At 28.6% G+C, this 144,179-nt stretch overlaps 4 protein-coding genes across 5 annotated transcripts; 3 read left to right on the forward strand and 1 right to left on the reverse strand.

Annotated features, from left to right (window-relative positions):
* The first annotated feature begins 4,064 nt into the window (after positions 1-4,064).
* LOC132950225 (1-phosphatidylinositol 4,5-bisphosphate phosphodiesterase classes I and II) lies at positions 4,065-57,138 on the forward strand. Its single transcript, XM_061021545.1, has 18 exons — positions 4,065-4,945; positions 33,533-33,610; positions 33,726-33,794; positions 33,992-34,129; positions 41,986-42,119; positions 44,130-44,214; positions 44,285-44,385; positions 49,043-49,374; positions 49,431-49,747; positions 49,835-50,048; positions 50,860-51,057; positions 53,026-53,555; positions 53,707-54,018; positions 54,111-54,336; positions 54,508-54,733; positions 54,830-55,177; positions 55,436-55,580; positions 55,979-57,138. The coding sequence occupies exons 1-18, from the start codon at positions 4,883-4,885 to the stop codon at positions 56,069-56,071; spliced, it is 3,609 nt and encodes a 1,202-aa protein (XP_060877528.1). The 5' UTR covers positions 4,065-4,882; the 3' UTR covers positions 56,072-57,138.
* Positions 57,139-58,791: 1,653 nt separating this feature from the next.
* Positions 58,792-60,841, forward strand: LOC132951416 (general transcription factor II-I repeat domain-containing protein 2-like). The gene is made up of 4 exons (XM_061023219.1): positions 58,792-58,802; positions 59,586-60,130; positions 60,223-60,770; positions 60,818-60,841. The coding sequence occupies exons 1-4, from the start codon at positions 58,792-58,794 to the stop codon at positions 60,839-60,841; spliced, it is 1,128 nt and encodes a 375-aa protein (XP_060879202.1).
* Positions 60,842-66,032: 5,191 nt separating this feature from the next.
* LOC132950114 (etoposide-induced protein 2.4) lies at positions 66,033-69,490 on the reverse strand. The gene is made up of 7 exons (XM_061021345.1): positions 69,050-69,490; positions 68,848-68,960; positions 67,187-67,433; positions 66,985-67,104; positions 66,708-66,931; positions 66,553-66,633; positions 66,033-66,478 (listed from the first exon to the last, which is right to left on the reverse strand). The coding sequence occupies exons 1-7, from the start codon at positions 69,062-69,064 to the stop codon at positions 66,361-66,363; spliced, it is 918 nt and encodes a 305-aa protein (XP_060877328.1). The 5' UTR covers positions 69,065-69,490; the 3' UTR covers positions 66,033-66,360.
* A 162-nt stretch (positions 69,491-69,652) lies between these two features.
* Positions 69,653-79,589, forward strand: LOC132950113 (splicing factor 3B subunit 1). Of its 2 annotated transcripts, XM_061021344.1 has the most exons (17): positions 69,655-70,141; positions 72,175-72,255; positions 72,337-72,478; positions 72,644-72,888; positions 73,008-73,242; positions 73,303-73,650; positions 73,719-74,332; positions 74,889-75,159; positions 75,231-75,463; positions 75,528-75,674; positions 75,731-75,856; positions 75,929-76,150; positions 76,227-76,409; positions 76,474-76,838; positions 76,944-77,216; positions 77,631-77,847; positions 79,270-79,589. In XM_061021344.1, exons 1-17 carry the CDS (start codon positions 69,953-69,955, stop codon positions 79,426-79,428), a joined length of 4,050 nt encoding a protein of 1,349 aa, XP_060877327.1. In that variant the 5' UTR covers positions 69,655-69,952; the 3' UTR covers positions 79,429-79,589. The 2 variants fall into 2 exon arrangements, 1 of the variants encoding a protein (XP_060877327.1); XR_009665183.1 differs by lacking the exons at positions 77,631-77,847; positions 79,270-79,589 and having other exon boundaries at positions 69,653-70,141; positions 76,474-76,567; positions 76,653-76,838; positions 76,944-77,084.
* The last annotated feature ends 64,590 nt before the right edge of the window (positions 79,590-144,179 follow it).

Consider the following 144,179-nt stretch of genomic DNA (forward strand, 5'->3'; position numbering starts at 1 on the left):
ATTAGAGTGTCGTCGTGAAAAAGGTTGAGAAGCCCTGATGTAGAGTTTAGAGTACCAAAATACAATTTTATTAAAACCAATAGGTATGTGTACATTTCTAAACATTCTTAAAATTGTTTTACTATAAACGTTGGTCAGGATGCATCCTATTCCTATACCATGATAAAAATATGTACTAAGTGGATCTAGAAAAAATCAAACCTGTGATGTATTTTTTGTTTTTGGCCAAATGCGGTGGTATTTAATTACGTAAGACTAGGTATTGAAAAAATCAAATAAAGTAAGTACTTTCCAATAATTTGACTATCTTTATATATAGAATATTTTCAATTGATATGGATTACAGATAGGGCTACAGGTTTTCATTTTTAATACATTTCATGAGAGCGTTCACAGAAAAAAAGTAAAGAACACCATTTTAAAATTAATACTTATAGATATAATATTATAATTTTCACAACATTTAAAAGTTAAAGTTTTTATTTAATTATTTTGGTGGTTTTTTTTTTAATAAAATACCAAACAGCCTCAATTTTATAGAAACTATAATATAGCAGTTGAAAAACATCTATAGCCTTAAAATAAACAATGGTTCGTTATGCACTATATACCACGCCTTTTAAATAATTGAGCAAAAGAAATTGTTTATTATTAATTTATGCTTGCCTTTATTGATTTTTTTTATAAGATTCAAAAAATTAATTATTGACATTTAAAAAAATAGTCATGATTAATAAAATAACTAACATCGTTTAAATCTGTATGTAGGTATAGGTTACTAATAAGTTAGGTACTAATAATAAATTATTATAATATTTTGAAAATATTAACTGTACAGTGTAACTATTATATTTTATAATAATATAATTTTATAATTTTTTAATTATTATAATCATTAACTCTTAAGATAATTTTTGTCGGATATGGCGTAATTATATCTTATTACCTACTGTTAATACAATTTTTAATACTATAATATTTTGTATTTTAAAATTGTAATTCGCTCAACAATGGAACTACCTGTTTGAATAATTAGGATAAATTTTATTGTTTGATGATATGATGAATGATATTAAATGTCATATAGTTTATAAATACTTTATCTTAATATAATATTCACAAATGTGTAATATTTATATTATTTAAACATTATTCATTACATGGCTATATTTTACGGGGGCTGGGGACATTTATAAGGTATAACAATACTTATATTAATCAAAAAGGTATTTATTATATTTTATTATTTATAATTAGTTCATATTGGTATATATAGTTATCCATATTTAAATATTAAAGTTTAATCATAGGGAAAAGAATATAATAGTAGTATAGGTACTCATATATTAATGAGTATAATAATGTAGCTTGCAGTAAGCGAAAGGTAATATTTGAAATCAATACAACAAAAGGAAAGTTAAATAAAAAGATAGTATTGTACCTATTGAAATACAGTTGCGTAGATAGGTACCTATGTCGTTATCTAAATTTGCTTAGTTTAAATTTTATAAATTTATATTATATAATAATAATTATGATAACATTACATCATATATTTTTTTAAGTTTATAAGTTCGTAGTGACGTATATCGTAGAATGCAGGCACGAATAACTTAAAATTAGTTCAAATATTTTTAAAATTGTAATTCTATGTTTACCTATACCTATTATCCCTAGGCCCTAGCAGTGGCGTAGACATGATTTCTGAAAGGGGGGATCAAAAAAAGAAAACGACAGCTAAATGGGAAGGGAAAATTAGAAAATCCTCCACCCTCTCAAAACTTTTTACTAAGGTAATAAAAACCCAGGGGGGATCTGACCCCCATCCCCCCCCATTTGTCTATGCCTCTGATCCCTATAGTAAATAACATTATATAAACATTTATCATAATACATTAATACGTAGTGTTGAAAATATTCATGTCTCATAATATACTAGGTATATGTTGAATTACAATAAATCTAAATTTTTTGTTACTTACATACAATTATTGGTCCAAATTTGAATTTTAAAATTTAAATGACTTTAAAAAAAAATTGCACAAATTTTTTTTATATGTTATAGTATATTTTTCTTTATTGCTAGATTAAATGATGCTCACAGGTAGTGGCCTATTTATAGTGAGGGGGAACAGAGGCATTTCTCCCCCATCAAGACGCTTTTTATTATTTTGCTTAATGCATATTATTCATTTTGGATTATATTATACCTTTATATTTTAATGATTTTAAAGTGAGTTATTTAATATTTTGCCCCCCCCCCCAAAAAAAAAAATGGTTCACAGCTACATTACTGCTAACAGGTTATATGTTTATACAAATATACAAATAATGAAATCTAGCATTATACTTCCTATAGTCACCCTATAAGGTAGAACCTCTTATCGGCGATTAGTATATCTCTTATAGTTGGGCCTCAAATTTCTTAGGTACTCTACTAGGTAGTTGGGTCTAGGATTTTAATCAGTGAGAATTTAGGAGTATATAAAACCCGAGTTTTAGCGTGAGCACGAAAACATCGCCTGTTGCGCTATGCGTTTCATCATGAAAATACGATAGAGTATTAAATATTATGATTATCATGGAGCGAGCGGTAATCAAAATAAAATGCTGATTGGTCGAAACTAGAAAAGGTTTATAAATATATTACTATTATGATCGCATGCAACAGTAGGTTCATTTTTTATATTATGAACATTTTCCATATAACGCGATTAACGATGTCAGTACCTATTTCGTATTGGACCACTTTTATGGTCTTGCGTCGAGTCCAAATGACGCGAAACCGTATATAGGTACCTACTACCAGTATACAAACTACTTATATTTCCACATGAAAACCCTACAACTAGCGGCCCAACTAGTAATATATTGTTCAGTATTCTAGTCTCTAGGACCCAACTCAGATCTAAACAGATCGACAGATCTAAACAGCCTTCAAATATTAAATTGTATATTATTATTGTTTCGAATTCATTGACATCATGCGGGGCCTATAACACGACAATATTTAATTTATTACAATTTTAATAACGTATTATATTATGTCGGAACATTTTATACATATTGAATAATAAAAAAAAAATATTCTTCAATACCCACATAATAATATTATAACCCTAGTAGTAGTGGTAATACTAGTATGTACATAATATTATAATATAGTTTTCACTACTTCACTGGGATTGACGTCCGTAAGTCCGTATATCGTATACATACAGAGTTTAAAAGCCGTATCCGCCGCCGCAGAGTGTGATGATGGTATAATAATATGATTATTATAACACGAGTGCCGTTGTCGTGCAGTTCGCGCGGGGGAGGGGCGGGGTGGACTGTTAATTTAAATTTCAATCGTCCGGGATGATTTCATGCGGTCGGCGACGGCGGTGTGAAGCGTATCAGTACGTCATGTACATATGACATATCTACTACATTATATTATATACATATAGCGGCTGGTTCTGCAGTATATTGTCTGGTGCCGAGCTGTATAGTCGCGCGTATTTAGCCGTGTCGTACATACATAATAATAATATTATACGTATTATAAATTATAATGGTGGTCGGTGCCAGCCGATGCGGTTTCGACGACGACGATAATAATAATAACACGTCACCGGGAATAAAATAATATCATACACGCGCAGTGGCGTCGAAAATCTCCAGCAGCGGTCTTGTTAACGCGTCACGCCGTTATATTATATACGTTACGCATTATACGGCCTTATCGCCGGTCTCCAGCATCCGGACTCGGCGGCGGCGGATCGTGCGAGCCGGCGCGCGCGTCACCGTTACAGCCGCTGTCGTCGTTCGCCAGCATCCGGCGAGCCCCCATCCAACGGGCGGCAGCAACACACGCCGTGGTGCGCGGGCGACGTGGTGCCGTGGCTCTCGCGGTGTGGCGGCCGTTGCGACTTGCGACTAAGGTCGTGCGGCGAGGTGGTTTTTTTGACCGGCGGGTGGGTGGAAGTGGCGGCGGCGGCAGACACGTAGCCCACCGCCGCCGCCCCACCTAGCCACCACGGGCACGGCGCGCCGCCGAATGCCGCCGAGTGCCGCGAGTACCACAGTACCACCGGTCGGCAGTCGTTCGCATACCGCCGTCGTCAGTTCGCTGTCGTCGCTGTTCGCCAATCCGTTCGGTCGACGGTCGTTCGGTTTCGTCATATCGTAACACACACACACGCGCACAAGTCGCGGGTCGACGACGCCAGTGCCTTTTACCCGCCGGCCGCCGCCGATATTTAAAATAATAATAATAATATTACCGCCAGTACCCACTACAACCGTACCACGGCCGGCGTGTTCCTTTATCGTCGGGTGTCCAGTCCTCGGCGTGCGTGTGGTGTTGAGCGCGTGGTGGCATTGTGTTGTTTGTCCGTGGCCGTGTCACGTTACTCATTTTCTAGTTTGTTACTATAAATTATTATTGTTGCGGGTATTATACGGGTCGGTTTTTTATTTGAAAATTTTTTTTTTACGCCGTTTCCGTCCGGTTGGCGATAAAGCCAGAAGAGAGAGTGAGTGTGAGTATGGCGAGAGAGTGAGAGGCGGCAGCGAGAAAGAATAATATTAATAATTAAAAACAACAGAAAAAAAACGAATTATACGTTCGGATTTTGTTCGTATACCGCCGCGGACATAGGCACCGCGCGAAACGTGCGATGACGGCACCGACGTGGGAACCGTCTTGGTCATCGTGGTCGTCGTGGTCATCGATGTCGATGTCGATGTCGATGCTGCCACCAACGCCACTGCATTCGCACTCACCGCTGGTGCCGTCACCGGCCAGACGACCGGTTTGAACCAGTTTGACGGCGCGTGAAAACTAAAATTGTTGTTACAGTCGCCCGGCCGTCAAGTTCGGCATCGAGCACGCGAGATGGCTCCTTTGGACGTGCCCCGGGCACTGCTGGACGGCGAAAAAGTGGTGAAATGGGACGACGTGAGTACATCGTTTGAAACGCAGCATTAAGTTAATAAAATGAGTACCTGCTAAAATCGTTAACCGCTTTATGATAATGCGTAGGTATTATACTGCGGTCTGCGATGACGCTGGTCGCGGGAAAGAGTTATTGTATATTATTATAATAATAACGTGTGTAAATAATATGTATACAATATGTCAATATATAGACCGATTGACGTCATCTTTATACAATAATATTATTGTAATAGTAGTAATGAATGATAATAATATATTATGTCTATTATAATTTTATCATGAACCCGAAGCCCGTTATTGATAACATAACGGTAGTGTGCGAGCAACAAGTAGTGCCTTCATGTTAGAACGATATTATACAGATATAGAGTTATTACTTGTTACTACAACATAGTAGCAGACGGTAGTAATATAATAGTATTAACGTTATTATTATTAATTGAGTAAACCGCAATAGTGGTAATAATATGGTGATTAAACTTTTCAGTCATAAGAGTGATGGGTAACTCGTGTTATATATCTACCTATATATAGACCGAACGTAGTACTTATATACTTGGTATTATAATGTATACTGCATTAATGCATTATACTATACATATAATATAGTGTAAGTCCGTTGTTAATGTATTATGTATATTGTATATAATGTTTATATATTAATAATGTAGTGTTTTCCGAACGCAAAATTATTTACGTAATGGTTACGAGATGATAATAGGATATTCGAGAGAATAGAAAGTATATCGAAACATGTTACGATGTTATTATTATTATTATTATATATACCACATCGCTGATGACATTTATAGTTCTATAGGTCATATTGGCACGGTGAAAAATTATTACAATAATTTCACACGAATATTCGATTAAAAAAGTCGACGTGTGAAAGTGAGTGGGCGTAGGAGCAACTTACTGTTTTCACGAAAAAAGTGTTTTTGAAATGAAAAGTATGTAAGTACGCAGTACGCTCGAGAAAAAATACTTACGTACATACTACTTTGTACATATTATAATGTTTAAATATATAACAATATGATATAATAGGTAAAATAAATACAAAATAAATAATATAATTGTGTACCTATATGCAGTTTAGCTTACTGTTTATACACATAAACCTTCGTATTTCTTTGATGTTGTGTTAACATTTTTATATAGAATGCGCATAATGTAATATTATTATTTTAGTCTGTCGTAACGTATAATAATAATAATAATAATTGTAATATGAAAAATAAATACTTAACATCGTGCCCGTGGTAATGGCCGGAGACAGCATTTAAATATATGCTTACACTTAAATATTTTCGAAAAGCTTTTTAAACACTCTATTTTACTTAAAGTTGACGTGGTGTCCGACATTCTGTTTTCTTATATCAAATTCGAGGATTATAATATTATATATCAGATTTAGTTAGGTATTAGTACAAAAGCTTGCATAGGATTTTTAAGAGGGCGGATACAATTTTAAAACTCGATAAACAAACAAAAAAATATACTTAAAACATAAAATCCAATTAAAATAATGTCAATGAGCAAGTTAAACCATAAGATCCTATCTCAGTACCTAAAAATATTTTTAAAACGTTTCCTTTGTTTGTTTGTTTGTTTGTTTTTGACAATGAATTCTATCATTAAATTAAAATGGCCTTGACTAATACGTGTACTTTTAACTTTTAACCGGAACTTATAACAATATTCTTTAATTCCAGAATACTATTACATTTTTTCTAAACATATTTAATTTTTATTATTTTTTAGCCGAATTAAAGTTTGATTTAAATATAATATTTTAGTAGGTAGTTACTAAAAAGTTTTCTGTACACAATTAAGTAACTATTAATTTTCACCCAAAACATATATATTATCATATTAACATAGGTAATAAAGTTTTAAATATATTTGTAAACTTAGAGATTTATATCCTAAAATAATGTGGTATTATATCGTATAATATATTATGTTTGAAATTTATGAAGTTGTTATAATATATTATATCCGGGATTATAATATCCTTATTATATATTTATGTGAAATAGGTTCAACAATAATGTGTTTTTTGTATAATTCCAGAGATAAATTTAAAATTTTAACGCCTCAGAACAGTTGGAACTAATTTTTGTCCCATCATAATAATTATGAATGTATTATACTATGGCATGTATTTTTGACAATAAAATTAATTTCAAATCAATTTTATAATTGAATAGGAAAACAAATGTGTAACAAAAACAAGTAAACAATATTTTATTATCCTTGTTATCGAGGAACATGATCATAGCAATAAAGTAGCCGCAGGACACTGCTAAAAAGCACATGAAAAAAAGTTTGTCGTTCCGCAATTGGCGAATAGTAACGAGATTAACTCGGAGATTAATACTATAGAAATGTTCTAACAAGATTTCAAACTTGCAACAAATAAATTATATTAACTCAAATACTATGCCCACTATACGTCACTGGTCCTTGTGTATAATATACTTAAAGGTACAGAATCATTTAAGCACAAACCTTTTATACTTAATTATAATTTATATTTAAACCATGGTTTCATTCAAATATAGATCTTTTAAAATGTTTAAGTAACTATATCTATATCATTAAATTGTAATGTTAGTCTTGACATTTATTGAGTACTTGTCCATTTTATCAAGGTTTTATGCGGATTTCACACTACATAATGTTAAACTACAATCAGTTAAATAACAGTCGTAGAGGCGTGATATACGTAGAGATAAGGAGTTTGGTAAATTTACCCGCCAAATTTACACTTTTTTAATTTTTTCACCATTCGTAAAAGTGAATGACCCTCCATTTAATTATTACCATGTGCATTATAGAATTATTTAGATAATACTTGGTTCACAAGGAAAATTTTACGTGAATACATAGTGTCACATGTTTTAATGAGTAATGCTTAGGTATAAGATTACATTATTTACTTGATTCAATATTTATATCCTATCGTCATTAAGTGAAAAATAATTTTGAGTTCATAATACATTTATTAAACAAAAACATTTTACACTTGTACCTACCTAAAAAAAATACGTATATTTAAGTAGATATAGTTCCGGATCTTCGGGGACGTGTTTCGTTGGATGAAAAGCGATGAGGACCGCAATATATAGATATATTATGTACGTATATACAAGACTCATTTTACCGGAATGTCATCGCACTGCAGTACTAAACAACACTTATTACTGCTATTACAATATTACGCACTACAGGTAGTATTCCACTATCACCGTATTCCCTGTGTAAACCGTGTGGTTACACGTTATCATAATATTATATATGAAATAGATAAAAAAAATACGAATATATACTCCATAGGTGGATACTATAATATTGTGTAGTTACCGCATATGTGTTGTCTTCGCTTTACATATATACGTCATAGTACATTTTACGTTCACAATAATCCATTTTATTTTGTTATTTTAAAATTAGAGTGAATTGGTCTATCATAAAATTGAATGGTAAGATTATTATCTTATTTTTCGAAGTATTTTATCGGTATATTTTAATTTTGATACAAATTATGATAATTTAATACTATTTACAAAAAATGAAGTTTTAAAATGCTCATATATACATGCTTCATAAATAAAAGTTCCCTAGATGCCCAATATAATAATCTTATACATTTACATTTTATAAAAGGCTAATTTATTCTAATTTTAAAAATAACAGAGTAAAATGAATATTATTGTGAACGTAAAATGTTCTATGTTGTTCGTTTGTTGGACGGAGACAGCACATGTGGGTGTGGTGTCCTCTTAAGTAAGTACTAGTAAAATAGTTTTGCCCAAACAATTTAATTTAATTTAATGAATAACAAGACAATTCTGAACACTTAACACGACGGTTTACATAAATTTGGTTTTGTTGACTGTGGCGGCGTGGCCTAAAGTGGACATCACACTGGCATGTCTTGTCTCCGTCTAACAAATCGGAAACATATATGTTATACCTAAAGCTAATTTTCGTTCAGCAGAAACAATTTCGTGTTGTGAGTTTTAATATTAGAGTGAATTGATCTATTATTAAACAATAATAAGGTGAGAACATTATACTTTTCTGTATTCCCTCGTTAGATTTTTACAATATTTAAATTTTTAAGTGAGTTATGAGCAATTTTAAATATTAATATCTCGCATATTACAATAACCAGTTTATACAAATTAAAATACTGTAAAAACCAACGAGAGAACCGTGTTAGTGGTGTTACCTAATGTTCTTACTTTTAAGTTTGACAATCATTTAATATTTAAACTATTAACACAAGATTGGAATTGGTGAACCTGTATTTTGGTTTGTCATGCTTTAGTAAGACTGAGAAAACACATGTGAGTACGACGTCCTCTTAAGTCATAGTAAATCGCCGTCGTCACTCGTAATTTATCCTTTTTCTCAGTGTCTGTCGGTACGCTGGATCAAGCCGTTTTCGCGTCGTCGTCGTTGGCTATCGCGTACTATCATATCGTAGTGGTGTGCACTACCTATCAGTACGACGAAATTCCCGCGAAACGAGTGGTTTACGTATCTCAAGATTATTTCCGGTCCGATGTAATGCGTCGCCCATTTCCCGAGGAGTGAAAAATACGCACATCATTTCAATTATTTTATTCACAAGTTCCTTATGTAGGTCTAGACAGTAATTCATAACAATAATATTAACCTACCATATAGGTACTACCAATTCAAATGACAAGCAAATAAGCCATGATCATAATAGGGATTATACAAAAAACATTTCAAATATTATATCATTATAACCAATAGGCGATAATATTATTATAATCACAATAATAATGTATATCAAAATTGTTGGTATAAAAATGTTCAGTATGGGGTGACGCCCACCGATCCAAGCTAATCCTAGCAGAACTTAATAGGTACGTTTCTGTATATTTGAATGCGAAGGCTTGAATTTATTCTCAAAGGAGTACTTTAAAAATATTCTTATATTTCGATTGGAAATTAAGTTTAGCTCGTAATTTATATGTTTCCCAGAAAATCAAAAAAACTTAATATTGGTACTTAAAAGTGAAAACTCCCTAAAACATGGTCAAAAATACATTGTGCCATTCCCAAGTATATAAATGAATAGTTGGAAAACTAAAATTAACATTGCATTCAGGCGATAACGTTATCTTGAAAACCTATACGGTTTTGAAAAAAGATCAAGTGTTTATTAAATTTGTAAAAAAAATGATATATTTTTGTTTATGCTACTGCTTTAACAATATTTAAGTGTCACATTTTTAAACTTATTCATTAATAATTAATAGAAATACATTTTTAAAATATTTAAATATATCTGTTAATTTTTGTTATCTGTATCACAATGGAAAATTATATAATACATAATAAATTATAAATTATAAAATATGACTATTTTATTAGGAAGGTAGTTTTTGTTTACCAAATAAATAACAGGTACATGTCTGTTTTTAGATTTTAAGTAAAACAAAGAATAAGTAGGTAGCTTTTTTACCAATGATCGTCAATTTCTTTAAAAATTCTAAAAATTCTAAAAATTCTTAATATTTATTTTAATTAAAAATGTTTTATTGCATAAACTGTTCATAAATATATCATACAATAAGTGAATGTGAATGATGTGTAAGAAAATAAAAATCGTTTTTACTTTTACTAAATCGTTTTATATAGACGTACATAGAGGTACCTACTTACAAAGAAAAATTATCGGTTAACGATTTTACAATTAAATCAATCTAAAACTTTTTTTTATATTTCGTAGTATTTGTATTATTTACATTTCTGTTGAATGTACGTAAAATATTTTTTAAGATATTTTAATAAATAACATTAATTTTGTTAAATATAAAATATAATAGGTTCGTATGCTTATTATTTATGATGTAAATAAAATTAATTTTAAGTTTAATTAAATAAAAGTTCAAAAACCTCTTTATTAATCAACTCGCACCTCATAAGTTATATAATATAATTTTATTTTAGATTTTAAAAAGTTGTTTTTATTAGTGCTCGGACAGCTATTATAAATTGAAATTTCGTTTTCCTTATCCGTGAGAAAATAAACCTCTTGTTTTTAAGGTAAGACATGGTATACAGTACTTTATTACTCGTAGATGGCCGAAGATATATACTTCTGCAATACTTTTCTGAAATTGGATACATTTCACACATGATTCATTTTCATTTAATAGAATTTTAATAGTTTTTTTAAAGAGTATTTTATTTGAAAATGTATAATGGGTTACAATTAAAATTTAAAATAACGATTTTCTATACTCTTGAATTATGATAAAAATTAAATTTACTTAGGTAGGTATATTGTAAATAGGAAGTAAAAAATGTGTAGGTAATCTATCATAATAATGTATGCTGTTTTTTTTCAATTCATAACACTAAATAAATAAATGTCTGATAACATGATAATATGATAATATTTATTTAATATAATAATAAATTGTAGGTACCTACGTCAATACGTGATAATATCCGAAAATTAAATCGTTTCTTAGCTAGATTAAGTTATGCCATATTTTAATGAAATTGTTAATAGGTACTAATAAAAGTATGGGGCTTAAAGGATTAAAAATGAGTATATTATAATGTGTTGATAATTTTTTATTTAATAAACAAAGTTTTGGTGTTATAGATTTTAGTGTATGGAATTTGTCTAAATCTGCAGGTACTTCTCTTTTCGATAAATATATTTTTACGTTTTTAATTTATTGTTAATTTAAAATATATAGTTAAATTATATTGTTTTAAATTTAACATCGTCGCTTATGCAAAATAAATTACAAATTTAAATTTAATTTATAGTGAGTAGCTCTTATAGAACATTTTTAGTTTAAGTTCGTCTACCTACGTCAATTTTTTTATTACATTTTAATTTAATTTATCATGTAAATATTCGTTTGATTTCTATTTTATGACAACTTGAGCAACTTGAGTACCTAATACATAGCTATTAGTTAAATGGAAATATTTTAAGATAATGTAATTTAGTGATAGTATATTTTCATAGCAAGTGTAATAAAATACTATGTATTTTTCGAATTGGGATTTTATTTGATGTGAGTTTTTGACATATTTATTCAAGTTATCATATTTTGTAAAGTCCTCGTTTGTGTGAAAAATTTACCTTCTGTTTTTCTTGATTTAGGCTTTGCAATTTGAAATTTTGGTTGGACTAGGTGCAGAAAGCTTTTGTTGCAGATGTTTGAAATAAAAGTACCTACACGAATTCGTAATTTTGTCCTAACATGATATAAGTTAATATAAGAATATACTTACAATACTTTTTAAATGATAATAGATAGGTACCTTTATATATGTATGTAGTTTTACTAAATACGCAATTAGGTACGGTTATAAGTTTTCACAAAGTAAACCAATACTTACTCCAAACAAAGTTATTAACTAATAACCAACTTAAATTATTTGATAATAATAGCTAAATTTGAGCTATAATAGCTATAATAATACAAGTATATTTAAATTTTTGAATTTGAAATAAAAATATTTCCTCAAAAGTTTCATTGTTGAAGACGTATTAATTTAATTTTGTTGTTTTAGGTTGACATAGTTATGCAAATTTGTACCACCTGTAATACTTTCTAGTTATATTAAGTCTATTTAAGCTAGCCTATACCTATTACTATACTGTGTGTCCATACAGCCATTGCTATTTTTATGGATAGTAGTACTGTTGTTGATTTAACAATTTTATTTCTTGATCACTTTATTATATATTTAAATGTATTATAATCTTTAATTTGTTGTAATGACATTAAATAAATTAAATATTCTATAATTATTTTAAAAATATAATATGTACCTGGTACTTACTGTATTATATTATTTAATATACAATTATAATAAATTGTACGATTTTAAATTTTGATGTGTATATTTAATTTGTATAACTAGTTATGTAAATCTTAATATATTGCAAAATTTGATTAGTCAATCCAACATTAATTATTTGTCATATTTTTATTACAATTGAGATTCGTAAATAACTACTCATAGAAAATTAGAATAACTCGTAAATTTTAAACAAAGAAGGAACTTTAGTATATTTTAAGCATATTAATAAGTTTATTTTAATAATATGAATGCTGTAAATAAATTCTGAGAAAGCTATTCCAAATTCAAGATTTATTAAGCTGATGAAGGAAGTGTAATTTTGAGATATTTTTAAATAGGTAGGTACTAAGCTAAACTTTTAATAACTACAAAATCGAATTATTGGATCGCTATTGTATAAAATGTTTTTTCACTAAATTATCTGTTAAAAGTTTATCAAAAATTAACCGCAATATGGGAGTAAAGTGAAAGTTTAAACTTATGAAATAACAATTATCATGGTCAACGCTTTAGTATCCACGAATAAGTACAAATTTGTTCTTTCTTCATCAAGATAATATTTTATTATTCTAAAAAAACTATGCATTTTATATTTTTAAATATTTTGAAATCTTTACTAGTTTCACGGATTCATATTCTCATAACATTAATTAATTCAATAAGACAATTGATCATACAATTATAACTATATATAGTGTATTTAAATTTGAGTCAACTGTCACACATGTGTAATTTGTAGATGGAAATAAACGTTATAAATACTTGAAAAAATAATTGTTTACTCTAAAAAGATTAAGATTTTATAGAAAAAAAGGGTTTATCATATGTGTATGTGTTCTCGAAAAGTAGCCAAAAAAATGATTCAATTTTCAACTTTAGGAGTGGTTTTTGAACGAAAAATGGATGTAGTTGGTACTTTTAGGAGGTCAAAATTGAAAATGTCTTGTTTGTTAGTTTCAAGGACGTCTGTAAAAAAAAACAAAATTAAGGAAAACAGGAATTCTTACGCAAAACTTGTTTTTGACAAAATTCATTACAGGTTCATGATGATATGAATACAGGTACCTAGATATGTTAATAAGAAATTATAATTATTTATATTTTCTCTTTTACATAACACTAAAATATTTTATTTAACCTCGTGAATGATTATGATTTACTGTTGACATTTTTGACCATTGTCCTTTAAAAGTGTAAATTATGCAATATTTTGTTCATAGAAATAATAATTATACCTCATATGTTTGGAAAGTAATAGTATTACACATGTTTAGAAAATTCAAAATGTATATTATAATCTGTTAATGTTTGAAGATAACATGTACTTATATTGTTGTAACGTGTATAACCACATCACCATCGTTATATTATCATCTAAATAAGGTTATTTATGTTTGAAGATAATGTAACGCACATAAATATTTTATCGTATCTATGCATATTTATATGTAATTAGCTTTTACTTAATATTATTATTTTATTCCCTTCAAAATTATTTTTATATTTTGAATTTTGAAATGAATAAATGTCCATATTATATGTATCCATGTAAACGTTATATTATATACCTTCCATTTTTCACAAATACGACGCTTTAACGCTCCATGAGTTATAGCTATTAAACAGTCTGATTTAACATTTAACAACCTAAAATTGAACGGATAATAATGTACAAACCCTTATATCTATCATTAAATTGTTTAATAATAATAATTGTAAATATAGATATTCCTAAATAATTTATTCCATAAAGTTTAATTGACCGTCTTGAAAAAATGAACTTAAAACAATGTGCAAGTATTGCTACAGTAATTTTATTTTATTTCATTAAAATGAATAAAAAAAATGTATACATACGTTTGTACAATAAATCATTGAAATAACAAATGATCTACAAACAAAATAAAAGTAATTTTATAGTAGAAGTAGACCCATCGGTTATTTCAATCGGCATATATAGGTACTTACCTCATATTTTATAGCTTTTAACAAAAAAGTTATTATAGCTCAACAATTACGATATATATTAATAATAAGTACAACTCAACAGTCACAGCTGATAGAACACATATGTTGTATGGTGATTATAATAATAATCACATTTATTATTAAAATGTTCACTCATGATATTAATATCAATTTAGAATTTAAGATCAATTAAAAGTGTATAGGTAGAAATAATGTATTCTAATGAATTCTACTAAATGAGCAAGAAATTAAATAATAATAAACTATACCTAAGGAATATATTGTTTATTTAATACAGCTGTAAGGAAGGAAATGAAGGACATGGACGATTTATAAGAAATACAGATACCTAGCATGTATCTACTTTTAGGTAATATGATAATTACTGGAGTCAGGAGAAACGGAGGCATGAGATATTTTGGTCTGGCCACGGAGGGTTCAGAAAGGACGCTGAGTGTTTTTTGTTCAGGTGGTTTGACTGGTTAGTTTTACAGTTTTAGGATAGCTTTGTACATTATACATCTTTTGTAATTTTATTAGAATAATGTGATCTCGGTGCACAGCATTGGATTGGTTTTATCATTGATACAGTAGTCTGAGTACCTATATTACCTAGTGATCTTCGCGGCACTTGATGCAGCGGGAAGGACGATGGCAGTGATTTGAGGTATACCTATAAACTCTCACCTCCCCCGACGGCTCATTACTTCCCTCAAAAAAATAATTTTCCTCATCGTTTTCCTAGCATATTTTATCCAAAGATGTACACTTATATTGTTTTTCTATATTCAATAATAGTTATCATATTGTCATCTTAGTAGTATTACCACTTTTTCAAATCCAATGTTTTAAAGTGCATACATTTACTACAAGCTACGGCGATGTTGTTCAATTTTCACGACAAAGACAACAAAGTGGATTCGTAGGTTAACTTCTGGTAAAGTACCAAAGTTATATAAAAGTCTCAATGTCTTAAGAACGTGTATTTCACACAGAACTCGGTGAGAATTGTTGAGTATTCTCCCTTCTAGTGGATTTATGCTGTGAATATCTTAGTAACTTCTGCGTATGTGTTATAAAGTTATTACTTGTAACCAAAATTAGTAAGTTTGCTAGTACCGAATAACTGCATGCGTGTTTATCTACAAACGTGGCCACTGTTATTAAAGTTTGTTTATTTGTGTACTAGTGTACTAGATTTCAGACATTGTCCTTTAGACAATTTGTCAGGTCACTTGTTTAATGATACTCTGCAGCGATTGGATTTGGTCCTTGAGTTTCTACTAAGTCCCCTGGATTACTGTTAGTAGATAATTACTATAAATTATTGCCTCTGTCACTTCACCTACTTCCATTTGTATAATATCTTTTTATGTTTTTGCCATGTCCAAAAAAATACTTGGATAAGATTAATGTGTGGATTATTTTTCAACACAAATTTATATGTTAGTATTAAATAATAATAAATGCATTACATATTATTTGAAAAAAAATATTTCATCATACTATAACCATAATGTAGTATTGAATTAGTATTTTATAATTTTTAATACATGCATAATAACTTAGATGTTAAAAATTAATTTTTTATTTGAATGTAAATATTTATATTTTTAGTCAATTTTTAATATTATATCTGTCATAGTTTATGAACCAGTGGTTAGGCTTTGATTATTAATTAATTACTGGAATCTCGAAATCATGAAAATGGGCCTTCCTGAAAACTTGTAGGTATTTGAATAAACTTTCTTAATTAGGATAGTTGTAGGCATAAAAAACATCATTGAAGTAATTAAAAGAAATACAAAATGTTCTTTACAAATAAAAAATACATATGCTGGGCTGCAAAAACAATCACTAAGCATTTAATGAATCAATAGTGAGCTAATGGTTTCTTAACATGATTTAGTCCCGCAATTGGTTAAATACATTTTAGTGAACCATTAAATTAACATAATATTTTTGTGCGACACGGCAATAGTGTATTAATCATGAGTTAGTACTAAATTTAATTTAATTTGCGATATTCAAAATTATTAAAAAATTATATTATCTATATAACTGTTTTGTATTTTTTACTGTAAGATGTTAGAAGGAGCTTAAAAAAATATTCATTGATATAATATAACTCAATTCCAGAAGAAAATGGAAATTTTGAACTCTCCGAGTTGACTAAATTATATTTTATTTATATTGAACTTTATATTTTATAGTCGATATACCACATAGTATCTCTAAAATATTAAATAACGATTTTATTAGTTTGGTACAGTCTATTAGGCAATTTAAAATTTATTTGTATTGGCTTGATTACTATTAGAAATCATTCACTTATTGTTATGGTACAATTAAAAAAATATATCCCTTGTCAAAGTTAGGTATTTTTTTTATTTTTTTAAACGTTGGTTGACAAAAAAAAATACTTAACAATAATATGTATGAAACAATATTTGTAGAGAAATATGCAGTTCATAGCTAATATCAGTTTGTTTTTTGAGGTTATAACCTTACACAAGTAGTTAATAGTTATATTGAATTAGAGTGTTTGTTGTCTTATGTCTAATTCACTCGGAATATTCTCAGACATATATGTTATATCAACACGTTTTATTAAATAAAACTATGTAAATGACCAAATATTCAGACTTTTTACTTATCATATAAAAGAATGAAATCTGAATCATATAGAAAAAAAATATATATGCAATATATAGAAACCAGGTGTGCTCTTGTCTCATTTTTCTATTTACAGTGCAAGCTAGATAAGTGTTTTATTGTTATAAATTAGAAATCAATGATAAATATTTGCATTAAAAAATCAACGTTTCAACATACATTTCTAAAATAAATATATACAGGCTAAAACAATACGTGATATAAATACGAGATTACACATTAACTCAATTAAGATTTTGACTCTCGAGAATTGTAAGTCAAAAATTAAAATGTATTGTTATTTGTTACATAAAATATTTTTAAATCAACAATAGTATTGGTAGTTATTAGTTACAACGAGTATAATATGACCACACAATTTGTGTTGGAGGACATAGTGTGCATATCACGGTTAATGGTTTATTATGATACGATCATATAGAAACTTAAAACCATATATTTAATTAGTTGTCAATAGGAAAAATATTATGTTCTGTTTTCAATGTGTGATAAATTAGTTTTATGAAATTAATATTTCAAAAATATGTAATATATATATTATATATAAATAGTTCATAATATATTTTTGTTTTAATTTATATACTTACGAATTGGGTGTGCTGAGTGTGGTTGGGTACACTATTATCGCATTGTATACCCATATGGCCATATATAATGAGTTCATTTGCAGTTTGTTTAATTGGAGGAAATATATTTTAAGTTTGTTTAAGTCTAGGTCAGCCTATACATGGTTTAATACTTTAATCTATACCCTTTAAAGTTTTTGTACGGACAAAATCTTAACAAATCATTATACTGTACATTTGGTTGGTATCTATTTGTCATCATTTATAAACATACAATAAATTGTTTCCAATTAATTACATTAATAATGATTATACTAAAACAAAATAAGTATATAGTATTGACGAGATTATTCTTCTAATTTTTTTTCTGATTCTGAGCAAATGGATGAATGTATTGATTTCTAATGATTTGTGTGTGTGTTTGTTTATTATAAATGTTTTAATATTCAACATCGAATGTGGTTTCTCTTAGTACTCGTATTTGAGTTTAGTTTGTGTCAAAAGTAAAATATTATTAGTACTTTTTCAAAATCATTGGGAAAAACCGGAATATTAGCATGAAACCAGTTTTCGACCAAATCGGTTTCGTTTTTTTGATGTAATTCAGCAATAATTTACCATAAAGACTTGTTTCCACCAAATACTCATATAATAATTTATCATATTAACATTTCTAGATATGGTGTAATTGTAAAATCATTTTAGCTCATTTTGAGCTATTTATAAAAATTTGAAATTTTTGAATTTTTTGAATTTTTTGGATTTATGCAAGTTAAAATCTTAAAAATTTAAAACAAAGTTCCTTATAAAATATTCTTACCCCATACAAAAATTATCAAACATACATATTATAGTCATCATTTTTTGTAACGTTGAAATTCGTCAAAATTACGAACAAATTTAAATTATTTTGTAGTTGAAAATTCATGAAGTTATGTAAACTAACTTAATAAGACTCAAACATTTAATATAAGATTCCTCCTAAGTTGCAATTACAATGACTTAACTTTACAAAGATAGTATAATAAAATACCCTTAGAAACAAAGGCTGACCTAAAGTAGGTTAACCTAACCTAACCTAAATATAATTTTAAATGTCTTAAAGTATAACTATGCAGTGGTCATCGCAGAAACAAAATGTAAAAATATGTTAAAAAAACTTTTAGCGTTTAATCTAAGTATGACAAAAATAGATATTTTTGGTTCACGACATTGACCATTTATACATATCCTAAATTTGTTTCTTTACAATCTAATTATAAAAATATAAATAAATAATAAATATTGTATGGTTTCATAACTCATTCAATAAACGTACAATATAGGTCTGGACGGCTTTGTGACTTATACATTTAAACTATTTGTGAAATCTATCGTAAGGAGCTGTGCGATGGTACCGGACCTATTATACGTGCCTATTGACTATTATGTACCTTTGGTATATTAATTATTAGGTATATGTTTTTACTCGTCTTGTACTTGCATTTATAATCAGGACTTTTTTTTGTGGTTGTTTTATTATTTTAGTCACAATGAGAATATTTGGGCATTTGGTTTATACAACATTATAAAATATAATTATCGTAATCAGATACCAATTTTATTAATCTGTGTGACTGAACATTACCCATTATATTTTTACAGGCTTTCAGGTAATTATCTATGGAGTAGTTTACCATAGAGTTAACAATTACACACGACACACCTATAATTATAACAACCCACTGAATACATCTTTAGCATTCAGATTATGTAAGATAGATAAGTAGTTCTTAATTTAACAAACGTCCTAAACATATAATATACTACTTACAGTACCTACCTAGTTAGTACTAATCGAGGTACTAATTTAGATTAATTAATATATTGTAGATATAAGGAATATATTATAATATTTACTGATTGCCGATTCGAGATGGATTTTTTTTTTATTTCATAATATTTATTTATTTATTAATTATTATTAATTTAACTGGAAACATAGTCTATAATATAGGCTATCTTTTACATGGAGTTGAACAATTTGTTATTCATTTAATTAACAACAGCAAGCGTAATACATTATATTTATTTATTTATTTATTTCAACTCAACAAAGTTAATAAACTTAACTAACCTAACTTACAGTATATATAAGAGTTGATCGTGGTGAGAGAAGGATCTCCTAACATAAATATTATAACATTATTTTCATTGCCTAGACATTTAGTCGAGTGATTTTCTAATGTAATTATTTTAGGGATAGAAACATTGGATAAAGCAAATGGCATGAAAACAGTTTTGCTTGTATTATAAGAAAGATAATTTATTAGCAAACCAATTTTTAACTGTAGTGAAATCTTTTAAGGATGATGACTCCAGGTCAGTCGAATTTCTTGTCCTAATAAAAATAGCAGTACCGTCCGCATAAGATATAATTTTATCTGCTAGGTCTTGCTCAAATAAATCATTAATATAAATAGAAAATAGTATAGGCCCGAGTATAGTACCTTGAGGTAAGTACTCCGTGTGTAGTACATTTGATATCACTAATCGAATCATTAATTCTAACAACTTGAGTTCGCTCTGATAACTAAGATTTAAACCATTCTAGAAATTTATTTTTACCTAACAGCTTATGTAACTTATAGGTATTAGTATGTATGGTTAAATTATCATTTAAAAACATGTTGTAACAGTATAATCATAATACTACAATACCTTATGATAAAAATAGAAATTATAGTTAGAAAATTAAAATTTAAAATTTGTGTCTACACTGGCGTTTGACAATAGTTGTCTTAGTGGCTCATTTGCTAAATAATTAGTGGTGGAATGTGAACGTAAAAAGGATTAGTGATTCGGGTTGAACGCTGCGGTATTAGATAAAATAGATTCACGAGACCAGTGCAGATAATTTCAACTGTTCCATTTAACGATTATTTGATGAATTAATCTCTGCTATCTACGTTCGGCCAAGGAAGATAGGCTGGTTGTATTTGCTACCGGACCATGGTAATTGTCAACGTAACTGGCAAAACGCAAACACTTACTCTGGACAATTTGAATCGCTAGTTGTATGTGTGGGGATCCCACACAAAACAACCATACTCCAGTATTGCGTGGACAAGAGCACGATATAACATTTGAATAGATATATATTTAGTTGAAATTCTTTTGCTAATCTTATTACAAAACCGAGTGTTTTAAATGCCTTGCAGCACACATATTCTATGTGTGGACTAGGGTCAAGGTTACTGCTATTAATTTAGAACCAAGGTCCGTAACATAATCAAAATATACTCACGGAATATAGTTTTCATAATCAAGACAATAATAAAACACCACCGACGTCTGGGTCCTAGTAAATGTAAAAATCTTATAGGTACTTGGAGATATTGAGTGATAAACGAATATGCAGATTCCCTAAATCAGCTTTGACGAACAAAATCAATATGTACCTTAGATAATATCACTATAATTAATGCAGGTATTCAGTCAATGAAACCGTGTTTCTAATTTTAAAAAATGAGCATTATATTGTTTTATATTTAATCCACGTGGTACAGGTAATAACTCCACATGCCAATAACCTAAAATAAAACTTAGGTCTCCAAGACGTATGTAAGATAAAACCAAACAGCACATGCTAACCTCTCAGCGGTCCTGAATACATATCACATATACAATATATGTGCGTAGAGTTTTGTGGTTATTTACATCGATTTAATCCTTATATAGGCTCTATTGGAGTCATTAAAGATTCATGATAAGGGTGAAGATTATATGTACAAAATAGCTTCTTCTTCAGATGTTATTCATTTATTTTTTGCTAGTTCATTTGTAAATAAATTATTTATTTAGATTAACTAAACATAATTTCGTTGGACTAAATGTTTCAATTTGATTTTGTCGAGGTAAAAATATACAATATATTTTTAATCCAAATATTGATACATCTAATAAAATTACGATAAAAATAAATACAATGTATTGACAAGAGGTAGTTGAGACACCGAGGCCACCGTTTTACATTTAAAAGATAGGTATGTAACTCGTTTCAACCAAACATAGCTGCTAATCTAAATATTTATTTTAGCTATTCCCGATTTCTTCTAAAATTACCTTTTTTAAAAAAACTTAAGTTTTTAATATAAAAAAATATTGCACACATTTTTTTTAAACAAGTGTTAAATTAAAAAAGAAATTGGTACTTTGAAAACCAATACAAATTTATTTGACTTTATCCATCTTAGCTTTTAATGATATATTTCTAATAATAATTTGATTGGATATTAGGATATGAAATAAAAAATGTGCGATATTCAAATACTATTTTGATTTATTATAAATTATTGAACACTTTAGCTTAATACAAATATAATGTGTCAATTTGAAATAAAACATTGTAAACATAGGGTAATTTATCGTTGGCTATAATTTATTAATCTTAATATATTAAGCTATACATAAAAATATTCGTTTAATGCATGATGCTATTGCCTATTGTATTCAAATTGTAATCAACATTATAATAATTAAATTATGGAATTTAGGTTAGGTTAGGTTAGGTAGCTTAAGTACCTAGATATACAATTATATAAAGGATTTCATTATAGGTTTTTTTCATCAATTAATACGAATATTCAAGTCAATTATTGAATATTGTATTCCAGATATCGCACAATAAAAATTAAAGTGCACCAAAATGTAGAAAATATCACTGTGGTATTTGATAACAATTATTTTTAATTTTAATATAAGCATAATGTATAAATTACAAATTGTACGACTATTACAATTTATAATAGTTGAAATTATTTTACTGTAAGATTAATAAAATCAATAGTTATAACTTATAAGCGTCATCGAATATTATATATATAATATTCAATTTGGACATTTAAAACCCACTCTTAACGCCACGCATTCTTTTTTGCATGTTTTTTACTGACTGTCAGGTCGGTATAATACGTTCAAAGGATTATCTTTTTACCTCAGCGTTATAGTACATAAAATGTGGTTTCAACTCTTATATCTTGCACCGATCAGTATTCATTGAACCTTTTCAGGTCTGTCACCATTCAACAAAAGCTTAGAGTGTGTATGTTCGACCACTTTTTTCAAGTGAATTTAAAATTTATGGAGTATTTCCATTTAGAAACTAAGTACTATTTAGTATAGATAATATATATTTAACTAACAATTCAATTAAAAATGTACTCGTATTCTTTGTTTGCCCACGACTGTGGAAAAGTATACTCACAAAAATCCGCAAAACTGTATACCTAACTGTACTACCTAACCTATATTATGTACCTACTCTATTTTATTATAGAATCGTATATGAATATTAAAACATAGATTAAAACTGTTGGTATTTTCCAAGTATTTGCCGTATGAGCAGTAATTATTTTTATTATTTTAAAAACACTGTAGGCACCTACCTAGGTATTACGGTTTATTTTTAGTTGAATAATTTTTAGAGATAATAAAATAAAATTATATAGTATACAATGTTAAACATGAGAAAAATACATTGCATTATGTCAAATAATTAAATCATCAGTCCAATATTCAATTCCGCAAATAAACAGGGAACTTGTTATGATGTATAGTAAGTGTCGAGTGTGCCTCGCACTGTAATCAATGGATGTGTTAAATTCGAATTTCACGGTAAATCTTTGTATACGATGAAAAACGAGTCTGAACGTAGTGTGGTACAAACTAGATAAAATTAGCTACCAGATACCTGCAGAAACCAGAAATAACTCTCAGTGTTGAATATTAAAGTAGTTCTACTGTTCCAAAATTGTACGACTGACATAAAAAAAAAATCATTGTAAAACGATGTACGTCTATCGCTCTGCTCAAAATCTAAAAACGATATTACCAAAACTTGAATAGAAAAAAAAATTGTTGTGTGTCTTATATAATAACATACGACTTTGGTACTAAGGTAATATTGAAACTACGAAATACATAAAGCAATATATCACGCAAACAAGATTCCCCCTCTCTTCTCTCCGTCGTACAGATAGATCGTTGTTTCATTTCCTGGGATATCGACGGAAGAACGTATTAGGTATTTCTGGTACAATTACTCAATTTTCGTTATCCATAGTGACATCTCAAGCTGTATGAACTATACGCAGTCTCAAATTGAAAATGGTTACTAGCATTAAACATTCAATCAAGGTTAAATAATCTTCACCATTTTGAACAGCATTGTTCTGTTAAGCCAACAGTAAGAGGCGCATTATCTTCTTGGTCATCGAAGTTTGCTGTTCAGCACTTCTACAAACCTAACCGAATCATTTCGGTTAATCCTTATTTGAAAACTAATAAACTTGTTTATTTAATTATATAGATATTTATTATTTATTTATTAATTAATTTTACGGACCAAAGCCCTTTCAATATATGATTTAATTATCGCTGAAAATAATTACAATGACAGACAAGACACGATGTAACAATGTTAAGATTAACTTAACGTCTTTATCAAGTAATAATATTAAACTTAAATTAAGAATATATGAAAAATACGAATAAGTGAACCATAAAATAGAAATACATTTTTATACATTATTATTTCTTAAAAATGTAACATTAAACTTAAATTTACCACGATTTTATTAAATAAAGTTAATTATGTGGATATTTTATAAGCTAAGAGTAATGCTCGATCAAAAAAAAAAGAATCTGCACTATAACTCTTAAGATAGTGGGGAATAACACATTGGTTCTAGAAAAGTATAAGAAAACAATCAATTATGTCACCATTTAGTTAATCCTAAATTAAAAAAAAATAGGAAGTTGTCTTTTTATGTTTAGCGAATCGTTACCAATTTATATCTGAATGTTTACGTCAGAATTTCTGGTTTCAAGTGTAAATATGACATAAACAATTATTTTTAAAAATATGTATTGGACTAACTAAAGATATTTTATTTATGGATAAGTTTTAAGGTAAAATTATGGTTCTAAAATTCAGCGTTGCAAGGGAAAAAATTCAAGTTCTTATAGGCTTTAGGTCTTTTTTTAAATTATGAGTATTTTTATTAACAAACCTAGTATTTTGTAAAATGTGTTCAAAATTATTTTATGCTGGAATTTAAATGATAAATCTGATTAAAAATGTATGTATACCCAAATCTTAAACATTGATACTCTATTTGATTCGTTATTATTAAGTTTATAATTGAATGTGGTTGGATTTTTAGAACGGGAAAATTAATTAGGTAGTAAATTTTAATTTATCAGCAATACAACTTTTAATCAAAAACCGTTTTTCATAGGCACTCAAGTATAAAATGAATTTAATTGTTCTTGTAATATCTGAAAATCTGAAAATGATTTAATTGAACAGAACAATTTAGCATCATCTGAAAATAGTAATAATTGTACCTACAGTTTCAAATAACTGTGAAAAACTATGAAAAGTAAAGGCCTTAAGTGCGAACCTTGTAGAACATCAGTAAATAATTGAAAATCATCATAAGTATAAATTTAAAGTTAAATTGCCTGGGAACGGTATTTTAAGTAAGAACTAAGAAGCAATCCATGTTAGAAATGTACCATCAAAACCAAAAGCCTTTAAGTTATGTAATAATATACTATGGTTAACCTTATAGAAAGCTTTTTGAAAGTCTGTATATTTAATGTAGGTACTTCTGAGATAGCCTTCAGCCGAGGCAGTCATGTGCTTATTTTATAATTTATCACGCTCTCATTTTTTAACATTTTATTTGGTATTTTTAATCCACGTTTCAATAAAATTTGATTTATTTAAAAAATACCTAATAATTTTGTCAATCAAAAGTTTATGGAAAATGTATCAACCCTTAGGTAAGAATCAACCCAAATTTAATTAAGTACACTACGCTGAAAACGAAATAATGCTGAAATAATAATAAAAGCATACCGCCGTCTAAACTCAAGACCGACTATCAATAAAATAAATAATCACGCACCAATAACGCCCAACACTAATAATTTGAAATTCCTACCATCACAAAAAATATAAATAATACAACCACATCTCAAAATGATATTTGATAGGTACCGAAGTGATGAATACAATTCAGAATATATAACGATCCAATAGCCAACAAATACATTTTAAGATACTCCACTAAAAGCATATTAAAATGAATTTTAATCATGATGAATTTCTAAATAAAAACTAAAATAATATATAACTGACAATCGAAATTGGAAACAAAAAAATACATTTTCCTTACAGTATCTAAAATAAAATATTGTATACTACATAAAACATAGTCTTAACGGTTCATTTAACCTGCACCTATTTGGACGAATAATTATATTATAGATCCTTAGCTGATGTTAATATTTTAGTCGATCAACTATTCAGACAATTCCAATAACAGCCAAAGATAATCTGATAAGATATTTTTTTAAATCGGAGCTCTTCCTTTATTATTTAGAAATTAGTTAGGTACTATAGATAATATATGCACTGCAGATAATTTAGAACCAAAAACAGGTCAATAAAATGGGCCGATAATATAATGCACACGGCCACATTGAATACATACTATTATGTTGGCAGTCAGTAAAACTACACCCTGTCTGCGATTACACGAGTATTGTCAAAATGTAGAAAACTACAGGACTTCGTAACAGTAATATTAAACAATATAATATATTAATATTATGCACTATCGTCTCGTGGTCGAAATATTACTAAATAAAATCAACGACAATACTACATTGCATAAGTATTATTTCTAATATTTATATACGACTAGACGTTCTCAAGATATTTGATAAAGAGTTAGGCATAACAAGTAACAACTTGTACGATATATTTCCCATGTACTCATTGCTAATGTAAATAAATAATATGCTATATACGCCGTTGGCACACCTTTAATCGACACTAATCGTCATTAGTAATAATTCAAATGTGGCCATAGTAAATTTCTTTAAGAAAACGTCAACCCCAAATCGAACCCGCCGACACAACAATGGCGAATAAAAATTAACGAAGATAAATTTCTTCACAAACTACCTTCACAATACAAAAAAGAGTTTCTCGTGAGTGTCTTTGAATAACACTGAATAATGTGTATAAAATGTAATGGTTAAAACCTTCCGGTCATTTTTCAACGAGTAGCACATTATCCTCACGTACAAAAAAATGTAGGAGGCGTTATTGCCATTTTTTTTTTTAGTTTACGAGGAAAAAACATAACCGCTTAGTTGAAAATTTTCAAATTATTGACCATTGAGATTATTTACACGCCCAACCGTATTTAATAGAACTCTATTCATTGATCGCTGTATTGAACAATCTGCTTTCTACAAGATATATATATATATATAATATCACTTATAAATTATAACACAAATACTGTATTTTAATTACTCAATAGTTTTCATTATCTGCAGCCTGCTGCTAGTATAGCTGTCTGAGCTGAACGTCTAGATCAGTTAAATGTTAATCATATTATTATAGACATTTATGTGTTTTGAATAGTGATGGTGAATTTTGCCTATTCTGCGGACAACCCAATCAGTTTAAACATTCATTTTAATCATTATATATTAATATGTTTGAAAAATAAAACTACTTCTTTCTCGAGATGTCTTATCTCATAATGAGATCATGCGAGAAATGGGTAAAACAAATAAAAATTATGTAAATTATGTAAATTATGTAAAACGAAAATCAAAATATGAACAATATATTATAAAAAATGAACAAAATTTGCTCGTTAATGGTTGTTAAATGCATCATTTTCTTATGTATCGCCTTAAATGAATCCGTAACAAATAGTAATCTTAATATAATATGTAAAAGTTACTAAAAAAAAATCAAACCTCTAAAATTAAAATAACTGTCGCGTAAGCCTATGCAGCTTATTTATTGGCATTCAAAATAATAATATGCTATTTGCCGAGACTATAATGACGTATAAACAGTGGCGTGGCGAACTAAAAGTTTTCCAAAGGCAAGTTACAAATATCCCAAGTATTAATGCATAATAATGTGTTTATGTAATATATCTAACTAATTATATTTCAGATCGTTATTGACTACTTATCGAGTATATCATATTATATTTACTAGGGGACCCACTGGCTACCACCCACCCCACTATTTAAGAAAAATCTCAGAGGCGATTGCCTCTGAAATTACCATTCGCCACGCCACTGCGTATAAATAATAATTAACGCTATTGGTTGGTACACACTACAGGCACTGTATGTTGCCACACTTTTCGCAAAGACTTTAAGATAAATAATAATATTTAACCTCTGACCTAGCTTCAACAAGCCACAAATGATTTCAACAAAATTTAAATGCATACAATAACACTGTCCTATGGGGTTTGTAGATCTGCAAGTTATTTAGTAATCCACACCTGCACCCGCAGAACCTAGGTATAAAGCGATTGGTAAATATATCTATTATTGTAAAATTGTTTTGTTTATTTCGAAAAGTTGTGAACGATGGGTTATTTTATCATTAGATGCAGATCATGTAATAACACAATGAATAGTTGTTAAATATCTTGTTTATATTTTACTGTGCGTCTGTGCTTACATAAATCAAACGATACTGGTAATAATAATATTGGTCCGTCATAATAGTTAAGGTATTAAATCAATTATGGTACCTATTAATATTGGTATTACATTTATTTATTCTACTTTTAAACTTTTACAGTAAAAATAGCTATATGGTTACAAATCTTAATAATTATTACTTTACTGCATTATACGGAGTTGAAAATATCTACTTTAGCTGGTGGTACCTTTATATAGGCTGACTTTATAATTGAATTACCTACATAATGTAATTCAGTGTTAAAATTGCAGTTAATATTGTATATATCATTAAACGTAAAAGCATTAATAAATCATTGCGTTAAAAAAAGTTAGAAGCTGAGTTTTTTTTACTCAAAAATTGTAATACTAAGTAACTCCACATTTGATTTCGAAACATGAAAAATAAATTATTGTTATATTCTTCATAAATTTTCATAGTGTTTATAATTTGGGTCTTTTTTATATTTCCCTTTTTAGAATGCGTATTTATACTGGTGTAAACGGTAACATACGCTAACTATATATTATTGTGTAGATATTGTTATAAACAATAAATAATAATAATTTAACGCGAATATTGTGATTTGTGGAACAATAATCGTTTTGTTGTAATAGTTAAATACAGTATAGGGTCGAGTTATATAAATTATACTGTGGGGAATTTTAGTGTCAAGGTTCAACCATGTGTTTATTTTAACAGTAAATTATTCCAGATAAATAATAAAATTAAAATAAACAAATAAATCTATTGGTGTTTATAATTTTGTATTTTTGATAAATTATGATACAAAAATAATATATTTTCTAATGTTAAATAATTAATTTAATAATAGTTTTATTTTTAGTAAAAAAAATGCAATGTACCCCAGGTATTCATTAGGTATCTATATAAATAATTTTATTTAGTTTTTAGTTTTTGAACACTTGTATGAATAGTTTTCTTTTATAAAAAAATTATGTATAAAATCATGGATTTTACTTAACAATAATTTAGGTATAATTTAAAAACAGTGGTCAAGTGGTCCCGCCCTGCTATGATACATTAGGAATTGTATGGGTCATTGTAATGGTTGTGTTAAATTTCTATTCAATAATAAAAAAATTATTGTATCTAAAAAATGATTTTGAGTGAAGACACGGGTTATATCTGCCTATATTACTAAGTATTTTTTATGATATTATCACTATTAAACTATTAAACTAATTAATTTTACTATAAGTATTTAGTAATACAGTAGGTTAAATTAATTTTTGCCGAAAATATTCCATTTAAAAATTGTATTGTGTGCTTGAATGAAAATGATATACCCACGAATAATATTATTAAGCAACAACAAAATTACTAAAGTTGTTATTTGTTGTTGAAATATATAATTTCTTCCAAATTTGAACTTAAATATCTATAAAAAAAAAAAAAAATCTGTAGGTATAAATATTTTTTAGATTTTATGGTTACAGTATAAACTATACTTATTCAATCTTTACCTATAAAAAATGAACATTTTATATATTTGCATAAAAAAAATTACCAATTTGTGCAATTTAACAAATAAATTAAAATCCATAATAAAAACAAAAACCATGCAAATTAATCTTAAATATTTTTAAATTGATATTATTACAACTTACAATCTTGAATTAAATATTCAAGCTTTTTGACCAATCAAAAATATAAACTATAAATTATAATTATAGAAGAAAACTAAAAAAAAAAGTTGAGAACTGAAAATGTCTATAAATAGCTCAAAAAGGGTCAAAATATTTTTAGTGTTATCATGTATAAAAAATATCCAATGTCATAAAAATGTTAACTTCAAACGCTCGTTAAAAATTTATTTGACTTTCCGCTGAACTTTTTTTTTTGTTAAAGGTGGAAAAACTAATGAGACATTTTATATTACATTTCCTATTATATAAGCTATTAAATAAAAATTGTTTGAATTTTACATATGTGCAAATAATTTGCAAATTTTCACGTTTTTTTATGAAATTTTCAGAATTCTAATTTTAGACGCTCAATAAATTGTTATAGATTTACGTTCTACTTTTTTTTTAATTACACTAAAAGTTCTTACTTATGAAGAACTTTGTATTAAATATTCAAGTTTTTTGTCCAAGCGAAAAATAATCGTATAACAATAATTATTGAAGAAAAAAACACAAACATTTCATATGTCTATAAAAAGGTATGTAAGGAAAATAGTCATATAAAGTAACTACAGCTATTAGTTTTTGAGTCACACCAAAAAACAAAAATCGATTTTGTCAAAAACTCGTTTCACGTAAAAATTTTCTTTACTCCTTAATTTTTTTTGTTTTTCTCTACACTTTTGAAATCTAATAGGAATTTTTTACTTTTGACCTCTTAAAGTACCAACCAGAATTCTCTTGCTACCAGAAAAGATGCAAAAGTCGAAGCATTTTTATTGTACCAAAAAGGTGGTGAAAAGACACATCATCATTGTGTAAATCAATAAACTTAAACCTAACCTAAACATTACTTTAGTTGGTCTCTGATCGATACCAGTTTTGATGTACCTAACACTATAGTTGAGTAATGGATGATCAGTTGTCATCATACGAATAATATATGTTTCTGGAATCGTGATCTACTGGATATTTATAATTATTGTTTTAGAATGTTATAAGAATATTAAAAAACATTTTTGTTTTTATGAATTTTGGTTTAAAAATAATTATGGTTTTATATAGGTATATACTAAGCAATAGGTACTGGGCATTTATTTTTTGCGTATTACATTTTTTGTAGGTAAACATTTTGATTAATTTGTTTTTATGTAAATGGTCACTTAACAAAATTGTAAATATGCACTAATGTTCTATAGAGTTTTAAATATTATATACGTATAATGTATCAGTTTTAAATTATCGTGTGAAATATTTGTTTTATAATAATTAACATCGTAATAATATTATATGGACACGAATGTTATTTCATCGGTGTAATAAATTCTACACACTATACACCCTTTTATGTATGTATAATGCACCTACTTTACATATTGTCTAAAATAAGGGCCTGAGCCCCGAGGCATAGGTATAACTAAACTCTTAATTACACGGTATATCTGGTGAATGTATATTGTATATACCAATATGGTACTTTACTATCGTCCTACGCGTGCGTGATTTATTGGCTAGCCAACAATATCAATGAGTTTTTTATTTTTGACATTGCAATTGATGCTAATTGTATATTGTATAATATTATACGAGTTATTCAAGTCTTCAAAATATTTTTAAGGTGTGTTCGTGTTTATGTTTAAGTTTTACATTTAATAGTTCTATGCAGGTATAGAACATTTGGGCATGCATATCTAAATTGTACCTATTTAATTGTGGTACAGTAGAACGATGTGTAAATATTATTACAATCAGCGTATGGCCGTTTAAAGTTTACGGAGTCAGGCAACGTTCGTATATCGAATTTAACGTTCTCGTCGTGGATGGTGCGTGGGTAAGAAAGTTAAAAATGTATAAACTTTGTATCTAGATAAACCGCGAATTTAAATGCGAACGGGCACTTGGGAAGTTCAAAATCATGGTTAAATCCGATGAAAGTCGTTCAATTTTCTTACTATGTACTGTATAGGTAGAAAAAATTGTTGGGCGTTAAAATTAATGTAGGTAAATTTAAATTCAAACTTTATTGGAGTCGGTCACGTTTAGAGTTATTAATTAGGTTTGCACTGAAGCCTACAATATTTTTTTGTTATGATTCTGATTATTATGATATAGATACATAATAAGGATAAATGTTTGAATGCAGTAGTATTTAAATTTATGGATTTTTTAGAAAATTACTTAGGTATTCTAAAAATATAAAATAGTTTATTCTTGTTTCAAGGATTCCAGGCCCATGGGATGGAATGTTTTAATATTCAAAGTTGTCATAGCTTTATTTCCACGATTAAAACTATAATTTTTTGTTTTATGCTTTATTGTTGTACGAATATTATTTTAGTTGAATTCCGTTAATGTTTTGAAAGCTTTTAACTATGTTTTTTTCAAGATGTTTTAATTACTCAAAGAATACGCAGTTGTAATATTTTTTCTTCGTGTCCTTTTATTTATAATTATCCTTATACTTACGTAATTTTTGCACGATTGATTTTTATTTGTTCAACCCAATTGATTTGTTAAATTGGACTTACATTTTAACAAACGTATACCTAGCTAATACTTAATATTAATTATAAAATATAAATCATGTTTTAGTTCACAAGTGTTAACAATATATTTAATTTCCTGTGAAGTATGAAGTCCATATATTATTTAAAATGTTTATGGCTAAATATAATATGTATAATATGGTTTTATAATGGTTTTATGATCAAATATATTAATCTTATGTTTTCCATACTTTTTTTTTCATTGAACTTAAGCTCGGCAACTATGGCCATTAGTTGTTTTTGTTGTGTTTTTTTTTATAGTGGGGGTGGAATGATTGAAACATGTTTTTAGGTTTGGCAGAATTTCAAGTTGGGCAGCCGTAGGTTTCTGCCATGCCCGGGTGGGGGATGGCGGTATCTCTCTCCGAACACTGTGACTTGCCACCGAAAATGCCACCCGTGGCCGAGATCGAACCGGCGTCAGTGCGCGTTTCACTCCGTCCCCCTTTCCATACTTTTCAAAATAAATTATAAACTTAGGTATATCTGTGAAACTTGCATATACAATTATTATGAATATTAAACATAAAGTTATAGGTAATAAGTAATAACATCACCAAACTCAAATTTGCGTATATTAATAATTTAATTGATGTAATATTCAAAGTTGAAAGCTGTTAATGAAATTTATTGTGTATATAAAAATAAAATTGGCAATGTTAATAATTATTTGGCAAATATAATTGTCTGTACCTGCAGTATTCAAATGTATAGATGAATGTATTTTATTTTTACAGGAGAGCGGAATTGGTTTACCGGTGACTATCAAAGTAGACGAACGAGGATTTTTCTTGCATTGGATGGACCAGAAAAAAGTAAGAGCACTGCTTACTGAATATCATTGTGACCTAACCATATATTATAATGACTGCGCGTTTATTATTATCATATTTATTTTTATTTTTTTTTTTGCTGTATTTTTTTTGTCAGGACTGTGAAGTGATTGACATGTCGACGATACGGGATACTAGGACAGGAAAATACGCCAGGGTCCCAAAAGTATTTTTATTTATTATATTATATAAATGTGTGTGTGTGTGTGTGTGTGTGTGTGTGTGTGTGCGTGTGTGTGCGTGTGTGTGCGTGTGTGTAATTATAAATGTATATATGTGTATTTATACACACGCTTGTAATATGTAGGAGTATGTGTGTAGTAATATTTGATGAATGATTTTATGTCCGTCGGTTTTATTTAGGACGCGAAATTGAGAAGTGTCGTGTGTATGGGGTCCCAAGAGCCATTGGGCGATAAAACGATTACCGTCGTCGTGGCCACGGATTTTGTGAACGTGTCGTTCATTAATTTCTGTTGCAATAAAAAGCAAACGGCCCAAGTAAGCATAATATATTACGTAATAATAATTATTTTTATCACATTATCGTGATCAATATAATAATAGAATATATTGTTAATTATACTTATATTAATATATAAGAATAGACGCATGATATAATATATTATTATATAAAAATAAAAGCATATTGAACACGAGAAATAAAAAAAATATAAGTTGTCGATTTATTTACTTTTTGTTATTTTTTAAATTAAATATATGTAATTCTTGAATACTTTTTAGTTCTCGGGATTAATACAATTTCAAAAATGATATTATTCCAATAATGCATTAATTTACATTTATTATATGTTTGTATTCACTGATTATTTTCACGATACGTGATATTAAGTAACGAGAGAAATTATTTAAAATAAACTTTTCGCACTATTTGTAGGTACCTATGTGTATGATTTGGGAAATATACATGATTTTAAAATTAATAGTATTTGCCTTAAGGAATAAATATTATAATAAATTGATAATTTTAAAATATCATACTCGAAATGGTACAAAATTGTGATGATGGTTCACTCCGCAGTTATAGTAGAATACATGTAACTTCTGTAGCTGGGCTTAAATTATAAGACACTGGAAACTCACTTATATACTTAAATATTTTTACATTACCGTAGAATAATATTTTCTGCTTCAAAATGATTCAAAACCTTTTTATGTTTAAAAGCATTTGAATTTTGAAATTAATTTTTAATTAATATTTAATTTAATTTCTTTTCTATTTAAAATGTTTATACTAACTGTTTTTTCTGAGGATTTGGTACTTACTCATGATGTAGATAATATAATTTTTAAACTTCGTGTACTTTTAAGTTATTATTATTGAAGTTGAGCGACCAGAAGAAAAAATACGGAGGTTTTGGACGAAAATCTACGTATTATAGGGATAGAAATATGAAATTAGTACTCCTCCGTAGGCTTTAATTGAACGTTATATAGGTACCCACATTTATATATCGAATTAAACTTGTTTGTTACATTTCTAAGTACTGTCATCACTTATATAACTATGCGCTTTTGAATAAAGGAAATTTAAATTTAAAATTTACTTATTAAATTATTAAGTTATTTGATTATTTATTGCAGCTTCGTAAGCGTATATAGTGAATAATTAAATTATTTATTTTTTTTTTAATTTCTCTTTATTTTTACCCTTGAATTACTATTAAAAATTTTGCACAAATTAAAAAATAATACAAAGATTTCAAAATTGTATTTCAAAATTATAAATTTTAGTTGATAACTTTTATTCTAGATACTGAGTGGTGAGATGAATGTATTGATTTTACAATGATTCATGTTTTTTAAATGGTTTTTGTGCCTGTAATCTGTAAACACGATAAGTAAGTAGTCAAAATAATAAATTGATTTTCGGCTTCAATACTTTTTCGGATGGTAAAGTTAATATAATTAGTACATTGAAGAGGTCAAAATAGAAAATGTCTAATAGTTTTCTTAAGCTTAAGGAAAAATAAAAAAATAAGGGAAAATGTGAATTTTTACGCAAAACCAGTTATTGACAAAATCGATTTGTTTTTTTGGTATGAATAAAAAAAAATAACCGTAAAAAATGATTTTTTCACTCAATGTTTATGTTAACATTGTACATACACAATGACATTTGCAAAATATTTTGATTCTTTTTGAGCTATTTGTAGGCATAAGACATGTCTATTAGATTTTGTATGTATTGTTGACATGTATTACTTGGTCAAAAAATTTGAAAATGTAATATAAAGTTATAAGTTGTTATTAGTATAATTTAAAAAAAAAGTTGATCGTAAGTTGATAATAGTTTTGAAGTTAGAATTTTTAAAAAATGTTTATTTTATCATTTTCTATAAGAAATATAATTTTAAAAATATTTGGACTGGTTTTCAAGCTATTTATAGACATTTAAAATTTTTAAACATTTTAGGTTTTTTTATATGGACAAAACAATTTTTCCGAGTTAAATAACTTGAAAATGTAACACAAGTCTCCTCATAAGTTGTTATAGTAAATAATTCAAAAATATTAAATATACAAAGGCACGATTTTTTTATAAGCATTTAAAGTTGGATTTAGACAAAATTCATCAAAATTACGAAAATAAAAACACTGTTTAAAGTGAATGTAATAATATTTTAATTTCATTAAATATTATATATTTATTTTTGCTTTAATAATAACATGTAGACTATACTCAGTAAATGACAATTAAATTCTTCATTATACCGTAGTAAAGGATAATAGGAGAATAAGGTGAAAACATCAGAGGTAGTGGATGTTATAAAGCAGTTGTGGTGCATTACAATAGTTATTCATCATCTAATTAACACATGGTAGTATTATAAATGTAAATATATAATTACAATTATAATTTCCAAAGTAACGTGGGTATTAATTATATACGATGACCAGATAACAGGGCGAGGGAGTGTTGGTCAGTCTGAATATTACGTTACAGTATTACAAATTTGTTGTGTTACCAATAGAAAAATTATGCCGATAAATTATAAACTGATTTGTTAATAAAGTGTTTTAAAATTTGTTGAAACAGTGTTAAGCACGTATATTCTTAGATTTTTCGTATAGGTATGCAAAAATTAAAACAACCCGAAAAGTAAACTGCAAATTGAATGACTATTTTGTCATTGTTTACTAAATTATAATAATTATCCTTTTGTTTTACTTCCTATTAGTTATTACTTGTATAGTTTGTCTCTAATTACTGTAAATTGGTTACGTCTAGTGTAACCTAACTGAAGTAGACTGGATAAAAATTCATCGGCGCTACTAATTCATTACCAAATTTTAATTCTAAAAAAAAATTTGTAATAAATTAATAGACATCTGCTATACAATATTGTAAAGGTACCTATATCATTTTAAAATAAATAATTAATAGGTACTGTATCACAAGGAAAAAAGTTTGGGAACTACTGTTTTAGTTGATTGACGTGTATCCTATTGTTGTATTTTTACATTTTAAATACACCAGCTGTAATATTATAATACGGATTAAACGATTAAATGTGAAATGTTTAAACATTGTTTTTAAAATATTAATCTGTAAATGTGAATAAATATTTAAAATTACTTTAGGAATTAAATAGTAGTGAAGATAAATTGTTTATAATTTATAAATAAACACGTTTCATTGATAGAACATAATAATATTGTATTGTTTAAATATTCACATATTATCATTATATTATGTTGGTTTGTTTTAGGATTGGATTCATTTAGGATTGTCCTTAAAATATAAAGTATCATGATTCATAACCATATTTTTTCAATTATACTTTCTGTTTACTATTATATTATTTATTCTTGCTAATATTAATATTACTTAAGTACAATAGTATTGAAGGAGTCCTGAATTGAGTCCAATTATTAATTATTTAGATTTTAAAATATTATTTTACTTGAATATTGCAGTCTTGATGTAATATTATAACATACATAGTTGCAAAATATAATCCAAATATAATCACTTTTAGTATGGTTATGATGAGTTAAAATAGGTTACGTTTTGTATTTCTAAGTAGTTCAAAATATTTTTGTGGTGAATTTAAAAAAACAATGTTTTTGAAAAAACCTTGTACCGTTAAAAAAACAACTCAAACTTGAAACCCCTTTTGGTTGTTTAATGCTCCTTTTATAATATATATTATATAGTATTACTGAGTGCGACCCTAGAATAACTATGTTAAAGTATATCGATGTATTGTGCTCGTTTCAAACAAGACGGGATTGTGGCCAAGATTTCTCTCGGAGAGGGAATATATCTTTGTATATCAGCGGGATATCTTTGTACCATAAAGGATTTATAAAAACGCAATAATAATCGGCTGGGCCAAAACGCAAAATGAAATATTACTAGAAAGGCTGTTTCTTTTTCATCTAAATTTTTGTATCTAATTTAAAAGGTCACCTCCGATATTAAAATCAAACACATTTTCCTTCCAAAGGTGAAACGCTAAATCAAATTTCAATTGAAGTGTTTATTCACTTTTGTTTTTAATTAAAAAATGAAAAGAAAAAAGTTGAAACATGGGGGACAATCCCTATTTACAGTTCATGCGCTTGAATTGAGTTAAATTGAACTAATTTTAAAAAGAAATATTAATTCCAACGTGGATTTATTTATAAATAAATAAATATTCCGGTCTTAAATTTGCATAATATTCAAAATTTCATTCATTCATTATTTTCAATGAAGATTTCTGCAATACGATAATTTGAAATTTATATTATTTTACGATAAGTAGGTGAATACACAGTAGTCATAAATATGAACATGATAATAAAACGGTTTTTAAATTAACTATCATAATTTTAAAATTATTATTCAAGTATTCAATATTATGTGTTAATTGACAATTTGAAGATAAAAAGTATAGATACATATATTTATGTAATATTTATTTATATAAATGATTTATCAATGATTTTTACAATAACTTTCAATTTTTTTTTTCGTTTATCAAAGAAATATCAATAATTTTTTTTTTAAGTTCATAATGATGTATGATTGTTATTATCTATATATTGCTATATGTATTTGGTAATAAAGACTCACTCAGTTTTGTTTTACACATATGACATATGTACGAGTGTACGACATAATTATAAGACACATTGAAATTGTTAAAATGAAAATGTATTATGTAGTTAATACCCAGCAATAGTGTAGTAATTCGGGTATTTTTTGACAAGATTTTGATGTAAATTAATAACTATTACGTATAAAAAAATATCTTAGTTCTTAAACTAATTGAATAAATGATTTATTGTATTGTAGTTTCTATTATATTGTTTATAAAATTAATCTAGACGATTATTACATTTTTTAAAATACGTTTACAAACCAGACAAGACATACAGACAGACATACAGTTATTAATAAAAAAACAACAAAATATAAATGTATTTTATGTTTGAAAATATTAATTGTGTCAGTTTGGTTGCAAATACTTTAATCAAGTCAATATAATAATATATACATTATGATTAGGTTTAATAGGACATTTTAATTAATTAAAGTCAATATATTACCTATATATTTCTATTTAATAAAAAATAAAAATACAATCAATCCACGGAGATAAAAACTTGGGTAATACCTATGTATGGTGCGATTACCAAGCATGCTTACCTTCTTTAATCCTTTAGCAATGTATTTATTTAAATTCTAATTTTCAAAATTGTATACATAAAGCAAAAATTTCAAATAAGTACTTAGATTGTTATAATATTTAAGGAGTACCTGGCTCCGTGAAAAACATGTTTTTATCTTTAAACAAAAACCATTTTTTTTTTTTACTGTAGGTATGTTGTTTAATAAGATGGTACCTATATGTATTTTTTGATAATTTGGATTAATTTAAATCGATATTTGAACGAGCAGTTTCGTTGTTATTATACTTAATGTTTATGTAGCCATGTAGGTTGGTACATAACAATATTATTAAGAATAATAGTCCTTTATAATGGATTTACATAAAATATAAAATTGATGTAATAATTATTAATTAGTCTTGTATAGTGTTTCCCAACCTTTTTGACACTACGGACCACTTAAAGGACTTTTTAAAGGTCACGGATCACCTCGATTTCAGGAGACCTTTTTTATTATTATTAACAAGGATTGCATTTTTCAGATTTTAGATTTTTAAATAAATGAAAATAATGACATTTTCAATGTTAATTATTTACGCTTTACAGTTCATTAGCTTATTTTTAATCGTTTCTTTATAGATAATTCATTACAATTAATGTTTATCCAATGCAACTGTCGGGGTTATTCTTTCCTTTAAAATTTTGGGAATCCAAGAAGGTATACTGTTGCTCAGACACATAATACAAATGTACCTATAGTAAATTCGAATGGGTAGGAACTAAGAAATATTTTTTTTTTTACTACATTAAATTTTTTTTAGTAAAAAAAAACTTTTGTGTCGTGAACTATAAGTTGGAAAATATTAGTCTAGTACTGATTTCATTCGGAACATTTTTACAATTTATACAGTTTTCATTAATTTATAAATCATTGTTATTTGCAAATCATCTAAGACTTCATATCGTTAAACCTATTATTCTTCTCTATTATCATAAATTAGTACTCGTTACTACATGGATATTAGATCCTTAGTATCTACTAAGTTATATAATTAAAAATTCAAATTTCGATTTATATAATACATTGACATTTTTGAAAAATCACCTAAACTATTTAAAAAAAAAATGGTTGTTATTATTTGGAAAAAGAAGTTTATGTCATCATCACAGGTATAACTCCTTAAAATACATACAAAATCTAATTATTTGAGAATATGATTCTATAGTATTCTTAAGACATTCCAGTATCAACATTTTCATTAATTCGTTTTTAAAGTAAAATATGGAGGTGAGCACTGAGCATGCTTTGAGAAAATATTAAGAAAAAATCACGGAGCCGGGATACAATTCCCCGAAAATAACGATAAAAATATCACTGATTTAAAAAAATGTCTACTATGTTGCTAGTAAATTACCAACAACTAATTATTGTCGTAAAATAATTATATATTATTATGTATACATACTAACAATTACATACAATTACATACATACAATTATATATAACAAACTACGTTTATAATTTTCATTAAATTTTTTATATTTACTGAAACCTTTTATAATTTAGTAAGTATTTAAAAACAGATTTAAATTTATTTAGTACTTTATAAAGGCAATTAAAATTTAAAGAATAAACAAACTCTCACTTTTATGCTTTGTACTATATGTGTTAAAATATTATTGTATGTTTTTAAAATAAATTGGAAATACTTGAAATTGATTTATGGCTCAGCGTTAAACAAAATTTATAAGCCTGGTAATCTAGTATTCTAGCTACAATTTCATAATTTCCTAAAAATTTTTTATTAAAATTTGAAAAACTTCTGTAATCTTTGTTATTATAGAATTTAACCCAAAGTAGAATTATTATTATTTATCTACGCGTTTTTATGAGAATAGTTTTTTTTTGATTTTACGATTATACATGCGTTTAAAATACTATATAGGTAGAAGATTAAAATAACTTATTTGCCAACATTCAAGAAATTTTCCGTGTTCTCTCGTCAGTTGTTTCGAATTTTTTTTTACAACGTCAGATGCAAGTATAATTTTTAAATTGTAATGATTTAATTTGTTTATTTTAAATTTAAAAATAAAAATTAGAAAATACCAATAATGTTTTCCTAGATAAAATATTAATTGATTCTAATAATAAAGATAACAAAATTGTGTCGATTATGACGAACATAAATATTTTTTTTTTAATAATGTGAATTGCGTGTAAAACGAAGATAATAAAAATTAATATTATTTGTATAATATAGTGTCTATTCTTAAGTACTAAGTAGGTACCTCAACTTCTAATAACTGAGTAATATTATTTCAAAAAATATGTGTAAATTACTTTACGTTGATTTTACGTTTATTTTAGAATGATAACGAAAATATTAATAAATATGTTAATAATATAATATATAATGCAGGTATTTATTTAACCTAAATATATTTTAAGTATGATATATATTTTATAACATGTTGATAAATATTGATACTGCGAATCGATTATTTTACAAAAAAACTTAATTATAAGTACCTACTGTTAATTTATACAGGTCTGTAAAGATACTAATCGATTTCAATCATCTATTTGACAATATTGCAGTGTACTTGACCCTTTTCAGTGTCATTGCGGTGAATTATGATGTCTTTATTATTGTGTATTCGTTTAGCAGAGTTTGCAGAGGTAAAACATTGTTACCATGTCATTAATTGTTATTTATCATATTATTTAGGTATGGACAGACGGTCTTTTGAAGCTTGCTCTGAATTTGGTGCAGCTAAATTGGTCACCAATAGCGTTCTTGCACAAAACGCATACGAAATTGAATTTATTAGTAGACAAGAATGGCAAAATTCCAATAAAAAAGTGATTATTACATTTTTATATTATTTTATTTACATTTATTTGTATGTCATTATTTACACAGAATTTTTAAAATGCCGTCCTATACAAACAATTTAAAATTTAAAATAATCATATTCTGAGTTGGTTAGATTTATTAGTTGTTTGTATAGCAATTTATAAATATTGAATATGCACGGGCTTAATGTTTTTTATTTAGCGTTTTTTTAAGTTCAAATTTTGACAGGATTTGACAGGATTTGTCAAAATCAAGAACATTTATACATTTTGTTGTTTTTACTTGTAATTCATAATATATATATATAATATGTTTAAATTTATACCAAAGGGGTAAAAATGTAATGGGCAATATAAGGTTCCTCGTAAATTTTCCGCATAACAGTTTAAATGTATCGAAAATACGTAATCACAATTTTTTTTCATAGCTCTTTAAAGTTAAAACTTTTACGAAATTATGTATGTTAAAAAGTATTTACTTATTATAAGAAAAAGATTAAGAATAGTATATTTTAATAACTATTATATTATGATATGTGTGATATTTTCTTCAAGTATTAGTTCAACATGCCATATAATTAGTTATAGGTAAACTTTCATTATAAATATTATAATAAAATATCTTAAGAAATAGGGTCTGTCATATCATTGTTTCCACTCGTGACCTATATATTAACAAAATCCTACTATACAACAGAGTGACTTCTCCAGTTTTTCATTTAAGCTGGTAAATTTTCTCAAAACAATTATTATGTAATTCATATGCCTCATAGAATCATATATTAAAGAAATAGATTATTTATTTTGTGTACATACATTTTTTTGAACTGTGATTATTATCATGAAAAAGTAATTCCCTCACTCCAGGTTAATAAAACATTATAAACTGAATTATTCCTTTATAACAGTTGTTATGAAGTAAAACGGTTTGTCTCACTTGACTTTATGTGTATTTAGGCACTTCACTTTGAACTCATCTGCATTCATCCTACGAAATATAAGATAAAACCCTTGTGCGACTCATGTAATATACTATACTGGGTACAAACCATTAATTATTCAATTAATTATTAATGACATCACTCAAAACAAATGAGCATACACCTCAGCAAAAATTCCAATTAAATTAAATAATTACTAGAATACTGCTCCAGTGCTTAAATACGTCCAATTAATCGAATGTTATGTATACCTATATTATATTTTATTGCTTTACAATGTATGCTTTTTTAAAAAAAAACTAATAATGCTCATAGTTGTTATATCAAAATATATTAACATAAAGCAGTTTATACTTTGGCACCATATATTATCATGAGGTATTAGAAATTTAATATTGAATGTGCTTGGAAGTACCCACTTATTTTAATTTCAAAGTACGTTTGGCCTCTGTTCTAAATCGTTTTTCGTATGCAATCATTATTGCTTTGAAATATAAGCATATATATAACCACTCCAATACCTAATTCATCACTTTTTTTTGTATTTATTATCGAGATCGTGTCAACTAACGTCGAGGAAAATATGATTATAAAAAAAAAATTAATGATTAATGGAATATATCCTGGTACATAATCATATTATATACATCTAAATGAGTTGTACAATTTTTAATTTATCTATTAATTTTATTTAAACTTATTTACTTTGAATATTTTTAATTTGTTTCATCAAACAGACAATAATCATAGGTATTGAAAACTTTATAAGCTGCGTAAATTTCACTATTCGAATTCGTAACACAAAAACTGTATATACCTACCTACTCAGTTAAAAGAAATATCAATAACGTGAAAATTGATTTAGACATAATATTTATTTTCTTACCTTGTCCTACCTTTTGTGTTTGCGTGTTTTTTAACTGATAATATCTTGCGTACATCGGTGCCTATAAGTTTCTTTATAATATTATACAACACGAAATTAAATTACCACAAGACACTTTGTATCTGTATAATAATATATATTATATACTCTTGACATTCATTTTTACATATTTATTTATAATAATTTTAGTATTCTCAAGACATTCGCGCAGAACAAAGACGATAGGAAGAAAGTCGAAAAAGCCCTGGAGTCATCTGGATTACCGTCGAATAAAGTATGAATTACAATGCTAAATGTTAAATTGTATTGAATAGTCCAATAGTAATTGATATTATATTATTCAGAATGATTTCGTTAGTCCGGTAAAGTTTATATTTGAAGATTTCTTCACTTTCTACAAAAATCTTACGACTCGACCCGAAGTTGCACAATTATTTGATGACGTGTAAGTACATTTCAACATTAAAATAAATTAAAATGTATAACATAATAAAGTTGATGGCAAAATGCAATTACCAATACAGTTTATAAATGGTACAAATATCAGTTACCTAGTTAGTGAATACAGACAGATAGCAGTATGATTTATAGTTTATATTATAATACATAATATTGAATTAATTGTTAATTTACTTTATATTTGTTCTGGTACTTGCATTCTGTGATATGATGTTAATTTGCTATACACTTGAACTGTAAGACAGGGTTATCTTATACTATTATTAATATCCTTTGGTAAATAAAGTGTATATGTAGACTATATTATATTCTAATGGATGTGGAAAGGGTCATAAAATTATACAATGTTTACAGGGCCGGATTATGATTTTTTGCGTCTTGGGGTTAGTTTTTTCTTTTTTTTAGCACCATTTTACATTTTACATTATCCTGTTTTAATATTTGTATTGCAAGTTAATCTATAATAATAAAACATGACGAGATCTTTAAATATTCTAATTAAAAAATATGAATGATTTAAAAACATATTTATAAAAAAATTATACGCAAACACCACATGATATGCTTTTTCCATTGTGTATAATATTAATTATTATAATATATAACCCCCTCCGAGAAATTTCTTGAACATTTTTATTTAAATAATATTTTATACCTAGGTACGCCAAATGTATGAATTTGTTTGACAGTTTTTATAATTTGTTCATAAGTAATATCGAAGTAATATCGAGTATAATATCGAAGGCCAGCGATATTGGAGACATATTATATTGCTGGCCTTCTATCAGTATTTTCGACCCCTTTAGTCTAATGTAAGCAATTAAGTATTAATTTATTTTACTTTGGTAGATGCGATTACTCAATTTTTTTGAATTTGTAACACCGTTTCTAAAATTTTTATTTCACCCGTTCCTCTGTAATAGGTGAAATACACATGGGAGTACTTAACTAAAATAGTAGTTACATAGTGTTCCGTACGATCTATAGACAATTTTCTGTTATGCTCAAATTTTTTTCAGAATCAAAATCGAACGACGTAAACTAACTTTAGTCTTGTCAAAACTAATGGTCTTTTGAGATAAAATTGACGACAGTAGCGAGGCTTAAGTTAAATACTGTAATTATTTAATCAACACTGTCACGAAATATAATTGTTATTAATGGCATTTGCCATTGTCCACTGATGGCTTTTCGAGATCAATAAAAAAAATATAGTTATAATTAACTCATTGATGTTTATTTATAAAACAATTTTTTTCTATTAGAAATTACAATAATAATGATCTCTTTAAAAATAAATTTAATTCTACTTGTACCTATTTAAAATACAAAATAGTATGTACAACACTGTACAGTTTTTTGTGGCGTGAAATAAGATAGGACGTCGGTCAATCATCAACCCCATAACACCACCATAAAGATACTGTGGGTTATTAATTCGCAAACAATTCATATTGATTAGAAAATTCACTTATAATATTAGTTTACAGCGTTAAGTTTTTAGAAATAATAAGACGATGGATTGCATGTTTATTATAGCTATATGCCTATACTATAATATTCATATAATACTCTCCTAATACTATTACAGTATTACTTATTAGAATAAAGAATCGAAGCTTAACTACTCCGTTCCATCAAATGACTTTGACCCATTGTTGTATAAACTGTTTATATGGTAAATAATTTTTGTATCTTTTAATTAGAACCGAAACATATTTAAAATTTAAAATAAAATAGTAATTTTTTGTTAATTCATATAAATCAATAAAATATAATTTTATTTAGGTTGTATTTTCAATAAAAACTGTATGTTTCGATGATAACAGCCGTGTGCTTTATTTCAGTTTATACAAATGTTTACGAAAAATCAGCTTTTGACCAAATCATTGTTGTTTTTGTAGTAATTTAACAACGAACAACTGTATTATTACAAAATATTTATGTGAATATTATCCATAATGATACAATTTTTTTAATATTTTGACTCTTTTTGAGCTGTTTATAGTCATAAGAAATTTTGGATTTTTTTAGTTTTTTTTTCAATTATTGTCGATAAATAATTTTTCACTTGGTCAAAAAATTGGAAATTAAATACAAGGTTTGTAATAAGTTGTTATTAGTGTAATTAAAAAAAAAAATTCAAAATAAATTCACAATAATTTTTTATGGGCATCATAACCATAAGTTTGATTTTTAAAAAGTTCGTCAAATTCACGAACATTTGCAAATTATTTTGAGTTAAAAATTCATAAAAAAAAATGTTATTATATCCATAGTTTAAAAATGCAATACAAGTTCCTCATAGGTTTCCCTACCTTTATCAAATTAACGACTTTACATCGAACGTTTTCTAATTTTGTTGTAATTAAAAAACGAATAATCGTTTCAAAAATATTTTGACTCTTTTTAAGTTATTTATAGACATTGTAAATCGTCAATTTTCAATATTTTTGTTTTTTTTTCTGTAAACATAATTTATATTATTGCTCGGTCCGAGACTTTGGACGATGAAATACAATGTCCTTTATAAGTTGTTATAATAACATTTCAAAAATGTTAAAAATACAAATACACAGTTTTTCTTATAAGTATTTAAAGTACAAATGTTGACAAAATGTATCAAAATCACAAAAATATACAATTTTTGATGTACTCAGTTAAAATTTATAAAACATTCAATTTTTATTGCTAAGAATTAAAAATTTTAAACGGGGTTTCTCATAAGTATTTTATACTGTAACCAAAAAGTACTGTAATCTAAAAAAAAATTATAAACACATTTTTTCTTTTAATCATTTAAATTTAATTTGAACAAAATTAGATATTCAAACAAAGAATTACGATTTTACGATTTTATTAAAATATTATATTTGAAACTTTTAAAGTATATTATTTTTAACTATAAAAATGCATACACACAATGACATTTTAAAATGCCATGCTAACGGAAAAAAATAACTCAGCCTTCTATAGCTGTACAAATAATAAAATAAATAACTTTAATTGAAATAATATCATAAAATATACCTAGTAATATAGGCTGACTGACCGTCAATCGGTTTTTTGTAACAATGTTTTTTATATCATTGAACTCAAATTTAACACATCTGTTACACTGATCCACACGCTACCTACCTATAATGTACCTACACCAGAGTAGTACCTACCCACTTTTTAATATCGTATTTGAGAAAATAAATTATATAATTTTCTAATATTTATATTCCATGCTAAAAACATGACAATCTTGCTGTCAACGCGTCGTAAGTGGATATTTCCTATGAATGTATTCTGGCATATTATTTTCGATTATATTCGTATGTTTGAAAATGTATATTATAGTCATTATAATTTGTCATCTTGCTGAAGATTGTCTCACCGTCACCACCTAATGAAAATTATAAAGGCTAAATGCAATAGTTTAAATTAGGAAAGACAGTCATCCCCGCCATAATTTTGAGTCACTTTTAATATTCATAACAGTTTTATTCAAGTACAAAAAATAAACTGTTCAAACAGTTAAGTATTTCAATATTATGTGGATAATATATTGTGTATTTGTGATATTGCAACGATTTTCATTTTTACATTCAAGACATATACCTATTATATAATTCACGAATAATAAACTATACTTAATGAAGTGTATAAATAATATTCTGTAATTTAACATTAAGGACGTCAAGAGGCTCAGGAATACCGTAAACGTTATTTAAATCTATGGCATTTCTTACTCGTAATATTTTTCATGTTTATCTAGGGATTACTAGAGGTACAAGAGTTATTGAAATTGAAAATATCTATCTACTTCTTATAAAAACCCAAGCCGGATGTAACAAACTAAAAAAGTTATTTTTTTACACGTATGTAAAGCGCGTAAACAAACAATTATATTCAATTACCAAAGGATAGTCAGTGAGAAAATGATATAAAAATGTTCACGACTGAATATTACCCTAACAAGGAGAAAATGTCCTTATATGCCTTTAGTTTATATACTAAAACATGTTTTTATTTATTCTTATTGGAAAAATCTTAATTTTTTTTATAAATTATTATTCAAAATGATGTGTTTAAAAAAATATGCGTATCGATTCGACAATAGTGTTTAAATCGATATTTTAAAATACCATAATATCCTATGTCCTGATAGGTTATAATTTTGTAAACTATAAATAAAAAAACATAAAAGTATATCGAATATTCATGATTGTGATTATCTGTTTAATCGCTGATCACTGCCATTTTCTCAGTTTAGAATAAACGTACGCTACCTAATTACCTACAGTAACATTCAAATGCTTCTCTTAGGTAATAATTATTTTTAGTAGCTGTAATGGCCACACTACAATACTCACTTAGCATGCTCAATTCCGAAAATAAATTTTTTAGCAGATAAATCATAATATATTTCAATAATAAAAAGTAAACATTATTTCATTGTATTAAACATTTAGCCATAGTATGACGTATCAATATAGTTTATTAGCCCGCCTATATCCTTTGGGTATTTTTAATCCGGCTCTCATTTTAAGGTATTATTATGTTATCCTAATAAATTAATTCTATTATTATTTTGAATAACAACTGTCAATTATCTATACAAGAGTGTGCAACTGTAACTTGGATACCATTTTCAGATGTTGTAGTGATCACGGAGCTTCGGGTAAGAAAAAACTTATGACAGTTGATCAGTTCGTCGATTTCTTGAATCGTACTCAAAGAGATCCTCGTTTAAACGAAATACTCCATCCATATGCCAATTCAGATAGAGCAAAAGATCTAATTCGTGAATTTGAACCCAACAAACAAAACGCTCAACGAGCCTTGTTGAGTTTTGACGGTTTTCTCAAGTACCTGATGAGCGCCGACAACCCCATAGTATCTTCTACTACATTTGAATTAAATAACGACATGGATCAGCCGCTATCGCATTATTTCATAAACTCGTCACATAACACTTACTTGACTGGTAACAATTATTGTGCACGGTATTATTTATAGTTTTCTAAAATTAGTTTTCACTAGGTCACCAGTTGACTGGTAAGTCGTCCGTGGAGATATACAGACAGTGCCTACTGTCTGGATGTCGATGCGTTGAATTAGATTTGTGGAATGGAAAGACAAATGAACCGGTAATCTTGCACGGATACACATTTGTACCTGAAGTGTCGGCTCGAGAAGTAATAGAGGCAATTGCCGAGTCGGCTTTCAAGTCGTCCGACTACCCAGTAATATTGTCATTTGAAAACCATTGCAACACTAAGCAACAAGCGAAAATTGCCCAATACTGTCACGATTATTTCGGCGACATGTTGTTGTACGAACCATTGGACAGTCATAAAGTAATAAACACAATTATTATTCATTGTTTTCATTTCGTGCATTTAATGTATTATCCCTAATACGTAATAACGTATACGTTATTTTAGCTTGAGCCCGGCTTCTCGTTACCACCTCCTTCAATGCTGAAAAACAAAATAATTATCAAAAATAAGAAAAAACATCACCATCATCATAAAAAGCCTACGACTAGTGTAGTGTTGGAGCCAGCTACAGCTGCCACTTTGGTACTGGGCAATGGAGATTTACCACGAGGACCAATTCGACAATCCAGCAAGGACAGTAATCAAGACGAAGATGAAGGTACAAACAGTAATTATTATGTTATAATTTAACTAATAAGCAACTATTAATATTGCAATGTAAAGAATATTGCTGGTAATAGGGCTAAAACATAGACTATTTTTTTAACTTACTAGGACTGAAAATGCTCAACAGGTAGTTGAATTGAAGTAATTTAAAGTTGTTATTTTAATATTGTTAATATTCTGTGGGTATATTACTATCATTATATATAATATAGGTTTTACATTTTTACTCGATCTGTAACGAGTTTTATACAAAAACCTTAACTTCAATATACATTTATTCCTTTCAAATAATATTTTTACTGTGAATTATTTTACTATTTATTTATTTAGTAAAATCTAACTCAAATATATCGGGTTAGGTATTTTAACTCTACGTTCCTACATTTTACGCATGCAATTATTTATCATAACTACATGTAAACGATCAATTTGGCTGAATATTTTTCATACATTTACTTTTAAAAATTATTTATTTTGTATCATTATTATTGTTTTTTAACGTTTACAATTTTACATATAATATAATTTTTTAAGAAAAAATCAAAAAAAAATCCATAATTTAGACAAAACAATACTATAGGTAAGTACCTATTTATACAGGCATATTTATAAAAAAAAAAAAAAATAGTCATTTTGGAATTTATATAACATTATATTTATAGGAATTAGAAAAATTATTTTCACCTAATTGTGTTTTTTTTTCCAACTTAAAATTTAACTTACAGCTATTAAGCTGAAAAAAATTATAAAAATATGTTAAGTTTATGCATAAGTAATGACTAATGTTATTAATACAATTTTAGATGATGATGATAGCAGTAGTGATACCGATGGCGAAGAAGAGGATGTAGATAGAACGGTTGATTTAAAACATGTTTTACAAGGTAAGCCTTTGGTCGATAAGGTATCCAACACCAAAGAGACTGAAGCTGGTACGGAAATTTCGGTTCTCGTAAATTATTGTCAATCAGTGCAATTCACCTCTTTTGAAAACGCAGAAAGTGAGTTTTATAAGAAGTTAAATATATTATAAGTACCTAGGTACCGACGTAATATTTTTTTACATTTTACATTAAAATGAAATCTCATTCACAAGTGGTGTCTCATCAATGCGTAACATACAAAATGTGTGTTATGCAGTTCTAATTTAGCTTCGTTAGTTTTACGTACATGAGTTTAAGAGTTACCTATTACTAAGCTGAAAGGTAACAACATTTTCTCAGGTTTGTTGTAAGTTTATTTTGAAACGAGTTATGAACATTTTTAAATTGTAATACTCAAAACTTTAGAGTTAAAAATGCTGTAAATTTTAAATATAACTGTTGGTAAATTAACTCTTATATTAAAATTAACGGAGCTAAAGCTGGAGAACTGCTGAAAGTAAATTTGCCATGTTAGGCCATTTTTAAGACGAAGCAAACGCACATTGGTATCTCGTCGTCTTCAGCCCTATCATTTTGTATTAGTACCTACTCCTAAAAAAATCCAATAAATATTTAAATCAAAATATTTATTTATGTTTTTTGTACACGCCAAATATATGATTAAGATCCAAAAACCATAGGCTCCATTTTGTTTTTATGCTTAAGCATTTCAGCCAGGGCCTAAATAATCTTTATAATATATATAATTCTGCTGTACACCTGTACGACATTGAACTCCTCCTAAACGGCTGGACTGATTTTGATGACATTTTTTGTGTCTGTTTGAGTTGGTTCCTGGATGGCTTCGATTCACAAATGGGCCCTGTAGATCCAACTCGGAGAAATGCTCAAACAAGGATTTTGAGATTTATGAATTTAAGGATTTTATTTATAAATGGTTGCTATTGGTTACAGCTTACAGATTTTATATTTATATATAAGTGGTTTTCATTAGTTATTACTTGGGCAGATGAAGTAAAATCATGCATAAAATGGTCACGTTTATGGCTTCGAATAAAGCAATTATATCTTAAAACAAATACGAGAGTTGAATGTATGTTTGTAGCTTAAATATAAAATAACTACTTAACCGATTTTGCGAAATTTTCAAATTGTTTTTGGAGATATCAGAAAAGTTTAGAGAGTAGTTTGAACCGTGTTTGATTTATATACCTAGTGCTATTAATTGTCAATATCAGTCAAATTAGTTCACAAAGCGACCCAATTGTGCCCACGTGACTCAGTTCACCAAAACAAATATACACCTATAATATAGCACTGTATTTTATATTTTTTTTTACAGTCGAAGTTTTATTCTAAGTTAATAGACTCAAAAACTATAGGTACTGGATCGTTTTCAATAAAAATTATATCAATAGATTCCTTGAGATTTGGAGGGTGTTTATAGATTATTTTTTCAACTCTTATAGGTTATAGCTAAAGGGTAGCCAACACATAATTTTTTCCAGCGAACAAAAAAAAATTTTTTTTATTTATCTAAATGATTGTCATTGAAGGTTACATATTTTTTTTTTTTTTTTTTTTTTTTTTTTTTTTTTATTGAGTAACCCGCGGCAACATAGGCCATTGGGTGTGGGGAGGGTACTGTAGGTTTTATATTGGGTAGGTTTGGTAGGTTTTATATTGGGTAGGTTGGTACACGTGTGTGTTGTGTTTGGCAGAATTTCTAATGGGGCACCCGTAGGTTTCTGCCGTGCCCCGGGGTGGGGGGATGGCGGCACTTGTTCTCCGGACACCGTGACTTGCCCGAAGAAAAATGCCGCCCAGTGGCCGGGAGTCGAACCCGCGACTGCCAGCGCCGCAGTCGACGCGTTAGACCGCTCGGCCACCTCGTCCCCCCGGTTACATATTATATTACCTACTATTGTAGTCAGAAGACGTATGGTGTGTAAATTTTTTTTACAAATATACCTATTTATTAAAAAAATACAAATCTTTGGCCCGGGCGCAACGTCTCAGCTATATAGTTGTATTTATAATATTCATAATTATTTTTTTTATATCGTTATTATACTGTGTTTTAAGAAAAAAACCGGCACTATGAGATGTCATCGTTTGACGAGAAACAAGCAATGACATTGCTGAAAGAACGACCAATGGAGTTTGTCAAGTATAACAAAAATCAATTGAGCCGAGTTTATCCGGCCGGTACACGTTTTGACTCGTCCAACTTTATGCCACAAGTGTTTTGGAATGCAGGATGTCAGCTTGTCGCATTGAATTATCAAACCATGGACGTGGCGATGCAGCTAAATTTAGGGATATTCGAGTACAACATGCGAAGCGGTTATTTGTTGAAACCGGAGTTCATGAGGCGCGCCGACCGTACGTTTGACCCGTTTGCCGAATCCACCGTGGACGGAATCATTGCTGGTACACTAACCGTCGACGTCATATCCGGTCAAATGCTTACCGATAAGCGCGTCGGCACTTACGTGGACATCGAGATGTATGGTTTGCCCGCAGACACGGTCAGGAAAAAATTTCGTACTCGGACTGTACCGTACAACGGCATTAACCCGGTGTACGGTGACGAACCTTTTGTGTTCAAAAAAGTACGTTTTCGTTTTATTGCCATAATAATGACAATAATAACGCGTGCATGTCTCTTACTGTATCCTGTATATATATAATATAGAAAAATTGTTTAGGTAAACACTTTAATAAAACATTTAAGTCATAGTAAAAAATATGTTTGTGTTTCAGGTGGTCCTCCCCCAACTCGCATCGCTGCGTCTAGCCGTTTTCGAGGAGTCCGGGAAGTTGATCGGCCATCGTGTCATTCCAGTAGTTGGCCTCTGCCCAGGATATAGACACGTCGTATTGCGTAACGAAATGGGTCAGCCCCTGCCTTGCGGAACGTTGTTCTTAAAAATCACCGTAAAAGACTACGTCCCGGACGGCTTATCGGATTTTGCCGAGGCTTTGGCTAATCCCATAAAATTCCAATCCGATCTGGATAAACGCACCAAGCAATTAGCTGTCTTCGCGGACGAACTGGACCAATCTATCGACGAAGTAAGCTCGATTGACGATTGATGTCGTCTCATAATTTATATATAGGGTAATAATACAATCATAATCTAATCTGTGGCACCTTATTAATCGAGGCGAGTGTCGCACCAGCGGAACGAGACATAAAACCAGTCACCCGTCATCAAACCAGCTGCCCAGACTTGCCCACCGGCCACCACATGACCGTTACATTGACGGCACCACACCGGAAATCCGTGACGACTAATCCCGTGTCAACGATGGACTATTCGGTCAATGATGACTTCAGCAAGGGACCGAAAGGCTCCCAAAGGAATCTCCCGGTGTTGTTGTCTACTTCTCGTGAGTTGGATTCAAGTTTTCACTCTGATTATGCATAAATAATAAATAGTTACACACTTCAAATCAACTGATTTAATATTATAGAGATAGCATTAATAATAAACACCCGTCACCCATAGTATATAATATAATAAGCTTTCTATAATATTCTTTGTTTTTTTACGCGTACAGTGAGCGAAGGTGTAGTCGCAGAATCTCTTTCAAAGCTTAACGACAATAAGCTGGTAAAGGATAAGAAAATGGAGCTGGAGAAAAAGCTTGAAATGCTTCGGAGGAAACACGAAAAAGAGAGACACCGCGTGCAGCACCTGAAATCGTCGCACGATTCGGAACGGATGCGAATTTCCAAGTTTTCGATGAGTTCCCGATTCGTCAAGCGACTATCAATAAAAAATATGTAATAATTATTGCGTGATCTCGTTTGCGCGTTTTAACCATATAAATATAATATTAAAACAAAAACATTTTAACGGGTTTATTTCACGCCCCTCAGCCAGGAGAGCATGTTGCAGAGTAACCAAGACGCGTCCGAATCCTCAGAATGCGACACGGACAATTCCACCAGTTCGATGCCGAGGATGTCCAGAAGCCAGTCCGAACGGTTGTTGGCCATCGGCAAAGAGCACGTAGTACAGGAACGGGACCTCCGTGAAAAATATCACGAGATCGTGTTTTCGTCGTTGGAGAAAGTGATGCGTTCGTCGCAATCGAATCAGATGAAAATGTTGCGCGTGCTGTTGGATAAAGAAACCGCAGAAGTGATGAAAAAGTTGCAGGACCGCCGGCGACACGAAATGAAATCGTTGGCAAAAATACACAAGGACAAGGACGAGATTGGAAGGTATGGTAGTACCTATTATTATATAATATATGTTTATCGTGAATGTACCTATAGCGATATCAGAGGCATTCCTAATCCTCGGATAAGGTTAGATATTATATTATTATATGGTCTTGTATAGAGGCAATTTTTTATAATTTTCAAACACCAATAATTATTTTAAAAATATGGAATAATGTCAAAAGACATTGCATGCATTACAAATATAAAAACTTTTGTATAATATTAATAGTTTTTTATGTTGTTCGATGTATATAGGATCAAGCGAGAAGTATCCAGTTCGATGGTGGAAAAGGGTGTGAATGAACGGGTGCGCTTGGCTCAGATCTACGAGAAGAAGACTGAGGAGCTAGAAAAACAGCACGAAGAAATCAGACAACATTTTAATGATCTCAAGAAAAAAGTAAGTTGATACATAATTCTGCTCTACTCGAGTAAAAGTGTATAAGTCTGATTATTTCTAAAATACATATAGCTATAGGTATTACATAGCTATGTCATAATTTTATTTTTGAATAAACTGTTTTGTACATATTTTTTTTAGATAGGTAACAATATTTTTTTATAATTATTATTTACATGATTTTTGTATTTATTTGTTCCTATATATATTTTATTTTAATTTATTTTTTTATTAAATTACTATATTTGAACTTTTTACCCGATCAGCGCATAGTTTTACATTTGTATAATAAGACTCCACAGGCTTTATTACACCGATTCTAAAGGAAATGTTATAATATACACCAAGTTGTGTGCATGGTTAAAGAATCGTATAATATGTGATGGATTTTTTTACAGACAAAAGCGGAATTGATCAAAGAATTCGAGGCCAAAATACAAAATGTTGAATTCGGAGTTGGGCCGAGCATTAAGACCGAATTCAAACAATGATACGAATAAAGTCGTACAACTATAGCTACGTAGTTAGGTACTAGCCACTAGGCACCTAGTAAATACAAAAGAGAAAAATTTATTCTAATCAGAGGCAATAAATAATATAATATATGTGATGCATTTGAAAAGTAAGTTTAGAGACACTTGCGCTGATTTCAATGTCGATCCCTAAAGACTGACCGATCGATTTAACTCGTTATTGTAGTTTAATTTGATTAATTTTGCCATTTATTATAATTATTTTTAATTTTAATTATTTGTATTCTCTCGTTCTGTGCAAGTCTTGTGAATTATATTTACAACGACCGGTGGTAGTCTATTATTATGTTGTAATATATTGGTTTTAAGTATTTATTATTATTATTTTTTTTTGTTATTGAAGGCGAACAAACCTTTTTTATTGTGATATCTGTATTTATTTTTTTGTTAAACATTTTGTGATAATTTTGTTCTATACGCAGCCTCACATCGTATACTATTACCTACATTCATTGACAATCATTATTTTTCAGTTAAATTTTTTTTATTATTTTCTATTAAATACCTATTATTTTACTATTGATTTGATTAGATTTATCCTATCTATGTTTGTGTACCTATAATATGGCTTTATTATAGTATACTTATTATATTATTACTGTCTGATGAATATAGTTTACAATAATGCAAACAATTAATTACACTACTTTATTATTATACTCACATCGAATTTTTCATTATATTATTACCTAGATATTTGTATTGTGTACTTATACGTTTTATTAAATTATTGTTATTAAATATATATATATATATATATATATACATATATAGATTGGTACCAGATAGATTTCAATAATTAATTTTACATCAGTCTAGTCTGATTTGTTTGAATCTAATACACAATTTAATTTTGTTATTTTAAAATATTTTAAATTGTACCCACTGGCGTTTATATACATCATTGTTTGTTTTCAGAAATAAAACCTTAAATTCTGTTACGTTTGACTATGTAGTCGAGCATCAACGTATTGCTTTGTAATACACAAACTAATAATATAATAAAGACAATTTAAACTCGCTAATATTAAGATTTGTGAATTTATTCCAATGCATGTATATTTATGTGTTAGTTTTATTTTTAAAGGAACAGTTTAAAAGAAAAATAACTAAATGGTCATCTAACGAGTACAATTGAATGGTCGGTGGTCGGAGATTTTTGGGAAGGAATTGGTCTTGCAATTTGTGAGATATAATTATTACTGTCATACCTACTCTACTTGTAAAAGTTGCTACCGAAAACATATTGTTTCCAATTACATTAACAAAATCTATCAGTTAACACCGCACTTGTATTATATTATATAATTCAAATTGGACAAGAACTTTACTTATAAAATATGAAAAAACTAATAAAAAATTGTTTGTGCCAACATGACACAATTGACACAATAATGAATCATTATGATTTATGAATATTAATAATAATATATATCTAAGTTTTTATCCTCTTGATAAACAAATTTAGGAAGCACTCATAATTTTTTTTTTTTTTTATTAGGCTTTAATACACTTCATAATATTTTTACTTCTCTAAGTGTAGGTACCATAATTTTACCTTACCACAATTTTTATATCCTAAGTGTGATAACTACAGTATGAGGATATTAATTTACCTAAGGAATTAGATACTGTGATCCATATTAAAACTATTATGTACAAGCCATTCAAGAAAACAGTAGGTATAATATGGTAAGTGAAATATTATTATATAATAAATGAAAAATGTAATTTAAAACCAGAAGGCATGTCACTGCACAACTCTAAAGCTGCACCATTACTGAAATAAAATGTAATGTGAAACATATTAAAATAATTTTGTTTGTAATACAATAACAGCGCGTTCAAACAATTAATCTATATTAATTTTCACACGTATGCATAGAGACGTTTAAAAGCGAATTAAATTAATTTTAGTGTTAAATTAGCACAGTTCCTTAAAATAACATTGCATAGGTTAACTTTGGTTGACCTGGAATCCAAAGTTTCAATTAAAATTAAGTTGTGGATTGACTATCACCGGTAGACCCGTAATCTATAATTATAATTTATAACTATAAACACTCATATTGCCTATATTATTATAAATATTGTGGCCTATATCGTCGACAATGTCTAAGTAAATTGTATTAAGAGGACGTCGCACCCGCACATGTTGTCTCCGTCTTACACGTGTACGACATAGCAAATTTTACGCTCAGCAGATCACGTTTAGCCCCGTTAATTTTAAAATTAGAGTGAATTGACCTCTTATAAAATTTAAAGATAAGAATGTTATCTAGGGCATCTCATCGGTTTTTTGTTAAATTTTAATTTGAAATCTAGTTATGAGCATTAACAGATGTATAAGCAATTTACAATTTTAAAATACTCATAATTCACTTTAAAACTGAAATATAAAAAAAAGCCGATTTGACCTTTTTTTTTGTAAAGTTAAGTTTTCTTATTTTCTGTATTTCTCAATATGATATTACTTTCTTAATGTTCTAGCCGTGGTAGTTATACTGCTCTGATATACTATACGCCACTAGTCGTTCGCGGCATATATGTGACTATTGGACAACAAAAACATATACATCTATGGTATACTGTATTTTTTAATTTTCCGCAAATTATTTTTCATGCATGAGTGTTTATAATAAACCCGATAAATAGTCGGTAAATAAAACAAAATTACCATGAAGACTGCGTAAGTTTACCATAGGGCATGGGTTTAGTTTTAGTGACTGAAACAATTGTATTCACATCTGGGGTTACATGCTTTAGATCAGTGATGGCCAAACTACGGCCCGCCATCATTTAATATCTGGCCCGCGAAAGAACTATAATATTTTACATTTACGAAAAAAAAAAAAAAATTAAAAATACAGTATACATTCTATAAACATAATATAAATAGCATTATCGTATCTTATCTTATTTTCGTAGAAACAACAATGTAGGTACCTACAACGAGTAATATTACTGTGCTCGTTGCGCGACCAATTTTATCTACATTGTAGTTTCTACAGTCATCGTGATCAGTCGTTATTCGTCTGCGGTCAGGACGTAACTACTATAAAGTTAATGTTGTTATTACGTAGTGTATTGTAAAAGTTCATTATGTTTAACAAAAAACGGAAAATCGACTCGGAATGTCGTGTTTTTAAAAATCAGTGGGAAGACGATTACTTTTTTATAGAATGACAAAATAAAGGTATGGGTACCTATAATATGTAAAGAAACTATTGCAGTTTTAAAAGAATATAACATAAAACGACACTATGAAACTAAACATAAAGACAAATTTAAAAATCTAGAAGGCAAAGAAAGAGTAGAAAAATTTAATTTCTTAAAAAAAATTCTTAATTTTCAACAAAATATATTTAAGAAAAAATGTGAACAAAACGGGTCTACTGTCCGTGCTAGTTATCGAGTTACTCAGTTAATAGCCAAAGAAAGTAAATTGTTTTCTGATGGAGAATTTGTGAAGAAGTGTATGTCATGTTATTGATGAAATATGTCCTGAGAATAAATGTTTGTTTGAACAAGTTAGTTTGTCACGCCAAATAATTACTAGAAGAATAGAAGATCTTGGACTTAATCTTTTTGAACAAGTGCAAGACAGAGTAAAACTTTTTCAATATTTTTCAATAGCATTAGCTGAGAGTACAGATATGGTAGATACGGCACAACTTCTAATTTTTTTACGAGGTGTGAATGCAAATTTTGAAATAACAGAAGAGTTGGGAGCGTTGGAGAGTTTGAGTGGTACTACAATAGGAGAAGATATATTCAAAGCTTTATTAAATACATTCGAAAATCAAGGTCTTAATTTTGAAAATCTTGTTAGTGTTACTACAGATGGTGCAAAAAGTATGATAGGGTCTAAGAGTGGACTTATCAGAAGAATAAACTCAAAAATGTCTGAACTAAATCGATCTCCACCAATTGGAATTCACTGCATTGTTCATCAACAAGCACTATGTGGGAAAGTTTTAGATTTAGAAAATGTTATGTCTATTGTAGTACAATGTAGTAAATTAAATGATGGGGAATGGCTATGGAATTTAACAATATTAACAGATATATAACACATCATCTGAATTTGTTAAATCTAATACTACAAGGGAAAGAAAAACTCGTAAGTACTTTGTTCGGTTCAGTAAAAGCTTTCCAAAATAAATTATCTTTATTTCTAAATCAAATTGAAGAGTTAAATTTCTCCCATTTTGAATGTTGTGCTACTTTAAAAACAGAAGATTGTGGTATATTTCCAAAACAAAAGGGCATCAAAATTATTAACACGCTTATTCGTGAATTTGAAAATCGTTTTAAAGACATTCGAACTAAAGAACCAATTATAAATCTATTTGAAAATCCATTTAATATAAATCCGGAAATTGTCGAAGCTTCTTTACAATTAGAAATTATAGAACTCCAATCTAATAATTCTTTAAGAACAACATTTAATAATTTGACAAGCTCTCAAAATCTTGTTCAGTTTTATTCAAATTTGTCTGAAGAAGATTTTCCAAATGTTCGGAAGTTTACTGCTAAGATGTCTTGTATATTTGGTTCAACATATATTTGTGAGCAAGTATTTTCAACGATGAAAATTAACAAAAGTAAAACTCGATCTCGCATCACAAATGAACATCTACATGCCGTTCTCCGGGTAAATTCTACTAAATTAGAACCTAATATAATGTCCTCTGTCAACAGAAACAAGCTCATAGTTCACATTAACAAATTAATACATATTAAAATATGTTTTGTAAGTGTAAAACGATATTTTGTATATTTTATATTTATTTTTATATGTGTAGTTAATAATTTATATAAAAATAATTTTTGGAAATGTAAGCCGATTTAATTTTTTTTCATTTGTAGTAATTATTAAGTTAAGTATTAAATAAAGACATTAAAATTATTAAGTACAATAAAAACGTCGTTAAATATGAAATTATATATCTATACCTAAAATTCTGATGACTTAAAAGTAAAAAAAAAATTTTTCTGGCCCGAGGTAAAAAAAGTTTGGCCACCACTGCTTTAGATTTTTGTGATAAAGAGTTTTATCCAAATATTCATGAACTCTTGAAAATATTCTGTACTTTGCCACTGCTACACCTGAACGATGTTATTCAAGTTTTTATTAAGTATTAGTCTTACCTAATAAATAGTATGACAGAAGTAAATATTTTATCAAATTTCGTATCTAATATTGAATAAATACTACAAATTAAGTAGTAATTATTATATATACTCTGTTTATTAGAACCGACTTACAATTTATTATAGTTTAAACCTCGGTTACGCTTAACCCACTGATTTTACCGGTCGAATTCCGCGGTTTTTACATTAGTTAACTATTGTAAAACGGCCATACGGGCCATTAATGTGTTGGCTTTATTGGCATGATGCCGGTCATACAATAATCATACCAGATGAGGTTATCGATGAACTGAGAAAACGGGATTTTGTAATTATAACTATTTTTTTTGTTTATCGTATTAAACACGATATTGGCGTTAGTATGAATTTATAATAAATGCTATTAGGTACTATACTGCAATTTGTGTTAATTCTTATTTCGCCTTGATCCACACTAATACACTATCCTCAACAAGTTGGGGGATTTTAAAAATGTATGTATTTATGGGTGTTTACACCCAATATATTATATTTCATCCCCCCCCCCCCCTAGCAAAATTTCCTAAATATGCCACTGTGATTAAAATAGTATTTAAATCCTAGGTCGGCAGAGTCCTACCCCCACCTCCACGTGGTGCCGACTGGAAACGGAATTCCGGTTCCGGCCAACGGGGGAGGCACAGAAGGCAAACTGTATAAAACCGAACACCGGCGGGTCAACACCAGCGACCAGAGAGGGCCAACATCGCCCTCCAACCACCGACAACAGACCGAAGGCTCGACGCGAAGACAACCGGGAAGGTTAGACGGGGACCCAGGGGCTAGTAAACTCAGCGCCTCAGTACCATCATCCGAAACTGCCCTGACCTAACCAGCGGAGGCGTGCGCCGGGGCATTAGTAGGACGCCCGCAGCACGATTCGTCACCGTCCGGGCGATCGCGATTGATGAGAAAGGGCGCTAGTCAGAACGCCTCAAGAAACCGCCGACCGGTCAGTCGACGCACCGAGCAGCACGCAGCAATACCAGACACGGAGGAAACAGAAGGAAAACTGTATAAAACCGAACACCGGCGGGTCAACACCAGCGACCAGAGAGGGCCAACATCGCCCTCCAACCACCGACAACAACACAGGCCGAAGGCTCGAAGCACAGACGACCGGGAAGGTTAGACGGGGACCCAGGGGTTAGTAAACTCAGCGCCCCAGTATCATCATCCGAAACTGCCCTGACCTAACCAGCGGAGGCGTGCGCCGGGGCATTAGTAGGACGCCCGTAGCACGATTCGTCACCGTCCGGGCGATCGCGATTGATGAGAAAGGGCGCTAGTCAGAACGCCTCAAGAAACCGCCGACCGGTCAGTCGACGCACCGAGCAGCACGAAGGATCCAACGAACGGAGGAAACAGAAGGAAAACTGACCAAACCATCACCGGTGAGACGCGAACTCCAAAACAACGGAAGGAGAACCGCGAGGCACGAGACTCGAGGCCGACTGGCTAACAAGCCGGGCCGGGAAGACCACGAACGTGACTTCGAGACTGGCGGGCAGCAAAGCCGGGTCGAGAAGTCTACCAAAGCAACCAGCGGGCCTTAAGCCAACAACGTCATTTCATTAAAATGTAAAAATTAACTTCAATGTGCGCCCATTAAGGGACAAATTCAAAGGTGTGAATATTAAATTATAAAATGTTACATTTATCTAATTCAATAAACGATGGCGGCGCCGCGGAAGTAATGCGAAAGCAGTTCCCGCGGCGTCGTCGGTTATAAGGGAAAAAAAAAAAAAAAAAAAAAAAAAAAAAAAAAGTATTTAAATCCTAACACGAAAGTGAATCTATAATCTATATAGTTGGTGTATTAGAGAGATTAAAATCCCATAAATTCGATTTCTATAATAAAATATTTTTTACGTATAAATATACTCAAATGTATTTTAAAATACATTTCTAAGGCCATGGTATAGCTGACTACGCCTAAAATTGGTGTAATTGTGTAAATATACTGATAAGAATGAGGTGTAGGTATATAACATATTAATATTAATAATATATTGTTTTAAATACTTCGCACAAAAATGAAAATGTTACCCGGAATATAGTATAGTCAAAATAGGTACCTACCTACATGTACATAACTGCAGTGCTTAATATTGTCCATGGTTACATTTTCGGGGTGGCGCAATAGTCACACAGTTAAACTAAGGTTAAACTACCGAATTCGGCTGGTAAAATCAGTGAGTTAGACGTAACCGAGGTTTAAACTATGATATTGTAAAACGGGCCCTAATACTTACACAGTCATCCGTTCGAATGCCTCAAATATCCTAAAAATCTCTAACAAAAAAACCTTTAAATTTGAAACTGTCAAAAAATGCAAATAAATACAAATATTAAAACATCTTATTTTGAAAAATTCGTAAAATGTATCCTACCTAATGTAAAATGTATAAAACGAGCATCGCGTGGCTATATTCGGAAAACAATTAAAAGTGCAAAGAATTCATAACCAAATTATTATTAATAATTATAAACTTTTACTAACTTAATAGGAACGCTTAAATGTACTAAAAATGTTGCCAGTGCATTAAGACATAAAATTAAATCCCAAAGACATATACCTTTTAGCAAAAAAAAAAAATAAAGATGAACTTTATATTAGGAATAATAGGTATATAAGTAGTACATTAGATTTAATTTAATTGTTTACTTTATTATCTTTGAAAACTATTATTAAATCATTTAATTTATAATAATCAACTAATATAATATTATGATCTATGCAATTTATTAATTAACGAACATAGTCAGCACAGCCACTCACTTTTACTTTTATAAAAACTTATATCTTACCCCAGAACCAATTCCTAATTACGCTATTGCAACCTTTAAAATAATAGGAAAATAATTAAGTCAAAAAGTATAAGTCAGTTATAAATAACGCTCTTTTGATTTATTTTAACTAATTTTCGTATTTTTTTTTTTTAAATTCCAGATTATTTTTATAGTACCTACATACTTACTGTACATTTTTAATTTTTTCTCAAAATAACAACCAAATCCAATTTTTTACCATAAACCACCATAAAAGTTAAAAATTGAAGCTATTTTTAATGTGTTTTCCAACACTTAAATAAATAATAAAATTTGTATAGAAAATGATAAAATAAACATTTGGTGATAATTTCAATACCTATCTATCTATGATTATTCCTTTTGAAATTATTACAACAAATAGGAAAATTGTTAGATGAGAAACTTTAAATTGTCATCTAAACATTTGGTTGAACTGTGCACATTTAGATTACCTATTTACCTACCTACCTACATAAAGTGTCCAAGGTTATTAGTTTTTGAGTTATACAAAAACAAAACTAAATCGATTTTGTTCTCATACGGTATACCTAACTACCTAAGTCAAAAACGAATAACCGTAGATACTTGAAATTATCACCAATTGTTAATATTAGCTTTTTATATAGTAAGTACACCACCATACAATTAAAAAAATATTTGACTATTTTTGAGCTATTTATAGGCAGTGCCAGGATTGTTTTTACTTTTTAATCATTTTAACTCACTTAATTTATTTTGTGTATTTTCTATAACACTTATGGATTAATGAATCAGATAGCAAAATTCCTTGTTATTCCAAAAATGTTATATGTAGATTCCGATAAAAATCTAAAGTTGGATTTTGTATGTTAAATTACATTCTAGATTGTTATTTTCTAAATAATTTAGCAGTGCGAATACAGTCATCTTCAATAAATATCTGTACAACTGATCAAATTTTCGCATAGTTCAAAAATAATAAAAATAAACCGTTAATCTAAGTACCTACTCCATCTCATTAATATGGGTTTTGATGGTAGTGGTATTTTATTGTTCGTCATACTTTTAAATGATTGTATACATAAAGGTGCTTTTCGAAATACCTGTTTCACAGAAGATACTACTTTATCAACATCCGAAAATTCGCCTCGTAGCTTTTCAAATAGTCTATGCAGATCATGTGTCAAGCAGGTTACATGAATAACTTTAAAGTAAATGGTTTGTATTGTAATCCCAACCTTGACTAAACACGGGGCTGCAATAAGACATTGTTATGTTTAACCCCAGTAGGTCATAAAATCCCATAAATAGCTTTGTCGAATAATTTAAATATTGTTTAGTGGTTTGTTTTCTCCTAATTCTTCAGAATACAACAAACATATTGCACTTTCCCTATCAACTTCTAACGTCACTATTACATTTGCTACAAAACGTTCGGTAGTGTCCGTAGTTTCATCGATTGAAACCCATATATATATATATTTATGTCTTATTTTAAACCAAAGGTGATACAACTATGGGGGTCAACTAAAAATCAAACTTAAACAATATTCGAGGTTTTTCAAATAATAACATTCAGTAAAATAACAAATACTCTACTCTTTATCTCTAACTAAACCCATCACAATTAAATCAATTGAGAATGAACCAGTAATTGTTTACTTTTTTATAAACATATTTCTTTAGAATATAAAACCACCCCAATTCACTCACAAATACTCTTGCACTTCCAGGAAATCCTTGACCCTCCAGACTCAAAAGAAAGTGTAGTTGTAATATTTTTATTTACATTTTCTTATCTAACCTTTTAACCCCAGCCAAGTGACCCTAATGAATGGATTCTTATTTATGAAGCTATTGTAACTATCATTTGTTTTTCCACCATCTTATGACATGAATCTGTAAAAATATATAGATTTTTTTATTAGGTGAAAAATAATGTATACTATAATATATAAATGTTTATTTTATTTCATTAGTCATATATAAACAAAATATTATATAATGTTATTAAAGTCTGTTAGTTACGATTTTTATTCAATTAAATTTATAACTTGGCTTTAAAATAAATTTAATCACAAAATAAATGCACAAGTTTATTCCCCAGAACATCAAGTACATATTTAAATTATATATTAACCATTTACATTTTAATATATTTTTAGTTACACAGCCTCAAATATTAAAAAAGTATCAATATCCACAAAAATTGTAATTAAAAAGGTATTAAAAAATATATATAATACGTTTAAACATAATATGTAGCACATAATGTTTATTCATTTATGCATTTTTTGAGCTTTAGATGCAGTACTTATTGAAGATTTTATAGATGGACCAATGGATCGATTGAATATGGTACTAGTTATGGATAGAACCGGTGCAAATAGTTTCAATCTTAAAGTAAAGAAACAGTATTAGTAACATTTGACAATAGTCTACTATTTCATATTTATAAAAACTACTCCCACCTAAATATTTTAATTTTAGATGGACTGACTTCATTAGCACTGATAATGAACACGGGAAATAGAATTGAAAACAGACAACCACTGGAAACAAAAAAAATAGGGTTAAGTAAAATACTAAATTATTTATGGAAATAAAAGTAATGAACTAACTATACCTAATAATATACGATTCTGGCAAAGATGTGACAACTGCTAGTGGAAGTCCAAATCCAAGGAAATATGGCCAACAGTTTTCAATAATGGATAACCTTGAGTTTAGCTCCATGCCCATATTGCACCATTTATATTCAAATGAGTAAAGTGAATAAAGCAATGATAAATGCAAAATACTAAGAATATTGCTCAGAATTGTTGATGGCACCATACTTACTAAATAACTCTAAAATACACATTATTCAAAAGATTATAACTTGAATAAAAATATTGACTTACTTGAATGAGAAATAAGAACTGGACAACTATACTGAACGAAAAATCAGCTATCACTTTACTAATCCGTGTCAACTGTTGTGGATCACCTTTTTTTTGTTTATACGCTATGTCTGCGATATCCTAAACAAACCCTATATTATAGTAGAGTAAACAACCAAGTATAAAATTATTTAGGCTATATATATGTATAAATATATATTACTTGAAACCATAGACTGTTAATTATTTTGCTCAGCAAAAATATTGGTAAGACCCATACAGCTCCAAATGTCCATGACAATAGTGATCGGGTCCATAACCAAATATTTTCGTTAAAATTTCCAAATGTAAATGACATTATATAGCCTAAAGAAGGTAGAATAACATATTCAAAAATAACTATACTTAAACAAAATATGCCACCATTTAATGTACAGCATTGAATTATTCGTTGTAACATTTTTTGATCTCTGAAAAAAAGATAAGCAACACATTCAAGATCAATATTTTTTATTTATTCATTAAATGACACGTCATACGTATATACAGTAAAACTTCGGTAAGATGGAAATCAGATAATATCTTTGATCCTGATTCATATACATAATAAATTTGAACCCCGGCAAGTCGGAAACCCTGTTAAGATGGAAAAATTGGACGGTCTCAAGTGATTTTATTTTAGCGACGTTTTACAGTACTACAAATATTATAAATTATTAAGTTTTTATTATTCTAAGCTAAAAAATATATTTATAAATGTTTGTTTAAAAAAAATTAATTTCAAACTACAGAATTCAAATATGACCAATAATATACTAATAATATATAATTTAGTTATATTATTTATTTTTGTCATATAAGCAACTTATAAGAATTAACCAATAAGAATCACAATGGAGTGTATAAAACAATAAAATTGAAATATACCATGTTGTTATACCATACGTCTGTAAAAACCGAGGTAAAAACTAAATAACTGTATTTATAAACTTTCAAATTAACTATATTCAATAGGTAACAATTTTTAATATTGATAAATTTATTAATACATTGTAATCACATTTATAACACAATTAATTAGGTACTTCTTAATATTGTGAGCAATTTATCAGTCATTGCATAATAATAAACATATAAAAATAAAATCGCAGACATTCCTCCCCCCCCCATAAATTTTTAATGCGGGCATTTTGACCACTTTTTTTTTTAAAAGTTTATTATTTAATATGAAATTATTATTTTGACTATTGTCTAATATTTTCATAAAATAATATATGTTTAGAAATAATAAAAGAATCAGTAATCAAATGTTTTTTACAAAATGTATCATTTTAATATCTGAATTTTTAGCCATTATTATTAATTATTTTTTTTTTTTTTTTGGTTCATATGTTTTTTTATTCAATCTGTTACAAAAAAGAAGAACAATAAGAACAATTGATGGTTTATAGGTTAAAATAAATAAAAAGGCAGATAGGACGGACTGTAGAGGCCTCCCAGCAAAGGTACTACGACATGAGATTATCAATTATTAATTATACATTATACAAATATTTCATTTTATACTTTTTTTTTTTTAAATTTTTATTATTTTTAGGATCTAGTTCAGTGAATCAAACATATACATTTATAATCTTTTATATTTATGAAAATAAAAAAATGTTAATATATTTTATAATTTATTTAAAAAAAAAAAAATATTGTATTATTAAATTCAATATTATTTTTAGTCAATAATAAACTTTATAAAAAAATAGGGGGGAAATGTCCATATCAAAAATATATCGGGAGGGAGAAATGTCCATTTACCATAAAAATAACTCAACCTATATTTTAGTAAGTATTAAGTCATGTTTTTCATAAATTATAATTTTTTTTACAAACTTTGGTAAGTTTACTGGTCTGCCAACTTTCTTTGACCGCTTGTTTTGCATGAACAATACAGTGACACCTTTGAAACTGTCCATAACACCTTTGCACACCGTTCTGGATAATGTCTGTAAAACAAATATTATGCTGTTAGCGTCAAAGAAGTACCTGGAGAAATAAATTAATATATACGGTGGATCACAAGCTAATAACTCACAAATATATCATCCATTTTCAAAAACAGATCTGTAGGTGATGGCCCGAATTTAGAAAACAATAATAATTATAGTGAATTAAATGGAGCACCAAAAAAAAAAAAAAACAGTCTTGTTAGCACGACTTGTGGAACATTTATATTATTATTGAAATATCGACATTGTTATTATTAAAAATTATGATCGATCTCATTCATGGCAATTGGCAGCAAAATATTCAGTATTTCGAAAATCTGTTTTCTACTTTAAATTTATAAATTATAATATACATTATTCATTAATTCGTTATCACTTATCGTCACTAATCCATAATCGTAAATACTAAATAATTCGTAATCACCACGAATCACGGTCTTGTACAAGGTGTAATAAAACCTTAGATCATAACACAGATATAGATATATATTTATTATTTATATCAATATATCTAATACACCTTATTTTTTACCATTTATATATTTGTATGATTTAACAATCAGTTTTTTACCGTCTGGTCTTATCACAATGTAGATAATGGGTCTTATAATCACGAATATAGATAATAATTACGCACATCAAATATCAATCCGGCGCTGCCAACCCTGCGGATGGTTGGCTAACCCACAAAATCATCGATTATTGTTTGGTCAATCGCGTTTTTATTCGTTTTCGTGCGTTTGTATTTTAATTTTAATAATAATTTACTATAATAAAATATAGGTGTTAATATATAACAATAATATCGTTCGGTTTTTTCACCATCCAGGCCGCTCTCGCCTGTAAACCGCTAACGCTCAGGGTAACGAATCGAAACGTGTTCGTTGTTGTCTTACCGAGTAGGATAGTAAGGGTACGTACAACGAATAATAATAATTAAAAAAAAAACCGGGAACTGACGATAAATCTGTTGACTGCGGCCGCTCACCATGACCACGCACGCGGATATCGAGGCGCAAATACGCGAGATTCAGCAGCGCAAAAAAGATGAGAAACAGAAAGAGGACGACAGCGACGTGGGACTCGGGGCTTCTGGATTTTTTGACCAAGACATCTACAACGGTGGCGGAAAGTTCGAGGGTTATGTTACGTCCATTGCCCCCAACGACGAGTACGATGTGAGTACGCACACTACCCGACACACGGGATTTAGTTAAATTAAATCTCATGTGATTTCCATCTCTGAGGTATACCTATGGGTGTAACGTTGTGACTGACCACCGTCGTCCATAATCTTGTGTATCGTTTTTTTGCGACCAACTGAATTATTATTCTTGTTGGTTTTTATTCTCAACACACCAGAATATTATACAGTTTCGCTTCGTTTGTAGGTACGGTGTAAATTTCTTGTCGACAAAGTCAGGTTGTAACAGATATTGCACATAATAGGTAGGTTAGAATGAAATTAACTTGATAGATGATTAGACAATGTGATTCTAATATTAATAGGTTAATCATTTCTATAAAAAAAATTAGTCAATTAGTTACCTTGTTTATTACCCAATAATAATAATTATGCATTGATGTTTAGTCATAGACCATAGTTTTGTTATTAATTCATTTTATAATTCTTCTTATCTCATGTCATTTTTTCATTAAATTAGAACCAACTAATGGTATATCATCAGTGTAATATTATGTTCTCAATTGAATATAAATTATAATTGATAGGTTTATTCAAATCCTTTGCAAAAGTATTGTAATAAATAAGTTCCTATGTACTTATTGAATTAGGTAAGTGTTAAAACTTATAATATGCTAGTGAATTAACAGAGAAGTATTTAGGATTATTTTTTTTAGGGGGGGCCTTGATATTTATTTACTTCTCATCGCCTATGTTGCATTGAAACTGTGATAACTTCATAACTATTTAAATAGAAAATATGTTATTAAAATTGTATATAACCCTTTTTGGTACCTACCAAACTCATAGGCGTGCTCAGACTCTTGGTTCGGGGGTTATACATTAAATATTAGGGCCCACAAACATTTCGGAAGGCATTAGTTGCAGGCAATTTTTTTTATCATTTTAACGATTCTCACAGTGCTTAATCAAAAACTCTTATGTAAATAAAAAGAAATGTACGTATAGGTAAACTAAGTTATATAGAAAACAAAAACTTCAACATAGCTGGACCATTTTTAATAGAAAACCAAAGTTTTTGTTGTTTCAGATGATCGGCAACTTTCATTGACGCTAATTTATTTATCTTAACTTTGCTCTTTTGATATTTGGTTAGAAATCAGAAATCAACATTGGCATTTGTGTATTAATTATTAATGTTATTAGACATTTGTCACAAAACATTTGAATGTCAATAATTACTAAAGAGTACCTACAGATGCATGTATTTTCAGCATTGTAAAAATACCCATTAATTTTATGAACAAATATTTTCTTGAAATGCATAAAATTATTTTTACAAAAAGGTCAAGGATACCGAGCATAGGCATAAATATAGAGAACTACTTATTAATTTATTATGTCTAGTGCCACTGGTAGAGAACATTATACCTGATAGTGAATTGTCCTTATATACATAATTTATAGGTATAGTCAATGTTTTTATAACTTATCTTAAAATTAGAAATTATATAATTAATTTTTCATAATTTTATGTAACCTGTTTGTTATTGATTTATTTCCATTCTCTAATTTGTTCTACATATTTATTGTTATTATTTTTTTACTAGTTTTTACATTATTTCAATACGTCATGTTTTATTTAGGACTTATGTTATTAGGTACCTATCACCTACCTATTATAAATTTATGAACTTTTTATTTGGCTATATACTTGTTCAAGTTGCAAGTATGTTATTTCCAAGTTGCTTTCATGTTTTTTGTACTATTTCCTAGTTGCAACTTGATTAATATTTACAATTTTAAGATATGTCTTATCATACCTATAATATTATCATTGCCTGTTTAATAACAACGATGGTTGACAATCATAACATGGGCTTATAATATATTACTATTTTATGTTTAGTGTTTACCTACCATTTTAAGATATGTCTATCATATTATAATATTATTGGTTAAGTATTCAAACAGTTACATATTAAAAATTTTAATTTTTATAAAATATTTAAATAGTTTTTACTAGGTAATACCAAAATATTAATGTTTTTAAAAATCCTATTTTAGGATGAAGATATTGATGATCAACATTATAGAAATAAAAAGCCTATAACAGCACCAGCAGCTGCTCTTAAAGAAATTGCACAGGTAATCTAGTGAATCCATAAAATTTTATTATTTGTAATCACCTTGCATAAGTTAAATTTTAAATGTTTATATTTAAATTAGGCTAGAGATGATGAAGATGACTATGATCCTTTTGCTGAAAGAAAACGTCTTCAAAAGGCAACATCAGACAAAGATGACGATACTCGTCAAGTTCGTAGGCCTATGGTTATATCGCCAGAACGTATTGATCCATTTGCTGAAGGTAATGTTAATTTGTTGTTTTATTTAAACTAAACTATCTAATTTTATTATTATCATTAAAGTCAGATTATCGGTACTTATACTATGTCGAAGTGGGATTATTTTATATATTTATGGCAACTGTTAATACCATTTTTTCACATAAAAAATAATTTGTTTTTTTCAGGTGGAAAAACTCCAGATGTTGGATCCAGGACATACTCACAAATTATGCAAGAACAAAAGTTAAAGGGTGAAGAGAATGAAGTACGGAAAACAATTATAGATAAAGCTAAAGATGGTAATCTTAAAACTAATGGGGACTCTAAAGGTACTGTCAGGAAAAGAGGACGATGGGATCAAGTTGTGCAAAATGGTGACTCCTCAGGAGTGCCTGCCAAAAAGAAAACTAATTCTACTCCTTGGGAAGAAGTAAGTACCCAGTTGTTTTGAAAAAAAATAAACGATAGTTTGGTATGGATTATTATCATCATTATTTACGTTAAATATGCATAATTTTATTAATGTAATGTCAATCAATTTAATTATAGACACCTAAAGGTGGTTTATCACGTTGGGATGAAACTCCTGGACCTACTAAAATGGGAGCAGAAACACCAGGTGCTACACCTGGTCAAAGCACTAGAATGTGGGATGCGACACCGGGACATACTACTCCAGCTGCAGGAGCTGCAACACCTGGTCGCGATACTCCGGGTCATATAGGAGCTACACAAACATCAGTACGGAGAAATCGTTGGGATGAAACTCCTAAAACAGAAAGAGGTATTTGTAATTATTATAATTAATCAAAAGAAACTTTTTTTAAACCTATTTATTATTTAGCTACACCTGGCCATAATAGTGGATGGGCTGAAACTCCTCGTACAGATCGTGGAGGTATTGATTTAATTCAAGATACTCCAACACCATCAGCGAGTAAAAGACGTTCTCGTTGGGATGAAACACCTTCACAAATGACTCCATCAGCTACACCTGGTAGTCTTACACCTGGAGCAGCAACTCCAAAAGTAGGAGTTACACCATCAGGAGCTTCAATGACACCTACACCTGGTGGTATGACACCTGGTGCTACTCCTATGACACCCATGGTACCACGTACTCCTGTTCTTTCAAATAGTGCTGCTACACCTATTGGACATACTGCCATGGGTATGGCAACACCGACTCCAGGTACATACAACAACTATGATTATAAAATATTAATACCTACTTAACACTATATTTAATTATTTGTTTAGGTCATTTGTTGTCAATGACCCCTGAACAATTACAGGCTTATAGGTGGGAACGTGAAATTGATGAGCGTAATCGTCCATTGACTGATGATGAGTTAGATGCAATGTTTCCACCTGGTTATAAAGTACTTCAACCACCTGCTGGATACATACCAATCCGAACTCCAGCCCGTAAACTAACTGCTACACCAACGCCAATAGCTGGCACACCAACAGGGTTTTTCATGCAAGAATCTGTTGACCGTCCATCTAAATCACAAATTGTTGATAATCAACCGCCTGGTAATCTTCCTATGTTAAAACCTGAAGATGCCCAGTATTTTGACAAATTGTTGATGGATGTTGATGAAGAAAGTTTAACATTAGAAGAGCAAAAAGAAAGGAAAATTATGAAATTGCTTTTAAAAATTAAAAATGGTACACCACCAATGAGAAAAGCTGCCTTGAGGCAAGTTACAGATAAGGCTAGGGAGTTGGGAGCTGGTCCATTATTTAATCAAATTTTACCTTTACTTATGTCTCCTACACTCGAAGACCAAGAACGACATTTGTTGGTTAAAGTTATTGATAGAATTTTGTATAAACTTGATGACTTGGTCAGACCATATGTCCATAAAGTAAGTCATATTTAATTAATATTATACTGATTTGTAGAGTTGCATATTTAAGTACTGTTTGAAAAACAGTTAAGTTTTACATTTGTGAAATCAAATTATTTTGGGTATAGTAATTGGTGGTTAATGTTTGAATACAAAACTACTTAATTATATTCTTCATTAACAGATTTTTTGGTGGTTCTATTTAATAGACATAATTTAATCTTTCTTCTTCTGTCAGTTTTCGGTCATTAAATCCATACTTTATAACATATCCTTCTCCAATTATTTCTATCTTCCGTCACTACCTTCCACTGTAGATCAAGTACCACTATTCAAACATATTTTTCACACAGTTGTTCCAGTGTAGCAATGGTCTAGTTTAACTTACTATCCTTATTATTAAACTTAAATAATAAAAAAAAAACTAAAATTGTTGATTATGCTAAGATCTTGCATACTCAAAAACTTGTTAAAATTAAATACTTGTACAACTCTACGGATTTAAATTATTAAATATGTCAGCTAGTAGAAATAAAATACTAAAAAAATAATTAATATTAATTTTTTTATCCAGATATTGGTTGTTATTGAACCACTTTTAATTGATGAAGATTACTATGCTCGTGTAGAAGGACGTGAAATTATTTCAAATTTAGCCAAAGCAGCTGGTTTGGCTACTATGATATCTACTATGAGACCTGATATTGACAATATTGATGAATACGTACGTAATACTACAGCTCGTGCATTTGCTGTAGTTGCTTCAGCATTGGGTATTCCATCACTTTTGCCATTTTTAAAAGCTGTGTGTAAAAGCAAGAAATCATGGCAAGCTCGCCATACAGGTAATAATTTACATATTGCTGTATTAGTGACATTTTTATCTAATTCTCTGATTTATATAATCTAAATGTAGGTATAAAAATTGTGCAACAAATTGCAATCTTAATGGGATGTGCTATTCTACCTCATTTGCGTTCGTTGGTGGAAATTATTGAACACGGTTTGGTAGACGAGCAACAAAAAGTTCGAACTATTACAGCTTTAGCTATAGCTGCGTTAGCTGAAGCAGCAACACCTTATGGTATTGAAAGTTTTGATTCTGTTCTTAAACCTTTATGGAAGGGTATAAGAACTCATAGAGGAAAAGTAAGATTTATACATAATTATAATATTTTAAAAAGGTAGTTAACTGTTATTGTTTTTGTCCTAGGGTTTAGCTGCATTTTTAAAAGCTATTGGATATTTAATACCTTTGATGGACGCTGAGTATGCTAATTACTATACCAGAGAAGTGATGTTGATCTTGATTCGAGAGTTTCAGTCGCCCGATGAAGAAATGAAAAAGATTGTATTGAAGGTATTTGTCAAGTGTTCTTATTTTTACTTATTTTTAACTAGTAATTTTTTTTTTAGGTTGTCAAACAGTGTTGTGGAACAGATGGTGTGGAACCACAATATATTCGTGAAGATATTTTACCTCATTTCTTTAGACATTTCTGGAATCATAGAATGGCTCTTGATAGACGAAATTATAGACAAGTAATATATTATCTATATTATATCATAATGTTATATTATGTTGTATGAGTCTAAATTTTTTTTTTTATTTAGTTAGTTGATACTACTATGGAAATAGCGAATAAAGTCGGTGCATCAGAAATTATTAATCGCATTGTTGATGATTTAAAAGACGAAAATGAACAGTATCGTAAAATGGTTATGGAAACTATTGAAAAAACAATTGGTAATTTGGGTGCAGCCGACATTGACTCAAGGCTTGAAGAACAGCTTATTGATGGTATTCTTTATGCTTTCCAAGAACAAACAAATGAAGTATGTGCTAACATTTCTCAAGTTACTTTATTCATAATAGAATATATTTTATTAATCTAATTTTTGCTTTACTTAGGATGTTGTCATGTTGAATGGCTTTGGTATGATTGTTAACCAACTGGGTCGACGTGTTAAACCCTATTTACCACAAATATGTGGTACAATTTTATGGAGATTAAATAACAAATCAGCTAAAATCAGACAACAAGCTGCAGATTTGATTGCTCGGATAGCGTGTATCATGAAAATTTGTCAAGAAGTAAATACCTAATTTCTTTGACTTTTTAATCTATACTGTATATAATTATTATTGTATGTTTTAGGAGAAGTTGATGGGGCATTTGGGTTTAGTGTTGTATGAATACTTGGGTGAAGAATATCCAGAAGTGTTGGGAAGCATTTTAGGAGCATTAAAAGGTATTGTAAACGTGATCGGCATGACAAGAATGACTCCGCCTATCAAAGACTTGTTACCTCGGCTAACACCAATTTTGAAAAACAGACACGAGAAAGTCCAAGAGAATTGTATTGATCTTGTTGGTCGTATTGCTGATCGAGGACCAGAGTATGTACCTGCCAGAGAATGGATGCGAATATGTTTTGAACTACTTGAACTATTAAAAGCACATAAAAAAGCAATCCGAAGAGCAACAGTAAATACTTTTGGTTATATTGCTAAGGCCATTGGGTAAGCATTTAAAATTGAGTATTAAATCATTTAATTGATTTTTATGAATGAGAATATACAATTAATTATTATATTAAATAACCAACTACTATTATTTGTCTACAGACCTCATGATGTATTAGCTACACTTTTGAATAATTTAAAAGTACAAGAACGTCAAAATCGTGTTTGTACAACAGTTGCCATTGCTATAGTGGCTGAAACATGTTCACCATTTACTGTATTGCCTGCATTAATGAATGAATACCGTGTACCTGAATTGAATGTTCAAAACGGTGTTCTTAAATCACTATCATTTTTGTTTCAATATATTGGGGAAATGGGCAAAGATTATATTTATGCTGTCACTCCTCTTTTAGAAGATGCACTTATGGACAGGTAATACAAGTTAAATATTCAGATTAGGGATATTTATATTTTTGATCAGCATCATAGTTAATTAAAATAATCAACTATATGTATAGATGGACAGTAAAATAAAAATAAAAATATTTTATTTTATTTCAGTTTTATAGTACCTAAGTGTTACCAAAACATGCTTGACATATATATTTTTTTAAGACTAGTATTTAAAATACAAAAGTTCTGTTTTGTTATGGAAATTCCGAATGAATTATTTTACTCAAATTAATAATTAATATGTAATAATTATACAAACAATAATCATAATAACATTCAATAACCAACCATAGTTTTTATGTTCATTCAATTTCATAAATGACAGATAATATGAATAATTTTTACTTATTTATTATGTATCTTTTTAATTAATTTGGATATTATATTTTTTAGAGATTTAGTACACCGACAAACAGCATGTGCAGCTATTAAACATATGGCTCTTGGAGTTTTTGGTTTTGGTTGTGAGGATGCTTTAATTCATTTGTTGAACTATGTCTGGCCTAACATTTTTGAAACATCCCCTCACTTGGTTCAAGCTTTTATGGAGGCTGTTGAAGGTTTGAGAGTTGCCCTAGGTCCCATCAAAATTTTACAGTATACGCTTCAAGTAAGTTGCTACAATGAAACATATTATAGATTCTCATTATATTCTATCTTAGAGTTCTTTAACCTATACCTTGTAATACTTTTAAGCAGCCAACAATCAATATTTAAACATAAAGTTATTATGATAATATGTATCTTAATTGTACAACCCATGGAACTTTCGAAATTTAAATTTAAAATCTCAAAAAAAGACTTGTTCTCCACCTAGAATAAAAATATGACCAGGTAGGCGTGATGGATGGTATATTTCACCATACTACCCAGAAATCAGTTGGATATCTACTCAATTGATTATTACTTGGGGCCGGAATTATATTCTTTTGCATATTTTTTTTTGAGTTTATGCAGTCTGACAGGGGTTTGAAATATTTACAAATCATATAACTGGTGAGTTAATGGGAAAAGTTTTTTTGGCATATTTGGGAATATTTCAAGATAAAAAAATATTTCGTATAATAAAGAATATTAGAGAATATATCTATTAATTTTTGTAGATGTTCGATATTTTTTATTGCACTGGCGTAAATAATATAAATTATCTCATATAAAATCATTTTAACCGACCGTCTTACAAATATGACACCAGAGCACATGGAACAAAATATAGTTGTCAACTGTTTTCAAAAATTTTCTTAGTTAAAAATATTAAATATTATTATTAATAATTTAATCAAACTTTTCTTAACATGTAGTATTTTTCATTATGTAGGTACCTATTTATATCAGGTTTTTGTATTATTTTGCATATTATGTATTTATTTATATCAGTTTGTATATTATTTGCTTAATTATTTTGCATATAAATGCATATTTTTAGTTCAAGAGAATATTTTAATAAAAAAACATATTTTTTGCATATTTCATTATTCTTTTTAAAGAATATTGGAAGAATATTTTCAACTTTTTAAGAGAATATTAGCATCTTATTTTGGCTATTTTAAAAGAATAATTATTACTGAACAACAAATTTGTTGTGTTACTAAGATATTTGATGTATAATTCCCGACCAACAAGTGTATATTTCAAAATGTATTTGATAATATTGTTACAGTCAACAGTGCACAGTATTCGTAGATAGCACAAAAACCTTTTCTATCTAAATTCTAGATATTTTTAATTTATTTGAACTTATATTGCAATTACAAAAATACCCATAACTTTTTATGAAAATTTAGTTTTAAATAGATAAATAAAGTTCTATAACCTAACCTTATTCCTATTAGTTATATATATTTTTTAATATGTGTAAATTTAAATTAAAATAATACATTCTTCTGTATTTACTATTTAGTATTTACCATTAAATAATTAAAAATTGTGGGGTCTCCGCGCTGCAGCTCACTCAACTGTCCTAAATCCGTCTGACATTTACCCTAATAAAGTGACTGTTAGTTGCTGGTCACTAATTATTCTATTCTTTCAGGGACTTTTTCATCCCGCTCGGAAAGTACGTGATGTCTACTGGAAAATTTACAATTCACTTTACATTAGTGCCCAAGATGCTTTAGTGGCTGGATATCCACACATAGAAAATGATGTTAAGAATCAATACGTACGATATGAACTTATGTATACGTTATAATTGTGTTGCATTTATATTTCTTAAATAATTATTAATATTTTTTTTTTTGTAAATATTCTTTTGTAATGTGTTATAATCCTATCGTCATATTATATTTTTTCAGTGTACAAACGAAAATAATATTAATATTTCAGTAAAATATATCTTATATTTTCACCTAACATCATATAGTATATTATATATATATTTATTTGAGGGTAGAATAGTTTAGGGTTTTATATTACAACTATTGTCCATTATAATATGTTTTTTTTTAATATCCATTATTTGTATTGTGTTAAATACATTAATAGGTCCATTGCAACTGATATTATTTATTTATTACAAAATGGTTATGAATGATAATAATATGAACGTAACATATTTATTAAAAATATATAGTTTATATTTAATATTATAATATATTGATGTGAAACTTATTTTTCCATAGTAATATTGTAGTAACACTTTAACTTATAATGTTCATCGATAAAAACTATTCTCATAAAATGAAGTATTTATATTCATTCTAAACATATTTCTTGGGTTAATTAGGCATTCTCATTTTAAGTTATACGGTACCTGGATTATTTTTTTATATGGACATTTAAATCATTTACCTAATTCATAATTCCTTACTATAGGTATTATTGTAGGTGGATAGTACCTACTTCTTATATTTCTTTCATAATTATTCAGTTTTACGTAATTATTTATTATACTTATCTAAAATGCAATTGAATTAATTATTAAAAATAAATGATTTTTTATGTTACTACTAACCACTGTCTAAATAATTACATTTACATCCTTTTGAATTTTTAAGTAACAAATTACAATGCAAATTGTAAATATTACATACCGAAACACTTTTAACTTTAAAGTATTCTATTTAGGCTACATAGTTCATGAATACTTAAAATCATAATTATTGCATATTGGTCAATTGAACATTGATATTAACTTAATAACATCAATGCAGTTGACTAGAATAAAATGTATATACCAACCTAGCTATACGGGAGTCTGTTTTTTGTTTATGATTAAAAAATGTATTATTAAAAATTAGTAATTAATTAATTGGTAAAAAACTGTATAATAATTCCCACACAAAATCCAAGTAAGTAATTTTTTGCTTCAATTAATTTATTTTTGATTTTTTGTTATATATTTCTTTTTCCGTCGTAGACTATTACCATTGATTATAAATACTCAATTTATAATCAATGCTATTACTTAAATTAAAATGTTTTTTACTTCGCTATACTGTACCGGGGTTAGGACCTGTAATATAATAGACATAATTCAGCGAGGGCAAGCCCGGATTAAGGACCAATTGGGCCCCGGGACACCATACACTTAGTGGGCTCCCTTTCAACTTTAATTTCAAAATAATTGTATCATTACATATTAACGACTTCATATTATTATAGTATAATTAAATCGGTAATCTAAAATGCTCAAAAATAAAAAAACACAAAATTGTTGCCAAACATAGTTTATTATTTATAGTAATTTTTCGTGATGTAAAATTGAGAATAATTTTATTTTATAATTTTTAATAATAATTTACCTACCTACCTACTTAAACAATTATTTTTTTTTAAAGCTGTACTGGACGCGTTAAAGAAATATATTTTTTGGATAAAAATGGGCCCTTAAAATCAATGAGCCGTGCCCCGTTCCCTCCTCTTAATCCGGGCTTGAGTGAGGGTCTTAGACCCCTTTGGTATTTTTAATTATAATTTAAATAGTAACATATATGTTATAATTGATGCGTTTATCATTAGGTACCTATACGCATAGGACATAGGCATACGTAATTAAATTAAATAATAAACAATGTTTCAATTACTTCGGAAGACTTACAGTAATATAGTCATCCAGTGATCTTCAGTGTGCTAGATGTTGTTGACATACCAAAACTACTGTAGTACAACTTCACATGGTGAATCTTTTTTATAGTAGGTATTAACTTATACCTGACACGAATGTGTGTATACGTAGTGCCTATAATAACGTATCCAGTTAGTAGGTAATAGGTATAGGTAAGCACTATGCGTTAAATTAGGTAAGTAGGTAGGTAGATATGTTTATGGTTTGTAACTGCAGTGGTATGCATTTGCCATAGGTATTCGTCTTATATAGGCTATTAGCCATATAGCTACCTCGTACCTAATGATTAGGACAGACAACTTTTAGCATTTGTAAATTTGTTTTGGTCTCGTAAACAAAAGGACAGCTAGAAACAATACAGGTAGGTAGGTACATATTTTGTTACCTAATTGTTTCGTGTTATGACAAATCAAAATCTTTTATTTTATGTTGCATATTTTTGCATAATGTTTTATTTTTAATACAATTTATTACATTTTAGGCTTTTTTACACACTTTTTGAGAGATAGTTATTATTTCTTTTTTTGGCTTAATTTATGTTTATCAGTTCTTATAATATTCGATTAATTGAAATGTTGAAAGCTTCCACGCACATGGCTGTGGTTGACCTATTTGAGACTTCGAAGTGAGTTGTAGGTAGGTAGGTAGGTTTATCTTATTTACAGTGCTCTTATTTATCAGATTATATTTATTTAATGCAAATATCTAAAAAAAAAAAAGGTGGATAAGTGGATGTCGCTCTGCTGTACAGTAGGTTACAAGTGGGTCACTGTAATGGATGGTGTTAAATTTGAATTCAATGATATAATATCATTGTATAAGAAAAACGATTCTGAGCGAAAATGGTCAGTCAGCCTATGATATTACCAAGTATATTTGATGATATTATTGTGAATAAAGTAATTTATATATAACTTATTTACGTGAAACCTTGTTTTAAATTTTAAATCCTTAGCCATAAAAGTTAAACATTTTATACATTTTTCAGTACAAAATAATTAATAAATTATAAATTTGATTTAAATCAACATTTGAACTTTAAATGCTTATAAAAAAAAATTGTGCCTATCTATTTTTAATATTTTTCAACTGCTATTAGAACGATATATCAGGAGCCTTATATTCAATTTTCACGCTTTTTTACCCAACAAAAATTTTTTTATTGATATTTATAGAAAAAAAAACTAAAAAAATTGAAAACTCACAATGTCCGTAAACCGCTCAAAAAGAGTCAAAATATTTTCAAAATTTTATGGTGTATATAAAATGCTAATATAAACATTCAGTCAAAATTTCATGTCCCTACGGTCATTTGTTTTAGAGTTACACCAAAAACCAAAATCGATTTTCTCGAAAACAGATTCTGCGTAAAAATTCCCGTTTTTCCTTAATTTTTCTTTTTTTTTTTTACGTCGCTTTTGAAAACTACTGGGAAATTTTTACTTTGACCCCCAAAGTACCAACTAGATTCACTTTCCTATCAGAAAAGTTACTGTTGAAGAAAATCCAAGCATTTTTACTGTCCTAAAAGGTGATGACAGACACAAAAAAAAAACACACATCATTGTAAAATCAATACATTCATCGCTTCGCTCAGAATCTAAAATATATTCAGCGCATACCTATTTAATATTTTAAAGTTATAAATGAAAAACTGCTTGCATGTATTGTGTTTTTTTAAGGCTATCAAAAATAGCCAATGCTCAAGCCCCCCTCTAAAACTTAAAGGTCCAGTTACGCCTTTGCTATTGTGCTATTATTAGTATATATTATATACTAATATATACGTATTACCGTGTGAACGAAAGCCAACAAATATTTAATGCGGTTATGTGTTTATGACTCCGAAGAGATAGGTTAGATCCTTTGGTGAACAAATATTATAATAATTGACGCTATGGACCCTTTGCATGGCCAGAACGAGATTAATTATAATTAATTACCACCCCGTTTATTGTCAGCAGCGGCGAGTCTATATACATAATTAATTATCACATTCGATTAAACCGACTCAAACCAGACATAAACTATAAAACGCGAGCGTATTATATTATATTTATATTACCTATTTCAACTGCACTGCTTCGGACTGGACTATAGTGTACCTAATATATACTGCAGTATGATTTACCAAGGATTCTCACCCCCTTTTTATCCTTTAATAATCCAGTTATTCAAATTCTGGTTTTTTTAATTTATATATTTTAGTATACTTTAGTATAATTTATAGTAATTTATTATAATTTTCGAATCCTCATACCCTCATATCTTTATACCTACACCGTCCTAGGTATCTATTATCATGGCCTGTGCATTCTTGGTCCTTTTAATACAATTTAATAATCCAGAAACTACCTTCACATTTCCATTTATATTCGTTTATTTTTAACTTACAAGAAAAACTCATGAGTAATTTTGTAGAAAATGTTCAATCCTTATAAATATTAAAATCAAAAGTTGAATGATTTTTTAATTTTTAATTTCTTTATTTAATATTTTAAATATTACGTTAATAATACGTTTTCAATAAGGCTCATGAAAAAAGTTATTAGTATAAATTTAATATTCGATATTATTGTATTGCTGTAAGAACAATTTTTGAGGAATCTTTTACTACATTTTAAAGTTTTTTTTGCCTTAGCAAAAAAATTATCAACATCAGTAACTTGAAAAAAAGTCGAACATTTCAAATGCTTATAAATAATATCACATTCGATTTCTCAAAGAACAAACTAGATGCAATTTTCTATCATAAACCACCATCAATGTGGAAGCTTCTTTTCTGCTATAATAGGTACAAAGGGTCTTGTTAGAATTCAGAAACAAAAAAAATAATGTGCCCACATCGTTGTAAAATCTATAGTGCTTCACTGCTCCCGTGGAAATCTAAAATTACAAGATATAGCCGATATAGGTGTACACAATACACGGGTAGGTTAGGTCTTAAAGGATGTCAGAACAATAAAAACAAGTTTGCTTGGATTTAAAGTATGTCAGTATCTAAGAAATATGGTGTAGATCTCACACTTTAACACTAAATATTCAATGAGATACAATAGGCGTTTGAAAATATGCGTGTGACGTCATAGAGCCGAAGTCTGAACGGCGGCGTATGTTTTACTTGTAAAAATGTCTACTGTCTAGATTAGTACAACGATTTCGATAAAGATATAATATATTTTTTTATGTAACCTTAAGTATATTTTTTTTTGTGTTTATAATACTGGTGTGATTATAATTTTGATCAACTTTCTAGTTTTTTTTATAGTAAATTTCGTAAAATGTGGCTTATATACGGAAATACAACAGGAGTCGCGAACTCAATAATTTTACATAATTATTATAATTTATAATAATATGTATTCAATAACAAGATAAATTAAATTATAAATCCTACCATCGTCTTAAGCAATTATATTTTACTTATAGAATTATAAAAAAAAATTCTGAAATACTATATTTCAAAAGCTTGAAAATTTAATACAGGGCTCCTAATATACTGTTACAATGGCAGTTGAAAAATATTAAAAATACATAATCAAACGTATTGTTGCTCAGAATCGTTAATTGTATACAAATTCAAATTTAACACCCTTCATTACTCCAATACAGTAACTTACTTGTAGCCTACTATACAGCATAGCGACACCCACTTGTCCGCCTTATTTTACTTTATAAATGAACTGAACCGATTTTCATGTTGTACGTTAATTTTATATTTTTACATAACATAATTATCATATTTGACACCGCATCATTTGGCGGAGCTTTAAAATACCTACTCAACTGTTTTCTTTGTCGAAGCATTTGATTTTCGGTTTAGAATAATATTATAACGAGAAAAAAAAATATTATTATATATATTCTCAATTTTATTTTTATTTTACATGGTCAAAGTTAAAATAGAAAATATATTAAATAAAATGAATTTATTATTAAAGTACCTATTTGAAAATGAGTATTTTATTTTAAATATAGATACTTCGAGAAAGTATTTAAAGTAAGTATTTGAGTACTTACAAAGTGTTTGAATACTTTATACAACACTGTCTACTTGGTATAAAGATTAACATTGGTAAATTATATCCTGCGACCTGCAGGACGTGGCATTATTATTATTGGGACTTACAATATTCTTGTAACACCATAAATACCTAAATAATAGATATGAACAGGTACTCGAACAGTAACCAATCGGAATGTATAGATTTCGAAGGCTTTCTGGCTACTTTTACTATTCATCGGATCCCATTGGTCTTGACGAATCTTTTCATCCCTTATTGAATTATATATTTATATGTTATATAACTATTATATACATATTTATACGATCTTTCAGTCGTCGCGTAATATCTACGCACTGAGTGATTAAATTATAAACAGTAGTGCAATGAAGAATTTGAGTATTCATGTCATGTGATAAATTGTAAATCTTATAATATTTATTAATAATAATATTATATAGGTACAAATTAAAAACTGTAAATTAATTTTAAAGGGCTGCCACCCCTCCACACTTTCAGCAAATGTATCAGGGTCGCTCTGTCGAGACGAGGATACTAAACAAGGTATGAACTCGTACGTTAATAATATTTATTGTGATCTATTATAATTTAGGTATGATATTAGAACGATAACGATTATAAACGTCTCTCTGTATAAATAATACGATTTCTAACACGAAATGTACACTGTTTATTTGATTCGATTTTTCGTTGCGTTTTCACAATTATTTGCAACCAACTATTATATTACGATATTACCAACATAGGTAGCACTATAGCAGATCTGCTACCTTTCTCATAATGAACTACCTCTGAAAATAGAATTCGAAAATTTGAATATAGGCTGCATAATGTATTCCTATTATATAATGTATAGGTACCTACCTATACCTACCTATATGATATTAGGTATTAGTCAAATCTATGGATGAAAACTAAAAACATATATTATATTTTTAAATCCATCTTCGATAATTTTTTATCAAAGGAATCACATATTCCTATTATTAAATTAATATTTAAAAATATTTTGAATCAAAAAAGTTACATGACATATTATAATATAATATTATGCTATGTGGGATTAAAATATAATAACCTATTCTAATATTAGTAATTTATAATAAAATGTAAATTTCAAATGGTATCAGTTTATTCTAATAGGTACTTGTAATATAATATACTCTCAGGGCCTCAGTTATTAAAAATAAAGTACTAGTGGTAGGTAGGTAGGAATAGGTACATACAATTTTGATACCTATATCTACGCGGTATGCGAGTAATACAAACGTACTGACGTTTTAATAACGTAGTGTAGAATATTCTATTAAGTTATGTTCCTTACCACCCAATTTGCCGCTTGCATCATACTTCTAAATATTTCAATTCAATTTTTTTTTTATTTGTATTATACCTATACTAAGCATACGAATCTCCTAATTCCATTATCTTTTGTCTATATACATTATACAGTAGTGCAGTACCTATGTCAATTAATTGAAAAGTCAGTAGCTCTAATTCGAAATATTATGCAGATATTGTAGTATTTTTAACGTAATATAATATAATAAGACTAATAGCTTTCCTTATATCATATGGTCTGACAAAAAATTTAAAAATACACTAAAAATGTTAAAATATCTGTAATTTTGAAAATATAAGTTGTTTTTCTTCAATCAAAATTTAACAGGTTTAAAAATTAGTTTTGGTAAAATTAAAAAATATGTTTTTAAAACTACAAAATCACTCAATATGAAAAAATATGCACCATATACACTTTTAATATTTTTTTTGTAGTATGTAAAATAATTTCAATCTTACTATATTAGCCATTAGGAATAAAACTAATAGCCCAAAAAAAACATGGAAACACAACAACTTGAACAAATTCTGAGCCCTAAATTGATGCACATTGCACAAAAATCGGTGTCTAATTATCTAATCAAATTCAAGATACAACTATCAAACCTACAGCTAAAAATTATATAATATAATATTATAAATTATAATCGTATATGTATATAGTATATAGGTATCTAACTTATACATACTCGGAAGTTAAAATATTTGTCCTCTTTCCAATAACATCGTTTCAGGTAAACTATACTCAATTTTATAAAATATCTACTCGGCTTGTAACGTAATAGTGCCTATACTGCCATAGGATATAAACCATATTTAACAGATAGCCGATCGGGTCGTAATATTTTCATAATAATATTTATTATGTTCTGACCACATCATCAAAATTATACTGTACCACGGGTGACACACATAGGTGTAACATTATAATGTAGGTATGACCCCGTGGCCCGTTTGCATGTACAGTCAAACCAATCGAATAAGTTGCACCGCTGAAGAAATGTATGCGTATAATGATTATAATATATTGTACACACACACACACACATAATAATGTATGATACCGACTAAAGACAATAATTGTAAAATTACTTTACTAAAATATTATTGTACGTGCGTCGACGATAAAAGTAGTTGGACCGAATGAGATGTAATTTTTCCGTGTTTTTGGTATACTCGAGAGCGTTGTAGGAGCGTAATCGCATACCTACACAGCTAGTATACCTGGTACCAATAATTGTATTTATTTCTTCGTGACCGAACTAGCAAACCACATTATAATATAATATTATATAATATACAAAGACACTATATTATACGTTGTACTTATGTATCATACAATAATATTACATCAAGTACGAAATGTTCGTCTTACATAGATTTTCAAGAGCAGGTGAAAGAGATCCTATGAAATTGTATACATAATATTATGTACCTACTTTAATACTTACGCTTTAGGTCTGAGTGATCTGCGATGTTGATAAATTAACGAAATGGGTAGTTTTTGACGTTACGCGTTATCTCGTCTCCATATATTATTATGCATTTCACGAGTGTATATAATATAATCATACAATAGGCAAAAAGTACACGCGCGTATGTGGTTTTCTTTAACTCTGACGGCGTACCTATACCTATATAATCGGTGAATCGATACGTGACGTAATAATATACGTAGATACTATAGCTATTAGCTCCGTGGTCCTTTAAAAATACTAAAAATAAACTTAAAATTACTTATATCATTTTTAAAGCAAGCTCTACAACTTAAAAAAAATAAAAAAACAAATCCAGACGATTTTTTCCAATGTCCATTTTCCTCCATTATCAAAATGAAAAACTAAAACCATCTTATTAATTTACAGATGAATTACCTATCATTTTCAGGCCGATAATATTGTTCTAAATATTTTTATGTAGGTATACATATTAAATACTTATGAAATAAATTTAAGTTTAAAATGATTGTGATTAAATATCAAGGCCGGTATGCCCTGAAACGTGAAAAACGAATCTTTGCGGATATGGTCTACCAAAAAGGTAACCATGGTTAGCAAACAATTATTTTAATAATATTGTTACCATAGGTTTTATTGAGAATTAATGTTCATTTTTATAGTGTGTTTCCTGATTATTTTAAAATGTACTGTCATTACTAACTTACTCTTCTACTTTTGAATTTTGACATAAGAAAGTTCAAACATTATTTATTTTTTTAGCTAAATATATTATGCTAAAAGTAAAAAAACATAAGTATATTTGAAAGCGACACAATCCCAACGGTGACACTTGCAATAATGTAAAAATCAGATAAAGATAATAATTCAGGATAAATTAAGAAAATATTATCAATTTTGTTTTAATAGTACTACATTTTAAAATAAAATGTTTAATAATACATTTTTATATTATAATAGATTTTGAAAAATCGTTAGTTTAGTAATCATACCAATTGTTTTGACTAATATTATTATAAGTTACTTACTATATTATTATGACTAACGTTAACTTTATTATTTGGATCTGCTTTTGTGTAATGTATACATGTTTACAACATAAATACAAATTAAGAATAAAAACCTACTTAATAGTTGATAGCATAATAAATCATCCATACAAAACTGTAGCAATATTTGTCTTACTTAGAACAAACATGCTCACGTAAATACTTTATATTATGTTCTTGAGTCTAGAGTATAAACACAAAAAACCTAAAATATTATATCGTCAACATCTCGATATTACTTTGCTAAAGAAGTATAGGTATATTTGTATTAATACTTATTTCATACAAACGATTCTCACTCAAGTATTGGAGTATACAACTACATTAATCGAACTGCAAGTACCTAAATCTGGAAATGTAATAGTATTATTACTATTATTGTATGTTATTTATCTGTAAAACAATAACTATACAATTATACGTTTATTAAGATGTTACCCAATAATAATAATAATATTTTAGTTCACAATCAAAAAAAAAAAAATTGTATTATAATAATATTAAACAAAACTATGTTGTTGAATAATAATATTAAATTAATAAAATAACTTGCTTAATTATTTCGGCTTGTACTAAATCTTGAATCATTGTATTAATTTTTCCAGAGCTGTGTGGCTTCTTACAGGGTTTATAAAGATTGAATTTTTATAAAATTCTTTCCTTTTAAGATATTGCGACTTTCAGCGGTTTCATTTTGTAAAAGGGATGCAAACGTTGTCTAGTTCACGAAACAGATATTATTATACACGATAGATATGGGTAATAGGTGTGACATACAATATGGAAATAATAAATATGCTTAGTACATAACAATGTTCAGCTATATTTCATGTATTTATTATTATTTTAAAAATATTTCATGACATTACATATAAATTGTATTCACAGACTACTGCAGAGACTTTTCCACACCAGCTCTTACCCGGTTATTATTGTAGACTATCTATATTTTAATATATATATATAAATGGATGTTTGTCTGTCAGTCTGTAACTAACAGACTCAAAAACGTCTGGACCGTTTTCAATAAAAGTTATATATCTATAAATATAGATTCTTTACATAGAGGATGTTTATAGATTAATTTTACAACCTTTCTAGGTAACTAGAGGGTAACTTACACATGTATTTTTTTCATCCCACGAAAAAAGGATATTTTGTTTATTAATTAAATGGTTGCTTTTGGATACATAATATTACCTTATTATTTTAATTCTTAAAAATATGACGTATCTCTACATATTTTGTTTACAAATATATTTATAAAAAAAATCTTTGGCCCTGGCAACGCCGAGCGCGAAAGCTATAGTATTATTGTACTAATATACTATGCATTGTTAATTGCAATTTTAATTATTTTAAACTACCTAATTTTATGTTATTTATATTTTTTTAAATATATAGTGACGAATGTAGAATAACTTTAATAAAACTAGAAGGAAATAAATAAAATTTAATTACAGATCATCAGCGTGGTGCTTTGGCCGTGGATACTGCATTAAAGTACATTTTCAATAAATTGGTGCATCAGAAAAAGAAATTGCTGTTATAAAAAAATGGAAGGTTCAAGGTTGTGCTGTAGAAATGTTACGTCTCAGTAAGAATGAATAATATTTTATTCATGATATTTTTTTCAAATGTTTATAATGATAAATTGTTTTATTACTGAAAATGATTCATTCCAACGTAAGCATAAAAGTATTTAGATTTTTAAGAAGTAAAAACCATTTATAAATTCTAAAATATTAGGAATAATTAATATATTGTGCTGAGTTTGTAATTTGCACTATCTTAGATATTCTAAATAGTAAATAGTGTTTGTAACTTGCACCAAAATGAGTATCTATGTATTCGATTATTTGTTGTTCACTATGGTGACTATTTTACTGAAAATTATTGTTTATAATATTAAGACTTTATTTATAACATAAAAATACATACTTATAACTTCATTATAGATATTATATAGCTACAACAATCTCTGTAAGGTCAACTTGTGTTAAGAGAGGTAAGTTCTAAACAGAATCTTTATTAATTTTCTACCTATTTCATAAAAAAAAACCAAACTGAAATAATATTATGTTAGGGTTATAATTGTTATCTTTGTCAAAATCTATAACTGTATATAAATAATTTAAAACCATTAAGTGTTTTTAAAATTATAATTTTGCCTAAAATAATACAATTATTATAATATTATAAATTATAATAATATAAAATGTTTGAGGTTTTTAATTCTGTGTAATTAGCTTCTCATAATATCTCAATATATTTACTCTAATATAGTAATATCAAAATTTGTACGTAATTACCTAATATGGAGAAAGAATAATCGATTTAAATTTTGGCGCAAATTTCAATTATTCCTTTTTCTTGTTATCTGAAATGGTGCAATTGCATATCTTTATTTTGGTGCAAATTACAAACTCATTTCAAAAGTGTTGGTACAAATCACACATGTTGTAAATATTTCAGGTCAATATTGGTGCAATATAGGTAACATCTATTTGGTTAAAATTAAACAATATAATATTTAAATATTTATTCTAAGCTAAATGTTATCAATTATTATAATATACCATTTGATTACATTGTTATTTAGTATACTTATGATCCTTTGAAAATAACTTGTGAATTCAGAGTTATGCCCTGGTATTTTAAAAGAATGAAATCTAGAAATAATATTTTTTTTAATCTTGGTTGTTCGTGTTCATTTAAACAAGTATATATTATAGTCTAGCACAATATAAAAGACGTTTTTCTCGAATAAAAATATTTTTATATTTATGAAAATGGTTGTCCATGTAACGTAAATGCATTGTCGTTGTTTATTTTTGTTTAACGTACAAATAATTGTATTATAAATTATAATGGTCGTCGTTGTTTTATTCGTACATAATATTATACCAATTATTCGTATCTTATGATATATTTTTACTTTATTTCTTGTTTTTGTAATAAAAGAAGAGTCTTCCATAAACGATTTTTTTTTGTGAAATATATTAGAAAACAATGTAAATATATCTTACAGGAATTGTCTCTTTGTAGTTTGTTTGAAACAAAATCTGAACAAACAATAAATTACCTATCATAAAAAAACGTATTGGTCCTGCTATAAGGATTACAAAATTAAAACTCCCCAGAGGTATACGCCGATAGTATGGTATACCATGTACATTGTACACTGTACACGTCATGTATTATAAAATAATTGATACATTTTTTCTGTTTCAGGACCTATCGGCAATTATCTGTAGGTTTACATATTATATTATGTGAATATTTCTATCCAAAGGAGTTATTAACGAGGCCACGAGTCGAAAATTTGTCAATATAGACTGCAAGGGTGATTAAATTTTTTTGATTATGGTCTACTGAGTATATATTTTTTCTTTGAGGATCGACCAGCGTAAAAATTTTATTTTTATTTTTAAGTTCTTATCACGAATATTAATTATAAAAATCGACGCCTTAGTCCGCTCGGCCACTCCGTCCCCCGATAATAATATTATACCTATGGCCTATGGGTATTGCCTATATGGGCGTATATATTTTTTATAACATTTATAATATTATATATACGTATTGCTTTAAAATATTATTATTTTATTGTATAAAATAGTTGGATAGTAGAATCAAATATTTATAGTTTTCTTAAAAACTGTTAGAATTTAGTTTTAACCAACAACCCAACAAAAAAAAAAAAAAACAAGAAATACAATTGTAAGTGTGGAGTAAGAAAAGTGGTTTTTTAATAAACATAATTGTGTATGCAAAATACAGTCAATAAAATATTTTAGGAGTAAAAAACAATTGTTAAATGTTTCGTATATTGTTAAATAAAAAAAATAATATAAATTAACACTGTACCTATATGCTTTTCACAAAGTTTCGAATTATGTAACGATATTTTGTTTTAAAGTTACATTTCATTTTCACGGAATAAGGTTGTATTGTATTGTACTTACACGTGATATTTGCTATAACAAAAATAAAGCCAAAGCAGTTCATTCGGTATAAACTTTACTTATTTTAAACTTAAATAGTTGCGTCATATTTTTAATATGATTTGACGTCGTTATAATATTATAATTTATATTAAGTAATTAGGTAGTAGGTACCTGATGGAATATCGTCCAATCGCATTGACCAGTGGCATGATCAGGAATTTTCCCATGCATATAGAGATTATGGTTTTTCTCAATAAAAATCCATCTGAATACTTTAACTATTTGCGTCATACATTTATCATATCATATTATCATTTATATTTCATATAGACACTCATAATATTACCCTTGAACAGTTTTAAAAAAACACTAAAATTATTACGGATTTTCAATAAAACTGAAAAAACCAGACTTAATCAATTACGCCCAACCGAAATTCACATTCCGTCTACTAGCTATTCTAGTTGAACCAACTAAACTAAATTTTAGTGTTGCGAATAAGTTTACACCAATCAGAACATATTATGAGGTCCATTTCCATTGTATTAATTGATATAAATGTATAAACATTGTATAGTTTGTAAACATATTGCCCTAACATAATAAATACTAGATCTAATATTATATTATTTTATATTTTTATTAAAAAAACTACCAATGTATTGTTATTAGTATATAACTCAAAAACGACTCGTCCAAATTTTGATTAAGATAGGTACATAACCATTTTCGAAAAAATCATGTGTTCAACAATTTTTATAGGAAAAATCAAAAAAGGTTGTGTCTTATTTGAAAAAAAACAAGTTTGTATCGCCACAAAATACCTAGTAAATAAATGGTAGATATAGAAAAATCTAAATAATCGAAAATATGGTACCTACTTATAGGTATACTTGGAAGATTCTCAAAATCATAATTTGAATAAATCCATCATAAAAATAGGGGTGAGCATCCTTGGTAAGTAATTCTCCTTGCATAATATTATATATAAATTGAAAAGTTATATCCAATTGCTAAAATGTTTGAATATAATGGTAACATAAGTATTTAATACAATCGGATAATATGAATTAGCTTGGATCACATTTCTAGTTAGAAAGCTAGGGCTTCAAAATTAAAACCACCAATTTTAACAGTTTCAACCATTTATCTATTTAAAAGGTCAAAACGTATGATGTTATTCGTTTAAGGTATGCCATATAAATATTGTACCTTCAAGGGTATATCTATATAATCGATATACCTACCTACAGTAAGTTGTACAAGACATAAATAAATGGTTATCGCTTGGAGTTTCTTTACATTTTGACGACGATTGATGGCTGCATATATTGCTCATTGTAGTGTATACGTGTTTATAAGCGCACCGATTATTATAATATGTTCTATGCTTCTATTGTAGCTACTATATCGTACAAATGATAGATAATGAAGTGGCTCGTCTTTAAAATTCGGACACAGTCTCATTTCCGAACCTTTTTCGCGTTCAAATCATGAACAATGTAAATTTATGAAATTCATCAATCCATTACTTTTTTCATTTCTGAAGACAATTACCTCCTATGTATTGTTTTAAAAGTATTGAAGTGTATTTTAATATTATTTATTAGTTTTATTCAAATATTTAGGAGAACCTGCAGCAGTCTGTAAACCTGATTTTTCTGTAAAATGATAACAATTAATTTTTTGATTTAAATTATAATTATTCGTATTATTATTATGATAATATTAAAATTTGAAAACAATATTCTTATTTTGAGTTAAAATAAATATAAATAAGTTATATTATTACGGTATATAACTTACATATGGATATTTACTCTTTAGTGGTCAGTCGTGGTAATATATTAGACATTATCGCATCTAACCTTATATCTCAGTACTGTTTATGGTTCTTTAAATTTCGTCTCTGTGCTCTATGCAAAATATTTTACCGGTATGTTATTATTTAAAGGTATCAATATCGTAGACAGAAAAATAATATACATTTTTATAGGTGTCTAATAGTAATTATAATTTGTTATTTTATCACTTGTTTTATTACCCATTAAACTGGATACATAAAAACACGACGACGTGTCAAATAAAACAATAGTCGCGCGTTCTTATAATAATAATATATTACCATTGACTGTATAGTGTATAATATATAGATAAACTATTAGTATTATAGTATTAGTATTTAGTATTATATTAAGTTGAAATTACGCCGCCGAGGATGATACATTTTTCTAACTATTACAAAAATTGACAATTGCATTATAAAATTATAAAAAGAATAGGTAGGTACCTAAATGTAATTTATGTCTATAAAACTACTAATTGTAGTATAATAAAAGTTAATACTTCATATTTCATTAATTTAAATTCAAATTTTGATAATAACTTTTAAAATGTATTAACAGTATGCTTATTTAGAACAAATATTTAACGGTAAAATGCGTCTTTTCTACCATAGTGCTTTTGTAGGTATTTACTATTTAGTTGTTTTTGTCTATTTACTAATTAGTTGTATATTTTAAAAACCATAAATAGTTTTTAAAATATAGAAAAACTATTCTTTAAAATCACTGAAAAATGTGTATCAGCTTAAAATTATTTGGACCCCTTTCATTTTGGTACTGGAGAGGGCCCCGGGGCTTCCACACCGGCTGGACACCCCCCCCCCCCAATCCGGCCTTGGGTGTAGAGCATGTGTCAAATGTTCGTTCTAAATTCTAATACCAAATTAGTGGATTAAAGTGATCTCATGTGCGTGTTTGTAAGTTTTTTTCACATATGAAATTATATGTAGCCTTATAAGTAGAACCAATGAACCATCAAGTTAGTGTAGATACAACTTACCGACATAGTTGTGAAAATCCAACTTAGCATTTATCTAGATTCTAGAAAGAGAAAAAATAATTAACTAGCTTAATCTGTATTTAATAACTTTACCAACACAGTTATTGAATAATCATAATATTTAGAATTATTTTTCATTACTTTGTAATCGTATTAGTACCCGTATTACATTTGCAGTTTTGTTGGTATCCCGGAGTCTTTTAAGTTTTTTTTATAGTGTTATACTGTTTTCCTATTAAGATATCTTATTATGCTTATTTATAGTCCACAAATATCATGTGTTAATCTTTCACGCATTCATGCTGTTTTTCCATAATTTTTCTTATAAAAACTATGTAATCAGTGGTCAATTTGTTTTTCCTGAATCCATTGTTTAATTTGCTATTATCTCGTCAGCACATATTTATAATCTTCTAAGCACTATTAATGATAGTATCTTATACCCGGTGTTCAGTAGTGTTATTCATCTGTAATTCTCAACTTTTTTCCTATTTTCTTGTTAGAAAATTGGGCTTATCAATGTTTCATTCTATTATTGTGCATCTTTTCCTTTATTCATAATGTTGTATAAGCGTATGTAGTCGTGTCGAGAGATTCTCCCTCCTGACATTAGTAGTTCAGCTTCGATTCTATCATCTACCGGTGAATTATTGTTTTTAATATAGTTTTGATTGTATCCTGTATATACTATAATATCTTCTAATGTAAGGCTTAACCTTACGGGATCTGCTTTATGATAAATCGTATCTTCTTTTGGTCCATTTACTTTAACCGGAGCTTTGTTCAAATTTGGATTTAAATTAAATGGCTATGTTATTAGAGTGTCACTCTTATCCTTTAAGAGTTGTATGGGTTGTACAAATTCAGTCTAAGTTGCATGATACCATTTGACGAATTCTCTGTGGTTGTTTTTAAATTTTTCAGTGCCACTGCACAGTAGGTATAGTTAAAACATCTTAAAATTTTTTGTACGAATTAAGTCACATATTATGTTAAATACAAGACGGTTAACGATGTAGTCCAGATCGAATCAGTGGTAGATACTGGATGACAACGAAACGACAATCATCAAAAAATTGTATCGTGTATAGTTATATTTAAAATTTCTATACACGATAAAATGTTGAAAATATTTTAATTTATTTTGAACTGTTTAGGAACATTTTCAGTTTTCAATTTTATTAGTACTTTTTTCTATGGATATCAATAAAACTTTATTTGTTGGTTAAAAAAGCTGCTTGAAAATTTAACACAAGGCTCCTACTATATTGTTACAATGACATTTGAAAAATATTAAAAATCGTTAGTCACAGTTTTTATTTATAAGCATTTAAAGTTCAAATATTGACAAATTACGAAAAAATCAAGAAAATTAACAAACTATTTTGAGTTGAGAATTCATAAAATTTTTCTTTTTCAATCTAAGATTTTAAAATGTAATACAAGATTATCCATAAGTTTATCTACCTTTATCAGAAAAAAAATGTCTACAAGAAAGTCAAATTCAATTTTTATGAGCGTTTGAAATTCATATTTTTACAACATTTGATATTCACTCGATTTCTCGTGTACCGATTTTCTTATTTTGTTGTAATTAAAAAACGTATGACTGTAGATACTTGAAAATTTCACTCAATGTTTGTTTCACTCAACCAGTGAAAATTTCATGTATATACGTTCATCTGTTGTAGAGTTACACCAAAAACCAAAATCGATTTTCTCAAAAACAGATTTTGCGTAAAAGTTCCCGTTTTTCTTTAATTTTTCTTTTGTTTTTCATATCACTTTTGAAAACTACTATGAAATTTTTACTTTTGACCCCCAAAGTATCAACTAGATTCTATTTCCTATCAGAAAAGTTACTGTTAAAGAAAATCCAAGCACTTTTACTGTCCTAAAAGGTGATGACAGACACAAAAAAAAAACACACATCATTGTAAAATCAATACATTCATCGCTTCACTCAGAATTTAAAATGAGTCCACTACAGTTTCACTATATATTTTAAATTTGTTAAAAAAAATTATCATGACCTGCATATTGTGATTTCAGATAAAGTTAGATCTAATCGAGCACTGAGAAAATCTAAGTCTATGGTTATTGATATAATCGTTTTCTTAATATGGAAAATATATAAATTCGTATTGCCTATATAGGTAGGTACTGTATGACTATTGTAGCTGGTGAAAGACGCGTGCAACACATGGCGTTCTCATAGATAAACGTAGGTAATACCTACGTAACAATACTATACTACTACATAATAATATTGTGAGAAGACGAATAATAAATTAACAAATTACTATATTTCTCATATTTGTATTATATGCATAATGCATTAAGGTGAATTAATAATAATTGAGGGTTAGCTGGGTTAGGTATGACTCGATTACAGATATGGGATCTCGTTGACATAATATTGTAATTTATCGATCTCACTTTCTCGCGTCTCTACTCTCTATTATTCACCTTATGACGTATATATATTATTTCTATACAGGGTCTATCATCGTACTTCACCCTTGTCTCTGACAATAACTTTGTTGTCAGTCAATGTTTTGAAAAATACTTACCAACTGTTTAGTACAATGTGGAACATAATATTTTGATTTGCCCACGCAGCCAAAAAAAAAAAACAAGTACACCGACATTTGGGTTTCGTGTTACTTAAAAATCTAATCTCAACACAGAAGTAGGTAATTTGAATAAATATTTTAACAGTCAAGTTGTTAATTTGTATGAATTATCTAGTTAGATTTATACTGTAACTGGTAAGTCTAGTTTTGTAAGTTTTAAAGTTTTCTCATGAGCCATGTCAAGTATAGAAGGTATGTATTATATTGTGTAGGTTAAGTAAGCGGATAGGAATTTATGAGAACAAACACGGCGAAACTATACACTATATAGTACGCATTTTGTATATTAGCCTTAAGCGTTCCACCAACCGAAACAGCGTATACGCGTTAAATAGGTACCTACAGTAGGAATTACTAATAATTAGTTAAGTAATACGTACTATACATTTATATCTACATACAATGGATTTTAATAAGAACTGCCACATGTAATATTGTTCTATTAACCGGGCTGTGTTGTTACATCTTATGATTAATAGACAATTATTATTAGATCCAATATCAAATATAATGACACTATAGTAATTAAGAATCACGTATTTACAAATAATTAGGCATAATATTATGAATCTATATCTATAGAAAAATGTATATAAAAATGAATTGCTGTTCGTTAGTCTCGCTAAAACTCGAGAACGGCTGGACCGATTTGAATGAATTTTTTGTATGCGTTTGGGCGACGCCTCGGATAGCTTAGATTCTCAAATCATCCCCCTAGGTCCAACCAGGAGGGGATGTGCTCAAACGGGGATTTAGAGATTTATCGTAGAAATTTTTGTTTATAAATGGTTGCCATGGGTTTTAAAGCTATTATAATAATAATTATTGGTTGCCGTGAAATCAGTGTATTCATTCAATGCATTCAATTTTTTTGTACGCTGTGTTATGATATTATATGTATCGGTGGTTAATCCACCGTAGGTGGAATTAAGGAAAAACGACAAACTTGGTATAACTTTGATACCTTAGAGTTAAATCATACACTTGATTGCCTACCTGATAATATACTGCTGCGAATAAGAATTTTTATTTCAGGCAACAGAAAAGTTAAGATGAATCTAGAATATCATACACCGAATATTAAATAAGGCATTGAACAAAGTTTGAGTTCACAAAATTGATTAAGTAGTTTTTGAGTACTTATATAATAGTAACAAATATACATTCAACTCTCATATTTGTTTTAAGATATAATTTCTTTATTTGAAACTATAAACGTGACGTTGATGGATGCTTTTATCTCATCAGCCCAAGGAACTAATGGCAACCATTCATGTACAACAACAACAAAAAATACTAATTTAGGTATATTAATTATTTCTCTTATAACAAACCAATAACAACCATTTATAAACAAAAATTTCCATCGTAAATTTCAAAATCCCTGTTTGAGCTATTGGGTCCAATTGTGAATTTATACCATCCAGGTAGCTACTCAAACTTAAACTTAAAACTACTCAAAATCACACAACAAATTTCATCAAAATCGGTCTAGCCGTATAGTTTCAGTGACATTCATGGATAGAAGAAATTATATAGATAAAATTAAAACTGTGTTGTAATTCAAAAAAGTAAAAACTTAAAAAATAGTAAAAACTACTTTTGTTTGTAACGATTTGAAACTATGTAACAAAAATATTTTAAAAAACATTAATATTTTTTGAATAATTGAGTGTTTTACGGTAAACGAATCACCCGGCGAATAGGTATAAAATACATATCATCTTCTTAAAAATGTACTTATTTGTGAATTGTGATATTATAACTACATATATCATACAATTTACGATTTAGTATACGACCAACGTGGTATTACGTTTTAATACTATCGAGTTGCTAGCAGTTGATTTCTGCTGTAAATACCGATATTGTAATGGCACTTGGGACTTAGGGGTGGATTAAGTTATAATAGATATCTGATATAACATAATATATTATTATAATTTATCATTATTATATAGGTATTATTATGTGACATGTACTGTGTGACGCACCATAGGTCCATACATTTTGTGGTGACCTAAGCACTCGCATGCTTATAAAATAGAAAACTAGGCACATAAGTAGTAGGTAAGTACCTACATCATATTCTTTAGTTTATGTATATAATCATGACTTGCATTTTTTGGACGTTTAACTTTCTTTGTTATTTCGGCTGTATACCTAATAACATGACGTGTCAACAACAGAAACATTTAAAAGAAAATTGATTTTCTTCGTAAATAAAATAATAAAAAAAACTATTCTTAAATAGTACTTAGTATGTGCTCGATCAGTATTTCTTGAAACTTCTGTTCGATAAAGCTGAATATATAATAATAATACTACATAACCATCATACTAGGTACTTCATTTCTGCTCAGTAATTTAATATTTTTATTACTACTATTATTATTATCATCATCATGTGACCTTAGGTACCGATGTTACAAAAAAAATTCTACGAAGATGGAACTAAAATTGCTGTAAAAAAAAAACCACTATCTCTTGAATTCTTAATACCTTACAAAGTTAGGTACATTATAATATAAGATAACATTATACAGTCTTATTTTGTATTGTACCTCGGGTATCCTACTAAAATATGATCACTGAAAGTCGATTCTTCATACTAGGTATGCAAAATAAGAAAGACGAATATTTAAATTAATGTCAAATAAAAACGTATTAGATGCATTTAAGATTGTATGCTTTGTATTCATAAAAACTGAATTGTGCGTTGAAACTCGAGTGAACCATTTGGTTACGTTACCAGACATCGGGTATACCGTAATTAGGTACATACTAAAATTATTATACCTACGTAATCTTAAACACCTTAGATATTTTATATGGATATATATTATGTATGGATAGTTACATTCTTCCGTGAATATGAAATTATTTTAACTTTTAGTTATAATTCTACTTATTTTACGTTTATTTTTTTTAAACTCAATTTTCATATTTTTTTTTTAATAACAGATTTGAACGGATTTTACACAAATTTGAGACAAATATCAATTCAGGATTACAAACATTTTGTTCTATTTGACTTTGAAATACTATCACATATTATGAGGTATGACTTTATAAAATCGTAATTTCGGTACATCCATGCGTACATTTTGTCTATGACATTTGTTGTTATAAAAATTAAGATTCGGTACCCTTGCTGCATGGGATGTATAGGTAATACCGCGGGTAATAATATAATATCAACAATATTTGATGATTTGAACTCATTACTATGTTATTATATTAATGTTAGTAAGTTTTTTTTTATCTCGAACAGTGTGCATTATGCGTACACGAAGAAAATAATCTAATAATATTGTTTAATATAATAATATTATGGTAATGTAATGTGAACCGAAATAACAGAAATACCAAGTTTACATTTATTTTATATTCAATACGAACATAACGTTTTGTTGTGATAGATACAACTCTTGTTTGTTATTATAATCTGTGAGAAAATAACAAATTACTTACTAAAATGAATTATAATAATTTATAGTCTTAAAATGCAAATACTAATAATATATGTTAACGCAATTCATAGGACCCGTTTTAATAATAATAACATATCATTTAAACAGAATTTTGTTTTGAAAAGTAATTTTCAGTAAGTGCATCGTGATTTTAAAAATATAAATCTAAAAAAGATATGTTTGAATTATTGGTTTAAAAATACCCATTCAAAAAAAAAATTTAATTTCCATTAGCAATACAATTCAATTTCAAAACGGGAAGTGTGCGTTTATGATAATTATAAATCAATATTGTATTTAATTGCTGAAAATTTGTAGTATAACATCGGCAATCGGTATTGGTATATTTGTCGATAGTATGTTTTGCATTTGAACGCGTTAATGAAAACAAGACACAACCGAGACCAGATGCGTCAACCGCCTCACGGATTTTTTCTACTCAAAGAAATTACAGTTTATGCCCAGTTCGTTGACATTAGGTTTTTTGACTAAAAACAAGTTTTTAACGGTTTTAAATTCCATCGAAGTTTTTGAATGAAAAATTATAATTTTGGTTCACCGTGTGACTTTGAGATACTTTAACGAACATAATATAACTATACAACTTACATATTATCACTTGATTTTTTCTGCCGTTATGGAATGGTTTGAAATTAAGTCGGAAAAAATCAGAACTTACTTGAAGTGAACAATTATAATATTCACAGTACAGACCAAAAACGCGGAGACAACGAATACTTACTATAAAGTATAAAAGCGTGGATAATTTTGTCGGCCAAGCACTATTGAAAAATTTAAACGTAGTTATGTCCAAACCATATATTATTATTTTTTTTTTTTTTATTAGGGTTAAGGCTTCGACTACTAGGTCATTAGCCTGTGGTACTGTAGGGGAGGGTACTGTTGATTTGTTTACACGTGTGTGTTTGTTTTGGCAGAATTTTTAATTTGGGCACCCGTAGGTATCTGCCATGCCCGGGTGGGGGATGGCGGCACTTGTTCTCCGGACACCGTGACTTGCCCGGAGAAAAATGCCACCCGCGACCGAGGTATCGACTCGGGTCGCAGCCGACGCCTTTTAGTCCACTCGGCCACTCCGTCCCCCATCACATATTATTATATTATATCAAACTTATTTTTATTTTATCAGATATTTTTTATGTGTATAAATAAATAATTGTATTAATATTTTTATTACAACTACGTGAATACTGATTTTCCGGCGAACTGGAAAATCACCAGAATTCAACAGTTAAAGTTAAAAAAAAAAAATGATACCTTTCCCTTTCTAAAATTTTACCAAATTCCCGTCGATGATTGATCCTATAATATTTTTTATCGACATATTTCTTTGTAACCGCATGATGTCCAACCTTAACGTCATCGTTGCTATTAAAAATAAAAATACAGTAGTTATAATATTATTGTACATTTGTACAGTAATACCTATATACCTACATAATTTCCAAAAAAAAATAATGTCATCCAAAATCTTCCGAAACTTATCTATGCGTATATTAGAAACAGGTGGCCAAGCAAACCATGAAATATGGTCGTGAAATCGTGAAAACGAATAATGACTAAGAGTGAAGAAAAATTAGAAATCCCGAGAAGATAGTATAGGTACGTGTTGTTAATTATAACGACGCACGTTATTGTCTTGTGTTGATTGCCCAAACTTATGTAATAACAACAAAAATTAATATTTTCCAATGTTTTGAACGGATAACAGCGAAATTTCGTTATTACTTTTTTACGAACGGTGTAATGCTGATACTAATATAAAGGTAAGCATCATACTAATAAAATAATAAATAACACACAGCTTTGATGTATTATATTAATTCGTACAAGCTATTGAGCTTTTATAGTGTATTAGATTTTCTCCAACCGTCAAATAAATAGATTATCATCGAGAATAGTTTTTAAACTAAATTTTTTTAGTCAAACATTTTAATTTTATTAATATATGTATACTGTATAAATATCTTATTATAATGCTTATTTATGAAGTCACGATATTATTACAGCTATAATATATGTTAGTATAAGTGTGTAACCTGTTAAGGATAGATCGTGTTCAATAATATATTAAAAATTATTAGAAACCTGGTTGTATTTTTTTATTTGAATAGGAATCGGAACATTTTGATATTGAAATAAAAATGTAATTTAATACAGTTTGTATTATTGCCATAAATTGTAATTAAACAATTAAAAACTTTAACATTAATATTATCACATCCCTTAAAAATGATTAATTTTACATTATTTTAAAATTTTAAATAGTCAACTTGTGTTTTCACCCTAAAATAATGAAATTCTACCGGGCTCAACAGGTGCAGCGGATCGGACCGAATTGGTGGAATCCAATCCACTCTTAAAGTTAAAGAAGCCAGTTCGTCCAAGTACAGCGAAAGCATTAACTATGCACCCGTGCAACACATGCCTATGAATATTCAAATAATATATTATGTTATTATATACTAATATGCATAATGCCTATACCTTATCCACCTATGATGGAAAAAATGACTTTGAGGTATTGCAATTTGTAATTAAATGTTCGTAATTAGAAAGCAAATCCAGCAATGGTATAAATTATGTTTTTTCGCGCATAACATATGCAGCTGGTGCAGGCGTTGGCGTAAACACTTACCTATATTATAACGATAATAAATTTCGACTGACACAGTGACATGTGAAGATTTGTAGTAAACACGGTCCTAGTGGAAGTGTCAGAGGTCAAACGTCTGTCTTTTTCTGCTTTCTCGTAAATTCTTGCAGGACGTCAATAGTTCGCAGTATAACGAAATATTATAATAATATGGCTCTATGCCTAAGTTTTTTTTTGTTGCTCTGAAATAATAACCGTACACTATATAACATGTCCATATAAAATTGTAAGTCTTAAAATGTTGTCATTCCGAATGGATCTACATAATATACGTTCGGAAAAAAAATAATCGTTCAAGGTTGCGGACGACGTCAGTTATTATTATAATATAATAAACTTACGTATACCACGACTCCGAACGCATATAAAACCAATTATTTTCGTTCCTAAAACGCATTTCTAAATGGATTTTTATAGACAAAGTAGGTACGTAAACCTAACTGCACCTACTAAACGGTGTCAAAGCATATACACGCATAATACAAATAACTGGTATATAATATATTTATATATAAATATAATATTTTATATTAGTTGTGCATTATAATTTATAAATATGAATAATGGTTTTAGTCTGTATTAATATTTAATATAGGTAGTGGCAATATATCAATAGTACCAACATTTTTTAATCAGCGTGAACCTATGATATGTTATATATCATAGTTTCGGGTTGTCTACATATAAATAAATTTCACCGCAACATGTATCGCGATAAGTTTTATTTTTTAATTGATATCTACTATTTATAGTAATAAAACATTTTAATATATAAAGATGTTTTTATACTACACGTAGGGGTACGAGCAATTTCAACATAACATAATATAATGATAATGACATAACTTTATTACCTTGTTTCCTTTGTACATTCAATAGGCGTAGGTACCTTCGGATGATTCGTTTTCTTCTTCTTCTTTTTTTTTAACGACCTGTTGAATAATAACTGTAACAAATCATTGTGTGACGGAAAACGCAGCTCAAACCAATTTAAAAAAAAGCAGGTACACACACATAAATCATTACGATATATTATTATATAGATCTGATGTTTTTTTTGTTTATACGCATACATGAAAAATAACAATCTATTATGTCAGCATACTAATTATTTTTGAACGGCACAACTGTTGTCTCTTTCAAGTTATGCGTGATTCGAATTTGAACATTTACAATGCTTTTGCAAACAGTCATCATATCAATACACCTTACCTGCACAAATAATGATAGGTATGATATAGCAATATTTATCAGTTTTCTTCATCAGAATTTTATTAAGATTTATTTTCTGTGATGAAATCGTTTTTAGTTTTTCATTTTTATTGTTAAAATTATTGTTTTTTTCTATTTCGTGATCACGATTTAATATAGTATGGTTCAGACACTATCTTAAATCGTGTTTGTAATGTAAAATTAAACATTATATATTTTGATGTTGTTTACACTGTTGATTGTTGAACCTTTACCTAGTACCTAACCTATAACATCAAAAAACCTTACTTTATATCATGATTTTACACTGTTTAGTTGGACTTGGGACAAAAATGGGCACTGATACACTTTAAAAGTTTAACGTGATCGGATTTTACCGACCGGTCCCTGTGCGAAAACTAAGCCCGGGCCGCCGGCGAACTTGGTGAACTACCCGGCGACTATACCAGTTGGGTCCCGGTGATATCCAATCGAGCCTGTACTATGGAAAGTCAAATTATACATTCAGTGCCGTAGACAGGAATTTAATATTGGGTGGGGGAGTTTGTCATGATAATTACATATTATTAAATAATAAATAAATTTATAAAGTTGAACATTTTATAAATTTATAACTACAAAATCGTTTTTAAATTTTGAATTTGATAAATGTTGTCAAAAATCAAACTTTAAATGCTTATAAAATAAAATTGTACCTATGTATTTTTAATACTTTTCATCTAATATTGTAACGACATATCAGAAGCCTTATATTAATTTTTCACGCTTTTTGACTCCACAAATAAAATTTTATTGACATTTATAAAAAAAAATTAAAAAAATTGAAATTTTAAGATGTCCGTTAACAGCTCAAACACAGTCAAAATATTTTTAAAATGTTATCAAATTAGAAATTTTTTTTTTTGATAAAAATACACAAGCTTATGAGGCAATTTGTATTACATTTTAAAATCATAGATTTAAAGAGAACATTTTTTAGGAATTTCTAACTCAAATATTATTTTGCACATTTTCTTGATTTTTACGTATTTTGTCAAAATTTAAACTTTAAATGCTTATAAAAAAAATTGTGACTTTATATTTTTAATATTTTTCAACTGTCATTGTAACAATTTTTTAAAAGCTTTGTATTAAATTTTCAAGGTTTTTGACCCAACGAATAAAATTTAATTGATATTTATAGAAAACAAAACTAAAAAAATTGAAAACTGACAATGTCCGTAAACAGCTCAAAAAGAGTCAAATTATTTTCAACATTTTATCGTGTATAGAAAATGCTAATATTCATGAATAACTGCCGTGAAAATTTCATGTATCTATGGTTTTTGTTTTAGAGTTACACCAAAAACCAAAATTGATTTTGTCGAAAATGTTGCGTAAAAATTATCTTTATCACCTAATTTTTGTGTAGTTTTTCTCTGCGCTTTTGAAAATATTGAGAATTTCAAATGTTGACCTCCCGAATGCACCGATTGGATCCATTTTCTCATCGAACAGGATACTGAAGAAAATCGAAGTATAATGTTATTGCAAAAACGAAAAACGGCGATGATAGATAAAAAAAACACATCAATGTAAAATGAATACATTCATCGCTTCCTCAGAATATAAAATGGTTGTTGTAATGTCGTGATAATATGATAACATGGAATCGTATGAATCGTATGATTATCAGTGAATAGTGATGCAGCCCATAGAGTAACTATATGATGCAGCCACAGAATTAAGATGCCTTAACTTTAAATTTCATTGACGTCTTCTCAATTGAAGGACTATTCTAATCAGCTATTTAAAAATTTAATTTTCCTCTCGATTCAACAAAATGTTGTCATGTCCCCATTTGGCTCCATGACCCCGTTTTCCCCCACGTTCCCTAACATAAGTACTGGTATTCGCATTTCGTACGTGTGTATCATATAATGGTGTAACCAAAGTTTATAGGTAAAAATTGATATTAAATACTGAATATTTTACTAAATTGGTAGCAAAAACCTCAAAAATATTCATGGCTTGTTGACTGTTGTTCGTGTATTATTTAGTACAAAATTGCGTTACCTATATATTTACTTTTAATATTGCATAGTCTTATTTTTCTAATTGATCATTAATAAAATTATTAAGACATAGGTAGTAGGTGAATAACGTATTTCGTCCAGTTTGATAATTTATTTACATCTGTTTAGTCACGGACTACGGAACTATTAAAAACTTTTAAGATTATGATTTTCTTCATTCACAAGAACTTACTAGCTTTTTTTTTAAAAAAAATAACATTCTCCTTTTAAAAAAATAACCTGTGGTATACCACGTGCAAATTACAAAAAAGAATGTGCTAATTTTTATCTGCACTACAGTTTTATTTCCATCGATTAAAATTATATAATTATCTAAATTACCTGTACCTATGTAATAATTGACCATAAATCGACCAATACATGTCTCATAAGACTTCATAGCTTAATATGTATGGAGTAAAAATTACTATCATTAGTCGAAAATTAAATACAATTTGATGAAGTGGTTGCTGATATATTTTATGAAATAACTTTTTATGATATATCTATATTCTAACAGTATAGGTACCTACTAATCAACATCAACATAGTCATATTATATAAGATTGATGAAATAATATTAAACTGAATAAAGAAAAAGCGAATTTATTTGAAAGCTTAATGAAATAGTGAGAATTTATTGAACATAATATTTATGTGTACTTTAAAACAAAAATCAACTTTTAATCTGTATTGTAATGTTTTCTCAATTTATTCTAAATATATATATAGCTATAGCGGAAACTGAGAAGTATAAAATAATGCTATTTTTTTTTAAATAATAATAACTGTAATTTATTTACTAAGTATTGAATACCTTCAATAATTAATATTTCTGAAAACGGTAGTGCTGTTTACTTAACTATTTGTTTCAGTAACATCGCAAATTAGTTTTGTTCTGCGTATAAATCTAATAACGAACAAAGTTTCTGAAAAATAACCGTAACATTATGTACGCCTGGATGAAGTCATCTATGACACTTCTATCACGTCTTCTTGTATTGCCCCTACCGTCGTTTTTGTAGAAATCTCTTTCCTGTCTCGCTTACCTATCGATCTCCTGATATCAAACTTTTTCTCAGTATACCTACTCATTCTCCTGTAATTTCCTTTAAAATCAGCGTTATCTTCATTCCTTAGTTTCAGTATTTTAATTATATATTGCGTTTTATTCAATTAATGTACTCCATTGTATTCCAATATTCATGTTAATTTTGACTCACGAATTTGGCATTTCATATTTTGATTTAAAAATTAATTAGTATTGAAGTGTTTAATTCATTTGTAGTAGGTAATTATTTATGCTAGGGAACGTGCCTATAGGCTACCTGGCTAAATAACAGTCGTGCGCTGAAATTTAGATGAACAGAGACTTTAATTCCCTTCTAACATTTCGAATACATTATGACGTTACCTATGTACTTCGTTCTACTCGAAATAAGGCGTGCGGAGCTCTCACGCTCTCCGTCTTAAAACGTTCACTATCCCCGGTAAACCTGCGCATAATATTATGTATAACGTTGGAGAACGGAAATGCGAGACGAAATAAACGTATAGCGTTATTGTTTTACCAACTAATACCAGTGGGTTTCGTGGTTTTGCATTTTCGTATGCAGTTCTATGTCAGGCGCTGTGAATGTAACTTCACCGGAGTGTCCGCGGAAACCAAACGACAAGCCTGTCTACCATTGAGTATAATATTATAAAAAGTTTATTAAATTATATAGTATTTTCACTTAAGGGACGGCAAGTGATATAGCTAACCCTGTAGAGCCTATGTGAATAATGTTTATGTACATTTAATATGATATATTTTGTACATTGACCAATGCGTGTTACACAATTTTTTTTTTTCATGACTTATAGAAATACTAAAGCTTCATCATAGTAATATATTTGTATAAATTAATAATAATATGTTTCATATGAATCAAGTATGTATATCACAATGTAATCTATTACATTTAGTTTACTGTATATTTGTTTTATAAATATATATTATATTTTTAATTTTACGATATTTATCCATATTACGAATTTGATAAAAGTGTATCGTAATTTCACGACATGCACGTGAATACAGCTAATGAATTAGGCATCTAATTCAATGAAATATCAATATAACCAAAACTAACTAAATTTATACTAAACAAAAGAATTTATAATTCACGACTAAACTTTTTTCCAATTACTTAGTATTTTAGATTCTGAGCGGATGAATGAATGTATTGATTTTACAGTGATACGTGTGTTTATTTTTTGTTTCTGCAATGTCATCATGGTTTGGGGCAATAAAAATGATTCGATTATCTATTTCAGTATCTTCAAAAGTGAATCCAACTGGTACTTTGAGAGGTCAAAAGTAAATAATTCCCAGTAGTTTCAAAAGCGTCAAGAAAAATAAAAACAAATTAAGGAAAAACTGAGATTTTACACAAATTCAGTATTTGAAAAATTCGACTTTGTTTTTTGAGTAACTCTAAAAAAATACCTGTAGATTCATCCAATTTTTACTAAATGTTTATTTAACATTTTTAAAATATTTTGACTTTTTTGAGCTATTTTTAGAACTTTTAAATTTTAAATTTCTTTTGTTTTTTTTTATAAATGTCGATATATACGTTGGGCTGAAATGCTTGAAAATTTAATACAAGGTTTCTCATAAGTTGTTGATTGTTATAATAGCAGTTAAAAAGTATTAAAGATCCATAGATATGATTTTTTTTATAAGTATTTAAAATTAAAATTTGGACAAAAGACATCAAAACCTCCAAAATGTACAAATTGTTTATAGTTAACAATTTATAAAATGTTCAACTTTTATAGTTAAGGATTGAAAATTTAAAACAAATATTCTCATTAATAGTTCATACTGAAATCGGTATACATAACCTAACCTAACCGAAAAATCTAAAAAAAGGCACAGTTTTTTTTAATAAATATTTTTAATTCAAACTAGGATAAAATTAGATATTTAAATAAAGGATATAATGATTTTAGATATTATGTTGTAATTTAAAAATATTATTTTGGGTACTTGAAACTTTTAAGTATATTATTATATTTCATACACATAATGACATTTTCAAATGCAATTTTTTGTGGAAAAATTAATTTAATTTACTGTACCTGCCACCTGGTACCAATTTAGTACTAATGCCTAAAAATAAAATAAATTGCTTTAATCACAATAATTTCATAAACATATATACTTAGTAATATTATAGTTTAAGTGCTGTCATATCGTCTTAGCTGATAACCGTTTTTCGCATACATAGATTTTATATCATTGAATTGAATTTAACACATAAATACAGTGACACCTCAAGCTAACTACTGTACAACTGAGCGTTACGCACTTGCCCACTTTTTTAAATCATAATTTTAGAAAATAAATATTTAAGAGACCCAAAATAATTAAAACTCACAGTATATTGTGCTTTACAAAAATTCAAAAAAAGTTGAAATTATTATTAAATATCCAAAATAGTAAATAGCAATATTAAATGTATTAACTTATTATTTTATTTATACATATATAATAAAACTGATTATTTACTTTAATTTCCATTAAGTGTTCAAATTACAAAAGTTATGTTTACCTACTTTAAAATTTAGATGTGAGCTTGGTATACTAACTAGTAACTAGTCTATAGACTAGTACATTAGTTCATTTATGCACACATATTATATTAGGTAGTTTATGATGTCTACTGTCTATATAGGTATGCATAAGTACGACTATACAAGAACAAACTTTCCACGGTGTGACACCTGTAGTATATTATATTATATATATTTATTAGAATATTAAACGTATTTATATAGAAACACGTGAGCTGTAGATAGTAATATGACAAGTCGATCGCGTGATTGATTTATTGTTGTCGGTGTGTAAAAAAATACCTGCAAAACTAAACGATTCCTTAACCACAACGAAAAAATCAGGACGCTTTACCGCAATACTCTCGTTAGATGTTAAAACCTCATTGGTATTATAAATTATAATTTATAATATTAATTTAGTATACCAGTTCAGTTACCTCAGCTCTACCAAGTACACATTTTCCCATATAAATATCCCAGTATTATTTTCTACAATTTTTTACAACACCCATTCCATAGAATTTCTAATTCTTTAACGGTTATGTTAGCGTGGCGCCGTTGGGTAACATTACCCAAATAATGAAACTTAAAATTATAAGGTATGGTAATTGTAGACAATATTGTAGAAAATAAAAAGAATTTAGGTCTAAATCAAATATTTGAATATCTTTATAATTTGGTTACAATGCGGAGTCAAGGTAAGGTATAAAGTTACCACAGCACCACTACTTAGAAACTTGAAAGTGTGATGAACTGGCGATATTGCAGAATATTTAATTTTGTTTGTAGAAAACTATAGAAAATAAAACAGATACCTAATAGGTACCAAGGTACCTATACTGTGTTATTTCTATTTAAAGTTTGTACTAGGTGGTTCTGGGGTAACTCGCCGTATACCTTACCTACATAGGTAGTAGATTATAGAAACGGGATGTGACGACTGCTGAGCGGTGCCCCGATAAAAACCCCGTATAAAAATATGGCCGACGGCGAGAAGAACATTATATTATGACGTAAAAAAAATTGTGGGCGACCTCGTCTACGCGGCTCGTCGGATAGCACGACTACGGTAAGCGCACCGACCAGCTTTCTCCGACTGTTCAGAATCGGAAAGAGCCGCCCTTCTGATTTTATACACAACAATATTCCTGGAAGACCTCTCGTCTCGCGTCCTTTGGGGGGCACCTCGAGGCCGTTTCCGGTCCGCGAACCGCAACAACCGGTTACCGTGGTAGCCTCCCGCACACTCCGGTGGCTATATTATTATTTATTATTATGATGATCAATCCCACAGCTGACCGCCGCCACCGCCTTCGCGAACCGAAGTAAATATTATTACTATAGTGAAAGGATATTGATTAGTACAACATGTGTAGATATATATAGATATATATTTACTTATAATTTAATTTAATATGTTTATTTATAACCAACAACTTTTAAGCTAAAAATTTATAAAAATCGTCGAACAATTTAGTAATTTCATTAGTACCATTTTATATTCTGAGCGGAGCAATTATAATTATGTATTGATATTACAATGAGATGTGTGTGTTTAATGTTTATTACTTTTTTTGTTTATTATGTTTGGTAAAAAAAAATTTTAATTTCAACTCTAGTATCTTTTCTGATAAAAATCTAGTTCTAGTTGATATTTTTAAAAAATAAAATAAAAAATACTTTCAGAATATTACTGAAAACGGGAATTTTTACGCAAAACTAGTTTTTGACAAAATTGATTTTTTAGTATTTTGTTGTAATTAAAAAACGAATAATTGTAGATACTTAAAATTTTTAGTTTTTACCACATCTTTACAATAGCATTTTCTATATATGGTATAATTTTCAAAGTATTTTGAGTCTTTTTGATTTATAAATGTCATTTTTTTTAAATATTTGGTGTTCAATTTTTGATAATATTCGTCAAAATAATGAAATTTTTTTGCAAATTATTTTGTTTTTAAAAATGTATAAATTATTCAAGCTTAAGGCTTACAAGGTAATACAAGGTTCCTCATAAGTCATAAGTCATAAGTAATTCATACTCTACACAAAAAATCAAACATAATTTTTTTTATAGACATTTCAAGTTCAAATTTAGACAAAGTTAGACATTTAAACGAAGAATAAGTTTTCTCATGGTCTTATTTAGTAATATTATTTATTTTGGTATGATTCAAAAATATTTTTCGTGGGGTTTTGAAACTTTTACGTATATTATTATATTTTATAATTTATACCCACGATGACATTTTCAAAACATTTAGATCAATTTTACGCTATTGCGATTATACCACAAACTATTCACATGGTTCTACGCTAAGTCGATATTGATTCAAAAATTAATAATAGTGAATAAACTATTATGTATTGAATAAATTAAAATATGCATATTTAATATTAAATTGTTGTTAAACACTTTTAACATTTCCCGAAACCGCCTAACTCATCTGATGATAATTTTCCGATATCAAAATCACAATAAAAATAATTTTATTATTTAATAGAAATCCTTTCCATAGTTTTATTATTATATTATATTATTAATGTGTTGTGTCCGCAGCACGACCACCGCTCGTTACGCAACCGTCCGTATCCTACACCGGGGAGCACCGCGTATGGTCCGCGTCGTACTAACACGTGTAATATATTTTATTACTATTATATACACATATATAGATACGGCCGGTCGGTTAGAATCACGCGTGTCGTATATTATTAGTTATTACACCGACGCGCCTTGAGGTCGTATAATTATAATAATATTATAATATACCTACTCACAGGACCGCGATGATTTTCTTACGTCGCAGAGCAGTCGATGCATAAAAAAGGTACACCGTGGTCGTCGTAGTCATTGTATATACACATAACAATATTATTATTATTGTAATGAACGCTGCAAGTTACGCATTCGACTGCACCAGTATCTAACATCACCCACATATTACAGTATTACACATGGTATCATCATACCTATATATAATATTATAATATTACGCGTTTTACGAGCGTTTTGCGAGCGGGCGAGTTCGTGACCAGACCCTGTGCGCGGTGCTTTTTGTGGTCTGTTATAACGACCGCGACGACCCGAGCGCGCATAACATTACGTCGTCGTCCGCTCGCGAGTTGATATCCCCATAATATACGATAGCCAATAGGTATGCGCTGCGCGATTAGATTATTTTTATTTTATGTCCTTAAAAAATCGCCGCTCGCCGACGATGACGCAATAAAACGATCGCTGCGCTGGTCGAAGGCGGTCTAAACGAAAAACAGATAAAATAAACCGTGGTCCGTCATTGTGTAAGCGGGCACTTAACTGCTCTACTTCGTTGACGCGGTAAAACATCGAATAAACTTCGTGCCTGTAGTAATATTGGCTATAGCTATATAGTAATATGGATATTTTTATTTCAAAAATCGAAAAATTATATTATACCTAGGGGTACTTATACTATATTACTATATACTTGAGGTAACCGCATGATGCAAGTATATTATAATATAAATACGCACGCGACACTGCCACGGAGTATAAATAACGATTACTCACCCATATACAATCAATGAATATAATATTCGTACCTAAAATGGATAATATTTGGAAAAATAAATGTAACGAAAACTCGAATGCAGTTTTTAACGACAAACGTAAGAAATATATAGTTTAAGATCATTCTAATCGATATCGTGGAAAACAACATTTTGGAACAGCACAAACATGTTTAGCGAATTCGTAAAGCATACTTAGGCAATATGCATATTAGCAATTATGTATAGTAAATTAACATGGTTTGAACTAATGGTAAACAAATTATGAGCGCACTGAGCGTGTTTAGTTTTCCATTTCGCATATTAGATAGCATATTTCTGAAAGTTAAATAATAGATACGTTAAGCGTGTTGTAAGGTTAACCGCCATAATAGACACATATGGAAAATATCCAGCAAATTAGTTGGTATAACTTGTTGGATTAATCCTTATTTTGTTGGACACTATTTTTACGGGTAGAGATTACTTAAGCTGCCAAATATTACACAACAGTACAACTTTATGTAAGCAAATATTTTCAAAAATAAAAATGTAGAGCTTTTAAGATTGTACTAATAACAGTACAACTTTATGTTAGTGGATTGTTTCCCAAATTCAAATTTAATTATAGCAAAAAATACTTGTAATGTCACAAAAAAAGCTGATTTGCATATTCTAGAAACTAAATTTGCAATTATTTTAAATTTATTTTAAAAATATTTAAATATTTACATATTTTTCAAATCGATAGTACAAAGTCTCAGTGGGAGCCCGCTTGACAGTTATTTTATTGTAATAAAAAACGTTTTTCAGTTGGTATGGATTTTGCTGAAATTTCACAAGTAGTCGTACACAATTGTATAAACTATAAGTTACATACTAAATATTTATATAGAAATGTTTTGCAATAAGTGTTTTTTTTTTTAGAGAGAAGAATGCTTAGGAAACGTTTCTACAGTCCCACTCTATAGTCTATTTTGTGAATCCCTTTGAAAAGAAATCAGTACAATGTTCGGTTTTCATCATACTATAATGCAATGCAATAATAATGTCCAACGGAATTGGGGAATACCTTATGCCACAATGTCCAACAATAAAACGTTGCGTTGGAAATTATGTGTCTGTTGTGGATTACCTTATCCGTTATCAGAGATGACGAACCTATGACACGCGCATTTTAGTGACACACTAAACTTGTTTTTTTTATCATTCAAGCTATGGGTGAAAGAATATTTTAAGTTTAAAAAAAGAATCATCAAATTAGTTGACAGGCATAAAAAATAAAATCCAACCAACCTTTTTTATTTAACACACGGGTACAGATTTGTTTGCCATCCCTGGATAATATATTATGGTTATGCTGTCAACTTTATGAAGGACAACTATTCAGGTATCTAGTGTACAGGTGTTGAGCATGGTAAGTGGTATCTAGGTATAGATGCCGGCAGCATTTTTATATAAAAAATGTATCCTTTTATTGTTTGTTTTTGAAAATTTTAAATATTATGAAGTATTTCCTAATAATAAAACTTTAAAAAAAAATTAGTTTATTGGTATTATATTAGCAATAATTTGTTCATTATTGAGTAAATCGCGCGCATTCCGTAACTATAATATATTATTATTTATTATAGGTGCCTACATTATGTTTCCACGACTAAACACTGCGTACACGCGAAATTCTATGTGACTCGTTCTAATCTTAGCGAGTACATACGGGTCATCTAAAGTCTAAAGACAACAAGACTTTCTCAATTTTTGCCGATAGTTATTACTTATTAGGTACATAGTATATATAATCGATATACATATAAATACTTATGTATACAATATTAGCAATAGGCGCTGTAAATCGTTACGTGTTATCCACTTAGGTAAAATATGTCTTATAGGTAGGTAATAATATTGTGTGACAATATTTCAAAATTTAAAATGAGTTGGCAAAAATTGTCTATATTAAATCCAAAAATCAATAAAGATTAATGTGTCAAAAAGTTGAAAATCACCAAACAGATTTAACACGATATATAATTACCTTAGAACTTTAGATATAATATAATGTTATAACTATGCAGAAAACTTAAAAATTATACCTCCTAACTACAAAGTATTCCAATCATCGTGACTCTCGCGACGTCTTTTAGACCGATGCCTCGGACCCATAGATGGGTTTAATCTAACCGGACGTAAAAATATACAGTTTGAGCGAGAGGAAATGATTCTGGTTGGACTCAAACCTATCACGGTCAAGTACTCTTGAAAGTGTGGTATACCGGCCACCTATACCTATATAAACATGAAGGCGGCGGCGGTCAAGACGCCTCACCGTCAATAAATTGATTTCACTCCACGCCCATAACTGCCCGCGCAGTACTTCAGGCCAACAATAGTAATACTATCATATTGTATAGGCACGTCAATAATTATAATATCATCGACGAAGTGCGTAGTGGTGTAGTGGACTTGCGACGACGTATAACCATATAATATCACGAGACGATCGAGTTCTTAGAAGATCGAAAAATTGAAAGTACGACTGGTCGACAAGCAGCTGCAGCAGGTTGTTTAAGTCTCCCCGTCGTGATACGCATCGAACGATTTACGCACGACAAAGGGACACTCCTGCAACCTTTACACGATCGTTGTTTGTTTTTTTCCCACATATAGGTAGATACATCTGTCCCGTGACACACGCACGCTGAAAATCCTTAGAAAATCACGTATTAAATATTATATAGTACGCGTGCGAAGAACACTCGAACGGCGCTTTCGACACTTTCAGAATCGATGTATAATATTATTATCATTATAGGTATATGGCGTAAGTACCTACTTGTCGAATCGAGCGCGATATTTAATCACGCGACACGCCGCCGTGGTATTTCCGGCGTCAGTACCTACATGTTGTACCTATATATATTATTATTATATAGTGTGTGCATATACGCACGCTTTGGGGCATTCAACGGCATCGTTGCCGATCAGTATATACTATGTGTACATAAATATATGTTAGTATTATTATATTCCTCGTTGACTTTCTAATAGGTTATTATTATTACTTATCTCTTCACATAATGCCCGGTAGTGTATGGAATACGGAGTTTATTATTTATTTATGTTTTAATCGCGAATGTAAATTAATTATTCACACAATATAATATAATATTATAAAATACACATACTTTGATGCACGTCTCCTGCAGTGATTATGAACTTCATAAGTACCTACCTATGAAATGCGTATGCGCCAAAACACTGCCACGCGTGTGCGAGTGTGCGGAAAGTTTCTATTTTTAGCTATATACCTACATCGTCTCTATACATATACGTACCTAATATTATAATATGGGTACGAAGATCGCCTTTCTCGCGCACCGCATATATCTACAGTATTATAGTATATACTATCCTGTGACGTGTATGGGAAACGTTCGGAGGTATTCACGAATTTTAAAACACATCTCTGAGATCTGTGGCTTTCTTCATATAATAACGCGTTATTTTATCATTTAGTTGCAAGCCATCATCATCATCATCGTCGTCTTTATGTCTGTCTTGTCTGAGAGTGTCTGAACGACACGTCATAATAAAACTGTAGACGTTAGAACATTATAATTAATAATAGTCATCTATTTATGTATTTAGAATAATATATCGTATTAAAAATTATACAGGTATATACATAATAGTGATATAGTTGGTGTGTAAAAAAAAAGATTATTATTTGGATTGTATCGTTGTAACTCGAAAATTTCTAAATAGTCATTTGAATTTATATAACTGTGCATTTGCAATTTTCTATATAGGTACTTTAAAAAATGTCGTCAGGGTCAGGCGTTAATTACTTACATAATATTAGAAATCTTATTTAATATTATATGTACCAATATTAGAAATTGCGGGACGTCGTTCATACTATGACATTGTTTAAAAAAATAGGTAAACTTTGTTTGGTACCAATACTATACAAGGATTGATACTATATTGAGATCGACATATTTTTAATAATTAAGTCCATAGATAGGTCCAATACCAATAACGATCAGATAAGCTATAAGAGAAAATAAATTTTTGAAAAATAAATTCTAGGAACCTTTTGATTCTATTGCATAATTATTACACTATACGCGATGCAAGTACATAATAATATATTATTATACCTATAAAAATGTACACTGATGTATAACAACATATAATAATCTATATATTAAAAGACAAATAATGTTTGCGACTGACTGACTGTGCCTTTTATGCATTCCTAAACCGTTCATCCGATTGCAATGAAATGTAGTACAGAGATAGATTAGATCTCAGGGAAGAAGATAAGCTACATTTTGTCGCGAAAAAAGGTAAATAAGTGGTCCAACCCGGGGAAGTTCTCAAACATAGGATTTTAATATTATTATTTTTTGTTTACAAATGGTTGCTATTATTTTTAGTTAGTTCTTATAATAATAATTATTATTATTAATGCGAAAGCCTGTATATTTTAGTACAAAATGTATCGAGTTCTAACCACGGTTTTGGTGGACTATTTTTTTTGCATTTTTGATACTTTAGAGTTAACTTATACACTTACGTGCGCACCACGCGGTGTCCGCGATATACCGCAAGTAGATTGCCTGCCTGGTAATATACTGCTCTCATAAAAACCTAACAATAGCAACGCATTTCCGTGTCTGCTAGTATAAAATAATGTACAATAGTGTTAGTCCAATGGCCATAGTCACCGCGGACTTTGTTATAACCAAAAAAAGTAAAAATACTATACCTTTATTATATATTATATTTTATGTTACTCGACATGATGATAGGCACTGTGAAGAATGACTAGGCCATAATCATATTGTATGCAGTTTTGTGTAATTGATATTGTTTTCTATTGTTGTTGTCGATGATGTCTAATAAATGTAGAAAATTATACTAGAACATCTAAGTAATATATGAACCATGACCAATGGTTGATGCTCTTTAAAAGCGATATCATAAGGCCACATTTATTATATATAACTAAGTTATTTATCATTCAACTAATGTATTCTCACATGGCATTTTGAGTTTCATATGTTATTACTAGCCTGTAGCCTTACTAACCTAACAATGTTAAAATTTTAAATTTTAAACCCATTACTTCCGGAAGAGTTATCTTCTTTTGTTGGACTGGTTTTCAAGATTGTATTTGGATTTAAGAAAAAAACAAATTATACGATACTTAAATTTCGGAAGATAATAATGAATGCACGTAAACATAGACGTCTGAACAGAGTGAGCCAGGCTAGCCCAAGTTCTATATCATTGGAGATTATATAAATAGTTTAAAAAATGCATAAAAACTTACTATATAAAATTGACCACAATAGTGTATAGTCTATACAGTTTATATAGGTTATGTTTATACTTAAAAAATTCATAATAAACAACATATTTTAGTCATTATAGATACCTATCATGCGACATTATATATACATTTCCTGGATTATCATAATTGCCAATAGCAAATCATAAATATATTATATATATTATGGTATTAAATTGAACGACAACGAAGTTTAATCTTTTTAGCATCATAATTTATATAATATGTAATTGTAATAAACTAATATGTAAACACAATTACGCTTATAGGTAATAAAAGTATATACAACACAATATTATGCAAATCAATTAATGTCAGATCGAATCATTATTCGTAACATTTTTCGATTCGTCGATTGGAACGTAGGTATGTATTTTCTCTCTTCGCGTAATACAAATATATCATCGATAATTAAAATAATATTAACCTCGGATACCTTCTGACAGGATTTTCATACTTGTTTATCTAACCTCTAAAGAACACAAAATTATAATATCTGATAGCCTCATCATTTAGGTAGGTAATACTTTTTTTCTTTCAAACAAAACTTGTACGTTGTAAAATATTAAATAATAGTAATGATTGTTGTTTTGTATGTAAAGTGATTTGGCTGGATTAATCAACATTACACTGCAGTTGGAATGAAAACACTTATATAAGTGCATATTATATATTATAGGTAGGCACGTGTACAGTACTACAACGGCCAAGAGTCTGTTTTATTATGTGTACATAAATGGAAACAAAGTGTACGCAGTGATGCAAAATATCATAGTATTGTGCCTATAGGCGACCGGGATGCACAAACAGAATATATACGCACTTATCCGTTGCGAACAAAGATGCTTTATTTTGATTCAGCAGTATTGCTCATTTTAACGTTGAACTTTACAGACCTTTCTATGTTTTTAATAATCGTGCGCACAAAAATATATTCAAAATTAATTCGCATACACAAGGGAAAAAACCTTCCACATTTGTTTGTGTTGTCGGTTTGATATACCCTGTTAATGCACACACACACTCACAAATTATGGCTCGCTAAATCTATGTCACGTGCATACAATAGTCTTATATGTTAATATATTTGGTACCTATAAAACTTTCGGTGTATTATATTATATATACTTACAGTTTGCACAATATTTTAACGGTTGATTTTTGTGATATTGTCCTCCAACCGTCTTATGTTTATTGTATAACAAACTAACAACAATATTATAATTGCTAAAACAACTAAAATATTATACGTCATTCTCATTCATCTAGGAATCGATGGACTGTACACCGCGGGTTATACCCTATATTTGAAAGTGGGAAGAAAATTAAAATTGACTTTCTTTTTTTTCATAATACCTATCATATAGACGGGAAAATGAATCTTGGACTCTAGATAAATATTACGATGTATGCTTATCTAATTTTTGGAGCAAAATTAAAATGACTGCCTTGTTATACCTACTAACACATCCAATTCTGTCATCGACGTCTAAGAAAATTATTAAAATCTAACTATTTGCGTAATATAATAAGCGTAATAGTCTATTGTAATAGATAATACGTCGTCACAGACAGGTGAATATAAACCGAAATCGTTTAATATGGCGTGGAAATAATATTTTCGTAACGTAATAATACTATATTATATTATTATGGAGAACGTATACGCCGACCCAGTAATTTGAAATGATACGTCCTGGAGATAACTAGCAGTTAATAATATTATACGTATATAATAATATAATATATATGTTGATGTTGGATGTTATATTATACAGTGAATAGGTATGTAATTCTGCAGAAAACCAGAATTGTAGTTTTTAATCAAATTAACATCTCAGAATATTACTATGTCATAATCAACCACAAAGTAAACTTGCGATGCAGCGTGCCCGACATGTATGATACGTCTATTAAGTGTTTTAAGTTCTCAATTAAATAATTTTACCTTGATGAAAATAATAGGTATACTCGCTGTATTTATACCGCATAATAGGCGCAATTTCAACTTTTGACTTGGGGGGGGGGGGCTGAATATATTAAAGGCAAGCAGACCATTGCAATATAGCATTTTAAAATTGTATGTTAGCCCCCTAGCCCTCCCCCCCAATTTGCGCCTATGCGCATAACATATATATATATCATCCATCAATGAGGTAGTGGGACCATTTTCATCCAAAAATAATATACCGTTTTCCTCCACTGTTCATTTTCCTCTAAAACAATAGAATACACTTTCCATTTTTCTTTCACGCATTTTTTTTAACCAAAAACATGCATATTTCCTCCAAATATTGAAATAATATTTATATTTTTTAAACATAAAATTAAAATTATTGTATTTGTTTTATATATGAAATTGTGAAACAAATTATTCGATTTGTATTTTCATTCTTAATTATTTATAACACTATAATATTAATAATTTATAAGTAATTAAAAAATGTATGATACTTTGAATGATATCAAATTTCAATTTGAAGTTATAGTTTGAAACTATCATCACAGATAATATAATCTGTGCCATCATGAAAAATAAATATTCTGCTATATTTATTTAATTATATTATAACAATGATTTTTAGTTATAATTTATTTCATATTTCATATTTTATGGTTTTACCTTGACATAATAATATATAGAACCCTATTGTCGACAGAAAATCATAGGTTTTCAAACTATTCAAATTCTTCAGAGGGTGACAATTTCTTATTTTTATAGATAATGGAGGAAATTAGTTTTTTGGGGGGAGGTGGTGGAGGGTAAACCGTGGAATAATAAGGTACTTATTTCATTTTTGGAGGAAAATAGTTACAGCCGAAAAATAGTGTATTCGTTATAACAAATCTATGTATAGTTTAAGTCATGTAATTATTTTTAAATTGTAGATTTAGTTGTTTCAAATTTGAACTTAATAAGATATAATCAAAATTACATTTATTGTAATTATTGTTAGGTATTTCAGCATTTTAATACAATCACATTTTTATTTTTAAAGAATAAGTGTGACTGGAATTCGGCCACGTTGTTGACTTTTTTGATACTCGACAATACATTTATTTAATCTTCATTATTACAACCATTTAATGGCCAATAGAGCAATAAATCAACTTAATTGTATAACAGAGAATTTTTGTGATCAAGTAAATCTTAAATGTTGTACTTAAACTACTTTTGTCTTTATATCTTATATTATCAACGCTGCAAGAAGAATTACCCATATGCGGTATGATGACACATTAATACTATTATACAAATTTTACCTTCCCTTATTTTTTCATACCACTTGCGTAGACTTTACACAACACGTTATACAATATACATGAATGTTACCAAACATCATGATTCATGATGAACACATAACAGCTTTAACTAAATCTTTGTAGTATCAACAATTAATGTAAGCAAATTTGTTTTAAACATTTTTAAAATACAATGGAAATATCAAACTTAATAATTATTAATAATTAAATATTATATGTACCTATGCTTATTGTTTTGAGTGACACGAGTGATACTTTTCAGAACGGTGTTAAATTACTTAATAATTATATTAATATACTGCACTTATGGCCGTTTATTGCAACAAAAATATACTCCTCTCTGCAAACACGGAAAGTAATTTGATCAACAGACTGATCAACAGATTCTTTTCAAATGATAACCACCTTTTTTTTCTGTAAATTGTTATTTTAATGATTTTTTTTTTAAACATTTGATGTAACCATCTAAAATGAAATTGAAAATTCAAATGAGTATTTTCTGACTTATTACACCTTAAACTAAGGAGTAAGGATAATTAGGATAATAGTCCACGATAATATGTTAAGAAGATGTCTGAGATATCATTATGAAAATAATTTGAATATTATAGTTATTATAAATTATAATATTGATTTATTGAAATTGTATAATTTATAAGAAAAGTTTGAGTATTTAAAACAGCATTATTATTTATTGATGACTATTATTCCTAACACTTATAGGTAAAAGGTACATAACGTTTAAGGACTCAGAAACCACTCATCTAATTTTCGATTTATATGCGTCAACATTTTCAAAAAAAATTTCTAAAATAAAGACGATTCTTGTTTGAAAAAAAAGGCATGGTTGCCATCTGCAATATCTATCATATTCACACGGTGAACGTTTACTCATTACACATTACTACCTACTATAGCAACCAGAGATCGTGGAAATTTTACGAGGAAACCTGGCCGAATTCGTTAAGTGTATGATGGTGTACTATATAAAATGTATATTATTATGCATTTATTGTGCTACCTACAGAAACAATGACCGCAAGTCTACTGGAATAATAGCTGAATGTATCATCCGTCGGGGCGCCGGTAGGTACTCCGGTTTGGCGTGGTTATACAATATTTTAATCTCATAGTATTATGTAAATGCTTTTTTAAGAAAACTATACATTCAACGAGCGGTGTGATTTTTTCTTACGAATAATATAATACTTTTTATTGTTCTCTGCTCACTTACTACGTTTTGTATACATAATATAAATGTATTAATTTATTATATATTATAAAAGTGTACAACAGTGTGTACACCACGCGTTTCGTACCATAAAGGCATAATAAAATCTATTGGTATACGACGAGTTTTTTTTGTTATACCTCACTAAATTGCGCGATCGAGGGGTCGTGTGAATAATGTATTGTACATGTATATGTTTCCACCGGACGTTGCGAACCTGTCCAACGTCGTGTGAATAGGTTTACAATATTTATGATCGCGAATTCGCGTAGGTAATATGCAATAGCTACACATAATTATTATTATAGCATAGCCAATTATAGAACCTGGTGACAACAATTGAGATAACTTAGTTATAGATAAATAAGGTAAGTTAACGAGAGAAAAACAATACAGTAGAATATTATGTTTGATCAGTTGATAACCTACAATATTAGTTATTATTATTATTTTTAATGTTATTAGTTTATTATTTATTGTAATATTGTAATGTACTCGGGACGAGAGCAAACACCGATTCGAATGAATTTGGTCCACACACGACGACGTAATGTATAACGCTTAATACTCATAAGTCATAACAGTCTTCCTCGGATAACGTACATACATTGAATATTCAACTTGATTCCCTGAATTTTGGATTATTGAAAGTCTACTGCGTAGTACTGTATAAATAAATGTGCGACATGGATAATGGGTAATAATGATTTATAGTAAGTTTAAAACTTGATATGGTAAGTTGTAGAAGATCATTTGGAATAAAGTTCCTATGACTAATACAATGAACTTACTTTTGGTGTAAACATAACGAGAAGAACAATACAAATCCCAATCGATTGAAACAACGCCAACAACTCAACATAGTGTACAAAGTCTTTGTTATGATTTTAAACTGTTTATTATAGGTTTGGCAGTAAATCCCAATATAATTTACAAATTAATAGTTACCGGAAATAAAACTGAAAAATACTGTAAAATCCATTGTTATAAATTAGAACGTTGTAAACAGTCAATACATTTTTTACTTCACTGATCTATATATTATTTTATTTTTTTGGTTACGTTATGTTTGATATAATATTATTATTATTATTTTTTTTTTATTTATCTAAAAGTAACGTGTTTATAATAAGTAAACTTAATGACTAAAATTATAACAAAGGTATAGCAAGACATTTACATGTATGGGTAAGCACTCTACTGGCTACTATTTTCTTATATTAATTACACTTTTGCCTTTTGGTATTTTCATAATGGTAAAACTTTAAGTGCTGGAAACTATTCAACTTAATTGTTTTGTGTTCAGTTTCTACAGTGCTAGTGGCACTTTTTTAACATGCAAGGTGAAGATTTCTTTGTTTATAGAAAATAATATAGAAAATGTCAACAATTATCATTTCTATTTAACACTCTAACAGCACAACAATTTAATTTTTAAGAAAATATTGAATGTCACAGTAAAATTAAGACTATTCACTTTAACGGTATACACAATACACATACTATACAATATTAAACAAACTAATAAATAAAATATGAAGATTATTTAAAAATATTAATTAATTCATAATCTAATCCTAATAATAATTTTAAGTCACTAACGGTAAATCGTGATAATATTATATAGGGTGTAACAGGACGACCTGAAAAAAAAAATGCTGCTACTTAAGTAAAGTTTGGTAACGTATGTCAACAATTTTGAAAATTATATGGTTAGTAAATAATTTAAAAAATATACACATGTTAGGAAATTCCCAAAAATAATTATAATATTTTGAAAAAGTTATTACGTTCTAAATTAATTTACTCAAAAAAATATTGATATTTAAAAAAAAAACTAAAAAATAAACTACTTGACTTAGATAAATATTTTTACCATACAAATTGTTCTTTTCATCAGATTTATAAATTCACTATTTTTCATTTTTCCAAAAATACTTCAATCAAATTTGAAATTTTATTTTCAGTAATAAAAAATAAAATAATTTTTTTTATATTATACGTGTGGCGCAAGAGACTATAAATTATATACATAAAAAAAAATGGAATGGCTTTGGTAGTTTGATTGATTAATATTCATTTTAGATTAATACTTATTAATTATTTTACTTACTACAACATTAGACTGTTACGCAGTGGCGCCAAAGTCCATCTTAACGTTGGGTCATCATCAAACTACATCACCTACATCAAACTTTAATACTACTATACTACGGACTACTATACTAGAACATTGTGGGTGCTCGTGGGCAATATACATTTTTGCCTATAATATTTTAATAGATGATTTTTTTTTCAACATAAATTTTGGTTTTTTGTTTACTTACGTATTCACCTATATTTCCCATTTTTATTCCGTATACTACCTATGAGGTATAATAGATAAAAAGATGAATGGTTGTCACTTGTCACCCGTTGTCAGTTAATGATGTGGTAAATATATTGTAAATGAAGCATACAATAATGGAATCGCCACTATGAGGGCCACTAATCAGAGCATAATTTCATTACGATTCTATTATTTTAGGTCGGATGCAGAAGTTTCATTTGAGGGAACGTAACACAATATTTTTACTACCGAATTTTTTCAATTGTTCCAAATAAATACATTTATTTTTATTAGAATACGGAAAAAACTGACTGAGTCACAACAGTTAACGATTTAAACATTTAATTCGGTTCATATAATATTTATAAAACTGACTACTTTTGAGCAAACAATAAAAGCAGTATAATATTATAACGATTGCTCGTCAGATGTTATTTAAATTTTCATTGTTTATATTTTGATCTGTCATATTTCATTTAAAATGTATTATCTTTTCGTATATTATTATTATTTATTATGTATACATAGTATCAAAGAATATGTAAATTATTCTATCTATATTATATCGTACTATAATGGAGGCTAAATGTATTCGAGTTCTTTGAGAAACATACCATATTTGAGTAGGTATAACGAAAATATATTTGTTAACATGCGTTTTTCATTTAATAAACGTATATACAATTTTATTCAATATTATATCAAGTGTTCAAAAAGTTTACATCATTAGTATCCACGTAAAAGACCTACCTATATAATATTATAGCGCCTAATATTTTATGTAAGGGTGAATTGAAAACATTGAGCTGTACTAGGGAGACAGACGCATACAATACATATAAACTACAAAAGTAAATCAATAAAAAAAGCGGTAAGTGGGTGTTATTCTGCTGTACAGTAGGTTACAAGTGAGTCACTGTAATGAATGTTGTTGAATTTGAATTCAATGATATAATATCATTAAATACGAAAAACGGTTCTGAGAGGAGACGGTTTGTCAGCCTATATGATATTATTTAATATAATATTTAAATTGTTATTATAAATACGGTAGCCAGTAACTGGCAGTAAGTAGAATTAATATTATTTGCTGATAATATACTTCAGAAATTTCAAGTACCCACGAATAATATTTTAAATTACAACACAGTAACTAAAATCGTTATTCCTAGTTATTTAATATGTAATTTCGTCAAATTTTGAACTTAAAATAACTATAAAAAACTGTGTTTATATATTTTTCAGATTTTTTGGGTACGGTATTAACTACTTGGGTGGAACCTTGTTTTAAATTTTTAATCCTTAGCTATAAAAGTTCAAAATTTTATTCATTTTTACCTACTAAATAATTTGTACATTTTCAATTTGATAAATTTCGTCAACATTTGAACTTTAAATGCTTGTAAAAAAAACGTATACATATGTATTTTTAATGTTTCTCAACTGCTGTAGTAACAATATATCAGGTGCCTTGTATACATTTTCAAGCTTTTTGACCCAACGAATAAATTTGTATTGACATTTAAAGAAAAAAAACTAAAAATTAAAAATTAAAAAGGTCCGTATAAAACAGCTCAAAACGAGTCAAAATATTTTGAAAACTTAATTAAATAGGTAAGTGAATGTCGCTCTGCTGTACAGTATGTTACAAGTGGGTCACTGTAATGGATGGTGTTAAATTTGAATTCAATGATATACCTAATATCATTGTATAAGAAAAACGATTCTGAGCGAAAACGGTCCGTCAGCCTATGATATTACTAAGTATATTTGATGATATTATTGTGAATAAAGTAATTTATATATAACCTATTTACGTGGAACCTTGTTTTAAATTTTTAATCCTTAGCTACAAAAGTTGAACATTTTATAAATTTTTAACTACAAAATAATTATAACTTAAATTTGATAAATTTAGTCAAAATTCGAACTTTAAATGCTTATAAAAAAATGTGTGCCTATATATTTTCAATATTTTTCATGGATATTTATAGAAAAAATAAACTAAAAAAATTGAAAACTGACTATGTCCGTAAATATTTCAAAAAGAGTCAAATTATTTTATAAATTTTATTGTATATAGTAAATGCTAATATGAACATTCAGTGAAATTTTCAAGTATCTACAGTCATTCGTTTGTTAATTACAACAAAATAAGAAAATCGTTACACGAGACATCGAGTAAATATCAAAAAAATGAAAACTGTTAATGTTCAGTGAAATTTTCAAGTATCTACAGTCATTCATTTTTTATTTACAACAAAATAAGAAAATCGTTACATGAGACATCAAATGAATATCAAATGTTGTAAAAATATGAATTTCAAACGTTCGTAAAAATTTAATTTGACTTTATTGTAGACATTTTTGTTTTGATAAAGGTAGACAAACTTATGGATAATCTTGTATTACATTTTCAAATCTTAGATTTAAAAAGAAAAATTTTTATGAATTCTCAACTCAAAATAATTTGCTAATTTTCGTGATTTTTCCGTATTTTGTCAAAATTTGAACTTTAAATGCTTATAAATAAAAACTGTGACTAAGGATTTTTAATTTTATTCATCTGCCTTTGAACCAATAACCTAGGGGCCTTCTATTAAATTTTCAAGCTTTTTCACTCAATAGATCAAATTTTATTGATATTTATAGAAAAAAAAACTAAAAAAATTGAAAACTGACAATGTCCGTAAACAGCTCAAAAAGAGTCAAAATATTTTCAAAATGTTATGGTGTATAGGAAATGCAACTATAAACATTCAGTCAAAATTTCATGTCCCCACGGTCATTTGTTTTAGAGTTACACCAAAAACAAAAATCGATTTTCTCGAAAACAGATTTTGCGTAAAAATTCCCCGTTTTTCCTTAATTTTTCTTTTGTTTTTCACGTAGCTTTTGAAAACTACTGGTAAACTACTACCCCCCAAAGTACCAACTAGATTCACTTTCCTATCAGAAAAGTTACTGTTGAAGAAAATCCAAGCATTTTTACTGTCCTAAAAGGTGATGACAGACACAAAAAAAAAAACACACACATCATTGTAAAATCAATAGATTGGCTTTGCTCAGAATCTAAAACACACATTGTAAAATCAATACTGTGTAATATGTGTAATTTTGAAGTATCTACAGTTATTCGTTTTTGAATTACGACAAAATAAGAAAAACGTTGTATATGAGAATTTGTTATTTTACGGATGAATATTCAATGTCTAACTTCAAACACACGTAAAAGTTTAATTTGACTTTCCAGTATAGTTATTTTTTATGTTAAATGTTGGAAAACATAAGGAGAATCTTCAATCTTGTATTACATTTTCAAAGCTTAGATTGATCTCCTCGATGCACCAACTAGATTCGCTTTTCCATCGAAAAGATACTGAAGTTAAAAATCGAAGCATAATTTCGACTACTTATCATGTATAGTGTACTCAGACACAAATAAAACGAGTGGTGTCATGGGACACCCGGTACGAAGTTTCTTTTCCAACAAATATTATAGATTACAAATACATTTTAGTGGAACCATTTAAGGTCCCCACACACTGCAGCGGTGACGGTGAATTGATGCAGGACACATTTCACCGCTCACCGCGGCGGTAAAACCAAGACAATAGAATTTAACGCCACCGCCACCGCCGCAGTGTGTGGGGACCTTAATAAAATTAAATATCAATGAGTAAATGTATTTAAGTATTTAATGAATTTAAGTAAATGTGAAAAATGAATAAAAATGAAAACGATTATTATTACTATTTATTTACTATTATATTAATCCTCATATAATACTCATATAATATACTTATTAGTTATATATTTTATTAATTATAATAATTATAAATGCATAATATTATACGTAGTGTAGTGATATATTATCAATAAGTTTATTATATTATCAATATACGCAAAGTATTTATAAATTATAAATTATAATCAATCTATCGCGGACCGATACTACAACTTACCGCTCCCGTTTTTTTTTGTTCCATCCCACCAATCGATCTAATAATGCGATAATATTTCAAAAAACTGATCTGAATTCGTTAGAATTATTTTTTGAGATCGGTTAGTCCACATTTTAAGATTCCTGCTTTAAATTCCGAATAAATCCCGAATAATCAACGTTTGAAAATTCCAAAAGGTTGGGGGGGGGGGTGAAATTGGGAAAAGTGGATTTAACAATCTCAAGTAGACATAATCACGAATTCAAATCTGTTTTAAAAAGTATTATCGCATTACTAGATCGATCAGTATGATGGAATAAAAGTTGGATGTTTTGGCTAAAATAACTGTTTATTATATTATAATTTATAGTATTTCGTCAGGAACGTTTTTTCCCGGATAGCCCCGCATCGTGCATTAAAAAACTTCATTTCAAAAAATAAAATTAAAAAAACACACATTATTGTAAAATCAATACATTTATTGCTCCGCTCAGAACCTAAAACCATAATATAAATTAGTTATAGGCAATTGATAATCATTTAGGTGCGTTGGTAGATCTATTAAATACTAATATACTACCTACATCATTAAGAATACTTGAATCTTGTTACTATATATATAATGTACCTACCTATTTATAAATTTAAAATAATCAATATTTTATTTTTACCAACTCACTTAAAAATACGAATTAAAAAAAAACGTTCTATATGTAAGTATAACACTAAAATCACACACAAGAAAATGCGTAAACGTTATATGTCCACAAATTGTCATCAATCAAATTGGCTATGCGTACTTAGTAGTTACACTGGTTACTGTCTAGTTGATATGCTATCGTTTGTATTTGAAATATTAATAATTATAAAAAAAAAAATATATAAAATGAAAGTATATAATGATTAAACCACAGATAACGAGTTATGAATTTGATAATAAATGAAAAACTTATAATAGTAATTATATATTTTGTTTAAAGACGTCATGAAATATATAAATGTAAACTTATAAGCCGCATAAATAAATAAACAATAGTAAAATCTAATAGGTAGGTGCGCGAGTTAATGTGGATTTAAAAAATCCTAAAATATTTGCAATTTAATTTTTCCCAATCCGCGTTATTCAAATTTGTTGCGCCACAAAACATTCAAACATTTGTATATTTTTGCTATTTTCATACTAGGCATAATCTTTAAAGTGTAAACCCTCTTCTTAGAAAACATTAGTTTTAAACAAATCAGAATAGGTACCTTTATTAGCTTATTTATTCATATATGTAAAAACACTGCACAATGTATGATTTGACCCAAAACACAGAGAAGTATAGTATATATTTATTCAGATGGTGTGAGTGCATATGTGTATAAAACTTTAAAAAAAAATATTTGTTTTAACATGAAAGTTTTTCTAAGCAAAATATATACAAATAAATAAATCATTTATGTAAAATCTTTGAAATCGAATATGATCAATCTTATTTGTTGTATCTGTTGTAATACTCTATCGACAGCTGACGAGTCCTTCTATGCTTATAATATAACTTATAAATAACAAGTTTACTAACGATATGTGGAAATAAACGTACATTATTTAGCTGTTTAGTTTGGGAGTCTTATTTTTAAATTAAGGAAAATTAAAACATATTTAATTACGAACACAATATAAAGTCGAATAATCAAATATTATAATGAAAACTATACTTTGTAAGAAAACAAAAAAAATTCATAGTATAATGTTCGTTATAAAATTGTAAAAAAAGATTTAGACGGTTTTCGCTGGAAAGAAATATTTTTTATAATTATTCCATGTAGAATATTATTTTAATTATTATGAAGTTATTGTTTGATTGATTGTACTGATAATGATAAATTGTAATCCTGCCCTATAGGGTTCACGGATTTTTACAAATAATCACGGTATCCACGCATGCATAATTATAGAACTTTTGAGAAAACGATTCAGTTAAAAATATTAGGACAAGAAGCAAGAACGAATGCTATTATGCAAATTTATCTTACCTAACGCCCATTCAAACTTTTGGCGTCTGTACTCTTGAACATTGATGATATAACTTTTAAGTGAGCCAAAGTAAAATATATCACACGATAGGTATATATGTGAATGTGCAGAATGAGGGAAATTATTAAATACCTAATTTATTTAACTATTAACTCTAATGACCACTATTTGAAATTGTATCTATTAAAATTGATTACATATCATTTAATTTAATCAAACGATTAAAGTTTATTACATAGAATTTAATTCAATCAATAAATCCCAACCTAGTTACAAATTACAGGTAGGTAGGTGCCTACATTTTGGTTTAAACGTTGCGACGACTTAAAATAATCAATTTGTATGTTGTAAAAATAATCTAGAATTAAAACCATCCAATTTTCCAACACCGCGATGTCGTGCTAATCAGAAATCCTTATTATGTGATTTTAATAATTAAATATTTCAGTCTTGAAAAAATCATTACACATTGATTGCGGGTTACCGCCACGACGGTCAAAAAATGTATGTCGGACACGATAATATATTATTATGAATGTATAAGATTTTATAAATTTCGAACGTCTTGCAAGAATTTCACTTTTTCATCTACCTAAATACCTCGTAGAGAAAAAAAAAATTGTATTATTTATCGTCGGCGTAATGATTCGGTATTGCCTGACGTGTAATAAAAGTTCCCTTTCTCCGGGTGCGACTTCTGTTGGACGGATCGTACTTTTTTTTCTTTTAAATAATTTTTTCTTTTTATTTTACATTTAATATCTTACGTTCGTTATCTTACACGGACGGCGTCGATTGCAGTGGCGTTGGCGGCGCGATGACGTCCGACCATACGCTGTATATAGAAAGGCGGATAATAATTATACGGGCCAGCACTTACGTAAAATGCAGCGGTCAGCGGGGTCACACGACCGATGCCCGATGGCATGCCTCCAGATGGACGGTGGAGGCGAAAAAATAAATAATAATAATATTATCTTATTCTTTTGAAAGGTGTGTGTGTGTGTTATAGTGGTTGTGAATCGAGATACGCGTGTCCGGGGATTGTGTGGATGGCCAACGATATATGGCAAATAATAATATACCGTTGGGAACAACATTGATACAATAATTGCACGGTGCATGTTGTGTGGCGGTTGCGATTTTTAGGCCCTCCGGGGACAAACAATATAGGAAACTAACTAGGTATATAGATTAAAATAAGTATAATATTACATATACCTATTATATTATTTATACCTATATACGTGCAGGTCGTATACAAAATAGTTAATATTATAATATGTACGTATACTTCGTGAACTCTGACGCTCGTCGATACGTAATATTATTATCGCAAACGCGGATGTCATAGAATGATTCAATATCTTATATATGACGTATAATATCTATATTTTAATAGATTTACTGGGAGGTCATGTCAAACATTTCGATTAATAAAAAAATATATTTACCAAAATATACAGAACTGGCAAGTACTAATTATTTTTTTTATATTGATCTTAAGCATCGGCATGGCCATTAGCATTTTATAGCGGGCTTATTACGGTTAGTTGAGGAACACGTGTATACGGGCCGAAGATTCGTCATTAAAAACCCGGGTGATCACCCGTCCGGGAAATAGCTACACCGGCCGATGCTTGACCACATTAGTGACTAAGGCCAACCACCGAGCCACACTAGACCCCAAATACTAGTTCATGAGGTATGCATAGGACTGTTACGTTGCCAACGATTTCATCAATTTATTGACTGGAGAAGAAACTGTATAAAACGCACAGCAGTACACTTACAAATACACACACAATAATAATATAATAATATGTAAAATTTTGTTAGTGCTTTTGTTATACGACTAATTTCAGCGCACTTATGACTGAGCCCAAGTGATAACGTTATAAAAAAAACCTGTTTACGATTTTGAATTCACTTCGTACACTTTATAAACTTTCAACGTTTCGAGGATAATCCTTGGATTCAAATATATAGGTACCTCATGAGTCATGACAGTAACATCGTAATCAGAGATTAATATACCTAATACAGTATAAGGTGTCATTTAAACGTTTAAATTTAAGCATTAAAACGAACATAGAAATATGTTTAATATGTATAATACATACCTCATACATACCTATTATGAAGTTACAGTTCACACAGTTTTTAATTGATTAATATAAAACAGTTTTAATCATACACTCGATGTTTTCCGGATAGACACATCACAAGTAGGTTTTTAAGTCTTTATAGGCGTTTATGTCATAACTGGTTATCACTTCGGATTATAATATTATATAATATTATATTATACAGATATATTAATATATTATTATTATGTTTATATTTATTTCATGGATTAAGTCTCGGCTTTAAATGATTGCATATAGTAATTACTATTTACTACTATCGAAATTAGTTTTTTTGTTATAATCATTCATTTAAGCGAGTTAGTGAAAGCGTAGCATCTTAAGGTCGAATAGGATCATAATAAAACCTATTGTAAACATAACATTATATAATTAAATTACATAATATTATTATATTGAGTATTTGTTATTAAATATAATTAATAACAGATTAGAATAATACCTAATTACAAAATTTATAAATATTCATTTTTGGCTATACTTGAATTTCTTTTCTTTCTCTTAACGAACTTTGACACTACCCATCTGTTGTTTGAAATTATTCCAACAATATTATTTTATTTTAATTGAAATTAATTAATATCACATTTACAGTAAGTACTTATATTATAAATAATAATTGAATTTGTTTTGTAGTTACCTTCGAGTTACAACTCACAATATTTAAATAAATACAATTTTTATATAATGTAGGTACAGCTGACGTATCATATTTGTGAACAGAAGCACAACTAAAATATTAATTAGTGAATAAATATTGTCCCTCCATATATTTTATGTTGATGAAATAAATTAACAAAGACGTATTGTAATATTAACATAAATCTCAAGTATTTGTTTCTCTGATAATGCGTTTCTTTTATTAATTAAACTTTGATAAATATGGAAAATAATTTTTATTTTTTTTTTTATTACCAAACACTATACATTATTGTTTCATAAATTGTTTATAACTGAAGTGTATTTTAATAATTGGAATGAAATATGAGTAGAATGAATTTAATCAGATCAGGTTATATTAACTTGAAGTGTTGGATTTAAATTTGTGGTCACTGGTCAGTAAGTTTTATTCTTTCATAAATGGTTTTTGGTATACATATAAATAGAAAAAGGTGGATAAGTGGATGTCGCTCTGCTGTACGGTAGGTTACAAGTGGGTCACTGTAATGGATGGTGTTAAATTTGAATTCAATGATATAATATCATTGTATAAGAAAAACGATTCTGAGCGAAAACGGTCAGTCACCCTATGATATTACCAAGTATATTTGATGATATTATTGTGAATAAAGTAATTTATATATAACCTATTAACGTGGAGCCTTGTTTTAAATTTTCAATCCTTAGCCATAAAAGTTAAACATTTTATAAATTTTTAACCACAAAATAATTAATAAATTATAAATTTGATAAATGTTGTCAAAATTTGAACTTTAAATGCTTATAAAAAAAAATTGTGCAAATGTATTTTTAATATTTTTCAACTGCTATTGTAACAATATATCAGGAGCCTTGCATTAAATTTTCACGCTTTTCTACCCAACAAATAAAATTTTATTGATATTTATAGAAAAAAAAAACTAAAAAAATTGAAGACTGTTAATGTCCGTAAACAGCTCAAAAAGAGACAAATTATTTTCAAAATGTTATCGTGTATAGAAAATGCTAATATAAACATTCAGTGAAATTTTCAAGTATCTACAGTCATTCGTTTTTTAATTACAATAAAATAAAAAAATCGTTACATGAGAAATCGAGTAAATATCAAATGTTGTAAAAATATAAATTTCAGACGCTCATAAAAATTTAATTTAAGTTTCTTCTAGAAATTTTTTTTTTGATAGAGGTAGACAAACTTATGAGTAATCTTATATTACATTTTCAAATCTTAGATTTAAAAAGCAAAATTTTTATGAATTCTCAACTCAAAATAATTTGCTATTTTTCGTGATTTTTCCGTATTTTGTCAAAATTTTAACTTTAAATGCTTATAATTAAAAACTGTGACTAAGGATTTTTAATTTTTTTCATCTGCCTTTGAAACAATAAACTAGGAGCCTTCTATTAAATTTTCAAGCTTTTTTACTCAATAGATAAAATTTTATTGATATTTATAGAAAAAAAAACTAAAAAAATTGAAAACTGACAATGGCTGTAAACAGCTCAAAAAGAGTCAAAATATTTGGAAAATGTTATGGTGTATAGAAAATGCTAATATAAACATTCAGTCAAAATTTCATGTCCCTACGGTCATTTGTTTTAGAGTTACACCAAAAACCAAAATCGATTTTCTCGAAAACAGATTTTGCGTAAAAATTCCCGTTTTTCCTTAATTTTTCTTTTGTTTTTCACGTCGCTTGTGAAAACTACTGGGAAATTTTTACTTTTGACCCCCCAAAGTACCAACTAGATTCACTTTCCTATCAGAAAAGTTACTATTGAAGAAAATCCAAGCACTTTTACTGTCCTAAAAGGTGATGACAGACACAAAAATAAAAAAAAAAATAAAAAAAAAATAAAAAAAAATAAAAAAATAAATAAAAAAATAAAAAAAAAAACACACATCATTGTAGAATCAATACATTCATCGCTTCGCTCAGAATCTAAAATACTATATCATAACAATACAGGTACCTAGGTACCATTTTGTAAGGGTATATGAAAGTGTAATAGATTTTAATTTCATAAGTAGTCGTGTTCTTTTCAAAAACATCTATACCAGATTTTTTTAAGATGAAAACTTATATAAAAATGTATTCGAGACACAATGATTTTACATTTTTTGTAAGTTGATATTTATTGAAATTAACCAGTAATAAAATTGTTAACAAATACGTATTCTTAATCATGTTTTTTATAAAACCAAACATTTTTTAGCAACCTGCATAATATATTTATTAAGAAAAACCACTGATTAATTTAATTCAACATATATTAATATAATATTATAATAAATACTATTAAAACCTATTAAAACCAACCTTAGATAATTAAAAATACAAATGCAATTATTAGATAAATGTAATCATAAATCATATTGGTTTTTTTTTAAAATCTTAATACAGAGTAGTTTTATTATATATTAGTAATAGAAACAAATTATCGTGTCGATAATATTCGGCTTAGAATCTTAAAAAATAAAATATTAGGCATTGGTCATCAATTTGAATTTGCCATATTGGAAATAGTGTGATAAAAATGAGTTTATAGTTAATATTCTATAAAAAAAAAGATTCTTGTTGGAGATTGTTTACTTCAATTATTTCTTTTTTACTCGTATTTGTTTGATTGCATATTTTATTCACATTTTTACGTGAATCCCTCAAAAGACAACTGGGAAATTATCAGTTACTATTTTGGTATTTTCTATATACAAAATACTCATATGCTGCAGCGCAGAAGTTTAAGATATATTTTAATATACTATATACAGCCGAATGTTAACAAACTACATAAAAAATGCTAAACATTGTTACCAAAATGTTGTCATTGATTAAAAAATTATATATATAAAAAAAAATAACAAATAACATAATTAAATACATGGCGTGTAGGTGGACTATTGTCGTTTCCGCATTCCTCGCTGTTACAATTTGTCGAGAAAGAATTCATCTGTATTCCCCTATGGCAATCCTCTAAATTTCAATTACCGTAACAAGAGAACACGCAATACCAAGACTAAGGATATGTCGTGATATTCAAGATATGCAATTACAGTAAATCATTATGTTGTATTTCACATTAAATTACCGCCATTACTACCCGTTGAAAACAATTACTATACCAAAGTCTAGTCTTTAGGTTTTCAGTTATATACAGTCAAGAAAGTATAGTAATTATTGTGGGCTTGCCTAAAATTCAATTAATTGCATAGTTTTATATTTTATTCAAATGCATGGTTACAATTGTAATATTATATTATATTTTTAATAGTTATGGTTTTGTTGAGTTTCTTGACTTGTAATAAATAATAATCTATGGATTAAAAATTTTTGTTTTCAGTTTTATGATATAAAAATAATAATTACTATTTTGTTATGCAACAGAGAAGGTATTTAAATTGAAGTATCCATTTATATTTTTAAATACTTCCACGAATTTAAAATGTAGCCTACGTATTTTTATATACAATATAAATGGATCTAATTCCATATTTGCTTTCTCCAGGATTCCTTTCTTATTCTTTAAAAGCGATTAGGTATTATTTATTATTTATGTGGAAAGATAATTTGTATGTTCTCAAAAATAATATACCATAATATTTATGTTTCTATGTTAATTTTAACTTTGAATTATGATTGGACGTTACAGTTTTTAACGATTAGCCAAAATATTATACTACGTTAAGTTGTATTTTATTTCTTATTCGGAGGTCTTTAAAATAGTATGGATACATCATTAAAAATACGGCAATGATAGTTGCACTTACACAGTGGCGTACGCAGGGGTAGGTTTCTAGGGTTTTGACCCTCCCCAAAATTTATTTTTTCTACAAAAAAATCTTATTTACCACCATTTTAGTACACACAGATCAATTGTTGGTAATTTTTAATAGATATAAAATAAATTGTTGAATATGACAACGACGTCAATAATCATAGTTTCGGTTTTTTTTTTTGGCTGATTTAGAACATTGCTAAACGTCTGCCACATAATATTTATGTTTCTATGTTAATTTTAACTTTGAATTATGATTGGACGTTACAGTTTTTAACGATTAGCCAAAATATTATACTACGTTAAGTTGTATTTTATTTCTTATTCGGAGGTCTTTAAAATAGTATGGATACATCATTAAAAATACGGCAATGATAGTTGCACTTACACAGTGGCGTACGCAGGGGTAGGTTTCTAGGGTTTTGACCCTCCCCAAAATTTATTTTTTCTACAAAAAAATCTTATTTACCACCATTTTAGTACACACAGATCAATTGTTGGTAATTTTTAATAGATATAAAATAAATTGTTGAATATGACAACGACGTCAATAATCATAGTTTCGGTTTTTTTTTTTGGCTGATTTAGAACATTGCTAAACGTCTGCCACAATCGATGGTGTAACATCGTTAATCGATTATTACCACGTTTATTACGGCCTGAAGAGGCGCTATAGATGATCAGGTTAAATACTGTACATGTAGACTAAATATGAGACTAACTATAATTTGTTATATAAAAACTGTTTAGAAAAAAATAATGTAAATTATTTACTCAGGTAAAACCCTAACCGAACTAAAATCCTGCAGGGTACGCTACTGCACTTACATTATATATCATGTGTATCGTATTATTTGTTTTATTATTATCAACCATGAAGTATCTAGGTATATAATTACTAAGTTTATTGTAATTAATATATATATTATATGATATAGTATAACTTTTAATTAGCCTTTAGTGCGACGGTCTCTTGAAATTTATATATTTTTTGAAATTACATATTAATTATTATTGAGTTTATTAAGTTTATCAAGATAAAAGTTATTGTAGCAGATCTATATTCGAATGGTTTAACAACTTGGAGTGAGTACAGAAAAGTATAGGCGCCAGTGACCTATAAATATGTTAGTTTGCTAGACTTTAAGATGAATGCAACAGACCGAACAATTTAAATGTATTGATTTTGCAATTTCTACTATACATTACTTGGAATTTTTCCAAAAAAAAGAAAAGAAAAAATACACACTCTCAAACCTAAATGATATTAATAACTTTGCATTGTATTGAAAACCAACCATAATCCACAACGAGAGTTTGTAATTTCTTTCTATCAATAATTATTTCCCAACGTTTATTGTTGTAGTTGCCTCGTTTCTATAACTTCTACGCGCTCTGCGACATATTATTATACTTCTGTGAATAGTGATTAATCAATTTATTCTTACGGGACTTAACGTAATATAACGCGACTGACCTATATTTTAAATTCTCTTAAGTGTATTATAATATAATAATATATTTATGTCATAAACCGAACCGATGACGACGACACGTCGGTCGCATATCGGTGACTATAATAATATGAACAATGGGTAGTATCATCTTTTAAAATATTATACTTGGCCGCATATAATACGGTTGTTCGGTTGTGGACAGTCGAGGTATAAGAAAATAATTTTTTTTTTAAAAATCGCATATTTATATTGTATTACGCAACATAATATAAGTGCGTGCGTGATGGCCTCAAGTTGAAGATGATTTAATAGAGCCATTAACATGGGACATAATAATCGCAATTAATAATAATTATTACATCGATATAATATATTGTAGTCGCGGACACCGAGGTGCAAACAATCGACTGCAGCACATCATATACTATACGACGTGTATGTTTAAGGTCTGTTCGTAGACTGCCGGATGAGTGCATATAGCTCTCCCGAGACCATCATCTCAAGCGTTATTATCATATACGGTGCAGAATATAATAATAATATAATGTATTTACACGATGACCGCGACGTGCACGAAATCCACGTGCTGCAGTATAGATATTAGGCACCTATCTACTTAACTACCTGTACTGTATATATCTATGTGTAAACGTAAGCTAATACCGCCGTTGACTGTTGTACACGGCGGGGAAAAATCATTAATTACACGTCTGGTACGAAAATGGCGGCGGTGAGTTCGGGGACGACGGAAGGTTATACAACGTATACACAAGTGGCTGTCTACAATCTACATAGAACATTATCATTCTGTGGAAATTATGAAACGCGTCTTTTATAAATATATATATATATATATAGTTACATTAAATTATTATACATACTTGAGAAGTACCTATGCGTTTTTTGCCGTGGACGCGGAGAAATAATAATAATATATACGTTCGAAACGAAAATCGTGTCTCGCCGCGATATCATGACGGTCGTAACGATATACAAGTAGGTAACCATAATATTCCTATACGCGTATATTCGTGAGCGTGTGCGATTATCTGGACGCGAAATCGGAAAGCCTGATTGGATAAGTAATTTATAATAATATAGTTGTATAGTGTGGTTATCGTGAACATCCGGACTGCAGCAGGAACAAGTCTCCTCTATAGTGGCCCAGGGGACGATATACTATTGGTCGTTCGGCGGGTTCGGGGCACACGTTGGTAAAAAAAATATTCTGTTCTTTTTTTTTATCTACCTATGATTCAAACATTGACGTATACGCACATAAACAGATAAACTTATAACATTACCAGCTACTGCTAACAAACGATATAACCACGTGTCATCGAATTTGAAGTAAAGTACTTACTAAAATGTTACTTTAAATATTAAATATCAAAATGCATAAAATACATTATACGCATGTATAAAATTAATAATCTATTGTAAATTATTTAACAATATAATATATACAGTCGAACGTGGTTGTTAACTCGAAATCGACGATACCTCAAACTTTTTCTCCGGTCCCTAGTGTGCTATAGTTGTATATTCCCTACCCTTGGATAACTCAAATTTTTGAAGAGCTCGAACTTTCTGGCCGGTCCCGTAAACTTCGAGTTAATCAAGTTCGACTAGAATAACATAGGTACAGTGATATACAAATATTAAATAACTCATAGGAAGTATTCGTAGTAATGAATATTGATGATTTTTTTACTGAAATTGTGTGAACTGTGTATATAACTTTAAGCTAACGACCAAACACGGGCTCTTATCATTCACGAGCCTTTTGCCCTTGTGACTCCTTATTAATCCGGGATTGAGCAGGATGTCATATAATATAATACCGACGCATTCAGTCAAATAGTATTTGCTATAATCACTTACCGACGAGTCCGTTATATGAGCACTATAATATATGCATTTATTAATTATTATTATATTTATCAAGTATTTTAATCGTATTATTGCAGATTGTTGCAAGCACGCAAACGCGTACCCTACACCCGAAACTGAACCGTGAAATAAACACTCATATGCATAATAATATTATATTATAATTATGATGACGGTCTCGATAAGATCTCCAGACATAACACTTCGAACAATGCAGTCCGATCCTCCGTATCCTGCACAACTTAGGACGATATGATTATTATATCATCGCTGCACACCGTAACGTCAATAGATTATAATATTGTAATATATTGTATATTATATTATTATGACTTAGCGGCATAATAGATGCGCACGCGCCATTGCGTAGAAAGCCCGAAGCCGTTGTTCGATGGACAATATGCGAAAATCATTTACATAAAACGAGTTTTAAAACAATAAAATTGGATTCACCTGCACGTCTGTAATTTGCTATGTAGGTATAATATTATATTACAGGCATACGGTGTGTCGGTATTCGTCTCGGTCATTGTAATACTCGCCTGAGCTAATAATGATAATTTCTCACGGTGGTGTCTCATTAGTCATTACAATGCAATACGAGTCAATATTATAATAATATACTGTACAACTTAACGAGTGTGATTTTGCTGGTAAACTGCAGTTGTATACCCTACGACGGAATCGGACGTAGAGTTTGAGGCGGCGCTATAATATGACGTTATACAGAGATGCAGCACGTGCTAATAAGAATAATATTATGATTTATGGATCATTTATACATGAATAAGTCCAGCGAATTTTTGATTTAATATTATAATTCTTTAACCCTGCTGTATATTATAATATACTATAATATATTAGTATAGTACATACCATACGTGCTTTAGACTGAGTTATACTCATCATTATAACTGCTGCGGAGTAATCGCGGCAT

This window comes from Metopolophium dirhodum, chromosome 8, assembly GCF_019925205.1.
Source record: "Metopolophium dirhodum isolate CAU chromosome 8, ASM1992520v1, whole genome shotgun sequence".
In the NCBI taxonomy this organism is placed as follows: Eukaryota; Metazoa; Arthropoda; class Insecta; order Hemiptera; family Aphididae; genus Metopolophium; species Metopolophium dirhodum.

Excerpts from the sequence above, each read along its gene's own strand:
- LOC132950225 (XM_061021545.1), top strand. The coding sequence starts at position 4,883 with ATGGCTCCTTTGGACGTGCCCCGGGCACTGCTGGACGGCGAAAAAGTG. Across the intron at positions 34,130-41,985 it reads ATAAAAAGCAAACGGCCCAA|GTATGGACAGACGGTCTTTT; the intron begins GTAAGCATAATA and ends CATATTATTTAG. Across the intron at positions 54,734-54,829 it reads CGACTATCAATAAAAAATAT|CCAGGAGAGCATGTTGCAGA; the intron begins GTAATAATTATT and ends CACGCCCCTCAG.
- LOC132951416 (XM_061023219.1), top strand. Across the intron at positions 60,131-60,222 it reads GTCTATTGTAGTACAATGTA|GGAAAGAAAAACTCGTAAGT; the intron begins GTAAATTAAATG and ends TAATACTACAAG. Across the intron at positions 60,771-60,817 it reads ATCTACATGCCGTTCTCCGG|AAACAAGCTCATAGTTCACA; the intron begins GTAAATTCTACT and ends CTCTGTCAACAG.
- LOC132950114 (XM_061021345.1), bottom strand. Across the intron at positions 67,105-67,186 it reads TTAACAGTCTATGGTTTCAA|GATATCGCAGACATAGCGTA; the intron begins GTAATATATATT and ends GGGTTTGTTTAG. Across the intron at positions 66,932-66,984 it reads AGTTCTTATTTCTCATTCAA|AGTTATTTAGTAAGTATGGT; the intron begins GTAAGTCAATAT and ends TGTGTATTTTAG.
- LOC132950113 (XM_061021344.1), top strand. The coding sequence starts at position 69,953 with ATGACCACGCACGCGGATATCGAGGCGCAAATACGCGAGATTCAGCAG. Across the intron at positions 72,256-72,336 it reads CTCTTAAAGAAATTGCACAG|GCTAGAGATGATGAAGATGA; the intron begins GTAATCTAGTGA and ends TATTTAAATTAG. Across the intron at positions 77,217-77,630 it reads GAAGATGCACTTATGGACAG|AGATTTAGTACACCGACAAA; the intron begins GTAATACAAGTT and ends TATATTTTTTAG.